Below are 123,440 nucleotides of genomic sequence, written 5' to 3'. Positions count from 1 at the left end.
AGAATGTTGAAGAATACTTCAACATTCAAAGAATACTGAAGAAGAGAACTGTAAAATAGCTTCAAATTGGTTTCAAGACACTTCCTCGTCTTTTACAGTTGTGTGCAATCCTTGTTGCAGGCAGGTGTGTTCTCTGCATCATAAAATGCATCAAAACTGGGATTGAATTCCCTGTTTATCTGTACTGCTGAGGACATGGAAGGACGGCCTTCACTCTGCTAGCACCCTGTGGGAGGAGACAGAGTCAAACAAATACACTAAAACTCATAAAACACAATACAGAGTTTCACTTTGTGATTTATTTGCAAGAAACAGAAATAAGTAAAAAGGAGTGTTGATTAGTGGTGACTTGTGTACCAGATCTGGTCTCCAGTGATTACTTTACCTGTTGTTATTAACCAGTGCTTCAGCTGTCATCTGACACTGGGACACAAGATGGCACCAGAGTTTCTTTTATTTATTGAGGGTGGGGAAAATCACTTCCAGCACCCTGGACCATAAGCACTGGCACCTCTCCCCCAGGCACGTCTGCTCTCTCCTCTGCGCTTCTTCAATCTACACCAACAGCTGCACCTCAGGAGACCCATCTTTTAAAATGGTGAAATTTGCATGCGACACAGCGGTCGTCAGCCTCGTCTGGGATGGTGACGAGTCCACATACAGACGGGAGGTCCAGCTGGATCCTCCGGTGTGGTCACAACAACCTGGAGCTGAACGCTCTTAAAACTGTGGTGATAACAGTGGACTTAAGCCCCTACACTGCCCCCCATCACTATACTTACAGTATAACACTGTCTATTGTAAAAGTTCCCAACATCTCCCAGGACCTCAGGATTTCCAACATAGACACTATCAGGAAAAAGGCCCTGCAGAGGATGAACTTCCTGTGCCAACTCAGGAAGTTCAACCTGCCTCAGGAACTGCTGATACAATTCAACCCTCTATTAATCCGGTCTGTTCTCTCCACATCCATCGCTGTGTTGTTTGGATCAACAACCAAACAAGACAGGAACAGACTAAAACGCACAGCTGAGGACTGCAGAGAAAACCCTCTGTTCAAGAGTTATACACCTCCAGAGTCAGGAAATGGGCAGGAAACATCACTGCAGACCCTTCACACCCTGGACACAACCTGTTACAGCTTCTCCTCTGTGGGTGGCACTGCAGATCACTGTACGCCAAAACAGCCAGACTCAAAAACAGTTTCTTCCTGCAGGCATTACCTCTGATGAACACTAGCATCAGTCATACACTCAATATCCCTCTAACACCAACATATTTTTTACAATTTTAATGCAGAATTAGTTTTTTTTTAATGTACATATCACCTGTCACTGTCAATATAAATCCTACACACGGTACATACAGTAAATAGACATCTGTATGTATGTATGTCCATGAATGACCTCCGCCTGGCAAATGAGCTGAACATGTTTTACTATCGCTTTGAAAGACAATGGGACAGTCTTGACCCCATCCACCAGCTCCAGTCCCAGGTCCCCCTCCCCCAGCTCAGCAGGGGCCCATGCCTCTCAGGACATGTCCACACTACTCTGTTTCCATTTGAAAACGCATGTTTTGCTACGTTTACACTGAGCGTCCACACTACGTCGGAGTTTTTGAGCACCGAAAACGGAAGTTTGAAAATGACCGCAGGGATATTCAGAAAGCCCTGGTGTATTTCACAGTGCCTTAAGAGATAATCTGAATAATTTACACCAAATGATTCTGCTTTGTTACAATATGTTGATGACATCATGATTTGCAGCCCCACAGAAGAAGCATGCAAATTAGAGTAATTTACAATTAGTTATCCTACTTACATTTTTGGCTGCAAATGGTCATAATGCTAGCCTGACCAAATTGCAATTTGCTCTCCTAAAGTTTCATATCTGGGACATGTGATCACAGCAGAGGGCAAAACCCTCTCTCCCAAGAGAATACAGGCAATTCAAAATGTGCCTAAACCACAAACTAAGAAACAATTGATGAGCTTTTTGGGAATGACGTCATATTGTGGATAGTGGATCTCAAACTACTCGGAAAGAGAGGCGCCCCTCTCTTCCATGATTTATGGTAAACATCTTTCTGCACATAACAAACTGACCTGGACTGACTCCTGCCTTTCATGACATAAAGAATGCAGTACTGTCACCTCCGACACTTTGACTACTTAAACTTGACACACCGTTCACACAATACGTTGACCAAAGGGACAGTTACATGACATCAGTTAGGACTCATGCAGGAAAACAAATCCCTGTTGCATATTTCTCTACTAAACTAGAACCTGCAGCAGCTTGCCTTCCTCTATGTCTGCGAGCTGTTGCACGTGATATTGTGGGTTATGGTGAGCTCACACTCATGGTTCCCTATGCTGTTTCACACATTAGATTAGATTAATACATTAGATTTGCCTAACATTACTGTGGAACGATATACTATCCTTAATCCTTATCCTTAATGGATGTGCATTATTTTCAGAATCAGAATATCAATCAGCTTTATTAGCCATGTATGCGTATACATACAAGGAATTTGACGTTGCTCTCAACGTACATACATAGAACATACAAACAAACAAGAAAAATATAAAAAATAACAACAATAACAATGGATTTGACGGAAAGAAGTGGTGGTTTTGGCGTACAGTGCTTTGTAGCGCCTACCAGAGGGGAGGAGTTGGAAAAGCTTGTGTTCAGGGTGTGATGGGTCTGCACTTATGTTTCCTGTCCATTTCCTGAATCTGGAGGTCTACAAGTCCAGGATGAAGGGCGGGCTGGCACCAAATATCTGCCGACCTCACAGTCCGTTGTAGTCTGTCCTAATATGTTTCGTCCTCTACATTGTGCTAATAATGATATATCATCATTTTAGAGGCTTACTAAGAAACCACATCCACATTTATCAGTTGAAAGCCAGTATTGCACATCCCGTTGAAATCTGGTCCAACTGTGAACGTTTAATCAACGTCTATAAATAGTCGGCGAAAAAACGTTCACTTTTGAACCACTTTAAACGTGTTTTCAACGTCACCGTATTTTAAACGTGTTTTCAACGTCGAAATGCTCTCAGATCAATATTTAGCAACTAAATACTTAGTCATAGTAACACATCATCAGTTTCCACTTACAGGACAAAAGGCCAAGTGACACAGGCAACAGTTAATTTGTATTTATTAAGCACAATATAAATATAAACAATGTTCTTTATATACAACCATAATCTCCTTTTCCTGATTTAAATGTAATTTTCAAAGCCACACAGGAGCCGGTTTCAGAAGATCTGCCATATTTTCAAGGTGGACATTTGTAAATAAAACAAGTATTAGAAAAACATATTGTCTTTTCACTGGAGACCACAGTCGTCTTTTAAACGTGTTTTCAACAGAACGATGCTGACCTGGATATTACACAGTACTTTATATTGTCTGTATATTGCTATAAGCCAAACAACAATGTTTTGACCGTGTTCTTATTAGACATTACTTTGTTTTACTCACGTCCTCCTCATTTAAACTATGTACAGGCCCACTCGCTGTCCGCCGTGTATATTACATGTAAAATGTCCTAAAACTCTTTTATATCGTTAGGCTATAGCGATAGTCCATAAAGAGTCTACAACATTTACTAACACATGTTGCTAATGCTACTAGCTGACATGCTAACGCTACTAGCTAGCAGCCTCGCCCGCATGGTGAGCATAACATGATATTAATGGTATGGTAATGATATTTCGGTTTGCAATATTGGTAGTTCAAGTACTTACAGAGTATGTCGTTAGCGTGAAGCCTCGTTTATTCCGTCAGCTCATTCACTTCGCTCTTCAAGTCCCGGCCAGGCCGTGTTTCTAGAGACTGTGCATTCAAAGCTGTAGGAGGATGTCTGAGCGGAACTCCCTGCGCATGCGTGTTCCATCAGTAAACACAGAGTCGTATTTTACATGAACATACTGACAGATTGTGCTCTGCTCTCATTGCGATGTCCTGGGAACTTCTTGTTGACATCACAGAGTCTATAGTTCCATATTTACAACGTTTTATATGAAACATTAAATGCGTTGAAATCGCGTCTTCATGTAGACCACATATCACCGGCCAGTGTAATATGATTTTGGAGAAATACGTTCAAAGTAACCAAAATCGCGTCTCTTTCAACCTACAACTGAACAAACCATCGATATTTTAAAAGAAATTGGTGTTTTGTGACACGTTGATATTGTAACCGTAGTTTAGCTGGTTGAAAAGACGGGCAAAATAGGTCTAAGACAGGGGTCGGCAACCTTTACTATCCAAAGAGCCATTTTGCCCTATTTTCCAACAAATAAAATTCATCTGGAGCCGCAAAAGCTATTTGATATCACAGCCTATAAAGTGTTATATATAGTTATATTATATATACAAAAACTATAGTTTGTTGTATTTATGAAAATATAGAACATTTTTTTGCAATTTTACCTGATATAACAATATCAAACTCTTATGAAGAGGAGAGTTTGCTGCAGCAGCTGAGAAATCGCTCTTTTTCGCTCATCTCCAGCATGACACTTCAGCAAATGCTGTGTGTATGTTCTGGAAGCATACAGGTAAGTCAGCATCGTTGGCAGTCAAAGCAAATTAAGACGTCCACGCAGAGTTAAACTCTCTATTTTCCTCCATGACTTTTCTTTTTTTGGATTTATCCATTGATAGTTTACAGAGGGCGGGGAAATCATGATCTGAAAATCATGATTCGCCACCTGCAGGGAAAAGCGCTTGACAGGAGTAGAGGATTTAACTGCCTGTGGGAATAATTAACATAAGATTCTGTTCATTCTTGCTTATAAATTATATTCTCTCTGAACAAGTTTCTCTTTTTGGAGAGAGTCATGTGAGATTACTTCTTCGTTCAGCGCAATTTCCCTGCTCTTCTTTCTATTTCCTCGTCTCAGCCCCGTGTGTCACGGTGTGTGTAAACCTCGCTCGAAACTTGTCAGAATACCCATATTTGATTGGCTGAGCTGCATCACGTGATGTGATTTGCAATGCATTGGTTGGTGTGTTTCCTGCACCGCCGAACAAGCGCCGTAACGGCTGAATAAGAGGCGCCGGTTAAAATTTAAACTCGGTGCCCAATATGTATAATTCCGAATTATCTATCGGTTTTTCGTTCCTGGGTCTGGATCCGGTGCGCCAGTTGGGGACCTCAGAGTGCCGCAACAGAGAGGCTAGAGAGCCGCATGCGGCTCGCGAGCCGCAGGTTGCCGACCCCTGGTCTAAGACGTTCAGACCCCATTTCAACGCGTTTTCAACCAGAAATCAATGTTGAAATTTGGGTTAGTGCTCACTGGGGTAGATCCACTCGGGTCTCAGCAAAAGTTTTCAAAAGCACTGTAGCTTGTAAGTGTCCTGCCGTTCTATGGTGTCGTTTTGCCGCCTTGCTTAGCCTCCTCAGGTTAGCGTAGCGTAGCTCCAAACACCAAGACGCTCAGTTGCAAATAAAACGCATTCCCAGCCATGCAATGCAGCTATGCAACGCTTCTCCGACGCTGTCAGCCAGGAATACCGTTGGTAAAAATCCTTTTCCTGGCTGGGTCAGGGCTGCTAGCTGTGGGGTTGGCCGACCCTTTGATACGATGTCCATTTTTTCCTGAAATGTCCTTTTTCAGAAAGGTGTTGCCAGTAACTCCGCCACCAAATCTGTTTCTCCTCCTCCTTCAGCCATTGAGTGATAAAAAACAAAGCTAGGTAAAAAAAAAAAATCTACACCAAGCAAAATGCTAAAAATGTCAGAACTTCTTACATATCTTTCAACTTGAACTCTTACTACTACTACTAACTTCTGCTAGCTAGCTTTCTGCTTCACAACAGTGACGCTAGCCCACTGACCAATCATGCCGCACATTAAAATGCTGAGCTGCACGTTAATGCTGACGTACTTGTAGCAGGCTACCTTGAATGCTCTGACATGTCAAAGAATACGCCCAACATGTCAAACTAAAAATCTGATTGGTTGAACACTATGACAATCAACAATATCGTCCCCATATACTTTAATCTGCAAAGTCTACCTCGAAGGCCTCGGGCCTCTCTTCTTACTTAGAGACATAGGGGTGAAATCCGATTGGAGAAAAGCTCTACTTAAAACAAGTTGCACTGGAAGTAGAGCAACTGAGGAAGACAGGAGCTGTGCAATGATGAAATAAGCTACTGGGGAAAAAAATTATAATACGTGTAGTGTATTTATGAAAACGTATTATTAAATTATAAAATAGCTATAACTTTGTGATTCTGTTTAGGCTGGCCCTTACGGCTGCTTACAATTTGTAAAAACAGCTAATGCCTGAACCTTATCGATTAATGATGTGCATATGTAAACCATTTTGGGTAATGTGTGTTAATGTTTTGATATGCCCCTGACTGACGACTGGCTAAAACGAAATCTGTGGTTTCAACACCTTAATTATTCTGTCCGCCATTCAGTAAAAGTTTCTGGTCTTGCCTGCCAAGGTTACTGCACCAAATTAACTAGTGACCTGTCCAGATGATGGTACGTGTCAATCCTCTTCAGTCTGCCTGTTAGACTGGCTTTTAGTGCGAGCCATCAACAAATCAGTGTCCCATCAACTCCTCCTGCATTCAACTGAGCACTCTGATCAAACGACTGTGCTATTAGAAACTTTTCCCATCTCCGATACAGACTCATAACAGACTTTAGCGACAATGACGAAGCGAGTGTGTAAACATTTCGTTTCCTCCACAGGCTTGCATTTACTACAGTGGTATTGGAGGGAGGAGGGATAGTTATCTCTGAACACTCCAACCTTTGATCTCTGTCAAAGTGACTTATGTAATGCAGAGTAAAATGTTGCTCCAGTGTGAGTTTCAGAGTCAGTATCAACAAACTGCAGCGAGTCATCCTTGTCCTCCACACAGAGGTACTGTTTCATTTTACTTCTTTACAGTTTCACTCAACTCAGTTTTAAAAAGTTTTGATCAGTTTTGATTCTTTAGTTTGTTTTAGTTTTTGTATTTTAGTTAATTTATATTAATTTAGGTTTTGGTCGGCTAACTTTATTTAAGATAGCACCTGATGTTTTTGAGTTTAATTCAAGTTTAGCTAATTTAATCCGTTTTTTTAAATTTACATGCACTAAAGTTTCAGAATCGCCTGCCAGAAAAGCTTGATTGTGTCCAGTCAGATGTCTGAGAGGACTACTCTAGATGTTTAAATGGTCTTTCATGCTTGAGGTTGCAAAAAGTCCTCTTTACAAATAGATACTAGTTTGTATAAAGGGTCTGCTATGAAGACGGAGAAGTTGGTGGTTTTAGGTGTACCGTCCTCATAATAAATTATAACACACATTGATGTTACACCTGATCAGAAATACTCCATAGGAGTGTGTTTGTGTATTTAACTGTGCGGTAACAAGGGTCACATGGACTCATTCACTCATTTCCTACACCCTCATTTAATTTGGCTGTTGGAACTTTGACACAGTGTGAATGGAGGTGAGAGGCACATAGGATTCCTGTAATTCATTAACACATTGTATTTTCAGATGTTACGTACGAGGCATGAATGAAATTGAAATTTCAAGTCATGCAAGTAAAAATGAGAATCTAAGAAATGAAATAGTGCAAAGTTTAAATATAAGGATAATGTATGAACACAATATGGGTGGTATACATATAAAATGTATACAAATGTATATTTACAAGTTTGAAATTCTGCATGCCTCTGCCTGAGCCTTATCGAAATCATTACAATCTTACTTTTTGTTTTTGATTGGATTTTATAACCTTTCATGCAATGCGGGTACATTTGTGATATTTGACCAAGTAAAGTATTTTGATCACAGTTGTAATGCCTTGTGACTTGTCATCACAGTTATAATTGTAATGGTAAAAATATGCATTTGAACTTTGTGTCCTCGATGTGAACTCGCAGTGAACTCGAAAACGTGCGTGTCATCTATTAAGGAAAATGGCTACTGGAAAAGTAAAAAAACTACTTGCAAAGTGGCAAGAACAACTTGTTCCTTACATGGAGTAAAGAAAGTGCAGACTAAGCAGTCATCAGAACTGGTGGTTGAAACACCTCATGTTACCTTGAATGTATCGAAGCTGTGAAAAGTCAGCTGGATGCAGCAGAGAAGCCCTCGTGGGTGCTGCACTTTTGAGAAATAACCTGTTGCTGTATAAATAAAGGGGCTTGTGTGTTACATATTTTGAAGCATTCACACAGTCTACTGAATACGTAGCTGTTGTGTTTTCTTCCCTCTTGCAAGAGAATAAACGGAAAAAGACAACTTTGAGTCTTCTGAAGACTTTATTATTGATTTGTGAACAAAAACTCTCTTGTCCCGAAGAAGTTTTGTTACTTTTCCAGTAGAAATCTTCCACAACATAATACATAAAGCATCCTGAATGACAGCATTTCTTATGACTGCTGATGATTGTGTTGAAATGAGCAATGAGTAAGCTTCAAACACACAATAGCCGTAATGTCGTTACACAGCAGAATAAGAAATGGTTACACCCTCCCTGTTGATGCTATTAAAAGTATTTGAAATCTCTTGTTGGCGAGTGAAATAGTAACGCTGCATGTTTGTTTCCCTCGGTACAGGACAAAATGAAGAAAGACTTTTCTCTGGAGAAGAACGACAGCCGAGGAGTCTCTTTTGTAAGTTTAGAACAAACAACAGCTTCCACCAGTACACTTCCGGCCTCTTCACATCCTGTGTTTTTGATGCAAACTTGTTTGATCCACTTTTTGAGACTCTCTTTAGTTAGAATATTGACAAAATATTCTCTCTCTCTCTCTCTCTATCTCTCTCTCTCTCTCTGTGTGTCTCTCTGTGTCTCTCTCTCTGTGTCTGTCTCTCTCTCTGTGTCTCTTTCTCTGTGTCTCTGTTTCTCTCTCTGTGTCTCTGTCTCTCCTTCTCCTCACCATCTCTGTCTCTTACTCTGTCCCACTCTGTCTTTCTGTCTGATTCTATCACTGTGTCTCTTTGTGTTTATGACTCTTCAGCAGGAAGATGTTTTCCGACGGAGAACTGGATCTGTGGCCTCCAGTTCAGAACATACTGATTTGGACAACAGAGAAAAATCCTACCCTACCCTGTTTGGAAGATACAGCCAGAGCCTTCAGACCCTCAAACCCTTCCGCTGGTCCTCATCTCAGTCAGTGTCATTGATGACATCATTTGTCTTGTTTTGATGCTGTTATATTTCATTTGATAAATAAATGTAAGGTGACATGTTAGCAGACAGATACTGTACTGGCCCCCATTGCATATTGGGTGATGTTTCCATGTCTAGGTCTCACCCTCTGGACAATGCAGGTTTCCTGTCCTTTGCAACCTTTGTATGGATGACCCCCATGATGTGGGCCTTGTTCAAGAATAAGCTGGACATGAGCTCTCTCAACCTGTCTCCTTTGGATGTAGCCGACACCAGCGGAGAAAGGTTTGACACTCTTGTTGATTCATGGGCTCCCCCACATTTCCCTACTGTCATTTGATGCAATGAAATACAGGACAGTATATTTATAGATTTATAGATATTTATAGACATTACAAGTCTAGCTGCTGAAATTCTAATCTGGAAAATGACTCATGAAAATGCTGGGAAATTATTAATTAAGTCGAGGTCATGTGTGTGTGTCAATGTTTTACTTGAGTAATAATTGAATAAGGCTAATATTGTGTTTTGTGCACAGACTCCACAGACTTTGGGAAGAAGAGGTGGCAAAGGTGGGCCTGGAGAAGGCCTCTCTGGTCCGTGTAATCCTTCGCTTTCAAAGAACCAGGCTGATTCTCTCCGTCGCTGTTGGTGTCCTTGCCATGGTGGCAGCGTTTGTGGGCCCGGTAATTACATTTGAAGCTGAATATCAGTACCAGTGCCTCCTCTATTGGATACCAGATCCAGGAGCCTTTTCTGATGTTTTTCCTAATATCACATTCACTGTAAATGTGCTTGAAGAAGAACTCAGATCTTTTTTTAAGTAAAAGTGCAAGTATACCACTGTAAAATACTCAACTACAAGTAAAAGAACTGCATTCAAAACTTTACTTAAAATACACAGATATACACAGATACACAGATATCTGTGTGTATATCTTGTTATATATACTTAAAGCCTGAAAAGTAAAAGTTCTCATCATGCAGCAAAATGGTCAAGAAATGAGGCTTTATGGGTGACATCACAAAGGTTTTATGACACAAATGTAAAGGTTGTTTAATATGTACTGCTCTTTTGTGTGTTACAAACTTCTCTGTCCTCTCAGGCTGTTCTGGTCTATGAGATCTTGAACTATAATGAGGACCCAGAGAAGTCCACAATATCCTACGGTGTTGGTCTGTCCTTCGCTTTGTTCGCCACTGAGTTCGCCAAAGCCTTCCTGATATCCTTGTTGTGGGCGTTGAACCTGCGCACTGCAGTCAGACTGAAGGGAGCCTTCTCTTCAGTGGCCTTTCAGAAAGTCATCTCTCTGCGGGTGCACAGCGGCATTTCAATGGGAGAGGTAGGGTTCCTGCATTTCTCTAGGAAAGCGATCTCATACACCAAAATCTCTTTGCCCATCATTTGAGAGATCTTCTTACTCTTGGTGAACTGTAGAAAGTAGTGGAAAGAAAATATATTTTCAATATACCTCATGTCTGTTTTAGATTTGTGGAGTTTAACATGTAAACTGGGGTCAGTCCAGGTCAAAGAAAGGTAGCAGTCTTCCTCAGCAGCTGAAGTGAAGGCAGGAATAAAATGTTGATGGTGTGGTTATTTTTAATGTGGACATACATCAAGTGCACATCTAGTTAGAGTTACAGGGGACAACTGCATAATGCCCTTCTTGAATATATATATATATATATATATATATATATATATATACATTTCTTTTTATCAAACATTTTAGTTGATATTGCATTTTTAGGGTTCTAGCTCCAAAGGGGTTCCCTGTGAGCTCGAAATAGCAAGAAATAGAAACTTGGCCCAATAACTGGATATGATGTGCATGTGCTTGCAAGAAATCTGACTTCAATCGGCCAAAGGATGGCGCAAGAATGTACTCACACACAAAATGATCAAAACCTTGTTGATATATTATAAAGTTTTCAAGATATTGACCAATGAACTTCCAGGGTTCCTGCCTCAGCACATTAATATACCTAACTCAACAATTGTTTGACCAATCGTCTTGCAGGGTATGTCTACAAGAGTAGCTGAAACATACCCTGAAAGTTTCAGTCGAATCGACCACTAGTTTCGCTTCCAATATAATAGATGAGTGGGGCACAATCCAAATTGGACTATAAATCAGAAACTGTTCATCCAATCAATACAAAACTCCTAGGATATGTTTCATGACAATGTTAAACCATGTGTGTGAAACTATTTCAATATAACTTAATAGGGGGCGAGACTAGTTCTTAACATGTGCATGGGGCAAATTTGGCCATAAATCAATGACAGCTTGTCCAAACATCACCAAACTTGCTGGATATTTTTGATTAAGCTGTTGAAATATCATCAAATGTAAAAAAAAAAATGACTGGTGGGACTTTGAGTGTGCATTTCTGAAAGGCTGCATACATGGTCATGATGAAACAAGTGTGTGATTGGTTTCACTTTGTCTTTAAACTTTGTTTTTGATCCTGTTTTACAAGGCCACACTTATTTGTCATAAACATCCTGTGGAATTCACTTGTTCTCACCATTAGTTCAAGCAACTTGCCTTGGCAAAGCAATCTTGGCAAATGTATTTTACAGTCTCTCTCCTCCTCTCCCATCCAGATGATTGGTGTTTTGACCAACGATGGCCACAAATTATTCGAAGCAGTATTGTTTGGGAGCTTTGTGCTGTCCACCCCAGTGCTCTTTATTGTGTGTATTGTCTATGCCTGCTACATTCTGGGCTACACCGCACTGACTGGAGTCTGCACCTACCTCATCTTCATCCCAGTACAGGTCTGTATGTTGGAAATCGCACAAACAGTTATTAGACATATTTTCATGAAGTGTAAAATAAATGGATTCAGATTTAATCGAGCCACATCACAATCAGAGCTAAAAAGAGGTACTGCAATAATCAAAGGTTATAAACAGAAATGCATTTTAATTATCTAGTAGTTGGCAAATAATTAGAGCTTTCCAATTAATTCATTCTAACTAATTCAGCCATCAACGTGGACCACACTAACATATCTTTATTTTCCTCTTTGCGGCTTGTTTTCAATTGACACTGTTGTGGGTTTTATTCCGTCGTCGATGATGATGCTCAGCTTCTTTGACTTATGTTAAAACTCAACACCTAACAGCTGACTCAGTAACTGTTATCTATCTGACTTGTGGTGAGACACTACAGGATCTCACTATTAGGAACTCAGCAACGAACACCCACAGAACACAAGAGAGATTGAATTTTCTTCAGTTCACGCAGATGTATTTGCATCACAAAGTATACAAGTAAATCGAGCTGTCCGGAGCCAACTAACTTCACAATAGCATTGTACATTAATTTATACCCTAAGTCTCTGTGAATATACATGTATACATTTTAAATTATGGATATCATTGATTTTACACAAATATATTTCAAGACAAATACATTTTTCTCCCACAACACAAAGATTAATATTGCTTTTTCTGCTTTCAGTTTGGCCTGGCCAAACTCATCAACAAATTCAAATGGAAAACAATATTGATAACAGACAGCCGTGTTCGCACAATGAATGAGATTCTCAACAGTATCAAGCTCATCAAGATGTACGCCTGGGAAGATTCCTTTGAAAAGACGATCACAGGTATTAAGTTAGACAGACTTTGTTGTCCAGTCAAACATGTTTTTAACCTTTCTTGTCAGGGTTTAAGGCAAAAATTGTAGCAGGGGATTGACCCAAACGCAGACAGACACGGGGGAACAAAGGGATGAATAACGGTGACTTTAATTGTTAAGAAAATGTTCAAAACTAAACTTGCAGACCTGGGGAGTTAAAAAATGTGTCACAAAAAGTCCAAGAAAACAAAAGTACTTAACAGGGAACACGGCAGGGAACACAGCAGAGAAGAGCAGGGATCATCCCAGGAATCATTGTAGATCAAAACAGGTAGCACAACAGACGAACTGACACTGAGACACTGTGGAGGTGCAGATGATTCGACACAGGAGGATTCAATCAGGGGCGGGGCAGACAATCACACAGGCGGGAACACATACAAATGCAGGTAATGAAGTGAACTCAAGACACAGGAGGCAGGGACATTCTAAATAAAACAGGAAACTAGCTAAACAGACATTTCTTGAAGAACAAATATCATGTTTATTATTTATACAGTCCCTTTGTATGAACACAAACCCAATCATGAAAGTCGCGTGTGCTACTTTCCATTGGGCAAAACTAAAATCTAGGGTTCCCATGTGCCCTTGCCTCCACCAGTCCATGCTCTTTCGGTGTCAGCTAATAGAAGTAGAAGTAGAATAAAAAATGAAATTGTTCCCCAAACATGTGATGCTGTCTCTCTTAGGATTCCGGAAAAATGAGAAGAAAGAACTGCAGAAGGTCAGTTACGTCCAGAACGCCAATACTAGCATCACCAGCATCATCCCCACCTTGGCCACCATTCTCACCTTCATTGTACACACTTCGTTGAGCTTGAAGCTCAACACAACTGATGTGAGTACTGCAGCAGTGCAGCACATGCAGTACAACAACCCTTGCCATCATGCCCACTGTGTGATTTACATGGTTATGGTGTACTGATAAAAAAGAGTCAGTGTTGTATAGTGTGAGCATCATTCTTTTTTATGAACAGGCCTTCACCACCATCGCCATCTTCAACTCCTTGAGGTTCTGCTTGGCTATTATGCCCCTGTCTGTGAAGGTCATGGCTGAGGCTGCTGTTTCACTAAAACGACTGAGGGTAAACTCCTCTCTTTTTGTCCTGCTCAGCTGGCAACGGTATTCATTATTACTCTGATCTTACGTAAAGTCATCTTGCTGTGATGTCATCCAGCCATACCAACTGCAGGGTTGTGCCTTCTAGTGATAATAAATAATGATGAGCTCATAATCTGCAGACTAACGATATGGTTCTTATTTTATCTTTATTAATTTCAAACATAAATAATAGCTTGTATGGAGTTTTAACATGCACACCAACCTGCAGTGCAAACTTCACACTTGCCTTTAATCTCTAAAATGTGAAAATTTGTATTATTACGTCATTGTTTTTCCATTTTCATTGTTATTGGAGCTATCTTCTTTGCTACAACTTCATTGCCAGCTTTCATTGTGTCTGTTGCTGTTGTGGAACAAGTTCACACTTAAAATCTAATTTTTACAGTTAAAACAAAAAAGCTTATGAATGCAATGTTTGGCTATTTCAGAAAATATTGCTGATCCAGAATCCAGAGCCCTACCTGATCCAGAGAAAAGACAGTGATTCAGCCATAGTGATGAAAAATGCGACACTTTCCTGGAACAAACCAGCCAACCAGCCAGACTCTCTACCCATCATCTCAGTTAATGCGGAGAAGGGACACAAAGTGGAGGAGACGTGCCAGAATGGGAAGTCTGAAACCTTGCCAACCCTGAGAAACATCTCTTTCACACTGCCTAAGGTGTGTTTTACAACTGGTGAGAATAAATAAGGTGATCTAGAGAGGGTTAAAGGTTAAACCCAAACTCTCTCTGTGTTATCTCCTGAAGGGCAACCTGCTTGGAATCTGTGGAAACGTGGGGAGTGGAAAGACATCACTGATTTCCAGCATTTTGGAACAGGTTGGCTCCTCCTTTTGTCTTTTTTGTTCTTTATTCTCTTTTACAATCCCTGCAAGTTCCTGACAGTTTGACATTTCTATCGGCTGTTGATTTTTACCATTTTATTACCACTCTGTTACACAGTTATGTAAAAATGATTCTCCTTATTTACATTTTGATAAACCAGATCTAACTGATGCCATGTAACGAACAGGTTTCCTCATGGTGGTCTGCTCACTTTTATATTTTAGATGCACCTTCAGCAGGGCTCCCTCACAGCTGATGGGACGTTTGCCTACGTTTCCCAGCAGGCCTGGATATTTCATGGGACTGTTCAAGAAAACATCCTGATGGGGGAACCTCTTGACCAGTCCAAGTATATAATCACTTAACCCACAAACATAAGTAACCACAGAGCTTTTGAATATGGAAACAAAAGGAGGTATCGTGAACTGGATACCGTTTATGATGTTAATATTTAACCAATGTTCCTCATCGTTGCAGTTACACAGACCATTACAACAAGGCATGAATAGGTATTTTCTTTTGAGGTTATCTCACGTAACAAATGTAATAAATGGAGAAAGTTCCTTTTATCACTGTCAGTTCGCATCTGGCAAGGTAGTCAAACAAGAGGTCATCTCTGTTATCTGACAGGATTGTTATTAGGAAACCACTCAATGCTGCCACAGATGTGTCAAGTAATTTGCTGTGTCACGTCATTCAGCTGGCATTTATGACGGTGGTTAGGCCCATAGTTGTGCTGTAATCATTATCTTGTATGAAGTACATACTGGAGCGAAAGTCAACATGCAGCAGACCTGACTGACGTAATAAAAACATGTTGTTCCAAAATATTCATATATATATTCAATATTCAAATCTTATCTTTAAAATGGCTCAGTTGAATACACTATACGTCGCTGTCTCTTGACATTAAGGTAACTGATTGTCTTCCTCCACAGATACAACAGAGTTGTGGATGTCTGCAGTCTCAGAGCTGACCTGGATATCCTCCCATATGGTGATCAAACTGAGGTGAGGGCCTTCTGCTGTACTCAAAACTCCCCGAGCTGAATGTTTGTTTTGCTTTTGAATGATTTCTTACAAGCTGAGTGGAACTTTTAAAGCTAACACCCTCTGAAGAGGGGTAGGAAACCCCTTGCAGACATTAGCATTAACAAAAGATGGAATAAGGTAAACATTAGTTGGTACAATCAATAATCCAGCTCGCTTTTCTTTCTTTGAACTGTTTTAAAGCCCATTTTAATCTTGTATTTTTGTTAGTAACAACATTATTTTATTTCGAATTGTTTTGTACACCATTTAAATAACAAAAAAATATACCTCAAACTCTGCCAATTATGTTATTTTTGACTGTCTCCCAAAGCAATTCATTCATGAAACTGACACTAAAACTAGATGTTCACCGAAAATTCATCTAGTGTGCAAAGTACAGTCATTTTACAAAAAAACAAAGTATTACATGATGTAAATGAATGGTATGTTCAAGTCTGAGTCAGAACTAATTTAGTTAATAAATAAATAAATAGGTCTAGTATTCAACTTGTAATTATTTAGTTCAACTAAATAATTACAAGTTGAATACTAAACCTATTTATTTAGGTTTGAGTTTGGCATATCCAAATTTGTGACACAATTTGGGATCAGTTCCAAGTCTGACGGATGTTTCTGACTTAATCTTAAACTGCGATTAGTTTTATTTCTTCTATATTGTTGTAAGTTCGTAAAAGGGAAAAGCAGATTTTGTGATGTACCATATCGTGACGTGTTGTCAGTGATCTTATCAGCTTTCTGCTGTTTTGTTGGCAGATCGGAGAGCGAGGGCTGAATCTGTCAGGGGGGCAGAAGCAGAGGATCAGTCTGGCCAGAGCTGTCTACTCCAATAAGGACATCTTCCTCTTTGACGATCCACTATCTGCTGTAGATGCCCATGTGGGGAAACACATCTTTGAGGAATGCATTAAGAAAGAGCTCCATGGAAAATCCATCATACTGATTACACACCAGCTCCAGGTAGACACAGCTTTATTCTTTAGCAGATAGTGAATCCTAAATAGCTTGATATTAAGAATTACATTTCTCAATTCAATTTACATACTTAAAACACGTAAAAAATGATTTGAAGATCCATCCTATTGTGTAAACCCCAACGTAACAAGTAACAATTTAAGTAAGTAAATCAAACACCAGTAGGTGGTTTCTTATTGCAGCAATTAGGTTTTTTTTATCGTGAATTGTGAGCGTCACTATAAACCACAAGATAAGAGCGTCTGCCAAGTGTCATATATGTAAACACGTGCTGTTTAGACTACGTTAGGTAGAACTCTGGCCACAGTGCTGGGATGGTTTGTTGACATGGTTGTCCTCACTTGTGTCTGTCAGTATCTAGAGTTCTGTGATGACATTATGCTTTTGGATGATGGTGAGGTGCAGGAGGCTGGAAACCACCAGGACCTAATGAAAGCCAATGCACGCTATGCTCAGCTCATCAGCAACTACCACATGGAACAGCCCGAGGTAAAAACGGAAATCTACAGTACAAAACTCTAATGTACTATAGCTTTCTTATGTGTCTTATCTCCATGTTTTACTAGCTGCAAAACCTTTCACCGGTTCTTTATTGGTTTTTAGCTTAAAAACAATAAACCGATGCACGTAAGCTGTAAACCAAATGTGTCAGAGGTTTATAGGAGGCAGAAACATGTCTTGTACTAGGTCACAAGTTAACGATTCATCATTTACTTTAGGGTGAAAGTGAGTTGTCGTCAACTTGTCCAGACTCAGCAGTATCACTGCGTTTTTGCTTTGTCATTCAGACTCCGAATGAGGAGGAGGAAATGTCTCCCCAAGACGCTGCCCAGCTGAGGGACATTGAGCTTAGAGAAAGCACCGACATTGGGTTAGTGAACCCAGGTATGGAATCAAGAAAACATAATTTTTTTTTTCCATCTAAAATAGTTGATATAGGATCATTTTAGATGCCGCAATACATCATTTAATAATTTATAATTAACGAAAACAAGGCTGGAGATTATTATAGAGTTTAGTACAAAGACACACTGGGAGTGTCGCACATTATTGCCTGAAAGCAATTTATAGAGCATCAGCAGTCGGGGATATTCTATACAATTCTGCTTTACTTTTGACCCAATTCTTTTTGGACCAAAGTGCCATTTGTGTCAATACAAAAACAGAAGAAGGTAAAAGGTAGTCAGCTGTCCATCGAGGTAACAAAGGGACCTTGGTCGACAAAATAAAGGACAATCTACTTTGTCAAAGCTTTGTAAAACAATAGAAGACAGGGCAACAAATCTACAATCCTGACTGTTAATATACTCCTATCATTGTTTTATTTGGGCATGTGTGTCCTTATTACGGTCTACAGCATAAAGATGACAGATATTTTATTTTATTGATATCTCCCTTCCACATCTGTGTTCTCTTTCAGCATTTGACATGTCGGATGAAATGGACGATGGAATGACGACTAACCAAAGATGTGAGTCTGGAAAACGTATTAAATAATAACTCTGATGTCAGTGAAGTTCAGATCTAACACATCCAGTCTCTGCAAGGATGTCGGACTCATTTGGTTCCATTTTAATGTGGGAACATTAAAGACACGTTAAAGACAAAGGGTCCGTGTGTCAAGTGGCCAGAAGTGCTGGCTGGATGGTTGAACAGCATCTCTCTCAAGATATCTTTCTTAGTTTTTCACTTTTTCTGTTCACAACAAATGAGCACAACATTATGAATGCCTTCCAGGAAATAATATGTGCACCGTTATTCCCGCATTTCAACAATTATTGCTCCCCTTTCTACAATGGTTTTCACTTTTCTCCCTCTTAAGCACCTGTCGATGATCAGCTGGTCAGTCAGGAGTCCACCACAGAAGGTGCCGTCTCCTGGAGAGTCTACCAGCAATACTGCAAGGCAGCTGGAGGTTTGAACACCGACAGCACACACACACAAATGCATTGTCGTGATATATGCAATAATACACAATTCACACATGGACAACCTGGTTGATGATTTTTGACGTGACTGTGCTGCAGGCTACACAGTAAGCTTCCTCACCATCCTGAACTTGGTCCTGATGATTGGATCCACAGCCGTCAGCAACTGGTGGCTCAGCTTCTGGCTGGGGCAGGGTGACGGGGTGAGAACCATATCGCTCTCTCTCTCATACATACATACATACATACATACATACACACACCCCTGGTTTCATTTGAATGTGTTTTCAGTAAGTTTGTGACTTCCCACAGCTGGAAAGACTTTTTCATGCTCCAATGGGCATGTTTCATAAAAAGTCTTGAGGGTTGTGAATAGCTCTCTTCAAAGAGTGTCTGTTTTACCCAACCTTTCAACAGCCACACACTTTTTTCACATAGTTGGTCAGATGTGCACAGATGTTGGTATTGCTGCATGTGCTCTGCAAATTATTTTACCTCACATAACTTCACTGTCTGTGTTTACGGCTGAACCAAACTGGTTTTGTCTATATTGACAGCGATAGAGGTGGTGTGCTTATATTGAACAGATAGAACTTAACTGTATAACTGTAGTAAACTGTGCTAAATATGTGATGGAATATTTTATTTCCACAAGTCTGCAACGAATTGTTGACGATTGTATTCACAATAGTACGAAACATATTCAAAAAAATATGTTGCGTTGATAAATTGTCTCTCTGGACCTGGTTTCCACTAACATCATATATTTTCTGTTTTTTTTAAGTCATCCAATCACACAACCTCAAACCAAGGAGACGTCTCACAAAACCCTCACCTGCGCTTCTACCAACTTATTTATGGCGTGATGGTGGTCGTCATGGTGACACTTGCCGTCATCAAATGCTTCTCCTACACTTGGGTGACCTTGAATGCAGCCACCAACCTCCACAACTCCATGTTCAAGAAGGTACTGTTGGATGGCTGACCCCCAGCCATACCATCAAACATAACCATGTTTACTGAATTTAATATACGATCGTTTAAAAAATCTGTTAAGAATTTTCCATATAGTTTGCTGTTACGACTGATGGAACCACAGGGTAAGGACTCAAATGCACGATCCAGAGAGCAGGATAAGATGCAGAAAGAAACATCTTTACTTCTCAGAAAAAGGTTCAGAACACAGGAGATCCGTCAGGTAATCAGGCAAAACACACAAGGGCAGGAAGTGAAGCATCTGAAACGAGAGGAGAGGTGAGTGACACAAAATAGAACAGGAAATAATGAAATGTCAAAATAAAGGAAAATATAACCTAAGGACAAGGTATTACAGACAGAAGGGAGGGACCAAGAGAAAAGTCACAATTATAAATGCGTCTACGTCTTCACGATGGATATATATTTCATAGCCATGGTCGGAGCCACGGATTCTTTCCCTGACTTGCACAAAACCTCAGTCACATCAATTAATGAGACAGACTAGACTAACATATTCAATTAAACAACCCCTCTGGCCCCGCCCTCACTCTGCTACTAGGGGATGGAGAGGAGGGATGGGAGCTGAACAAGGGTGATGCATTTTGGTCATTTTATGAACAAAGGCAATGCCACCCCCCCCCCCCCCCCCTCATCCCCCTCATATTAACTACTCCCTATAAATATACGTTTAGGATGAGTTTTTTTTTGTTTTCCTTTCTCAGATCTTCTCCAGTCCCATGAGTTTCTTTGACACGACGCCAACAGGACGCATTCTCAACCGCTTCTCCAAAGATCAAGAGGAGGTGGACACGGTCCTTCCCCTCCACATGGACCCTTTCTTGCAGTTTACTCTGCTGGTCACCTTCACCATCATCACCATCTCGGCAGTCTTCCCCCCGATGCTGGCAGCTGTGGTTTTCATTGGAGCTTTGTTCGGCCTCATTCTCTTGTGAGTTGATACCAGTTTAAACATGGAAAAAATTATTTGTATGGGTACTTTTGGAAAATAGGATCGTAGCAATTCACATTCATTTAAATTGTTGCACGTCTTAAAAGCAGGTTCAGTACAAGAGTTCTTTAAAGGCAAACTAAATATATCAGTTGTGATTCATCTCCAGTATCTTCCAGAGGAGTATCCGTCAGATGAAGAGGATGGAGAACGTCAGCCGTTCTCCCTGCATCTCTCTCACCACCTCTACCCTGCAGGGCCTCAGCACCATCCATGCCTACAACATAAGAGACAGACACATAAGACTGTAAGATAGCAAAGTTCCTCGACATGATTCTCAACTGTGTGGCTCCTCATATTGCTGTTTGCAGCGTTGTCTGGGTGACATTTGGACACAGTTTAAAATGGCAGAAAATTTATCTTGATGCACATTTAAATCAGTGTATTATAATTCCCATAGTTCGAATACATTAGAGAGTTAGAGTAACGCATTGCAATAACTAATATAATGCATTATAACCTGATTTTAAGTTACCCTAAGAGGTCATTGTTGTCACGGGGTGTGGTGGAGGACTCAAATGCAGACAAGACCAGAAGTAGAGTGAAGCAGGTATTTAATGAATAATGAAATCAGAACAGGAAACTTACAGGAACACAACAGGGAATCCATGGACGAGACAAGAGACGAGGGGGGAAATCCAGCAGGGCAGGCAGACGGGGAAACCGGGAAAAGGATGAGCCAAACGGGCGGGTAGACATGCCAATGATCTGGCAAGGAGTGACTGAGAGGCAGGGGAGGGTAGTTGTGCTGATGAGGAGGGAGTGCTTGATTAGTGAACAGAGGCAGGTGAAGGGAGTTAGGCTGATGATGAGGGAGGCTGATAGTAGAGTGAGGTGAGTGAGAAATAAAGAGACAGGAGAGAAGGGGCAGAGCTGTGACAATTGTTGGCTTTCAGTAAAGTGAAAAAAATAGCATTAAATCTATGACAGAACAACAAACAAAACGTTGCGAATTTTGTCACTTACAGCTCTAAAGTTTCGGGCCAAAACGCAAAGTTTGTTGTTGTAGTGCCACCAACTGATCAAATCGCACCACATTTGACACTGCATTCCCTTGGGTCCCCAGCAATACAACCGCCAAGTTTGAAGTAGATCAAATCAACAGTTCTCCAGATAAGCAAAGGACACTCACTCATAGAGTTTCCTTGCTTTATCGTTAGATGCAGTGCAAAAGTAGCAGGTGATGTTTCAGTCAGTGTCTGGTCTGCATCGTAAATGCTGTGTTACCGATCATTGGGGTGAGGCGGTACAGTATGTATGTTCACAAACCTGCATGTTCTTTATCACATTGCAGGTTCAAGTCACTGAATGACATCAACTCCAACCACTATTTATTGTTTCACTCTGGAACACGTTGGCTCTCCTTCTGCCTGGACTCCATGGCTTCAACCATGACCTTGTTGGTGTCTCTGTTCGTTGTGCTCAGCAGTAATGACTTCATCAGTCCGTCTTTGAAAGGCTTGGCCTTGTCCTACACCATACAGGTGAGTTTGGAACAGAAAATGAATGAACCTTTTATTTTTGTAAAGATAGATTGAGAGCAACTGCAACGTGTGTATTTAAAGATGTTGATGTGTTGTCCAGCTGACAGGCATGCTTCAGTATACAGTGAGGGAGGCGACGGAGGTGGAGGCTAGATTCAACTCAGTGGAGCGGCTGCAGGAATACATCACGGTCAGACTCTAAACATCTCTGCCTCTGAAAAATAATGATACACATGTACACAGGCTACGTGACAACTACCAACAATCCATCCATTTTTTACTGGTCTTTTACTGTCCATTAAACTACTAAAGGACAACAGTTTCTAAAGCTAATAGTTGAAGGGAATTTATTTACTATGAAGTAAATTTTTCTCTGACACACTTCCTTTCCCCTCCCTCAAAGTAGTTCTTTATTGTGTACAGGGTTGTAAGTCTGAGGCCCCCAGGCAAATAAAGGAGGCCCAAGTCCCAGAGGATTGGCCGAAGAGCGGAACCATCACCTTCCAGGACTATAAGATGAGGTACCGAGAAAATACACCCATTGTCCTGAACGGACTCGATTTCTTCATCCGAGCTGGAGAGAAGCTGGGCATTGTGGGAAGGACAGGCTCTGGTAAGACCTTGACTCCAGCAGTTTTTACTCATAACTTTGTTTTTCATGCAGGTTGAGTTTAGTGAAAATGGGCAAATCAGAAAATGTCAAGATGACTCAGACATATTCAAATTATTTGATTGATTGAAGGAAACTATCACTAATTATCAGAGTTGAATCTTGAACAGTCCTAAATACGCACACAATTTTACTTATTTCAATACGTCATATCGTATAATAAGCAACATATATGCATTACAATAAATCACAAAACCTATAGTCTATATTGATCATAATATATCTTCTGCAATGCAAATGTTGATCGCCCAGTTTAACAGGACCTTTTGATTTAGATGTGTAAATGAAAGAACTTACTTGGATTAGAGTGTTGACTTGTAGAGACATGGCTGTAGGGTGCTAAGGGGACCTGCCTCTGTAAACCATTAGGGTTACTGTTGTCCTTTATTTCTGTAGGGAAGTCCTCTCTAGGCGTGGCTTTGTTCAGGCTGGTGGAGCCAGCATCAGGGACCATCCTGATAGATGGCGTGGACATTACGGCCATTGGTCTGCAGGATCTGCGCAGCAAATTGTCTATCATTCCCCAGGATCCTGTGCTATTCATTGGAACAGTCAGGTAACCTAAGCTAACCCCTAACTCCATAGAGCTTTATGTTTACACACAGGTACACACTGCTCCCACTGTGGTGGGTTAGTCACTGGCTCGCCAACTCTGATGGTGCATGTCCTTTCCTCCAGGTACAACTTAGACCCCTTCAATAACTTCAATGATGAGGAGATCTGGGCGGCGCTGGAGAAGACCTACATGAAGGACTCGGTATGTTCGCTGGACAATATGAAGCACAGTACATTAACAGTTTCATTAGAGAGTGGAATCAGTTATCCAGACGAAATCTTTTTAGCTAGCGTGCAGCGATTTCTTTTCACATATCTTGAAGTGAAATGTTATCTGACCAGATAGTAGCTGTCTTAGTGGTGTATTGATGTTATTGAACCCTTATTTTCAAATATATTATGAACCGTAGCATTGGTGGAAGAAGTATTCAATTCTTTACTTAAGTAAAAGTAGCAATACCACACTGTTAAAATGCTCACAAGTAAAGTCACTGTATGTAAGATCTTACTTGAGTTTAAGTACTGAAGTGTCATGAGCTTTGTGTACTTAATGTATCGAAGTAAAAGTACACAGTAGGAAAATGCACCCTGTGAGTGTTACACAATGAAATCATTAGATTATTATTGCCGATGCAGTAATGTGTAAGTAGCAATTTTTAGTTGGTAGCTTTGACTATTTTACAAACTTGGGGTTTTTATATCATTATTTGATCATAGTCAGTATAGGTTACTCTTAGAGGTGGTAGTAGCAGACGTATAAGTGGTTCAATGAGTATTGTTTTGTTTCCTTAGATCTCCAGACTGGAGGGGAAACTACAGGCAACAGTGCTGGAGAATGGAGAGAACTTCTCTGTAGGAGAGAGACAACTCATATGTATGGCTAGAGCACTACTACGCAACTCCAAGGTTTGTACATGAATTTCTGTCTTCTGATTTCTTGCTATTTACACACTTCCCAACTTTTCATCCGCTGAACAGCCACTGGATTACTACTGCCACATATCTGTCATGGTTTCGTCCTGATTATCTGATCAGCGGTCAGTGGGCTTTAACAGCTGTAGAGACTTCTGATGGAGTTTGTGTCTGCAGACAGGATCACTGTACTAATACTAAGAAGACACACAGCTATCATCAATGCCAGAGCAGCAGTGTTTCCTCTCTGTAGCCTGTTGCCTGTTTAAATAACCGCATTCTGTATTTTTTATGTTTTCTGTGTCCTGCTGATAAACTCAAGATTGTTTTCTACAGGCAGAATGCATTTGTATATTTATTCATTATTTGCGTCTGTATTCATTGATATTCTGATCTTGAAGCGATTGAAAATATGATTATGGTGTCTCTTGAACACTGGAAAGAATTTATTAGGTTAAATGTTAACTTGTAATATGTAACTTATTAAACCTGACCTCAGTAATTATCATCCTTATGTGACTGAATGAAATGAAAACACTGTAAAAAAGACTGTAAAACTAACCAAACTAACTGCCTGTGATATTGATATTATTCACATTTGCATCAATTAATCCACCACAACCAGTATTTTTCTCTTCGTCTGGACTTACTGTCCCTCCTGTTGTCCAACAGATCATTCTTTTGGATGAGGCAACAGCATCCATCGATGCAGAGACAGACGCCTTGATCCAGACCACCATCAAAGAAGCCTTTCAGGACTGCACCATGCTCACCATCGCCCATCGTATCAACACTGTGATGCATGCAGATCGTATTCTGGTCATGGACAACGGAAAGGTTTGAGAGATTAAAAAAAAGGATGAAGATAAAGTTTATGTGCTTCTAATCCGAGACTAACAGTAAGGGATTTGTCCGACAGGTGGCTGAGTTTGACCATCCAGATGTGCTGAAGCAAAGACCAGACTCTCTGTTCTCCTCACTCCTCGCAGCTGCTAACACTGTGAACACCTGAACCACAGAGGCCCTGTGGCACCACTACACACTAAAAACTGTAACATAATAATATTCATTTCCCACTTTCATCAGTCCTGTCACATGTAATCTGGACCAGTCTGGTTTTATCCGGTTTGACTGAGTCCAACATTCATGGAGAAAGACACAATTTTTGTTTTTCACCTTACACACTGTGTAAATATGGATGTATTTATCTCCACTGTCTGTTGAAACAAATGCATGGACAATGTTTTTCATAGGATTTTTAGAGGAGCGGATTTGAATGTATATTTAGAAAATATTATTTATTCATTTCCTTTGACTTTGTTTGCTGCCACTTTGCAAAGCTTCTCTGTGTGAAGTTTCAATCTGCTGGGTGAATATGTATGGACTAAGCAATAGCACAGTGGCACTGAGGGACAAAACACAAAAAGAATTTCACAAAACAGCAAAAGAGAAAACACAACTACGTTTGGTCAGACTAAAACAGAAAAATGTAGGTTCGTTGTGGCCAATGATTCCTTGTCAGTGAATGTGACAAACACTACAACTTCTTTCCCAATTGTTTTGTGGAATGTCATCGTGTTTGTGAAATACTGTGTTTTAAAAAAAATGTTTTATTGTTTTGTGAAATGTTGATTTGACTTTAAGGGCCACCGTAAAATATATTGTGAAACATATATTTCACAATATATGTGGTTGTAGTCGACACTATCAACCACAACATCCTTCTCTCCCGCCTCGAATCCTCCCTCAATATCACCCAAACTGCTCTCTCCTGGCTTAAATCATATCTTACAAACAGTTCATCAGTATGAACAACTGCATCTCCTCCACTGCTCCTCTGTCTCAAGGCGTCCCCCAGGGTTCGGTCCTTGGTCCTCTTCTGTTCATCCTCTACTTGCTCCCTCTTGGTAATATCATAAGTCAACATGGTCTCCACTTCCACTGCTATGCCGATGATGTCCAGCTCTACATCTCCACAAAGGTCATTACCATTGCTACTCACTCCACTCTCACCAACTGCCTCACTGTTATTAAATCATGGATGCAAACCAACTTCCTCAAACTCAACTGTGATAAATCTGACATGATCATCATCGGTCCCAAATCCCTCACCAAAACCAGTCACAACTTCTGCCTCACCATCGACAACTCCACTCTGCCCCACGCATCCGCAACCTCGGAGTAATGTTTGACAGCAAACTCTCCTTTGAACACACGTCAACCAAATCACCAGAACTGCCTTTTTACACTTCAAAAACATAGCCCGTCTCCGCCCATCACTCTCCTTATCTACTGCTGAAACTTTGATCCACGCCTTCATCACCTCCAGAATCGACTACTGCAACAGTATTCTTCATGGAACATCATCCAAAATCCTAAATAAACTCCAGTACATCTCTGCTGCTCGCCTGTTCACCCACTCCCGCTCCCGTGATCACATCACCCCTGTTCTCCAGAATCTCCACTGGCTCCCCGTCCCACAACGGATCCAATACAAAGTCCTTCTCCTCACTCATAAAGCCCTCCACAATCAGGCCCCCTCCTACCTCACCGACCTGCTTCACCACCACACTCCATCCCGTCGGCTCCGCTCCTCTGATGCCAACCTCTTGTCCCTTCCACTCAGGACCAAGCACCGGACATGGGGTGACAGAGCCTTCTCCATATCTGCCCCCTCCCTCTGGAATGCTCTCCCCAAACATATCCGAGACTGCACCGATCTTTCCATGATCAAATCCCAAATCAAAACTCACCTTTTCAGAACTGCTTTTAAAGGTGTGACCAATATTGTGTGTTTTATGTTTTTAGTGTATAGCTTTTTTATATGATTTTAATGTAAAGCGCTCTATAAAAAAAAAATACTGTTATTATTATTAACATCCATCGCATTTCATAATATCAAAATAGAATATATAGTTTTTCAAGTAAAATATATAAACAATGTTGCTGCAGGCACAACGTGGTAATAGATCATCTTCAGTCACACTGTGTGCTGTTTGCTGCAACCAGTGACACATTTTTCATCTTCCTGTCCTTTGAAAAGTACTAATACTCATTACTTATGTCTACAGACTACAGGGCTGCTTTTTTTGCATCAACAGGTCTTTTTTGACTTACCCAAACTGACCCAACACCCACTATCCTCTTCAGTGAAGCCATAAAGAAATATGGATTGAATAGGTGATGGTGGCTCATGCTCTATAGTTTTGCAAAATCAATGATTTTTCTAAAGGATCAGTTCATAGAGAGAAAGTTTTGATACTACAGATCTTTAAAAAGAAAAGTTCATATGGGCGTCATAATCCAAGCAGTGTTTTATGAGGAAGAGGGTTTTCTGCTGTGAAATCCTATTACGGCATGACATTCCTTTCATCTGAGGTTATTATGTTTTTATGTTCAGGCCCGTCCTTTTTAATCCCTCTATCTCTCCGTCCTCACACCTTCCACTCACGGAGAAAACGATTGGGTTGCACAATATGCAAATAGAGATAAATAATCTTTACGCATGAAGATATAAAGGGCAGCTTTACTTCACAAAATAAACGCACAATAAGAATGTTGTGTTCAAGAATACTTGTGTAAACTAGCTTCAAGTTTGTTTCAAGTTCACTACCGCTTCTGTCTTTGAATCCGACCAATATAACCACCATTCATGTAAAATAAAATTGTATCTGTCCTGCTGGGAAGATTTTGAAAAGGGTGTTTCTGTGCCAGTCTGCCAGATTGATCTGCGTAACCAACAGCATCAACTGTAATAGAACCGAAGCCTCATTTTAATTCTAATATTATTGTCAATACCAATTTACAGTTAATGTTTGCAATCATTGATGCCAGACAGGTGTGTTCTCTGCATCGCAAAACACGTCATATCCAAGTAAAAAAAAAGTTTATGAATCAAATTCCCTGTTTATCTTTAACTCTAGTATTTCAGGATCAAAATACAGCGGGCACTGCACTGCTGAGGAAGAGCCACAGAAGGGCAGCCTTCACTCTGCTAGCAGCCTTTAGGGGGAGACAGAGTCAAACACACGCACTAAAACTCATAAAACACACAAACAAATTTCACGATGTGATTTTTTTTTTTAGCAAGAAAGGGTCTTTCTGGCATGCAAAAATAAAAAGTGATTATAAAGTGATTATAATCCACTTGTGTAACAGATCTAGTCTCCAGTGATTGCTTTTGCCTGCTGTTTTTAACCAGTGCTTCAGCTGTCATCTGACACAGGGACACATGATGGCACCAAAGTTTACTTTTTGCTGCTCCATCTGCAGCCTAATGACGGAATGACTTGTTTTGTGTGTTTAAAACACAATATCCATTTTGCAAAGAAGAATGGTTCCTGTGGAATCTGGCATAGGTTTATTAGGCCTCTTTTCTTTTCCTCTATTTTTTTATTGACATGCTTGCTTTATTTTACACATGGAATTCTTAAAGTAGCCTTGTGCTAGAGAAAATAAAAGAACTTCACAGTTGGAAGGGCAATCCATCTTTTCGCCATCAAAGTTTCATCCATTGAAGTTTCAGTGACAAAATTAACATTTCAACTAACAGCTTACATTTTTTGTAGTGGAAAAATGGCAGACGCTGTATGTCATTACTGAAAATCATTTGATACCTCTATACGGTAAACAAGAATCTATAAAACACTCAGGATAACACTTTTTAAATATAAAACCTGCCCAATAATTGTAGTACTAATAACAATGATAATACAATCAAACCAGGATGCTTGTGACTAACTCAAGGCTTCGTCAGCAGTGTTGAGGACAATGAGTGACACTGCTTTCACTGCTCTGGGGCAGATCTTCTCAGCTGCTTCACAAACTGGAATCTGTGGCCTTTCAGTCACAAGCTTTCATCTTCTTCCTTCAGGCCAGGGCTGAATGAAATATCAATGGATCAGTTATTACACTGGGCTTCTGTTTGGGTTGACACTGTTTGCCAGCAGATCAGTCTGGTAGGCCTTTTAATTGATCAATTCTAATTGAATGATGATCCCAGGTTTTATATGATCACATGAGAGGTTTATATTTTTATTACATTGAGCTTTGTGACTATACTTTTATCTGAATTGTATCTAAGCTTACCTACTCCCACAGACAAATTCGTAACGGTTGTAACACGTGCACACAATTTCACACTATAATATAAACAAAACACACACACACACACACACACACACACACACACACACACGCGCGCGCGCGCGCATGCATTCATATTATATAGCTTCAGACTCATACCTCAAAATACACGCACGGCTACACGTGTGTAGCTGCACACACACACAAACACACACTCTCTAGTGGGAGGAGCCAAACCTCGCGCTCGTGCTCTGAGTTTGTCAGTTTCCTAAATATATTGGACGCGGATTTGTCCCTGTGTGTTTTACCGGAACGCTTTGATACAATTTTACAGTATTTACAGAAGGGCGCGGAGGGGTAAGTCATCTGTCTTTATGCGTGAAAAAGTATGTTTTACTGTGCGTCTTCTCTGCTCTTGAGACTGAGGGAGGGAAGCCACTGCTCTTCATCTACTGTTAATGTTCCGATAGTCTTGTTGAGACGCTGTAACTTGGTCCATCACAGCAGTGTTTCCTAAACAGCCTAAAGCAAATGCACAACTAAATGTAGCGGTTACTGTTTATTTAGTAACCGCTTAATGGCTGTAGGCCTACTTTGTGTCTGTTGTGGTTCTGCGTGTCAGTGATTACAGCGACATTACGTCCACTGTACATGTGATAAACCAAAGTGCCATGATGGAGAGCTTAGTACAACTTAGATTCGCTCTGCAACGCGGAGCGAACCAGCAGGAATGTTTCATTACCAGTACAGTGACTCCATACACACACGAAGGTTGGGGTAGTGTTTGACCACCAATGTCTTGCTTTATGTCATACAACCGAATACGAGACTATATTATGTGAATTTAAATTTAAATAAGTACTGTCAGTATAGCACCTCAAACATACTAAGCATACTGTTTATCCCCTTGAGGACACAAAAGACTAGACATCCTGAAGGGTAAGTGAGGATTAGTTTTACAAACATCACTGAGGGAATCTGTGGGGGAGTTTTAGTAACTACATTTTACTTTTTGTCAATGCCAGTTGTTTGGTCAGAGCTGATGTGTTTTTGTTGTCAAATGACAGTGTAGAAATACTTACATGCCCATATGTATATTGAAAGGGTTATTGTGTGCTATAATGTTTTCTCTTGTCCATATTGCCCGCAAAGAGTTCCCTTCCTCAACATTTTTTTAGTGTAGGTGACACAATTCACAGCCTTTTGTTTTGTGTAAAAGTACAATCTTAAGTTCAGCTAAAGCTAATATGTTGCCTCAGCAGCTATAGCCTTTAAGAAGCGATCCTTTTGTGGCCAGTATTGACAGCAGACCAATTACAACTTCCATTAATGCTTCCAACGTGCATATGAGCGAGTGCGTATTGTTTTAAGACGGCATTGAAAACAACCGGCACAGCTTTTGGGTTCTAAACTTTAATGTGCACGGTTCAGTTTTACAAACGGGTAGCATTACTGCGTTTCAGTGCGGTTTCTAGGAGAAATAAGAAAATTCCAAACTTAACATCTAACCCAGAAGGGAAGTATTACTGCGTCAGTAAATTAAAAACAGTAGCTCTTAACTCTAGATATGCTGTGTAGGCAATACAGCAACAACACCAAACAAGTGTTCTGAAGATTGGAAGAAGTTTTGAAATAATTCAAGACCACTGCTGATGTTTATGTCTGTTATTCATTGTTAAAACATGAATTATTGAACGTTACATTTGTGATGTGGCGGTACCAAAACAGGGAACATTGTCAAAGCATGGTGAATCTTTCTCTGTTGAGCCTAATCGTCACTTTCTTTTCATGTTTGGAGGTTTTTGCTCGGTGCAGGGAAATTATATCCCCAAAAACAATGTCGGTAGAAAAAAGAGAGAATGTCAAAACTCAATGTTCACAAACACTGCTCTTTTTTTTTATTGTAGACTGCGTACACTTGACCAACTGGTGGGTGGGTGAGCGAGCAGAGGTTCCAGTTCACTTTGTGGATTTGGGCAAATATAACTATCATTTCAGAATGTTATTCTCCAGTATAATTCAACAAATGGATGGATCAACACAGGCTCCCACAGAGCATCTACCGCTGGACCTGTATTTGAAGGCAGCATGAAGTTGGTCTGGCTTACTCTCATAACCTGGCAGGGCCTGGGGGAATTCTTAAAACGTTGATAGTTGTTTTGGAATGAATGACTTTACTTATTCACCTTCACCATTTCCTGGCCTTTCTTCCCTGAATTACTCTCTCTCTCTCTCTGAGCCTCGAAGCTCGTTGTTCAGTCTCTCAATGTTAAATGGTTAAGAACATTATCATGTTTATAGATGTTTGTTTTGGGGTGTGGTTTCAGCCGGTACCAGTGACTGGATGACTTCACAGATGCAAGTTTAATATTTTTTTAATGGTCTATGCTTTTACTGGAACCAGGAGAGACAATCCGCAGTGCATCAGCATTTTATCACTAAACACATTTTGCAACACCCTTTTGTCTTTGATGAACATGAGTAATGGGAAAAACTTAAAGGGAATGTCTATGGAAAAGACTGGTCGCTACAAAAGCTATTGCGTAGGCTTGTAAGGGAGTCCAATCCACAGATCAACACTCCACATAGACCAATATTTTAAAATGTGCATGTAAAGTGAGAAGTGGCCGGTGAATAGACAGACCATGTTGTGCACTGGAGTTCAGGCCTCTTTTTGGTGCCCTGCTGCCTTGTCCCTGCTCTTTGTTTTCATATTTCATTAGCAGGTCTAGCAGCATGTAGCGTCACCTTCAATTATCCTCCAGCGGACTGACTGTGCCTGTCTGCTGGCTTTAGTGATTACAGGCTTCAGGGGACAGGTAATCAGGTCATGGTTACACTGTCACCCTGTTGCACTGCTGAGACCACAGGGAGCATATGGGATGAAGGAACGCTCCCATATCCACTCAGTTATAGCTCTGTCTAGTCTGGAGCGGATACACTTTCATTTTGTTGCAGTGCAATGAAATTAGTTGTTAGTTCAGATATCACGAGGACAGCATTAAGGATAATGGGTTTCTGTAATGAGCAAATAACACAGCCGGGGTTAGCGCGTATGTACCTTTGTTGTTTCCCATGTAGACACTCTATGTAACTGAAGCTTTGGTTCATATATACAGTATATAATCACTAGATGGTAAGGTATTTTAATTTGTCTTCCAGTCTGTGAATGTGAGCATGTTGGCATGTAGACATTAGCATTTAGCTTAAAGTACCAGTGTGCCTGGTGCAGACCAAAAATTCTAAGTTAAAAGGAGAATCACTTTATAGCTAGCTTCATAGCTATCCAGATCATTTAGTAACCCTGGGGTAAAACCCAGAACATCTTGTGTTCTGAAGTTTGAAAATGCATTTAACTGTGCATGTGGCCAAGTCACACACACTTGATCAAATTAGGACTTCTTTATCGGCGGTGCCGTAAATTCTTTAAGTTCGTAATCACAGTATGTGCTGAATGTTGCAATGCATTTCAGTGAGAACTATTTTTCATTGCACAATCTTGTGCATAATGGATACATGCCCATAATGTTCTGATCACTGTCAATCTGATTACGGTGTATGCTTCAAGTGTTTACTTTTTTTTTTTTTTTTACATCAGTTAACATACAGTCAGCAATATATACGGTGCTGCATGTAAAAGCCATCATCCAGACTGTGAGCACATGACAACACAGTAGGAACATTTTTTAAACATGCGTTAATAGACTTTTTTTTTTTTTCGTCTGACGAAATGAGAAAACTGGTTATCATTATGAACGTTTGATATTGTTTCACGAGAACGTCAATCAAAACTCTACTGGGTCCTAATGCGATTTGGACTGAAAACATCTCTGGGATCCCTGCCCATTTAAGCAAATGCACTCGGCCTTCATGCTAGAGCAATCTGATTGCATTCAACGCAAACCATTTTGAAGAGTGGGTTTATTTTTTGTGCCGTTGTAATTGCCGATTGGGCTGAGATTGTCTGAGATCACCCGAGCTTAGTATACAGTATTTCTTTAGTGATATAAGTGATTAATGTCAGTTAATGTCATGTTGTTTGGAGAGTTTTAGCTTCATTGGTGGTAGGTGAACTGAACTGAACAGAATGATGGAAATTGAGACATCGCAGAATAAAAGAAAAATCTATGAATTGACCTCTGAAACCAGAACTCAACAAGATACCTGGTTGCTTAACTCTTTAAGGAAAAGGGCGATGTTGGTGATGTTATCCACAGGATAAAGGACTGACCTCACTTAAGGTTCTTGAGTTTATTATAAGGTACATTTACCTGAATAGTTACCTGCACAGTTAAGATTTTAGTCTCTCAAATGATGCACCTCGCATTGTGTTTTCACACCATATACTTTGATTGTTTCCACCATGCATTTTAAAGTTTCTCTGCCCCTTTTGGGTTCTTTGGTTGTCTCAGATAGCCTTGATGCTTCGTATTCTTTACATCTGATGCTAAATATTGTGTTGATGCCTGTATTTGGCCATTGCAAAAGTGTAAAAATACCAATGGCAGCTTCCGAAGACATACATTATGCATCAAGTTGCACCGTCAGCAAGAAAAGCAGTAAAGAAGTCAGGTAAATGTGCAAGTCGTGATGTCTAACAACACTCTGTCATGCAAAAATAACATAATTACAAGGCATTAAAGATACTGTATTTTGAAGAGGTAAAATTAACTTGTAATATAGGTTATTGAATCAGTTAGTGACAGAGTATAAAAGGCTGATGATTCCATACTCAAAGTGAGAAAATATGACTTTTGTGTCAGCTTTACATGAATGGACATATGGATATTGTGTGGAAATAAAAGCCGTTACCAGTGACATGACCGCTTGCCCACCCTGGCAGTTAGGTTCCCTTGTGCGGCTGTATGGAGTCCATGTGTTCCCCGGTGGTATTTCCTTTCCCTCCTAGTTTCCCTAACGATAGAATATTTGGGGCCTTGTGGTAAACAGAAATAGCAACACTTCTGAAGGGAAGCCTTCTCTTTTTGCACCACACACTGAAGAAATGGAAGCGTGTGTGTGCGTGTGTGTGCGTGTGCGTGTGTGTGCGTGTGTGTGCGTGTGTGTGCGTGTGCGTGTGCGTGCGTGTGTGTGTGTGTGTGTGTGTGTGTGTGTGTGTGTGTGTGTGTGTGTGTGTGTGTGTGTGTGTGTGTGTGTGTGTGTGTGTGTGTGTGTGTGTGTGTGTGTGTGTGTGTGTGTGTGTGTGTGTGTGTGTGTGTGTGTGTTTATTTTACTGAGGGGCTATTTCGAGTCCTTCGTGACCGACTGACTGACTTTGTTTTTTCTAGTCAATTACATGGCCCGCTTTAGCGGGGCACGAGCTAATGCAGGCTGCTCCTGTGTGGACTAATGCATTTCTTATCCACTTTGATTAGCCGTGGCGATGCCTGGCTGAGCCAATGACATGCTGCATCACGCACGGCAGAGAGGATGAGAGGTTTAGATGACTTCTTGCTGTGGAGGCTTGTTGTTGTGTGCTTGTTACCTCTCTGTGCTGATGCTAACATCCAGACTGATGTGATTACGGAACAGCAGAGGCTCATTAGTTCTGTCTGCTGCTCTTCAATCTTCAAGTTTTTTTTTACGAGAACACACATGGAATAGCCTCCTTCTATTTGATGTGTTTATAGAGACATCATATCTGTTTTGGGAAAAATCATTATTGTTTTTTTCACTGAGGGTTTCATGACACCCAGAAATATGGCTTCCTTCATCACAGATGGTCTTCACACAAACGGCTGTGTGTCGATGTGTGATGATCATCACTTTCCTCTTTTTGTCAATTGAAAAACTAACGTCTTGCAGTTGCAAATACAAATTCATTTGTAGTTGTTTTTTTTCTTTCAGAATCTCAGAGCTGAAGGAAGAGTCGCCCTCTGTAATATTGTCTCCCCTATATCCGTCCACCGAGTTTGAGGTTGAAAAAGAGTTCCTCCTACTGCCAGGGCACATAACAAACACTTTCAGGTATTACATATTCATGAATTTCTTGCAGCCGCTCGTACAAAATCAAACCCAAATGTCTGTCACGCAATGCCAAAACAGTTTTATTGATTTCTGGCTATACGTAGGCCATATCTTTTCCCCTTGCATGTGGACAGCTATGACTAATAATCAGAACCATTTGAGTTTTAATGTTATAAAACCCCAATTTCAGTTAATTGAAATAAGCTACAGTGAGCCCAGCACAGACTATTCACTGAAATGTTCAGAACATTATGCAACTCTGGTTCTCCTGATTCAAATGAGTTGCAGACAGTGTTGAGGGGTCAGGGGAAATATACAAGTTATTCTATGTGTATCTTTGTAGGGAAGTAAAATTGCCATTATGTTTACTGTGTTAGAGCAATACCCTCTAGCGACGGCTTCGGTTGATGTTCTCTCCTCTGTTCTCCTCTCGCTGTGTTTTCTGGAAGAGCTCCTAATCTATGGGACTTGAGAACTCTGGGACGCCCCAGTAATCAGGCCTGAGCTGGTCCTTCCAAACCAGCCAAACCTTTGGCTGCCTGCCGCCTGACCGCCGGGCCACACACACCCGCACGTTTGATGCTAAAAATGCCGCAGAGGAGCTAAAAAATTACACTCAATAAATACAGAAATCAAATTAAACAATTTCCAAATATTAGCCTTGCAATCTACTTTCCTGCAGTCATATAAAAAGGCCTTTGATGCTCTCGGTAAATAGGTTTCCCCTCTGCCATGCCAAGTTAAACAGTAATGTTGGGTCAATGGAAGCGTGGCTTGGCCTAATTAAACTCAGTGTTGATTTGCAGATACAGGGTCCAGACCAGAGAGTGGTTTGGGTCTGCTCAGAGTCCAGACTCTGTTCTTTATGGTGCCAACACTTCATTAACGCTGGCTGTACATGGAGGCGCTCTCACTCCCTGCCGAGTTGAGGACGAGGTTATAACAGCAACTTCTACAGACTCTGTTAGCTTATGTTAACTCTGGTAAACTTTGAGCGCTTCTGACTCTAAGAACATGTAAAATATGAAATTATTATGAAAATAAATATGTCCTTTTAACCGATCTCACTTTTAAATAGGGCTGCAACACTTACAAATATATGGTGCAGGACCCCTCAAATACCCTCGCATACAATAGCTAGAAGGCAATTCTGATTAAATCCAGTCTCTGGCTTAGTTTTGACATCACAATGATTTTGTACAGCTTAACATATCTTTCATTCACTGATTGTGTTATTTTTAGACTTGTGCCATCTTTCAGAAGAAGTAGTTCTGAATGATATGCGGTGATATTGGTTGGCCGATTGACTTTAGCTCTTTTCTGTAGCTCGTTAATTGAATACGTGAGGTATTGGTATAGTAAACTAAGGTCAGTAAGAATTTATATCATGTCAATAACAATCTGTGATGTGGTGACTGCAAATTGAAGTCAGCTTGCCTTGCTGTGGCCTGGCAGTTCATGCGAATGTTACTTTCCCACAGAAGCACCCAGTGTGATCTCACACATGGCTTTCAGCAATTATACACCTTAATTAATCCCAGGTGACCCAGCTGATCCCAGATGTAATATCTCTTTTCATGCCAGCAATTCGGTGAAAGAGAAATAACTATGTGTAAATGCACACGGCTTCATAATTCCTCCTCAGTAAAGTCAGCTATGCCAGCTGCTAACAAATTCTAGCCAATTCTGAAATCACTTGCAAGGAGCATTTCTTGATACTCTGTATACACCACTGATGTGCAATTGATACAGGATGAATGTATGAGGAATGACTTGAATAATGGCTCCAACTGACCTCTACTTGTCCTGTACATATCCCATCTTGAAAAAGAGTCCTGCGTGTGCGTGTGTGTGTGCGTGTGTGTGGGGGATAGGAGATTGCTCGAAGGACCCTCAGGATAGAGGCCTCAGATCTACTTTCCATCGCTTCGCAACATTAAAAGGATGATATTACTTTGCTGAAAGCACAGAATTTCAATGAGAGCAGGAACAAACAGAAATGTTAAAGAATTCATTATAATATAATTTAGTAGATCAAAGGCTCGAGATACTTTTCAGTGATGAAGCTATGTGGCTCTGCTAACTCATCTGCAGTGAAGGTTTAAATTATGTAATGTATTTGTATGACTGTACTGTATGATTGGAGAGTGCTTTACTTTCTAAGTTGATATTAAAGTGTACACTGTACATCTATGTCTTTAGCATTGCGGTCAAGATACATTCTTTCTAAAGATAAATGTTACCAAACTTGGCTCCAGTAGAGCAGTGTTTCTCACACTTGTGGGGTGAGGACCCCCAGGGCGCATAGAGACATTGCAGGGGGCGACACATGACCGGGGCAGAAAGTGTGCAGTGGAGCTAAAGTTGAACCAATCTGATTCATGTTGAAACAAAAAAGCCAACGAGTGCTTTCACGCTAGCAATTAGTTGCAAAGTGGGAGGAACTGCTGCTTCAGGAAATGTTTTTTTCCCATTCTGTATTCCAATTTTAATTTTTAGTTTTACCGATTTCCTCAGTGTCACTCAGCTTAGAAACAGAGAAGCGAGCTTTGGAAACGAAGCCAGTCAGAGGCGCCAATCCGAGCCGCTGTGAATTCAAAACACTTTATCGGTGCAGTTGGGAATGAAACACGTAAACGTGCTGCTGAATTTAACCAAAGGTTGGCCCAGAATCCAAAAGTGAATGAACTGATGAAAAACCCATTAGCGCTTTAGCAGCTAAATGCTCCACTATGTTCAACAGCTGCTCTCTAACTGTGTCTGTCTGCCGTTTGGTGCTACACAGGGTTTGTCGCTGAAAACAGCTGCTTGCCCGGCTAAAAAAAATGACTGTGTGAGATTTATAGACACATCTGGCAAATTTGATGAATCTCGGTCCCAGGTTCACTGTGTTCAATGAGAGCCATGTGTCTTTTATATCTCAGAACTTCCAGCTCGGGTTTGCTTGCACCATAATGATGTTTTTTTTAAATTGAATCAAGTTTAATTTAGCTTGTTTTCTGCTAATTTCCCTGATAGTGTTGATGGGTGATGAAATTAAGTTGGTCAATAATGGGTTTTTAAGAGTAAAAGATCTGGTCAGAGATTTTACTCTCTGGAATATTATTCCCATCTATTTCTCTACTCATTTCTGCAAAGAAATATGCTGTTTATTCTCAGAATATGTGAGATTTGTGTTAGTGTCTTGGTCAGAAATACATTAAGGCAAAATGCTAAATGGGCTTGAAGTCAACCTCGTAAATGTGAGTGTGTTTGGGGGTCTTTGACACGGAATTGTTCGGAAGCCGTTGTGGTTGTATTCATTTTATCTTATTTTATTGGCCCAGCTGTTATAAATATTCTACTGTTACATGCTTCATGATTACAGTTTGGAAATTACACATTTTACCAGGACAGCGTAACACAACTTCATTCCGAGATCACTTCACCTCAGTATCACAGCTGATAGCTTTGCAGGGTAGCATGAGGACGGCAGGGGGGGCAAACATGGACATTTTGTGTCTGTATTGGAGGTTCAGCTCAAGACCAATTAGTGTTTTTACGAAAGGAACAGAGAGTATGGAAGCATAGCCATATTTTACAGGGCAGCTTGTGTTTCCATCTGTGTTGCAGGCATGACATCAGCGTCTCTTTGCTGAGACAGGAAAATCTTATCCCACTGCCACTGTCATAAAAGCAACACAATAATGAAATGACATCACAGCGGGCCAGTAATTAAATGAGTCGACTGCTGTCTTGGAGTTTTTACAAGGCTGGGAGATTGTGAGCGCAGCACGCTGGATAACTGCAGCCCTGAAGCTATGGGCTTGTTGAGTGTGAAATCTCATCATCATGCCTTGACATAAATGTATACACACACACACACACACACACACTCACACACACTCACAGAGCCTTTTCTATACTCACATCTCCTCATAGTGACTACTTGACACAGCATCTTAGTTTGCTAACTGACTGGGGGAGTCGGGTGGCATGGCAGATGACACTTTAAGTCACCTAATCTCCCTGGCCTTCAGCCTGGCATTAAATGTGCTCGGCTGCTGGTGGAGGGAGATGAGTTTAATTAATACATTTCAGGCAAAAACTCATTAGCTCGGTGACCTGCAAAGCAGCAGAGGCCAGCGTCGATACTCAGGCTGCATGATACCAGAGGCTAGCCTGTCTGACTGTGGGTGATGAATTAATCACAGTCCGTGCTCCTGCAGTGCCTGGCAGCAGACAACAGCAGCACTTGGATTCCTTGCTCCTGTCTCGCTATAAAAGACATAATAAGCCGTAGAAAAGGGTGAAGCGGAACGCTTTAAGATTTCACTTTACTGAACCTCAGGTTTTGTCATTGGGCAGAGTTACAAGGAGACTCATTTGCAGTTGTCGTTGCTGGTCGCCACGTGTGCATAAACTTCTGCTTTTCCAAAGATTGTGTATTGTGGCAGAGCATCATTTGCATAAGAAAAATGCTAATTTCATCGCTGCTTCTTTTGAGTAGCTGTAACTCCATTAAGTTTTTACATAAATTGTCATTCGCTTTCCTTACATCAAAGAAAACTCATATTCACAACTGGGCATGTGGGGAGGGTCGGCACACTGCGTGCTACCCTAAACAGGGAAGTATTAAACACTTCAGACAGTAAACAAGCCTGATCTCACTCCACCTCCCTCGGGGTGCAGGTCCACAACATAGCCTGCCTGTTTACCATGGGTAAGTTCCCCGAAGAACCTTTTATAAAACTCCACTTATGAGAACTTCAAAGAATGTCCGGGCCTAGCGGGGGAGAAGAATCTTCTATCAGTCCGCCTAGTTATGCCTGGAGGAAAAGAGCCGCTCTCTCTCTCTCTCTCTCTCTTTCTCTTTCTCTTTCTCTTTCTCTTTCTCTTTCTCTTTCTGTCCCTGCTGATGGAAACGATGCAAATACGATGCTTGAGGAAGAAGGGCAAGATTGAGCAAAAAGGGAGAGCAAGGAGATGAGCAAAGCTGCAGGGAAGGTAAAGACGTGAATAAGGAATGTAATCTGTGTCATCAGTCCGTAACACTTCTGTGAACAGTGATGAAACAAACTCTCTCGTCTTCCGGCAAACGGCCATGAATCTCACCATGGCTGTTTCCGCGGTGACAACCAGGCCCAGTTCGACAATCGACCGAGCCAAAATGATGTTCAGGCTTGCACATAGAGACAGTGGTTCCTTTATTGTGCTGGTTGCAGAAGACTGGGGGTTTACCTAGTGGTGCGTGCTGGGTAGCAGCAGCTTGACGCCTCATTGATTCACTGTTGGAGGGACTGGAGCAGAGGTCATGGTGGGGTCAACGCAATTAGAGATGAACTCATGGTCTTTAATGAGGAGGCGGGATGAAAGGGTTGCCAATTACTCTGTGCTGCTTTATACTGAAAACAACCTGGCGCTGTTAAGGCTCAGCATGATTTAACCTTCAGCAGTTCTGACTGTTTATTCTTTACATGAGGCGAAGTTAAAGGAGGAGGGGGGGGGGTTTGATGTTAGAAGTGTTGTTTTTCTACAATATCTACAATTAGATATTTCTACACTTATTGTTGACCCCGTTTATTGGGGTTTATTGGTGTCACCTGGGCAGCGTTAGAGGGGCCCTGCCTGGTTCTCTTGCACACTGGATGCTGGATGAAATACTTGGTACTGTGTGTGTGTGGCATACAAACACACATAAGGGATTGATGTAAGAGTTTCTAAACTATGAGCGGAATAACAATTGCCTGAGTTTTAAAGGTAACACTTTAATACTTAGTGACGGATGATAAACTAAGTCTGAGTTGCAGAAGTGTTGGTGTTCTTGGCTGGTATTCTTAATTCTGAAGAACTGCCATTATTCAAGAATTCATATGCTTATTATGGAAATTTCACACAAATGAATATGATAAGAATGATGACATGGATGCAACCTGCACCAAGACTGGATGGCGGTGACACACAACCGCGAGGCAGTCGTTCTAGTTATCGATACATCAATTAATATGGAGCTTTTTTCCTACCTTTATTCAAGAGCGTAGTCTTTAATTTAAGAAATCCAAGTGCAAGCAGAGGCTATTTGAGTGCGAGGACAGGGCTTTGAGGGAAAGCATAACAAACGAATGTGAAACCAATGAGTCATGCCGTCAAATTGAAAGACTACGATATTGAATAGAGATAGGGAAAAACACGCCATAAATTAGTCACTAATCATGAGTTTAAAATCTAGGAATTATTTGAAAGTATTTGTTGGACATCTTGGGAAATACACTACATTCGCTTTCTTGGTGAGAGATTGATGAGAAGATCGATTACCACTCAAGCCGAGCAAATTTCAAATTGTAAATATCTTAGAGTGGAGGTGAAGCATTAGTAAATCAAATGACTACTATATTTGCCACTAGGAATACTGTTTTTAGCAAACTGAGAAGAAATAATGTTAATTTTCTGCTCATTATGCAGTCATGTACAATAAAAAAAAATGCTAGATGGAAACCTGGCTCCATTTACCAAAACAACAGTAAGTCACATTCTGCTATTGTATGGGCATAACGGATATGAAATCCTGTGCAATCCAACCTTGGAAAAGTGTGTTTCACACCCTCACAAAGCATGGTCACGCTTCCAAAGATCCGCAGGAATTGGATTTCATGGGTGAGATGAAGAGAAGAGCGTTTGGCTGTGAGGTTCGCTTGGGGGGGGGGGGGGGGGGGCTTAGCACATCTTGTTAGGAATACATCCAGAGAGGCGGGGGGGATATTTTGAAGTTAAAGAGAGGCGCTGAAAAGGTCAGAGGCAAATATAGATGAGAAAGAGCTTCTTCACTGATGTTTGATCATACTTCAGGCCTTTCAGGAAATTCATAAAATAAATGTAGAAGTTATTTTCCTGTACTAAATATCCAGAATATTAATGTGTGAATACCATCATTTAAATTGTTTTTATTTTACAAGCTGGGGACCAACAATAATATATAATACAATAGAGTTTAATCAAAGGAAGATCATACAGATTCATGCAGTCATGTGATGCATATGTAGGTTGTGTTTCAGGCTTTTGAGTTCAGTGTTGAATTGTGAAAACCGATGGTTTTATTCCAAAGTGCTACATATCCATTTAGATACATCATCGGAAGATGAAAATTTCTAACTGTTAACATTTTTTTCGAAAATATAAAGAGACCTGAATTACCATCAACATCTTTTTAAATTGTGCTGCTCAGAGTATTGGATTAGGTGTGACTTTTCTTTTGGATGTAATGAAATTACAATATATTGCTCAGCCTTGAACATGTATGTGTGAGTGCTGGTTGCTGCAGCCCGTTGGATCATCCCGTGGGTTGTATTGATTTTTACGTCGGCAGGATAGAGTTTCTGCCATAGTAACATATTACATCTGCATTGATCAGGACAACTTGTCCGGGATGTGAGCTGTAAATGTAGAACCGGCTCCATCGCTCCACAACACTCTGAAACCTGAGACAGAGATGCATCGTCAAAGAGAGAACATTGCCTATTAACAGTTGGTTAATATGTATTTTATTTGTATTGTATGATTTTTGTATTCAAGGCTACATTTCTCACCAACATTACAAATAATATAGTGGTCATAGGACAGCACGAGGACACTAGATATCTTCGCTGTTGTCAAACTGGTAGATTTTCACATCTAAAAGCTTAATGTCATCTGTACTGGAAAAAAAAGCTAAAGTCATTAAGTAGTGGCATAAGCAGTAGTAGCCTTAATATTTAATACTGGCATTAGCAGCAGTAACAGCCGAGTGTCAGTCAAAGATTCAGCTTTTCAATCCGGGCAGGCGAGAAAGTTTTGATTCAGTTTGATTCAAAATGTTTCAAATCGATTATTGCTTAAACCAGCAGATCAACGCATCATCACGAATCAAAACCCACCTTTACAGAACTGCTATTAATGCGTGACGAATGTGTGTTCTATGTTTTTAGGGTTTAGCTTTTTTTATGATGATTTTAATGTTTGTAAAGTGTCTTTGAGAATTTTGAAAAGCGCTATATAAATAAAATGTATTATTATCAATACTCAGTTATGACACCCCTATCAGTAAGTCACAAACGTGCTAGAAAACACTTTCTGCTTTTCAAGGATGTTCCTAGAAAGCACTATAGAGTGACTTTAGACTGCTGCAAGGATTTAGCTGATTCAAACTTAGCAATATATAACGTAGCAATTAAACTGAACCATCACTCAAGAACACACGCCGCAAGAAATGTCTCGTCTCTTTTCTCATGGAAATAGCAGCACATGAGAGTGGTGCAAAGGATTTTTTTTTTTTTTTTGCAAAATACTTGTGTCTTGCCATCAAATCATCCAGATTGTAAAACGGATAAATCCGCATGACCTTTAAATCCCAAGCATGTAAGGAGTCTTTGTCTGTACAGTGTGTGCCCTGAACTGACCTGGCAGGGTCAGCTGGGATCTGGGCTGATGGAGAACTGAAGAGGATAGCGTGCAGCATCTTGAAACCAATTGCCATTATGTTTGAGGACAATAAATGAAATGCATGGGTGGCTGTATTTTTTATATAAATCTTTTAAACAATAACTCAAAGGGAGACCACAGTAATAACACAACTAGGTTTTAAATGCATTTAAAATCAACATGGGATTTACTATTTCATTTGATTTGTTCCTCATTCATCTGCTGTATGGGGCATTTGAGTGACTGGCACTCAATACCATTATTTAAAAAAAATCTTATATAGAGGTCGTTTCAATCGGCAAATAATCACCAATAAATTTCCCAGTTCCCAACCCTGTGAACTGGATCTGCAGTGGGGGTTTTGGTGGCTCATGCTCCAGGATCCACATGCTGCAGTAATCCAGAGAGGGTTAGGATAAAGCCTGGCTTCGTCCTCACTCTCTGCCTCCTCCCAGATCAGATGCGATTAGGAAAGAGCTAAGGAGCTCTGGGGTAGGGCTCAGAAACGCTGAGCAGAGGAGGGACACCGCAGCAAGGCAGGTGGGCACTCCTTCAGGAGGAGAGAGCAGGAGAACAGAGACGAGTTCACTCAAGACTGCAGGGCTGAATATTCATGTTGGTGCACGAGAAGGAGTGTCGCTGTGGAGGAGAGTTTGGAGCCAGCTAGACAAGGTGTGTGATGAAGTAGCTGCACTAGATTTAACTCTTGTGGTTTTCCTCTGTTAGCGTGCTTTTTAGTCCTCCCTTGATGTGTTTAATATAAATCCAATGGTCAGAGATTAAATTCCAAAGTAAAAGACTTCTGAGGCCAAAAGGACTCTGGAAACGACTGTGAAGAATGAAAGGGAAATAGCACTCCTGCACTCTGCTGTGCAGAAATGCTGCGTTCAAACGCTGGCAGCAGAGCTTTTGGCTTAGTCGTGTGTTCGTGGGTGGGAAACCTGGAAGAGATCAAGTCTTTGTTGCTGGACTTCTAAGTCCTGCTGGTTGGTCAGTGAACCTTGGTGCACTCTATGCCCTCCTGGTGAAGCTCCTTGCTGTCAAGTGAAATGAAGCAGCTGACGTCTTCATCCTTCCCGGCACAAACACGAAGAAAGCCTGAAGACTCATTGGAAGAATGATCCATCAGGTCGAACCAAGCTGACGCACATAACAGTGTTCAAGTCAGATGCACATTTGTACACAATAAAAAAATAAAATAAAATCCTCCAGCAAGCAGCCCTTAGTAAACTGTATAGATGCACTGTATTCATCTGTCTTTCTTGACCTATAAGGAGAGTATCTGTAGTTACGTCCAGCCCACAGTGCAAAGATGTTCTGCCCAATTTCTTTTGGAGAAAGGGATCTCTGACCTTTTTGTTAAGTGATGCTCTTGTGAACATGCACTATATGACTTCGACTATAATTTGAATATATTTGCTGACTATAAATGTTTGTGCCACTGTTTGTTGAGCCTGTCTCCATCTCGCTTCTTTTTCAGCAAGCCATGTCAAGCTGATACCGGAGTAACAGAGTTGACAGTGGAACTATGTGTTAAGGATTGCCCGTTACCTGGAGCCCACTGATATTCTTCTTCGGCTGTTAGAGGAAGTTGTTTTGGCAATGGGGAGGAGGAAGATCCAGATCACCCGGATCGTCGATGAGAGGAACCGACAGGTCAGTGTTTTCTTCTTGCTGTCCAATCGTCTCATTTTACATCTTAGTTGTATACTTATTCAAAGCCCAACATAACGGGTGCAGTATTGTTGCCTTGCCAAGCCCTTTTGATTGTTAAAGGTGCTCAGGGGTCAGCTCTCACTCTATAACCCATTTAAGGAGTACATCCCCCGATGGAAGAATTATGCCTTGTTTGTTTTCGGCACAAAAGGCCTTCGGGTGAAAGACGTCCTGTGCATATTTACTTCTGACAATGAGGGATATCACTATGTTTGAAGGTGCTCATTACGGAATTCAGAGCGAATCCATTGCCTCTGAACAACTCTCAACATGGAGACGGCTGAGCTGGCGGCTAACAGTGCTAACAGCATTAACAGTGCCAATAACCGTATCAGTGCTGAAGGAGCTAACAGTGTTAACCTGGAGGGGAACAGAAGGGTGGGTGCTATGCTTCCGGATGATATCAGCGGCAACTCCCGTATGAGCGCAGTGCAGAGCGGCAGCCGTGAGCTAGCCAGTGGGACACAACAGAGACTCGCATGCACTTGAATGCTTTGTTAACAAAGTAGCTCGGATTACAACAGGGACTTCATTCTCTTCTCCGTTATATCTTTACATTGCAAATAGTTGTTTGCTCCTATATTAATGCTCTGAATCTTTAGTTAAGCACCTTTTTAAAGATTTTGTTTTGAAGGCGACTGTTGGTGTTTTTTCTTCTCAATTTTAGATATGTTAGTGAATGTGTGCGAGCACCAGCTTCACTGCAATGTGTTGGCGAACTGAGTTTAGGGGAGATGTGAGTTAGCTGGTAACCCCTTAAAAAATGTCAGTCAATGTTAAAAAAAAGAGAGACTGATACAGAGTGTAGAGTTTTTAGCAAATAATAAGTATTTATTTACTGAAGTCAAAGGTAAAGCCGTGTGCTTAGTTTGTGGAGAACAGATCGCAGTGTTTAAGGATTACAATTTGAATCGCCATTATGAGACGAGACACAGAGAAATACAAAAACTTGACTGATGCAGAGCGGGCACGGACCTCTGAGGCTTTGCTAAGCTAAGCTACAAAAGCAACATGCTCAGAAGATGTTGGTTCTCTTTGGATCGACCTACATCTGTGAACAAACATTCTCCGTGATGAAGTTTAACAAATACAGATACAGATCTTCTCTCACTGACGATCACATGTCAAGCCCAACACAGACTTGATCTCTCGCACTGAACTGAAAAACAGAAAATGAGGTCATTGGACTACAAACAATAGTAAAAAAGTACTAATTTTGCAGAAACACGATCCCTGTTTTACTATTATATATTATATAATTATTCTTGCTATATAATTCACTGCTTTTTATAAAGAGGTGGAATAATATTGAGCAGGATTGAGTTCAGTCTATTGGTCCGGCCCTCAACAACAGTCCCTGTTTCTCATGTGGCTCCTTGGGAAAAGTAATTGTCCACCCCTGCTCTGAGCCGTTTAACTTTTGAGAGTGCAGCGGTCACAGCTGGTGGCAAGGACAGTCATTTGGGGTTAGCTGGGTCCGGACGGCACCCTGTCATTAGCAGGGTGGGTCAGCGTTTGGGACACACAGTGGCCTTCTCTCCTCACCGTCTCCTTGCTCAGCCACACTGCTGCCCACTGGAATCCCTCTCTGTCTGTCTCCTCTATATATATCAATCCCCAACAGCACAACAAATACCAGCCTGTCTGGAAGTAAGGCTCACACTCTGGAAATAGAGATGTGGCTGCAAAATAAATATCTGGGATGATGTTTATATTTGATGTTTGGTTGTCTTGGCACGAGCTTTTTTAGATAGACACTGCTTTAGCTGTCGGGTGTGCATCGCTGGAGCCTGCTGTATATTTAGCTCCTTGCTCTCTATTTTGGGAAGTTGGCTTGTGTGTTCTTGTTTTATCTTTCAAGCGCATCAAGTGTGTTCAGTTGGTTTTCCTCTTTTTCTACTATCACACAATTACACACCATGCAGAATATAGTATGACAGTAGAAAGATGCACCAGCGATATACCAGCAGTCATACATTCAGTATATTCTAAAAGAGGAACAAGGTGGTTCTTTGTTATCTCTTTTCATAGAAATCTCTTTGCAAGTCATGCTCAAGAAATAATGAACATCATTTAAAACGTTATTTAAGAGGTAACTGTAAAAAACAAATGAAACGCAACTCTTTACGGTAACTTCCCTTTAAATTATAGTGAGAACGGTGGCGTCCATTTTACCGCTATCATCTAATCTAGTTACTGTAATGAGATGCAGCATTTATTCAATGACCACTACTGTTCCAAGTGCTTCTGGCATTAGAGCAAATGTTCTGCTTGGTTCAACATGAACTTTGTTGGCAATCGGATGCGGGTCTTTGCTCCATAACTAGAACATGTGATGTTGCACGAGCTCCAAAGGACACTTTTTTGAAAACAATTTAAACTGCACTGGAGACAAAATGTGACATTATGTCACCACCACCATTGGGAAAATGTTCAAATGTTTTTCAGAAAATATACTTTTATGACCAGTATAGAAGACCAAATCACATGTCTTTCTCTATGTGGCTTCCTGTGCTATAAAATATGAAAAGCCACAGAGCGATCATGCGTATAATGGTACTCTCCACTGCTCCCAAGGTAAAAGCCTCCAAGTTGGGCTGGAAGTGGAGAGCGCTGTAATGAATGAATTAAACCTTTATTGTACGTCTGGGAATTTGCGTTGCAAAAAGAGCATTAAAGAATATCAAAAGGTCATCAACAATCATACATGACGGCTCACATTATAGCAGTAGGTTCCACACATTTTACCCAACATTTTCCTTTTTGTGTATGTCAGTTTTTTGACTTCCAGTGAGGCCCACTTAGGACAAAGCATCATTTCTTATAAGCAGGTCAATGCTCAACAGATTTAGGGCATTTTTCTGTAACCAGAGGATGAGCATCTGATACAATATAGGAGTAGTGTGGATGTTTTTCCGACAAACAGAATAAATATCTGTGTGAAATGCACATACGCCTGCTTGAGACAAAACTGTAGAAAACTGACAGTCTGATTAGGAGATTTCTCTTCTTCTCAACCCTTAAGTCATTATTGTAGGATAATTTACCCATAACTCAAACTTTTGGAAATACTGAAATCAAATGCTGCAAACGTGCATATTACTGTGCTCCGCCTTCATGTGTCACTACAGTTTTCAGGGGGCAAATGTAGTCCCTATTAGTATTTACATTTCATGTTGGCAATATTGAAGAAGCAAGACTCTCCACTTCATCAGCAACTTCTGATACAGTGCCTTTGAGCAAATACCTGAATGACTAACCGCTCTGCAGCCAACCATGGAAGATCAATAACTCCTGATCACTTACTGCATTACTGGAAGTCTTGGAGGTGTGAAGGCAGCTTCTAGATACGTGAGTCAGCATTCCAGAGGCCATGATGGAAGAAACGCATACAAAGATAAATACAGAGGACTTAGCTGCACACAGAAAAAAGAGATCTGTGCACCTGTGCGCTGCAAACATTAAGTGTTGATCTTTTGGTGGAGGTGCGTTTTATAGTTTCGGGGAACATGGAGGTTTCAAGAGTGCTTGTTATCGTTTTACATGTCACAATACAATATAACACTGTATGCTTGTAATGTTTTTTGGTTTCCTATCTCCAAGGAATGTTTACCGACAATATGTGGACTTTCAACAAATATGATTATGATCAATGCTGATAGCAATCACTAAGGGAGGGAAAAACATTACTCAGCTGCTTTCCCCACCCAGTGGCCCCACCAACTAAATTAGTGGCATTCGAGTTGAAGCCTATTTCCAGGTTGTTGCCACCCTTTTTTGGGAACCCCCCCCTCCTTCCACATCCTCCCTCCTCTTTATCCCGCTCCTGTGTGACGCAGACACATTTTGAATCACTTTTCTAATCTCTCTACACGACACGGTTGTATCAGCAACTGACTGTGTATCACGGTGTCATTTGATTGTGTGTCAGTAACTCGTGCTTACTCTGTGTTCATTGGCTCATTATCAATCGTTAAGAGCAGCAGCAGCCGAATGCCTGAAATAGGGCTGGGTGTTAAAACAAATGTTATATTCAATTACAACATTGGCCTGCAACGATTGTGAAAACGAGACAATCGTGACTAAACGATTATTGGGCCACATTCTGTTTCGCAAGGATGCTCTTGATTTGTCTTGTGTTATGAATCCAGCTCACTCCACCTTATTTCCACTGAGTTACTGGCTGGCATAAGTTGGAATGTTGAATATTTGTTTCGGAGTTTTCAGAAGGTTGTGGAAGTGCATTAACGTTATTATTATCTTATTTGTTTTGATACATTTTTTGGTATTTTTATATACAGTATATATATGAATATTAAAAATGAATACATGCATGATGTTTCAAAAGTCAATGAGTAATCGTGTTAAATAATTGTGGTATTGACTAAGATAATCGTGATTATCCCTACATTTGTCCATTTAGCATTATTATTGTATATCATTAAACTTTTGGTCTTAATTGTACAAATAATGGTGTCGTCTTGTGTCAAGGACGGCTCAGAATTTGCATTAGATCAAAGAAAAAGGAGAGAAACAATGGGAAGAATATGTAGATGAGCAACGGATTCTGGCTTCAAAAGGCTTTTAAAAAGCAATCGGTTATTAAACTCTTGCTCATCCATTTTGTTCTCTCTGCATGTGAACTGCTTGTCTTTGTCCAAAATTTGCCACTGAACAAGGACTGAGTTGTATGACACTGCAAAGATCCCAACTTATTTAACCGAAACTCCTCCTAATTTGTCCCTCGTCCTTTTATGTCAAGGGAAAGGAGCAGGTGATCGAAGAAAACAACATTGATCCTTGGTTTCTGTCTTGCTAGGTGACTTTCACGAAGAGGAAGTTTGGTCTGATGAAGAAGGCCTATGAGTTGAGCGTTCTGTGTGACTGTGAAATCGCCCTCATCATCTTCAACAGCTCCAACAAGCTGTTCCAGTATGCCAGCACCGACATGGACAAAGTCCTGCTGAAATACACCGAGTACAACGAACCCCACGAGAGCAGAACCAACTCTGACATTGTAGAGGTGAGTGGTAGTGTAATTTAATAAAGTGGTCTTCTCCATCACTAGTTATAATGTTAGTTCTAGTGTTGTCATGGGAAAGCTTTGACCTCACAAAGTGTACCCAGTCTGTGTTCGGAGACAAAATGTGAACTTTCTTTTTCCTCTATACTTTTGGTGGGCGGTCTATTGAAACTTACTATGCTGTTGCACTTAGTGTTGCGAGTGCCAGCTAAATGCAAATATGCATCGCAGTCAACAGTTTTTCTTTCTTTAACTCTTGCAAAATGTTAGAAAATATATTATATCTAATAGTTCTTCTCATGTGATAGTTCAGAAGAGCGCATTCATGCCTTGGGAATTGATAGGAGACCCTTAACATTACATTTTATCCATTGACAGTTGGTAGAAAGATGTATTTCTAGAAAGTGTAACGGCAGAGGACTCTGCAGTTGTCGTTAAGCTGCTGCTGCCTTCAGTGCTGTCTTACTTCTTTTCAAATTTAGGGAAGTAGAATATACATTTCGAAAGACATATAATGTATTTTATTTTCATTCGAGGAAACGCCTAAATGCTGAACTCTATATCCAAGTCAAAGTGCATGCCAAGACTACAAGTATCTACATACCAGTATGTGTAATCCTACAATGGATTACACATACTGCAAATATGGGTTTCTTAGTTTATTGAACGACTAAATTTGGCAAGCTGGTCAACTTCACTAAAATGTTACAAAAGATTTGGTACAAAAAATTGTAGGTATGCGAGAGAGAAAAAGGTGAATGTGTAGCAGCTACTTGATGGTGCGTCCATTTAAATGACTAAATAGTCGTGAGATTTTCACATCATGAATTTGCAAGACATGCGTAGATAAAACGCATTGGGTTGGTCCTCTAACTTTGGATTATGCAAATCCTCTGTGGGACTGTTTATTGTAGCATTAACACACGCCAGTCGTAGCTGGCCTACTGGCGACATTGATGCTTTCAGTGATAAGATCCAGCCGTTCCTTTGGCTGCATCGTGGTCCCTGAGCGGCGCTGCACTGCCTCTCACAGCACGTACTCATTGCAGCTGCCATTAATAATGACCGGCCATCGTGACTCACGTTCTTGCTGTTTACGTAAGCTTGTAATGCGTGTTTGCATTGCTGAGAGCCTGAACTTACTGCTCTCACACACACACACACAAACAACCAGAAACTGTCAAATTTAAAGGACGCTAAGCTTCCCAAAGTGTTTATTTTCAAAATGCCTCTTCCCTCCTTCCTGAAAAAGAGAGGAGCTTCAGTGTTCAAGTTTATTTCGGGAGAGCATGTTTTACAGCTTCTCTCTGCATTCCCTCAGTGTCCTCTGGCTTACCAAAATCACAGAGTCAAACTTCCCAAGTAAATCTAACATTGTGTCTCATGGGAATAAGACGATTGTAGTACTGCAAAAAAGCCAGAACAGATTCAGGGATGAACCGGAACATGCATGTGAAACAGTAAAGCCTCTCCAAAGACCACAACTCTTAAATGGTGAATTCATCCTCTTGGATGTAGTGATGGTAGTGGTAGAGGTTGGTAACATGCATCATTAATATCACCCATAATGATTCTAAATGGCATAATCACGTCTGTCCTCCTGCTGTAATAGACCACACGCAGACACCTGTGTCGGCTCTGTAAGCCATTAACCGGGCTGGATTTGCCTGCTTTGAACGCCTTATTTGTGTTTTTTTGTTTTCCCCACACATATAACACACAGACACACAAGCTGGTTAAAACAAAGCCTGGAAAGTGAGCGCTTGATCTTTTACATATCGGTCGGTCCATTTGCAACATTCAAGTCTAAAATTTGACTATGTGTAAAGTAATACCCCACTGGCTGCAACAGACTTCCCATGTCCTGGTGGACCGGTAGAAAGCTTCTTTGGATTCATTGTCGTTGTTTGATGGAACATGATGTTTGCTGATGATTATTTCTGTGGCATGAACACACAAACAGCCCCGCAAGTACTCTCGACGCACACAGGCAGTTTACACATCTTGCATACGCTGTAACTCTTAACTTTGTTTGGCAGTTTCTTTTAAAAGTCAAATTGAAATTTGAATTTTCCTCAATCATATGGCAACAATGGATGGACCTTTCCCATGACACTGGCTGACTGACATCTGAGAGTCAATGATGCTTGCAGACGACGAGCTGCCTTGGCTGTTAACACAGCTGTCATAGTTTGTTACTGCCCAGAGAAAACGCCATACTGTGTAGCTTGAAAATGTTAATACAAGTCTTTTTCTCTCTCTCACAAGCCTATAAAACACCTTTGATAATACATTGTTTTAGCTTTAGATGCACATTGATGAGATTATAGCAGAAATGTATCACAATTGATATTTAATGATTTATTAGCAAAACATATTTCTAATTTCAGTTTGACTTTCAGCAATTAAACCTTTTTGAAATACCCACTACAGATCTACCTCCATACTGAGGAGATAATAGTGGAACGTCAACCAGGAAAACTTCTTCTTTTTTTTTAACGTTGATGGTCTGCCAGCTAAAAACACTACAAAGTCAGTCAACTGGTCAGCCAACCTCACTGACAGATTACTTTTGTCATAATAATGAGACAGGTTTGTGTTGCAGCAGAGTTGAGTTTCAGCAACAACAGAGCAGCCGTCCAAGGTATGCAGTGCAGTCATTTCAGCCTGCAGAGCCCAGAGATAAATGAGAACCATAACAGAAAGTGAAAACTATGAACCCTGAAACCTGACTCTGCGGCACACAGCAGAGCGGTCGATTTGGCTTTAGTACAGGTCAAATGTGATAGGATCCTTCATTTAAAAAAAAAAAATCAATCTGCAAAAACTGCTTGGACATGGAGTTTGAAAGTGTGTGAGCTTATCTGCCACAGGTGTGTCGAATGGCATCTCAAACACAACTGTGCCTTCCCTATTCTTAGCGCACAGGGCAATCTCCCAACTGGAAAAGACTCTCCCCAGGGAAAAGGGGAGGGGGGCTTATTTTATCTTTGATGCAGCCCCAACAGCAACAGGACATCCCCCCTCACATGTTAAGATGCTCAACGTCTCAGCTCGTGTCTCGTGGTGGCAATGAGCCACATGCCTGTGGAGATCCACCAAAGCCCACTTTGACATTTGAGATGATAAGGAGACACGCACTCTCAGATCCTCGAACCGACACTTTGAGATAGTCGGCAGTGCCCAGACATGACGCAATGGTTCAAACCAGCATCTGTGGAGCCACATATAGCCCGGTGGCTCTTGGTCCGAATAGACCCTTCTCTCCTGGGACTACTTTGTGGCCCTCCGTGCTCTCTTACTGTCCCGCTGTCCGTTCTCTAAAGAGGACAACTGCTTTAATAGGAGCCATTTGTCCCCCCCCATATTCAAAGACAAACTTTTAAGCTGCCTGAGAATGGTGTGAAACATTTAAAGACACTGGAGTGATCACATGACTGGTAACAGCTGTCTTCTTCCCTCCCTTTTGGTTGAAAGGTCAAGCAGAGGATGAATCAGAGGATGATCGTAGAGTAATAATCTCCTGATGCTAAGCAAACAAGAACTTTCCGTCTGTCATAAATTGGCTAATTTCTTCTCATTGATAAGGATTGACGAGTCATTATGTGTTGGATATCAAAGCTGGAATGCTGTATTTTGCTCTGGAGCTGTGTCAACTTGTTTATGGTATTCTTGAAGGGTTTTTACAAGTTATGATTGCAATCAGCCGATCCCGCATCTTTTCCTGTTGTAAAAGTGACCGTTGGAGCATAATCCTGAGTTTATTTTCACATGACAGACATACATTTTAGCCCTTGTAAGAATGGATGTATATTTGATCGCACTGCAGTGCTTCTTGTTTACACCGACACATTCCAGTCTCTGCAGACTTTTGTGTGATATCTCAATACAGGTAATCCTATCCCTATTTCCTATTCGCTATTCTAATCATGGCCATGTTTATCATTTGTAATTTACAGAATTTTGAAATCACTGATGTATAATTCCTTTGCTACCTGTCATTTTGAGTAATAACAAATAATACTGACACCACTGTAACTCACAAAATGTACCATCCAATAATTAGATAAAAACTGCAGCTTTAGGGATAGCTTGTCCTGAGTTGAACAAGCCAAACAAACACCGTGTGTGTCCTAATTTAAAACTGGCCAGTTTAATGTTTATGGGGGGTGTGGAAATATCCAGCCGTTAAATTGAGCGTGTGACTTCTCCAAGTGATCGCCAGTTGTTTAAATGTAGTTTCAGGCCTGCGGTGGAAATAGACTCGCAAGTGTGTGTTTTAAAGCTCCTAATAACTACCAGTGTCTGGGAATGCAGAGGACATGTGGTGGACAGGCAGTCAGCTGGTGTGTCGGTCCGTCCTTTTCACGCTAGGACGTGTAATGTAATGAGGAGCAGAGACGAGATGGTGGATACCAGAGAAGTGATGTCATCTCAGGCTCGCATGATGCCGGTATGATTTAATTTTATTTTTTTTTTTTACAATGACTCCTGTACTGAAGTCCAGGTGCTTTAAATTAACATCCATCAATTCATCCGTCCATGTTCTAAACCAATTATCTAAACCTGATCTTTCTAAACCACCTGAACATTGCCAAGTCCTTGATTGGCTTCATTTTCATTTACGATGGGAATAACATATATTTCTTGTAATGTGATACATTACACTTTTTTTTTTATAGCTTTTTGAATGTGCATTCCTTTCTTTGGACTTAACTGCTGTAATATTTTTATATCAACAATGGGTCACATGACAACGTTGTGTGTAACGTGAAAGATGTTGCTTGTTAAAGAACCCACATAGAGTTATCAGCCAACTTTGCAGTTCCCATCAGGTCTCTACCCAGCCCTTAACCTTGCCATCACACCTTCATGTCCAACCCCTACCAGTGCCTTTACCGTGGCAATGTACAAATTATGTGAATAAAGAGCCAAATAATGAAACCAACGTAACGCTAGCCTGTGATCAAAATAGAAATGTATTATCTGCTGCCTTGCCATAGCAACCGCCTCGGTTCGCCCAAAGAACTATTTTAAATGGGAATGTTTCTATACCTTTCATATTGCCATACTTGATGAGCGTTTTTGGGCTTAACTTAAAAATGTATATGCTAATTATGACAATTTCACACACATGTTTAATAGGATAAAATGAAGTGATGTAAACTGCAACTGGACTGGATGGTGGAGGCATACAACGAGGCGTGGCGGTAATTCTAGTCTTTACCAGGACTGCAGCAGTGTGGATATCTTGTCCCAGCTATCCTGCTGACAGTAATTCGATCCTCTACAGATTTGTTTGTGCTAATGAATCTCATTTGACTTGCTGTATCTCTGTGGTGCTCAGGGATACATTAACACCCGACGCTTTGCCTTTTATTTCCCTGTCTATCCACCCTACGCAACTATAAACACCTAAACAAACCCAAAGTTGTTTCAGGTTCACTATAAAACTAATATCTGCTTACTCCAGTCCATTGTATTTTATAGGCCGCTGTGAATATAGATGAGTAAGTCTGTGATGTGGAGCAGCATCTCTCTGGAGGACAACTACTGTTATTGTGTGCAACACTGGAGAGAAGAAGAATATATGCTCCGTATGGGCGGATGATATTTGGCTAAAGCACGGATGCAGCTGCTCAGCTACTGTACACGTAAAACATGAATGCTTTTTTCAAAGTAGACACCAATTGTTCATTGAATTTGTGAGTGTAGGCCACTTTTTATATTGATTCTCAAAATATAGAATAAGATTGGAAACATTTTTCTAAAAAGATATATGAATAATGTGTAATGAACCAAACCCCATGCATTATTTTAGAATGTTGTTACAAAGTGATAACGCATTAGAGACATCGTACCACAGGGTGAAAATGTGTTTTCCTCGTCCTTTACTGTATTTAGAATCACAGTAACGAAGTCTGCAGGATTTCATCAACAGACTTGCAGAAATGTAAATGCAGTATGTGCCCTCAGTGTTTGGGAAGTATCTTTATACTGTGGTTATTATTATTATTATTATTATCATTCTAATTTAGTCTTGATGGCGGTTGGTTTTCCTTCCTGCTCTTTCACCGCATATTAGATAGGGAGCAACAAGTCTGAAGGAAGGTATGTAGGTTGGTAGATAAGAGAGATATACTTGTATACTTGAATGCTTGAACACTTGATTATTATTAGTTTATCCTATAAAATCCTGTATTCAATTGTAGATGGATTTACTACGTTGATTTTGATATAAATAGTAGCAGAGAGCTATGACAAGACAACTGAAAGAAAACGTTACGTTTGCAGAAATGCCCCCACTTGCATAGACCACATAACTAACTACAGAAACTACATTTCAATTTCCAATGCAATGAGGGAAAGTAATAGGAAAATATGATGGGGCTTTGTGAGGAAAAACACTGAACCCTTGTGTTTCAAAGCTGTAGGTTTTCTGCACATGCTAATTCTTAATGAAGGACTTTTCCATCATGAGGAATTAATAAAGATTTGAAATAGATGTGGAAATCATTTTTAACTAACTGGTTTATGGTGATGTATGAAGTGCTCTCTGCTCTCAGTAGTGAGCTCACCACTCTCTCTGGGGAAAATGTGCATTTATAATGAATGTCAACTACAGGCCACTGTAAGCTGTGCCGAAGAGCTATTGATGTTGGTGAAATCTCTACTTGTTTACCAATGCTTTTAATTACTACGTCTCTCCCCTGTGTTTATTTCAACCGCAGGCCCTGAACAAGAAGGAGCACAGAGGCTGTGACAGCCCTGATGCTGACGCCTCCTACGTCCTCACCCCGCACACCGAGGAGAAATACAAGAAGATCAATGAAGAGTTTGACAACATGATGAAGAGTCATAAAATTGTGAGTTGCACTGTAGTTTATTGTGTACACACAGTATGCCACTAAGCACCTCTGCTGACGCACATCAGAGCCTTGCTTATTAATACCGGACGTCTGTTCAGAGACTAACACATTGGCTTCTTCCCCACTGGATCTAAAAGCCTATTGGTTTCGACTGGGATTCTTCCTCCCTTTCTTTTAGTCTCTATAGCACAAAATGTTACATTTATGTTTAGTAGTTGATTGCATGCTTGACCTTTTGGTGAGGTACCTGGTCAAACAAACGCATACATAGAACACAAGAAGACAAATTAAAAGACAAAAAAAATTCATCAAGTGACATGGCTCTATCTGTCACTCCCATTCCAGTCCACAGGCCCTCCACAGCAGAACTTCATGCACGGCAGCATGTCGTACAGCCCCGGTGCAGGAGGAGGAGGAGGAGGAAGAGGAGGAGGAGGAGGAGCGACCTCCCAAGCTCTAGCTGCAGCCACAGCAGCTCTGGCCGACAGTGGGATCCTCTCCTCACCTCACACACACCTCCACAGAAACATGAACCCTCCACAAAGACCGCTCAGCACCGGGAACACAGGTGTGTGTGTGTGTGTGTGTGTGTGTGTGTGTGTGTGTGTGTGTGTGTGTGTGTGTGTGTGTGTGTGTGTGTGTGTGTGTGTGTGTGTGTGTGTGTGTGTGTGTGTGTGTGTGTGTGTGTGTGTGTGTGTGTGTGTGTGTGTGTGTGTGTGTGTGTGTGTGTGTGTGTGTGTGTGTAATGTTCCGGGGGAAGGCAGGTAACTGATCACACTGAATCATTGGAAACACAACACTTTGTGTATGTAAATATGGAGGTTCGCTTTTTGTCTGGAGGGGATTTAAGATGATGGGAGGACTGACCAAAAATGACAGCAGGCAATTGGGACTGTAGTAGTTCCCGCAGGAATAATGACGAGCAAATGCAATTTTTTACGTCAACCTCCTAATCAAACATTGTCCTAAAGGGGCTTATATGTGAATATCTTTCCCTCTAGTGAGTGACTGCATAGTTGGTAAAATTTTAATTTTTGTGCAAAGATATAAGAGACTGATGTGATTATTGGGAAAAACCAAAGACCAGCAAACAAACTCTGACGACCAGCAGAAGAAAAAAGAAGACAAATAACTGTGTCTGTGTCTGTTTCTGCGTGTGTGTGTGTGTTTATCCTCAGGTGGCCTGCAGAGCAGTTCTGATATGAGTCTGCAAAACGGGTCAGGACTAGTTGGTATGTATTTCTCAGGAGTCATACAAACCCACTCTGACACAACTTTACCCTTGAGCCGCACCATCACTATAAGTACTTAGATATGTAATTAAATTTATTGTGAACCAAGAAGGTATAACATTACAGTTATTCAGAGAAAAACATGTTAATATTGTATGCATGAATGTGTTACATTTTCATGCATGGCTTTGTAATTTATTTCTGGGAAATCCTTAATTACTAGTGCAGGTTAGATGCAGATCTGAACGATGAGAGATCTTCTATAGTGGCAAAAACCACCTGTCATGATGATTCTAGGGGCACAGCAACTGACATGGTCAATCTGACCTTTAACCTTCTCACTATTGTTTGCCTCAGAACGCTGTCATCTAGGATCTCTTCTTCTCTCCTCACCCGCTCTGCACTCAGCATCTTCCCTGATGGGGGTTTACCTGCTATGACCTCTCTCTCTCTCTTTCCCTCCCTCTCTCAGTCTCTATCTCTTTGTGGCTAGTTGTGTTCAGTGTGCAATAGATCATGCCAGTTACTGTTGGGAAAAACACGTTTTTTTAATAACCATGAACAATCTAGTAGCATGCCTGACACTTGTGTAAATGTTTCATATTCATATTATTATATTTTATTCTATAGTGTACTCTTTTATTGTATTAGTGCTGTAAACTTTAAAGACGCTCGGTTCATCTGCGATCATCGAGCTGAAGAAAATCATGACAGAACATTTATAAGCCTGTAAGTCAAACCAAAACAAAATATTTTTAGTTTTATTTATAGAAAAACTAGAATGCAGTTGGAGTGGTTAAACTGACCTTTGAGGAAACATAATTATAAGTGGAATGACATTAAACGATCACTGCAGTTTTCTTGTCTTCTCCAAAAAGTGCAACCCACTTGTACAGTCGTCCATAAGCTACTCGGGGTATTCTCCGAGTCTGGAGGCTCCTCGGTGTCATTTGTTACTGGTTTATCTCAGCTGTATTCGTCTTTTCTGTTGGAGATTCAACAAACTGTCCTCCTTGCAAACTACCCTGCCTGTCATCTTCGTGCTCTCCCTCCCAGTACAGCATGTCTCATAAAAACATTGCCATTATGTAATGTCAAGAGCCAGAGAAACAATCAATTATTCATTATTATCTCCTGTATAATATATAGCTGTACTTTCTTCATCCTCCACTCAGAGCCTGGTAGTGGACAGGTTGATATAATGGATCCAACACACGGGACTGTAACCTCCCTCTTGTTTTTAACGCACATTCCAAATTTTCAAATATTTCTAAATGTAGGTGCATTGGGCTATTACACTTATACAAATGGACAATATAGAAAAGCTCATATCTTCCATCAATCAGTCAGTCAAACTGTCATTGAATTATTATGGGAAGGGAGGGATTTCCTTACCATCACTTCTCAAATGTCCTTGTAATTCTATGTTTCTTTGTTCAGTGAACGGTTTTGTGTGCTCGCCTGGTGGAGGCAGCTTGGGGAAGATCATACCACCCAAATCTCCTTCTCCGCTTCCACCTCTTGGGAACAACCTGGTCCCTACCAGCCACAAGACGGACCTCCGAGTGGCCATCCCGCAGTCCAAAGGACTGATGCAAATACTGGTGTGTGTGTGTGTGTGTGTGTGTGTGTGTGTGTGTGTGTGTGTGTGTGTGTGTGTGTGTGTGTGTGTGTGTGTGTGTGTGTGTGTGTGTGTGTGTGTGTGTGTGTGTGTGTGTGTGTGTGTGTGTGTGTGTGTGTGTGTGTGTGTGTGTGTGTGTGTGTATGTGTGTGTGTGTGTGTAGGACCTCAACACAAGTCTTAATGGCAGGCAGTGATAGTTAATACATTTTTTGGCACTCTTTGACGAAACGCTCTTTTTGAGGCTTGTTGTTAATACAACAATACTTAAAGCTGCATCATTTGATGTGTGGCCACTAGGGGGCAGCAAATCACAGAAACAAGTTGACGCATACTAAGCTACCACCTTATAAAAATGTTGCACTTCTCAGCTGCAGATGCACAACTCTGTTGGCTGCATTGTTTACATCAGCTTACAGTCTTCCGCTCCTCTTTTATTGGTGTGTTACTACCCTTTACAGCACTTTACCACCACTAACTGAGAAAATCTGGTGCGTCTTGTGTAATATCTTTTATATTATGGAGGTACCATGATCTCTGTAGCCTGTGCTAGCATTTGCAGAAAGACCAGAAGAATCAGTTTGTTCATTGTGTGTTTTTTTTCCCTTTACACACAATGCGTCGCCACTGATTGTTCACAGAGACGGACCACTCCCCATGATCTTTATGCCAGATTGAATTTATCTCTATCCTAAAGAACCGTTTAAAGTAAAATGATGCATTTTGGCGAAAGGTACAAACATCCTGTCATTTACGGTAAAATTTGTTTTGGAAGGCAACAGGGTGGACACACAAAATGACTGATGATATTTCAAGTAGGCTGCCAACTCATCCATTCACAGGGAGTGCAGACTCTCTGTAGAGGCTCAAGTCAGGTGAAGAAACAGAACCACAAGAACTCAAATGCAAAAAATAACATGCTGGTACATTCTATTCTTCTTTCAAATTGTGGCACTAATAAACACCTAAAAAAGTGGTACAGTGCAAGAGGTTTCTCTGATTAGATGCATGAAATCTAACCGAGTTCATGGTTTGGTGACTCCCTGCTCTGGAGAATGTAGAAGGAGTCTTCAGAGAGTCTTGAGTCTTTCTTCCTTCCTTCAGATTGTGCATTCAGCAGCTGAGCTGGGCTATTGAAGTTATTGATTTGCCCTTAACTCCCTTACTGTTGCCCTTCCCTCCCACACTATGCTCAAACATGATGTAACGATTAGCAAACAGTGGAAAAAAAAGAATTGACTTTTTTTTAATTCTCTTTACTATGGTGACCAAACGGCTCCATTACTCTGCTGTTTAGATTTTGCAGTGATCCATCAGTAAAAGGACAGCATTTCTTATTTCTTCTGTTGATATAAAAAAGATGTTAAAATAATATCAAAGTTTTTTGTGTGTATGAGGAGAGGATTTTTTTCACTTTTTGAGAATTTACAGACTTAAACATTTACAAATTGAAAGCATATGTAACCTTAACAGCCTTTTCATTAGATTCATTTCGGGATAGTTATTAGTATTAATAAAATATGCTCTGACTTAATTTCAGGTGAAGAAGTTATAAATGAATACACATCCTTTCATGCCATCTGTTAACACTGTCTCTACAGAAATAAGTCAATGTTATTACATATTTATTAATCGTCATAATTCCTCATCCTCTCTCTTTCTGAGGCGATTACTGTTGATCACTGGATGACAAATAATTAATAGCTATTCTGTTTGCAGGAGCACTTAGCAGCTAGCATGGTATTTTTCACTTGTGTAAGAGTGTGAAATACCAACTTTTAAGGGTTGACACGTGGCATGCAGTTGAAACATGCAACAAAACCATAAACGACAGCGTGCTAATATTTTCTCAAGGTTCAAACCAACAGAAGAGGGCGGTAGCTGCTCAGATGATGTCGTGTGTTTGTTTCTGCTTTCCATTCGCTGCTGTGAAAGATGTCGAGTTGTGGTCAGATAGCAACTCGACTGTTTGAACATTTTGAAACTGCCTTTCACTTCCTCCACTATGATGTGTGTGCATGCAAGTGTGAACAGAATGCTCTGTGTGCTGTTTGTGTTTTGCACAAACAGGCAAGAAACAACTCTATTATATTGCAGTTTATTTTTAATTTGTTCATTGTGTTTCTTTAAAGCAGTAAATAACTGAGCGGGTCTGATTTCTTCTTAGGCCTCGTGTGTTAACCATCATCATTACAGTGTTAGCTCGAACTTGGATTCCATGCTACGGCATTTGTCACTCATAGTGACAGGGATACCACCGATAACACATGGAAAAGGGAAGGAAACATAATGTAATGTTCCAGACAGTCAGATGGGGTTCGCACTTTTTTTAAGCTTGTTAGTTTTAGGCATGTATCAGTTGGTTAACCCACCGTTTGTGCATGTGTACAGCAGTGAATGACCTCATTCAGGGTGACGTCATTGCTGACATTATCAGGCTGGAACGGCAACAGCCCAGAGAGTAACAGCACGAAACTTCTAATGGCTGTTAGAATGTGTCAAGTTAAAGAGCAGCTTTACCAGCATGAAGTATGCCAAACCAAATTGGGCTCTAGCTTAATTTGAGACTGTGACGGATTTAGAATGAATTGCCTGCTGGAATTTTGTGTGTGTGTGTTTGGGGGGGGGGGGGGGTAGTATTAATTGTTAAAACACTCAATCAAGTAAATTAGCACTGAGGTTGCAGCAGTAGGCCTGATCACAAGTCCCTAATAAGACTGCGACCAGTTGAAGTGCAAAACTGCTCAACATTGAAATACGTAATTTAGAGGATAAGATTGTATTTAAAGAACGTGGCAGGTTAGTGAATGTCTGATTGACTTTTAGTAATGCCAAAACATTCAGCATCCATCAAGTGTCCTGTGTAGCGTTTTCATGAGCAAGACACTGAACACAAGTTGGGGGCATTCTGGGAAATGAATTAAATAAATAAGTACAGAATAAGTTGATGTTGCCAGTTTTTTTCTTTTTTTTTGAAGGTGAAGTAGTTCCTCCCTTGCTTTCGAAAGACTCCCTTGGAAAATCAATGTATACTGCCATCATGTGGTTGAAATAGGGCGTCACAGACCATGTTCAGCTGCATGCCATCCACTGTACAAAAAAAGCATCAATCTAAGCACAGAAAAGCAACAGACGGAGAGAAGACAGATGTTTAGACTTGAATGAATATACTTACTGTATGTGTTTTTATGTATTTCCAGAGTAACCAGAGGCAGAGTCAGTCCAGTCAGTCTCTGTCCACCCCGGTGGTCTCCATCAACACCCCCAGTCTGCCTCACCAGAGTCTGGTCTACTGCGGCATCAGCTCTGCCTACAACAACGGTACCTGATGATTATTAGAATTTGTGCTGTGTTGCTGTCATTAGTGTAGCCCCCGAGGTCCCCAAGACATTGCAATGTTGCTGTTTTCCTTTATTTATTATTTAATGGAAGGTTTGATCAGCTATTCTTAACCACTCTGTGTGCTATCATGCTCTCATGTCTCCTCTTAGATTACTCCCTGAACAGTGCAGAGCTGTCGTGCTTCAGCTGCCCTGCAGGCCCCTCTTTGGGCTCCATGACGGCCTGGCAGCAACAACAGCTGGGCTCACTAGGGTAAGTACCTGACACAGTTAGCCTTTATCTCTTAATGACGGATAACATGTTTACAGATTCACAGTTTAACACAGTCTATTTACACTACGTTAAAATCGGCTGACATATATGAACAAAACAGATAAACATGAGAGGACAAAGATTTAATGTGACGAAGTGAAAGGCTACTGAATTAAGTAATAAGTCTGACATTTTGTTAATGCAGGACAAGTGATTGGCTACTGATGGCAACTTCACACTGACAAGTTCAGTGGAGGAGGATGTATTTAGATCCTTGACTTAAATTTAAGTAGCTATATGACACCTGTACACTGTAAAAAATCAATTACAAATTATAGAAAACTGAAAGGAGAGTTTTAGTTAAGTTGCATTATTAGATTTTTGCTAATGCATTAATTAAGTATTTGGGCAAGGTGGAGCACATTTTAACCTATTGATGCACTGCAAGATGGGTTGTTTACTCTATTAAAATGGATAATATTTTATTAGCTCATAACTCAAAACTCAAAACTTTACTCTAATAAACAAAGTGGAGTAAAAGTTAAATATTTGCCTTTTGGTTGTTGTGAAACTGAAACATAAAGTAACGTACTGGTAAGCACAGTACCTGAGTAAATATTCCACTACTGGACAAGTGTCAACATTAGCCAACCAGATAAGAAAAGCTCTCTTTTTCTGTCGACGGACCTGTTACTTTGACCAGTAGATGTCGCCATTACTCCACGGTCACAGCCTTAAAGCATCCTCTCCCTCTGTCCCTCCTTCTGTAAAGGTCTGGAGGCCCCAATCTCTCCATCAGCACCAACCACAACGTCAACATCAAAGCCGAGCCGATCTCCCCATCCCGCGACCACCTCAGCCAATCAGGGTACATGACCCAGGCTCATGCCCCTCCTCATCCCCACTCATCCACCAGAGCAGAGATGGGGAGGTCTCCTGCAGACAGCATCAGCTCCTCCTGCAGCTCCCACGAGGGTGGCAGCGACCGGGAGGAGCAGCATCGGTTGGACTTCCACGGGCTCCCTGTGAGTCGGTCAGAGGGCAGGGAGGGTCCGACGGTCAAACGAATGCGGATGGACAGCTGGGTGACATAGACCCTGCAGTCACATGGCGACACAACGCCGGGCCAAACACAGGAGGGACACTGTTATGCAAAATGATATGTGGATTGATGTGTTCTGTTATTTCTATTAAGTTATCTTTTTTATTTGGTGTTGAGATTTTTCAGAAGGGTTGAGTGAAATTAGCGTGAAAATTCTGGATCTGTCGGAATCATCTCATCATCTTTCACAAAATCGTACTTAAAACATGACATGCCGTCCTTTTCGAATATTCATCATTCAAGCATCACAGACTTTTATTGTGGGTCCAATTGCAGTACAATCTGTCATTGTATTATTATCATCCAGTGGGATACAGTACTGCACACAGAAGAATGGTGAGATTAGTGTTGTCTGTCAGTCTCATGGCTTCAGGATTATGATGGTAAAGCAGTGAAGTGCTTCTGGATGTCACCCAATTCATTTCTGATCTTCTCAGGGTTTGAAACATTGAACGAGTCTAACGTGAAAGCAATACTCCCTCCCCATCATCCCTGCGTCTCCTCTTTATAAAAACACTTATTTATATCAGCCAAAGCAGTATGCTGTTTTTATGTTTGTTTTTATATTGTGCACAGAATAAGACAATATTTCATTCAGATTTCAAACTGAAAGCCATGGACACTTGTTTGGTATGTGCTACCCAAATATGTCGTTATTGTTTTGTATATACTATCTTTAATATATATCACTTTTGGTGTAACTATACTGTATATTGTTGGTCTGCCTATTGTATCTGCCTGGGTGAAATATGACACCTCCAACAGATTTTACAAAAGTCTATTTTTGTGGATGATTCAAACAATTACAAAGTATTGATTGTCCTTTCTTTCCTCATCAAGTGTCTCTCGACGTTTCACATGTTTTGTGAAACCAACAAAAGTAGATTGCACTCTAGAAAATACTTTTTATTAATGGGCAAAACAAATCTAGCTCTTCAGAAGTTGTTTTACAGAAGGGACGTATATTATCAAAGAGAAAGATGCAAATGGGAACTGATAAAACTTTCCGATTTTGTCCGACAGCCTCAGCAGGGCCGAATCTGGCCCAACTGATAAAGTCAGGTGAGGACACATGAGCTCATACGGGACTTGATGAAATCTCAATTGCAGAAGGAATCTCATGTCACATTAACAAAAGCGAAACACGCAAGTAGAAAAGTTGCACTTATGTCATGCACGTTTGTGCATGGGCTTACTTCCTCTAGTGTATTTAAAGGTACGATGAAGGATTTAAATTTAAAGATGCAAACAAAAGGACATTTGAACAGAAGTCCATATCTGATGAGTATTTACAGGGTTGGGTTGTGTTTCTTCTTTTTTGTCTTCAATGCATTGTTTTTATAATAAAGACAATTACAATGTATGAGTGCTAAGGGATAGGTTGGAGAAATAAAATGTCCTGAGGTTCTTGGAGATGGGAATATACTGAACGGTTGTGTGACTGAACAGTTCCTGATTGACTCTGATAAAATGAAATGTGTGGGAAAGTACGAGGCAGCACATGCGGTGAGGAGTGCAAAAGCTGCAAGCAACCACAGCGGCTCCAATGAATGATAGCGTGGACAGAAAGGTAGAGACAAAAAGAGCAGAGGGAAAGTTTTGTAGCACATTCACTTGAGTTCATAAACAATTACAGTAAGAAAGGCAATGTCATTTCATAAGCAATGGAGTATTTTAATGATACCAGCCTTTAAACAAAGGCGTCTGGTATCTGGATGTGCCAGAAGCAGCGGTGACCCTAAATAGAAAATGTTGTGACAAATGCAGTTGTGCAAATTCCGACTTGGAGGAAGTCATGGTGGTTCATGGGAATGCAAGAATGAGACGAGAAAACAGAAAAGAAGTTCTCTGTTGTGTGTCAATTTGGCCGTTTAAACACAGGAAGGAGACATTAATAGCATCAGTATGTACAGGATTTGATTGTTAAGACTACAATAGCCTGCTGCCAACAGACAGGAACTATGTAGTTCACTGAGGATGTATCGGCTGCTCTGATATCTGTGTAAATCACATCCGCTTTAAGCCACGTGTATCAGGGGTGACTGTGGCTCAGTGGAAGAGCAGGGTACTCCTTCAATCAGAGGGTTGGCAGTTCGACCCCTGGCTCCGCTAGTCCAATGCCGATGTGGCCTTGGGCAAGACACTAAACCTTAAATTGCTCCCGTATGGGTATGAATGTTACAGTCCTGAGGGGCAGGTGGCACATTGCATGGTAGGGTGAATGATGACAAGTAGTGTTAAAGCGTGGTCGGAAGATTAGAAAAGTACAAACCATTTACCCATCAAGAGTTAAGATATAAAAGGAGTGAGAGGTTGAGGATTCAGAACACGCGGCGGCAGTTTGATGTGTGAGGTGTAATGTGTAACACCTCTGTCTGGTGGCATTATGGCTCATTCACTGCCACGAATAAATGATGATCCAGGATAATGGGTATAGAGATTGGTTGTGAGACTCGGAGAAAAGAAAAGTAATTCATTTTTTTCCTCAAGCAGCACCGATGAAATAAATAGTTTGACAGAAAATTATTTTTTGATACGATCGCATGTCTGTTATACATTTAGCACAGTGGTCAGTGATTAAAGCACACACTTTAATGCTAACAGCAACGGGATTATACTATTTCAGATAAAGAGAAAACCATGCAGGCCAAGGCCTCATTCACTCAGTACACTGAGGTGGAGGGATTAAATGTGCCAAGGTTAATGGGAATGATGGGAGCAAAACAGCTGTTTGAGAAAAGGATTAGGTTTGTGTGAGCCACAAAAGAGTGCTCTAGAAATAAGTTTAGTAAATAAAATGAAGGATTTTTTTTGAGGGGGGTATTCATGGTGGACATATCAATAGGACTAATGGTTTTACTTTTAAAGTAAACTATGGTAAAGTTAAATAGCACAAACTTGTACAAAACATGCAGTGCATTAGGCCAATTGTATGATAATATACAATAATTTCCTCTGAAAAGCTAAGCTTCAGCCTACTCGAATTATCTCCATTTTCACATCTTTCTTGGGTTTTATTTATATTATTTATATGTGGTGCACGTGCTTGTGGGCAGGGCTTTTATTTTGAAGGTCTTAATCTAACAGAGGGTGAGTCTGCCTTGCTGTGTTGACGCTCCCACGGAGAGGAGGAAGTCTAGCAAAGCCACACATCACGATCGATGGTCGGAGCGGCATCGTTTTTCTAACCCCAATGTTTAGCAGGCATGAGGTGAAAGAGAAAACAGTCGTCAGAGGCTCTTAACAGCGGGGAAAAAAGGTAAAAGTTCAACCAGTACTTTATTTTTCTAGGGGGAAGCAGGAAGGTAAGGAGTTTAGTTACCTGTGGTGGTCTTTGCCGTGGGGCTCGCCAGGTGAGCCTCCTTCCTGTCTGGAAACATTTCCGGCGGACAGGTGAGAAGCCTCGGAGACCCCATTTGAACTCCTTGTAACATTGAAGTACCTGTAACCTCGTGGGAGCTCCTGCTTACATGTGTATGGAAAGAGGCATGATGTTTAAACGATGTTCTGTTTGCTTTTGGTAATCCATGGACCGAATTACAAAACTTGCGCAACAGGATATATTTTTTTAAAGTTTCCATGTCGACAAGAATAAACAAACACAACTTGTTTGAATAGAAGATCGGCTGGTCTGGACCACCAGGTCTCCAGTAAGACACGATGGACGCAGCGAGAAGTTGCACCAGTGACGTTTGATGTCAATGTTTTTACCCCCCCCCATCGACCCACTTAAGATTTTGAGATGCATTAATATCAATAATATTTTCGGATGAGCAGGATAATATCAAATTCAAGATTTGTTTTACATGGAGACTGGTCTGGTCTTTTCTTAGAGAGCAGCGGGTCACTTTTGCAGGCAGTGCGTGGATACTGTGGCGTTTCAAGGTGCCGTCTACAGGATTCATTTTTGAAGAATTTCTAGGTTAAATAACCAACTTTCACTAACCTCTTTGTCAACTTAAAGAGGGTATTTCCCCACAGAAATTCCATGATATTATAAACCCACGTGTCTTGTTTATGCAGCGTACAAACACTTGAAACCACCAGACTGACAAACACAAGTTTGAAATCCAGTGGAACTCTTGATTTTTCATTGAAGCGAGAGGTTTTTTTTCTCCTTTTTTTTTTTTGGGTTGTGTATGTTCTGCAGTAAGCTTCAGCCGTCCACTTATCAAAGTGTGGAAACTACCCGCTGTGAAAGAGTTTCAGGAAATAGCTTCTTGTCTTGTTCTGACAGGGCTGTGATGCGGTTGCTCAACTTGTCCCAACAAACTGAGAAAATAACACCACAGAAGCAACGAGGTCTTTATAACTGCTACCTTATCAGTGTATAGAATTATCTATTATTTGCTATCACAATGACAATTCGCACAGAGGTCATTTCAAATCCATCCATTTTAGGCAGACAAAGTCCTTGCTTGTTCATCTTTAGGTCTCTAAAAAAAAAAAAGTTGTGTTTATCAACGGATTAAGCCAGTATCACTTTACAACGCTACCATCCGATTTTCTATCAGTAAAAATCTGTGTCTTTCTATATTGGAATGGTGGTGACCCTATATATGAATGGGAGTAGAAATGCAGTAGACAGGCATGGTGTTCTTACATGTGTCAGCCTGCTCCTGCACGTGTAATAACAGTGGCTGAGGAGCTGACCGCATGCAGAAGCTCATCATTTTCCCACAAAGATTGGTGGCAATACAAACCCAAATGTATGTATTTTCAGTTTGTACCTGGTGTGTGTTTGTTCTCTTCTGTCCTGCTCCCATGTAATATATTACCGTCACTTTATACGATCAACAGACGCTATTAGCATGCTTACTTTCTTTTTCTTTTTTTAGCTTACTTACTTCAGAGCACTATAGTCGTGGTCATTTTGTGTTTTCCTTCATAAGTTGTCTCATCCATTATCGTGTCCGGTTTAAGGCCGTGTTTGTTTAACGCCGAGACCTTTTGGAGCTCTGCGCCCCTGGCTGCTCGTACGTCCCGATCTACGAGACCAAATCTAGTTTCTCTTTACGTAAGAGAGTCAGATAAACGACTGAAATGTGATGCGAGGGAGGTCAGTGAGACGGGCTCTCTGGACAAGGTTGTCTGCAGAAAGGATGGATGCCTCGACAGCGTCACCTCGACCTTGGCCGGCCTTTTTTTGCGTCACAGCCTTCACATGTCCACGGATTGGGCTGGCTGGTCTGCTCTGGAAGAGGACCTAATTTGCCAATTAAACTTGAAAAAGATCACACATTTTAAATCAGGATCTGCTGAAAGTATAGTTCTCCCCATTAACAAATTGGAATGGAGGCTTTTCTGAGCTGTGGAGTCTGTGCATTCACATAGTATCTGCTTAGTCCAGGTTAAGTCTGGCTGACCCCCCCCCGCTCCCATGATGCTCTCTGTTAATCCTTCTAGCTGGTGTGAAAGTCCATAACCGGGCTGTGAAGGATGTTGGGACTTATGATTTATTGATTGTTTGACTCTGCAGTGTACAGAGCACTAAGCACTACAGTCTAGGTCGGTAACCAAACCAGCTAAAACATCTGCTAAACGTTTCTCCACTTTGCTTAGTTTGACTTTGACCTCTTTTCTGTTGATCCTATCAACTTATATTAAACTATAGTTTAATATAAGTTGATTGTAAGATGCTCTGAGTGTGAGTAGCGAAACACCCTGCAAACAAAAATGCAACGACGCGGAGATATGCAGGCCATTCACCCTGTTGGCATGTTTTTTTAACTGGTTTGACTGGGACCGGGTAAAAGACATTCCAATGTCTTGTTTTCAAACTGGAACTACAGACTGGCGCTCCCTTCGGGGCTCCTTTTCTGAATTACCAGGTCACCGTGGCATTGACCCGAACTAATCACACAGTTATTCAAAATAGCAGTAGAAGAATCATGGCTATATTTAATAGTTTTCATATGGAAAGTGAAGGTTAAAACCTTAAACCTGCATTCATTGATTGTTTTAGCCACTTGGGGTGTAGCGTAAACAAGCTACAACATTGGCATATTGAAACCTTTATAATGTTGATATGGTGCACTTCTTCCCACACTCAGCTGACCCAGAGCAACATTATCATGTATTTGTCCTATTATTTCTCACCTGTCAAATATACACTCTCCTTTTTGTTAATGCCTGTCTGTTGTTGGGCTCTGGGCAGGTAACGGGTAAAGTGGGTCGTTAGAGTTTCCTTCCTGAAAACAGCTTCCTGCTGCGGCCGATGCTTTCACACAACGTAGTTCTGCGTTGGGTAAAAATGTCTTTATTTGTCACCATGAGCAGCCACTTTCACTTAACGCATCCTCATTTGCTCCATTGTCAATAGAAAAGTTATTGACTAGAGATCCGTCAGTTGTGATTGGATCACAAAAGTAGTGAATATGGAGCTCTAGAGAGATACAGATCTCTTGATACGCACCTCCTTCACCTGTGTTGTTAGATCAGGCTGAGCAGGATGTGTGTGAAATTCATATATCAGACCTAAGCCACATTGTTTGGAAATGTAAACAAAGTTTTTGCCAACTGAAATCCAAATACACACCTCCTCCTCATAGATCGCTCCGCTACCTACGAGCTCCAGTGAGTCTTTATGTGATGGATGGGGAATAGCTTGTCACCCCAAATTACATTTAATTGGGTACATTCATGTAACCGCCCCTGAGTTCAAGATGAGTCGTCAAAAACAGTTTCATATTTTGCACTTTAAAAAAAGAGGGATTTTGATATAAGAATACTCCCCCAAAAAAAAATATATTCAATTTCACTGTGGCTTTAAAGTTTGAGTTGACTCAAACCTCAGAATGGCGTAAACCTTTCAAGACTATGTGTCTGTTGAAACACGAGTGGACAGGTAGATCACGACAAACGTGTGACACATTTTTCCTCTCAGTCGACCGTCACTTGAATAACTGCAGTCCGCGCTGCTGTCAGTGGCCATCATCCTTTTTCCTCTCTCACGCTGTCAGCGATCCATCTGATCCTTGTATTTGGGTCACGCTGGAAGATTCCGAATTTGGTATATCTGAGTCCTTATATTTCTAATTTTCTCCAAACTAGATATAGAGATAAGTGGTTGTAGACTAAATCCTGGGGGAAATACTTCAGCCCACTAACTGTGCATACTAAAATCTAAAACATATTTCAGTGAAACTCTGTTTATGCTGTACTTTGCTATCAGTGTCTGAGATTTCACTTCTTGGCATCATCTCTGCGTGTTTTGTAAACACTGATTCTTGTCTGGTTCTTTAATCTGCCACCTCGCCGCCTTCCCTTCCTCCACTTCAGCGTACCAGCTGATAACATGGCCGCAGTTAATGGCGATGCATACATAGCATGAGGCCAGTAAGAGGCTTATGGGGGCCGTTGCTTTACAAGATCAGGTTTCGTCAGCAGCAGCTCTTGGGCAGGTACTGCTGCTGTTTGTATGGCAGGGATCAGCTGCAGAGATGACAGCTTTAAAGCATTAATGACGCATCACAATATGCACCGGCTGCTTTGTATACCTGTTTGTTTGGTCATCTCATTTTAAAATGGATTGTTTTAGATAATTGGAGTGACGCTGCAGTGGGTGAACTGTGAATGCATGACTGATGAGTCAGCTGAATACACACGCACCGTTTCAGGAACAACGAGCCATAAAAGACATTGTAGTGGCTCAGTCACGCCATGTTTCTACCGATAACCCCATTTGGAAAACCTCAGAGTGGACAGAATACCTGCACAGTATAATCAATGCAAAGCAGTTCATGAAATACTTCCTCCGTCACCCCGAGTCACACGTAATATAGTCAAATATATGTTTATATTTTTTTTACTATCGTTGTATTTATTTTTAACCTGCACTGTCACAGAAAAAACAACACCTACGAGAGCACATGTAGGTGTTGATTTAACCGAAAGCTCTAACCTGTGAGTCTCATGTGTGGTGTTAACATGTGGCCAAATGAAGTAACAACTGAATCTTAAATAACACTTCACACACACTTTGTATTTACTGCATAAACAAAGCAGCATAATGTACATCAGTAGTGTAAAAAAACGGTAAGAACGAGATGATCTCATGTCAACCTCAGTTTTTCGACCACATCTCATGGTCTGGAAAGATTGTAGGAGCATTTCAGTGGAGCCTACATTATTTACCCAAAGGTCACAAATTGTCTTTGATATGGAAAAAGTAATTTCTAATTAGAGGGGGGAAAAAACAATTAGCAGTGTTATTAAATATTACACACATTCTCCCAATCGTGTTTGCCTTGCAGTTTTTCTTTATAACACTACACGCTATAAATGTAACGTATGACAACGTATAGTACAGCACATGCTGTGGGTGTAGTTTAGGGCGTTACGACCGTGTTGGTTGACGGGTTGCTTCGGTTTGATTGACAGTGGGCGGAGCCGTTTCTATCTGGTGCGTATGTTTCGTGGCCGCTCTCATTTAGTCAAAATGTCTGCTGTGAAAAAGAGTCTCTATGTGAAAAATATTATTATCTGACGTTTTACTGATTACGTCCTTGCAGTAATTGGAATTTGTTTCAGCGCTACGTGTTGTAATCTGGTTGCTGCGGTGTGTTGCATGTTCTGTATTTCTGATAAGAGTTTTTTTCTTTTTCTTTTATGGGTGCATGAAATGGAGTTCAAAGAGGTAAAATGTCCTCCTGAAATCTGCTGTCATTGGACCCAGAACAATGATTTATTATTTTCTCACTGTCTTTGGGCAACACGAGTTGATCATCAACCTTTCAGCAGACTCTTTACATTGATGTTTGCTGCAGAATTGTCCTTACCTCCCAGTTCCCTTCCTGCTTTTTTACTCTTTAGTTTCTATTCCGAGAGCTGATAATGTGATTTCTTCTGTTAATATGCAGCATGCTCTGATTCTGACATTAGCATCACAGCAGACTCTTGTTATCTAAGCATCTGTTCCTGAATTGAGAGCAGGTGTTGATTGCTTAGAGCTTTGATGTAAAGGTAACCACTGAGTATTAGTGAAGGTGATTATGGATGCATATGGGGTGATGACCACACGTTTTAGGAATGACTCACAAACAATTCAAGTACTTAAAGGAATAGTTACATATTATTGAAAATGCGCATATTTCATTTCTTGACTAGAGTTGGATGAAAAGATGATCCGGTCTCATGCAGATAGCAAGCTTAGCTTAGTTTAGCTTATCTTAGCTTAGCATAAAGACTGGAAATGGGGGGAAATGGCTAACGGTAACCTCATATACACGTTATATCTCATTTGTTTAAAAGTGGAAAAGTGACACCTTGTGGTTTCATGCTGGGTTATGTGTGGGACTATTTCTTGGCCGAGTGCATTGACAGGCGACCAGCGGAGACTGCAGGAAGTCTCTACGCCTGCGTAAGAAATAGTCCCACCTTCAACTACTACTTGACTTTGGTTTATGTACGTATTTAATAAACAAGATACAACTTGTTTATTCATGAACTTTAGAGGCAGATTTCAGTTACCTTTTTGGACAGAGAAGGGCTAGCTGTTTCCAGTCTTTATGCTAACCTAAGCTAACCGGTCGCTGGCTGTTAGCTTCACATTTAATATGCAAGAAAGCAAATATTATTAGTAAGCATATTTCCCAGAATCTCAGAGAGTCTCACTATTGATTTAAGTCACCTTCAAATCAAATCAATTTTTTTTCATTTCCACATACACACAGTCATCCTTTGAATGGTTGTAATTATTTGATGGCAGATCAAGACCTACTAGAGCTTTATTGCATGTTCCTAACAATTCATGTGAGTTACTTGTGGAAAAAACAGAAGAATATTTTAGTCTGACTGAGAATTTCTTAGCCAATTTGTAATGTGTGGAATTGTAAGAACATGAAACAGACACTGATAAATTGCAGCTCTTGTCAGTTGCAGCTGTGGATATGAAAGTGACTTTGGCTACTGTCCTCCCTCTTTGTCTTTTGTACTCTAGCTGCCGGTGATGTCCAGATCTTAGACGCCGACTGAAACTCCCTCCCATCATGGACTCCAAGAAGCCGGGCATGCTTCGGCATCTCCGCCAGAAGATGCTGCCACACATCCGGCGAGGCAAGACGAGCCCGACCAAGCATCTCGTTCAACTCGAACACACCATGGACCATCGGATGAGCTCCTCCGTTCCCGACATGCGCGACATGAGGCGGCAGTACGATCCCGTCTCCTCCAGCTTGCAGGTCCAACAGTACACTTCTCCCAGCTACAGCAACCCCTCCACGCCACTTGTCGAGCCTGCTAGAGGCCTGGGAGGAGGGGGGAGTGGCCTGATGATGAGAGCAGCTGGTGGAGGAGCCGGGAGGAGTGTGCCTGCAAACTGCACGGAGTGGGCTTCCTCCCAGGAGTCATTCAGCAGTCTCTGCGTGGAAGAGAAGAGCTCTCCAGAGACAAACTACAGACCTGCCGGGGTCATGGAGCCCGAGGAGCTGGCCCTGCCGGAGATGATGACCGTGTACAGCCCAGACCCCCCCTCTGTGGAAGTGTCCCAGGACAGCGCACAGGTACAGACTCTGCATTTGAAATGTTGAATCGGTATTAAAAAAACAACTGATCAGTCCCACAAACAAGTTTATATAATGTATTTAAGGTTTAAACTTCATGGGTGGTGGCGTTCAGAAAAATATTTTTGTTTCCAAACTTTGGCTTTGGTTTCATTTTATATTTAAGGTGTTTGTAGAATCATTAACAGTGAACATGAAGGTAGAATAAGCTGGTATAGTATTTGTGTGCTGTGTCATACAGGTAGAGAGATAAAGTACATGGCTGAGTGAACTGGCTGGTTTGTGTACATTGGTGGGTGTTAGGTGTATTTACATTGGACACTTGCAAAGTTTAACTTGGAGGAGTAGATTAAACCATGAGATTATCAAATTAGAGGTCATTGCAAAATCAATAGTCTCCAGCAGCACTGGGCAAAATCCCAGTATGTGTTTTCATGGTCTCACAGCATGGTTGCCAAACTGGCATGCTCACACTTAGCACTTACTTAGAGGATTGATATTTTTTTGTTTTAGGTTACTATTATTAAGGGCAGAGAAAAGATCAATTAGATATAATCAGAGATTTTAAGAGGGCATATCTTAAATATCCCTTCTGACAACATTCAATGCCACCGTTTCACGTTGTGGTGATCCACAGCTGTTAATTCATCACAGACCACATAATATTATCTAGTCATTCATGAGGTATGAAATCAGTAATCAACAGGTAATATCAGCGACCTTTCCATAGAGCCTTGTGATATGACCAATGCTCTCACATGGCCTGGAAAAGTACATTTTCAGGTTCTGCTCATTTCTTTAGATATAAATATTAACAGCTGTTAATGTGACACATGTTAATATTTCCTTTATTTCAGACAAGACATGAAAAAAAAAGTTAAAGACATTTCCTGTAGCATTATATCTACGTCTCAGATCGGCATTTGAGAAGTTTTGGCATTAAGTGTCCTCTTTCTCTATCTGGATGGGTTATAGTGATCTCGGCAGATGTCACTGAGCCTGCTCATGGACAACAGGTGGCAGATAGGCTAATGGTGAGCGAGTAGTAACTGAATTCATGAATGGATGAGTTACTGTTTGGCCCAAGTGGTGCTAACAGCCGAAACTTCACGTCTATCGCTAGCTCTAACATGACATCTGAGTCAGATCAACAAACTACATTCATTAATTGTTTTCAATAAATGAATGTAAGAAAGAATGTTTTTTTCGCTTTGCAGTCTTGTGTTGCTTGACAGTGACAGCAAATAGTGAATGTTGTCTTTTGACTTGACTTGTGATGACATGTAGAGTAAGCTCTTGAGTTAGGTACACATGACATGTTGCCATGGAATTTATACAGACGTTCATGTTCCCCTTTTGAATTGTAATCCCTTTGTTTTATCTTTATTGAAAAGCATTCAAATGTAGAAATATTGCAGATATATACACAATATAATTGTACAGAGAAACAAGAATATCCATTTATATAGATAAATGCATTGTTTTTATTACTTATTAAATTAATAAAATTGCGATAAACTATATTACTAAATTATAATAAGTAAAAAACATACGTTATTCTTCTTTTAATAAATCCTTTTACATTTTGAAAGTTAAAGAGATTGTAATATACTCTATACTAGTATACTATTATGTAATTTATAGTCCCGTTGATTATCCCTTAGCTTTTCTTCGTGCTGATCAAAATATGTTTTTTTTTTTTAATACTTTGCTTTGTGACCAAAATACCTTTTTACAACTGATATTCTCATTAACGTCAGCTGTACTTTGTGTTTGGTGCTGATAGCAAATCGTATCATGCTGAAACAACAAACTAACATCATACCTGCTAAACATCAGCATGTTAGCATGCTGATGTTTAGCATGTTTAGCACAATATCTGAATTACATTGTATTTTAACAATTCATTTCAAGCAGTGATGTTGCAACATAAGCACTTTCTCCTGTTTATGCGACAAGGGAATAATTCTATACCTTTTTTTTTTACTATTTCATCAAAAACAAGTTGAGTATTGTTCCTCATGGTTTAGAGTCTACAGGGAGTCAAAGGCTCAGAGTTGTAGTGGCTTTGAACTGAACAACAGGGCAGATTATTAGTGTGTTCAGTCCCCAGGATTCAGGAATTTTTAATAAGCGTTCAGACGATTTGTGCTGGTGGTAGAGTTAAGTTCCTGAAGCTTTCACCGATCAGCAGACTGAAACTTTTCTCTTTCATCAACTGGGAGTTTTAGTTTTTTTCAGAGTTCTTGTCATACATCACATGATAGAGTTATGAAATGTGTTTATCTTTGCAATATGATAATCATGATTTCAACGGTCACGGGTTAAAAGACTGGGACAACCAAAATGTAATTGCTGCTCTTTAATTTGAATAGACTCTGTGTTGTTGAACTGATGTCATTTTGATTTTATTTACTATGTTGTCTACTACAGATGTGTCTCTGTGGCTAACCGTTTCTGTCAAGTCACTGTAATCGTGTTTTTTCTTTTGTTGTTGTTACGTATTGCGCTGGCTGACACACACACGTGTCAAAGTTTAATTCCGGATTATTGTGTCGTGTTCAGGACATGATGGGACAGTAGGCGGTGTGCAGATCAGCGCTCTGTGTTTGTGCCGTCCTGGCTTTTGTGGCGGGGCGGGGACGCTGAGCCGGGTGATTCCAGGCAACCGGAGGTTTATTCTCTGAAAGATACATGGTTTGCTGGAGAGGCTTAATAGTGATTAAATAATCCATTGCATGGACATGAAACACAGACGGCATGCAACGGCATGCAGCCTTCCATAGAGTGTACCTTTTCTATTGTATCGAAAGCAACAGTAGAACTAATTCAATGGGTAAATTCCAGTATGTGAAGTACTTTTGACTTTGAAATGAATTAATCAAAGTAGAACAAAGCGACAGTCGTATGTTACAATGTTGTGAAAAAAGCCCAGAACAGCTTTCGTTTTACAGGATCGGCTTGTGTAACGAGAGCCAATGTGGACGCTACACATCATCTTACATTATCGTTATAATAAACAAGTACCAAATGAACACTCTACTTATGTGCTTAAACCTCTAATGACAGCTTATTGTGAGTTTACAGATTAGTTGCAGAAGAACATGAGACTTAAATATAGCAAAATATGATAACACTACTTAAAGAGAATGTGGAAATTAAATATGAAAACATGGAGAGAAAAGATTGTGACTTCCCCCCCCCCATTGGGCTAAGATCCAACTCTATACTTTTAAAATACTGACCGAAATGTGTCTGTAGCAACCATCAAAAGCTGTCGAGCACTGAAAGCTAGCGATGTCTGGCCAGATTTGTAATCTTCTGCATATTTTGTGGTGGAGTACTTCCATAGTTTTGTAGAAAACCATGTTTCTATTGAGGCATAGAGGGGCGTCTAAAAAGAGTATGGTTTTAGAATCCGCCCTGAAACTTGTTCGGAAAGTCAGATTGTAATCAGATGTACTGCTCGCTGTAATAAAACTAATAATGGGAATGTATCGTCTTGTGTCTAGTCTGAGATGGGCAACGAGTCCCCGAATGTGTCGGAGAACGTCAGGGATCTTCTCGGGTCCTTCCTGCTCACCATCAACCTGAAGGAAGGACGAAACCTGGTCGTCAGGGACCGCTGTGGTAAGAGCCTCATCTCACCACCGCTTCTTATACTACAACTACCGTACCGACATCAACACTATCACTCTCAGTAATGCTATCACTATCAACAACTCCCACTGTATTGGCTTATTCATCTGTCTGTGTGATGATGATGATGATGATGATGATGATGTTGATGTTACACAACACGTAATTGCAAGAAAAGGACACGAATCATTTTACAAAGGAATAATTGAATGCACACAGTCGATCTTTCTTTGTGTATTCATGTCCGCATGTAGTCTGTATTCAAACAACACTAAATCAACATTACTGAATAGGGAAGCTGGCTGTGTCGATGCAGGATGGAAATGATACAGAAGGAAACACAATATGAGAAGTGTACGAGTGGAATTACAATCGCTTTAAAATAGGTGTTTGGTGTGAACTTCATCATTTTAACTTCCCTGCTAGTCGATCAATTTTTTCACATTGGTCTTATTCTTATATTCCTGTCCCTTTTGACACATTTTTTTTTTTTTTTACAGTTTGTCACCTATGTCATCATGTATCATGTTCATTTCTGCCCCAGTGAGTAAAGTGCCGCCACTCATATTCATTTTGTCTACCCTTTTGCGTTCTCGCGCTCGTGTTGCAACTGGTGCTTGAATGTGTTGCACTCATCGTCATTTCAAAATTGCCGTGTGCTGTATCACGTCTGACGCAACACAGACGCCATCGAAGAAGTAGTTTAGAATCTCTTCTTTCCTTATTGCAGTTTGGTTTCCTAAACCTACCCGACTTTTAACACCATTGGTGCCCAGCAGAGTGTTCTGACGTGTGAACCTGACACTGTTTTCGCTTGCATTGACCTCAGTTTGTGTGTTTAGCCTTGGCTGGTTAATGATGGCCAGGAGTGTCTGTTTGATCATACGCAACGTCATTGACTCCAGGGACACCCAAGACGGCCGAGTGTCGGGTTGACTGTGGAGCTCCAGTAACAGCCGGGGCAGGATTCCACACTGCATATTAGAACCTGTCTGAGCCGCGCCCTGCATTCATTACAGCAGGTCTTTCGCTCGAGGCATGTATTTGGATTACATTTCCTCTCTCTCTCTCTCGTGTGGCTTTGTGTTCACACAACCAGGCTCTGTGTGAAAAGATAATGCAGAAAATGATAGTGGGAGGATCAAGGCGCAGGAGGATTTGGTTTCCCCTGCATTATCGTTAAGACCGTAGTCCTTTAAAAGCAGTGCATTACCAACGCTTTCATTTGTGCTCTTTGATCAGATTATATAAACAGCATGCGTAGCATGCTCTGCATGCTGTTTGCTGATGGGCATGTTTTACCCGTTGTCCAGCTTTGTTCTCCTCGTTTACGGTTTATGTCTATTTCTGTTGACATTTAGAGAATCAAAAAATATCTTCTGATTCTGATGGTTCATAAACTGTTCATGATGGATTGCTGCCCTCAGCTGGTCGATCGACAGAATAGCTAGAAGTCACAGATTTTACTAGCTTTCCCTCGAAGTGAAGATTATTAAATGTAAAAAGTGTAAAAACACTTTCTTGAAAAAATATGCATCATTCAGAGTCCCAGTACACTCACCATCACACATTGCCCTCCCCACATGTGATACAGTAGTCATGAGACGCCAATACTCTCTCAAATAGCGTTTTCAGCTGCAGTCACTTTTTCACAGTTGAAGCCGAAATCTGATTGGCTATTGATTCAGGAAGCTGTGGTCCCATCGGTTGCGGAGGAAAGAAACCACATCCTCCATACAGACACATAGAGATGACACTATGAGCAGGCTGGTCCTCCCTCTTACTAGAAACCTGTACATTTACTCAGAAGTGAAGCAACGAGGGAAACTGGCTATTTAGAAACCTAGGTTGGAAATTAGAAGCCGGCTCATTTCATCTGTATGTTTTACTGTCGGTCACGATGACACGTCAACCGTGCTTTTGGAAGACAGAGCGAAAAAGCTGTCACTATCGCTTCTTTTAGGTCTGATTAATTAAGCAGTATTATTATTATTATTATTATTATTATTATTATTCAGGCTGAATTACCAGCTGCAGTGTGGTCTGTTAGTCAATGTGTTAACCCCCAGTAGCAGAAACTATCTCCATCACCAACAGCAGCAAGAGGGTTCAGTAAATAATCCCAGCTGCATTGTTTTGTACTTTATAAATCCTTGTCAGGTACCAGCGACCCCTATGTGAAATTCAAACTGGACGGGAAAACGTTCTACAAAAGCAAAGTGGTTTACAAAGACCTCAACCCATCATGGAACGAGACCTTCTCCCTACCTGTGAAGGATCTGACCCACAAACTGTACATCAAGGTAACTAACAGTTCATCACTTTACCACAGGAGAGTGTTACGGTTGTATTCGTCTGACATAGAGAGTCCTGCAGTAGAGGTGATGCATATGTTGGTGCGGCTCCCGGGCCATGCATCAGGGAAGACCAATTTGCAACCATGTGCCACGACTGTATTACTAATAGTCTCCATGATGCTCTCGGTATTAACACTCTCTTGGTGTTTGGCGTGACACAGGTATACGACCGTGATCTGACCACTGATGACTTCATGGGCTCCGCCAGTGTCACCCTGGGGGATCTGGAGATGGACAAGTGAGTGTGTCAGTGAGAGCGTAATGGTCAACTACGTGTTGGAAGCAGTCGGACGGTGCATTGTGTAGCTTATAAACTGATACTGGGTTCTTGAGAGTTTAAAAATACTCTGCTGATAATGTATCAGTATTTAGTTTTTCATAAGAACTGTAACCATGATATCTACTTAGTAGGACAGATTGCAGTTGAAAAGTAAACTTGGCAGTGCTCTCTAGTGGACAAACTCTGTAGTGTACATGTCTTTGGCATTTCTATACTGTTATTTCTTGGCTGAAATATACGCTAATAATTATATTTCTGCAATAAGCTACCGACCAATATGTTGTTTGACTGTATCATTTCATCTCAGTTTGTAATAAGCCAGTGGTTCTCAACCCGTTTGGTTTGTTTAATTTAAGATTAACTGTTCTCTTCTCTTTTTCTTTTTTTTTAGGCTCAACGAGATGTCTTTGCCCTTGGACGACCCGAACAGCCTGGAGGTGGACATGGGGGTCGTGCTGGTGGACATGAGTCTGTCACTCAGAGATGGAGACAGCAAAAGAGGCAGTGTAATATACAACACAGAGGACACTTGTTGCGCATTGTATTTATTGCACATGTATGGTTTCACCCAACCAGCCCTGTCTACGTCCTACTAACCACTGTGTCGTTTTGTTTTGTTGCTAACATGCGTGCTCCTGTCGGCAGCGGTGGCCCCAAAAAAGAAAACGGAGTGTTACGGTATGATGGAGGGAACACGCAAGACAAACATAAAGTTAAATCCAATTTGTTTGGTCGGCATTCTACAGATATCTGCCGAATTTAAAAGAGAGAGACCAACATGTTGTTAAGAGTTAAAGCTATAGTTGATAATTTTGTCTATTTTTCACAAGAGGGCAGCAAATGACCATGTTGTGATTAAAGAAAGTATATGTCTATTGCACCAAATGCAATCTGACAAACGTCTTTAGTAATTCTAAGATTAAATATTGAGTCATTAACAATCAGTGGTCACTTAGATACTGTATGCATAAAGCATATCACATTTTGAGTAGAATCACATCTTGACTCATTTAACAAAGTACTTTTTTTTTCTCCCCATGTCGACTCAATACACAACTCAATTTGTTGTGCATTTAAAGTAACCCTTCTGCACAACAACTGCTGCCCCAAATACTTTTGTAGGAAATTAATTTGCCTTTTAAAGGAAGACCAAGTATGTGTTGAGTCATTTATGGTAGAACGGTCAAATCTAAAACGTATTAACATACTAACACGGTGTATACTGAAGTAAACTGGAGCAATACGTATTCTGTGCATCACATGACCGTATCGATGGCAACGTGACCGGTCCGAGCTCCCGTTAAATGGAAGTTGTTTATCATGAATGTCAATCAGCATTACCTCTTCCACTCAATTTAATATTTTCCGGTATTATCTCAAGGTAAGTAATACGTATGAATGATTTTAGTGTTAAATATTTAGTTCTACGGTACATTATATATTTTTTCGACAGTACATTATATATGTGAGCTCCCCGCGTTGTTCCTCTTACCTGTACCTTTAATATAACTCTCTACCATTTGTAATTATTTTAGTTTATTTTTTTAACCAGCTGTCTCGTGATCCGGCATCAGACAGTCGTTCAATGCATTTCTGGGGTCTCACGGCTCTTATTTAGAAATTCTCGCTAACCTAGTCAACATCGGGGGACTTCTCATGCACACAAAATCCACATACTAAGCAGTGTAAACGCACTACAGACTGAATTTTGCGTCATAATTAATATGAATAGAATGCAATTTTTGACAGACCCATAGATAAGAGGAGGGCACGCACAGAAGAGTCACAATGTCAGCAAACTTATACTCAGTGTTGTCAGCTACAGCAACATCTATCTAAGATTTGCTAACGTTAGCCGCCACAATCTGCTGATCATACCAGACCAGAAGTGAGGCGCTAGCAGCAAAAGCAGTGTTTTGAATTTAGCACAGATATGTATTGTTCCTTATGAATTTGACTTTTCAAGTATTTGTTATTTCTTTTTTTTTTTTTTTTTTTTTTTCAAACATCAAAAAGTGTCGCTTTAAGGAAATTCAATTCTATATTTGCGACCCTTGGTCCAGTAGGAACCAATGGTATTGGGGCAGAGAGAGGCTATAGGGAAGAAGGGAAGTATTGAGACTTTAGCATTGTTGACAAAACAAAAGATTGCCAGCAATATCCATAAAATGAGTGTGGTGGTTGTGTTCTGACTTCTCACGGGAGAGGTGTTTGCTGAATACATTTCTGTAGTTTATTTTGTAGGGCAGCTCTTTCTGTGGTACTGGAATCGGCACATCTGACATCTTTGCTTATTCCAGACTATCTCTGCAACGTTATTGATTGAGTTGCAGCTCCATGATTGCGCGTTTGGAAGTAGTAGTTGTCATTACTTAACAGTTGTACCTAATAAATTGGCCACTGTGTGCACGTCCCAGATGCTAATTGTACTCTGCCAAGTGCATTCAGTGCGGTCTCTTAATTGAAACATTTTCCTCCTGTGCATGTGGCAGAACCGATTCAGACAGGACATCACTGTCAGCTTGATCTGCATTAATTGAATCTGGGTTAAATATATCTCCCTACAGTGTGGTGTCTTCATGTAAGCTTTCAGCTAATTATCTCAGAATATGGCTCCCTATTATATATGGAAGAAAGACGCTGCTCTGCATTGTGGCTGCTGCAGGCTTTACCTAATCTCTCAGTGAACTGAAGGGACGATTCAATTCTCTTTTCACTGGAGGAGAACGATAATGCTTTTTTCATTCAGCTGTCTCTCCGATGGGTGCTTCGGATTCGGATCATGTTGCTGTCTGATATAAGCTTTGTGTTTTATTGGTGAACATTTCTAAGTAGAATCCCCATTTTATTTACTGCACCGGTTTGTGTTTTGTGTCCTGTCGTTCCTGTCTCTGCATGATGCATGCATGTGTTGTTATAAAAGACAAGATGAAGATAACGGATTGGTAAATAGATATGCTGGTGTTGCATATGAATTAGCTATTTGCATTCTGAATCTCTTTACCCCCCTTTCCTTTGTTTCAAATCCCAGTCGGGAGGCTCTTCTCAGAGCTTTCGTCAGTCGGAGACAGTGAGGAACAGTCAGCTGTGGACTTCTGTTGTGTCAGTGACTCTGGTCGAGGGTCAGGAACTGCCGCTGGACACTCAGGGAGGTCAGCTCTTTGTTCGCTTCAGACTGGGAGAGCAGAGACACAAAAGCAAGGTACTGGATGTAGGACTAATGCTTTTCATCTCCTCCGCTCCCCTCCTCCTCTTGAATTGTACTTGTTCTTAAACCCTCTCCACTCCCCCCCCCCCCCCCCCCCCCCACACTCTCTTTTCTTCTCCTCAGACTCTCCCTCCTCTGCTCCTTTTCTCCTCCTCTAATCCTAGGCACTTTTCTTTATTACTTAACCTCTAAACTCGTATTTTTCTTCCCTAATCCTTCCCATGTCATTTCCCCCTCTCCTTTTGCAAGTGTGTAATCATGCTTATCTGGTAATGTATTTGGTCACGACATGCAAAGTGATAAGACATTTTTTATGAACGTCTTTATTAATAATATTGTATATTTACCTTGATATTGGCATTCTATATTATAATGTATTTTATGCAGTAGATACTATGCATTTAGTTTTGCATTCACATTTGCCATACCATACTGTCCAAAGTAATAATTAATACAGCTGTAGCATAAACTGTTTAAAAGAGCAAATGTTAGGGTTTAATGCCCTTATGATCTTTTGACGTGGTCACAGATCATGTATAAGAGAGGGCAATGTAAAAAGATAAAAATGGATTTTGGTGTGTGATCACTGCTCATCCTGCCAGCTGGAGGATGTCTAGCAGTGGTGCTCCCTTTCTTGCGCTGCCGGAGCTGCGGCTACTGTCACTGATGATCGCCTTGCTATTCTGCAACATCATCCATTACACATCAAAGCTACATGCTAATGAGCAGCATCGCTCCTTTCTTTTCTTATATGCAGGTTCAAGATGACAGTAATTACTTTTTATGCCTTCATGTGCGATGCAAATTTCTGATGATGATTCCTGACTCAAATCATTCACACACACCAATCTGTTGGAAAATCAAACTCCTATAAGTCAGTTAGAAAATCTGGACATACTGCAACTGGTTAATTGGTTTATTTCTAAATAATATATTCTAAATGTATGACAGTACTATGATTTATAGCATAACATGGAAAATAGGGTATCAGCATTTTGTGACTGTGTTATCTGTATTTGAATGGCTACTCTCAGCAATGCACATGCATGTGAATGAGAAAACATATCTTTCTTTTATGTTTCATGTTCTGACCTCATTTTTTTTTTATTCAGAATCACTGCAAAGTGTCCAAACCTCAGTGGAGAGAGAGGTTCACCTTTAACCAGTTCGGTGACAGGCCAGAAAACCTGGAGGTGGAGCTCTGGCACATGGAAGGACGAAGGAACGAGGAGTGTTTGGGAACGTGAGTCTGCACTCTGAACTTGTGTGTCTGTATGAGTGTGTGTTGCCCTTCAAAGCCAGTGTGGGAACAGTCTCAAAACTAGTGATGTGATTCACCTTGCCAAAAAACACCTCACATTGGGAACAAAAAAAGATTTGGCATTTCCAGAGCCGCACCCTTGATTTTCCACTTGATAATTTGGAAGCAAAGACCAGTGTCAGCCCAGTGCGTGGTGTGTTTGTCCTGTCAGGTGCAGAAACGGTACATGTTTGTGTCTAAGTGAACTGTCAGTTGTTAAGTGTCCAGCCCGCATAATGTTGCAAATGTCTACTGAGCCTCTCCGTACAGCAGTGAACAATGTGAAGAAATATCGTCTGGTGCTGTGAGGATGTAAGTGTTCGTCTTGTGTATGTGGGTGTCTGCACATGTCTATTCTTGCTTTTATGCCTGTACGTGTGCGTTGTGCATGTGCGTCATCATGCATGTCTGTGCATGTACATTTTTAAATTTGCATGACTGCAACTATATCTGCATGCGTGTGCTGCAGTATGTGAAGGCCTGTGTGTGTGTGTGTGTGTGTGTGTTTGTGTGCACAGGTGTGACGTTGACCTGTCCAGGATACCGTTCAATCAGAGGCAGCTGTTCACACAGACCCTGGACCAGGGGAGAGGGCGCTTGGTCTTCCTGATCACACTGAACGCGTGCAGCGGTGTCTCCATCTCTGACCTCTGTGCCGCACCGCTTGATGAACCTCATGAACAACAGAATCAGCTGGAGAACTATGTCAGTACCTGCACTGCTCTATACATTCTATATCTGTACGGTGTGGTTGCATCACTTCACCACCTACATGTCAGTATACCTGACACTTTCATTTGGGTCGTTACAAACCGCGACAGCCTCGCTGGAATTGTTTTCACCTTGTGAGTCACGCAACTTAATAGGTGTGTAGTTGAGATCAAGGTGAAGGCAGAGATTGAAGATGGGTTTGGTCTGAGCAAGAGTGCCGGGAGTAGGAAGTGGGGTAGGGCCCCTTCTCACTTAACGCCCCCCGACTCGATTTGACGTCGCGGCTTACGTGATCCCATCACAAGATGGTCTCCAGTTATCAGTCAAATCTTTTTACTCTATTTAGAATCTGTGTCGGTCTAAAGATTGTTAATTAAGGCAGGTGAAAGCCCACTGCCATTGGAGATAAGAGTGAAGAGAAAGGCATGTATGGTAATCTGTGATAATTAAGTGAGCATTTAGTACAAACCTATATGTAGTTTTAGTCTGAAGATGATACAACGTGCTTAGATTTAACAATTGGGGGGGGTTTGAAAAATTGAGTGAGCTTTAGGACATTTAAGTCTAAACTGCTTCCAGGATTATTGCAGTACTTCCTGTGTTGAAAGGCCAAGAGATGGCAGTATCTGCCAGGTAATGTGCTAAGAGTCAGTGTTGAGCTGAAGGTTTTGACATCAGCTAGGTGGTCATGCACTGAGAAGGTCTGCTGTGTTGTCTTGAGTAAGTATACACATTGAAAAGAAAACGGGTCCAATGTGAACCCCGCTGGTAAACCGTACTTGATGATGTACAGATGGGAGGGGGGAATAAATATTTAGGACACCAGTGAAGATACCAGCGCATTACAATCTATCCTTAATAGATACTGTTATCAAAAGCTGCACTTAAAGTCCAATGCCTGTTTATTATTTTTTAGTCTATAAACTAAAAATCATGCATTTTACCATCAATCATTTTATATCCTGTTATATCATGACTGTCTCGCAGCTGCTGGTTTGAGTTCATGCTAAAAAAGTATGAAAATAAACTTGCAGTGATTTAAAACATGCTTGAGATGAATAATCAATCATAGCAATGCAATCAGAAGCAAGTGCTGTGTTGAGGGTATGTCTTGTTTGTGTATTGAAGTTAAATACAAAAATTTCAAGTCAGCCTCTGAAGAGAAACCTTTCCAAGGCGGAATGAAAAAAAATCCCCGAACCACTCCATGCCTTCATCAAGCATCTGGTCTATTGATGAAAATGCTGTTTTAAAAAAAAAGATCTTTGACCAGTTCAAGTTTTTTCAATTTTTTCAAAAAGCATGCAAAAGCACTGCTTTTTTCTCTCAAATGGCACAGCTTCCCAAAAACATATTTCAGTGCCTCTACAACATTTACCATAACGTCTTTAAACTCATTTATTTTGTCTGTTTGGCACTGAGGTGGGAACAGACTGCATATAAAGAGTAGCACAGGTCTGCTGTTAATGCTGTGGATGTATCTTCTGATGCACAAATGATATAGATTACGTGGCTAATTGATGACTGTTAATATATTTTTTGTGTTCCCGGTTTTTTTTTTTACGGATTCCCAAACATTGTGGGATAGGAAATGTTTGAACATTTTTTTTCGCACTACTGCACTTGAATGAAAAGAACGTCTGGCTCATGTATCCTGTGATTTAAAAAAAACAAAGAAAACAGAGGATTGTGAAGGCTTTTAGTAGTTGCTCTCTGATGTTTTCTATTTTATGGTAATGCTTCTGAACCCCGATGCTTCCCGTCTGTCCCCCACAGAGTTTGAAAAGTTCCCTGAAAAATCTCCGTGATGTTGGTTTCCTTCAAATCAAAGTTATCAAGGCTGCAGATTTGCTGGCTGCTGATTTAAACGGTACGTCACACATTTGGAGTCATTTCCTTTTGTTGCATTAAACGGGACAGAGGGAGCCTAGTGTGAAAGTATTTTTTGTTGTTGTGTTCTGCAGGCAAGAGTGATCCCTTCTGTGTGTTGGAGCTGGGGAACGACAGACTGCAGACCCACACGGTGTACAAGAGCCTCAACCCAGAGTGGAATAAAGTCTATACATTGTCAGTTTGAGTCTCTCGTTTAATTCCCTCCCACCACATTTTCTCAATAATACAGCGTGATGTATGTACGTCGTATTCTGTTTGACCACAAATTAAGAAAACTTGGAACATTGTGGCCGTTGTGTGTGCTGGTTGGTGTGGAGTACCTGACCTGCTTGTTTGTCTCCGCAGCCCTGTCAAAGACATTCATGATGTTCTGGTGGTGACCACCTTTGACGAGGATGGAGACAAGGCGCCAGACTTCTTGGGAAAAGTTGCCATTCCCCTGCTCTCGGTATACTCACTACCTCACTAAGAGTCCGTCATGCGGACAATAGACTAATCTATTTACACTCTGTGTCTAAATTAAAGTGAAGAGGGCGATAACACTCCAGCGCGTTAAAGACTCGCTAAGATGTAATGCAGCATGACTGATAGTCAGGTTCATGGATGAGTTCAGCACCTGACGCCCTTTCTGTCCCGCAGATCCGCAGGGGACAGCAGATCGCCTTCCCGCTGAAGAAAGAGGACTTAGGTGGGCTGTCGAAGGGGAGCATCACTCTGGAGCTGGAGGTTATTTTTAACCCTGTAAGTAAAAGTTCAGCCTGCAATGAGGACATGAGTGCAATGAAAGATAGGCCCCCATTCTGTCTGCTTCTTATTGCTTCATGACTATTTTTATTTATTTTTTTATTAGGTCAGAGCAGGTATAAGAACCTTCCAACCAATGGAGAGAAGATTCAAGGAGGATAATCCCAAGTTTTCCAAAAAGGTTTGATGCAGCTCTGATACATTTTATGTATAAAACAGGATTGGGGAATCATCATTTTGCATTGAGTAAAAAAAAAAAATACATTTGATAACACACGGTACATATAGATTTTAACAGATTTTTATTCATCTGGAGCATACAAAGGGTAGAATACCCATCAAATCCATTCTTCGACAAGTCGATTAGTTGATCGACTGAAAATTTTTACTTTCTCTCATGATAGTAAATTGAATACCTTTGGATTTCAGACAGTTGGTAGAGAAAAAAACAAGGGGTCCGAGGATGTGAGAACTTTTTGACATTAATCGACCAAACAATGAATTATTTACTTAAGAAATGTACGAGTAGATTCATTGCTTATGAAAATGATTGTTTAGAGCTTTAAACTCCATAGTGTTAAACGTTACAAGCAACCAACAGTAAAGAGAGCGAAGGTCAGAGGTCACTGCACTTGTGACAATAATCATGTGATGCTGGGATAATTGAAAAAGGAGCTAAGAGAGAAAGAGGTAGAAAACAAGTTGTTGTCGATGTTTATTATCCATTGGCTCTTCATGAACTAAACATTAAAAAAAAAAACATGGTTAATGAACAAGTTGGAACGTTTTACTTTTCTTTTCTCTGAAAACCCAACGCCTTCACTTTGCCTGAATTAGTTGAATTGAGCTTTAATTGACCCCAACTGTGACTTAGTTTGTGTCCACTGTTCTGCTACATTAGTTTGATATACAGTGTGCAAGACAGGGTGCGAGACAGGGTGCCTGACTGTCTGTACTTCCCACAAAGACTCATTGTTGTCAGACAATACATTGCTCGCTAACGCCAAAATTGGCTTACACACTGAGCACTCGCATCGCAATGTGCGGGGTTTCCTTCTGTTTTCATGTTGAAAGTCTTGGTTGACAAAATCAGGTCAGATTACTGACATCTTTTGCTTCCTGACCACAATGGCTCATGCATGCCAAAACCTACCAGCTTCTCGACTATTACACTAGCTGACTGGACGTTTCCTGTTTGGCATGAATTAACAAAAAAGGAAAAATAGATAAATAGATACTTTATTCATCCCCAGGGGGAAATTACAGCAGCAAAGAGTAACAGAGTAAAAATATTAAGTATGAAAAATGCACAATATATACAATAAAATAGAATAGTATTAAATGAACTAACTAGGTAAAAACAGTAGTGCAAAGATCAACCAACAGCAAACAACAGTGCAGCAATGTGTAGTCCTGTGAAGGATGATCTGGCCAGAGGTGATTTATTGTACAGTCTAATAGCAGTTGGCAGGAATGTTTTCCTGTATCAACCTATACACAATAAAACATCATTTTGAGCACTTTTATACACATTTTAAACATAACTACTGTAATATTTATGTGTGTTGCGTGTTCATCTGTATCTTTCAGCTGCTGGCCAGGAACGTGCTGCGCGTTCAGACACTGTTCAGGGCTATCAAGTCGACTTTGCAGTACATCAAAAGCTGCTTCCAGTGGGAGAGCGTTCAGAGGAGCCTGCTAGCCTTCCTGGTAAAGTGCTTTAACTGATTATCAACATGCTATCTGCGTTACCCTCTGTCCCCCCCCCCCCCCCCCCCAAGCTGCGGAAGACGACCGCAGTCTGGCTATCCCCTACTTGAACTCTCCCAGCGAGATTGTTAATCAATGCGGTGTTGGGCTCAGCAGAAACGCAGGCTCGGCCCCATCTCTAGCGCTGGAGTGGATGCTTTCGGTGTTTGTGTGTCTCGTGGATCCAGAGCTAAGCCTCAGCTGGAGAGAGTAGAGTCCCAGTGGAGTCGAGATAGAGTCTATTTTTGTTCTACTTCCCTGACAACTCATTAACCCTCAGTCCAATCTGCGCACGGTTTGATTTAGACACCATTATGCAGACAGAAGTCCAATTAAAAGGCTCATCAGAGATAAGGCTTATTCTCCATCCTCCCATTGTTGAATACAAGTGTTCAGCAAATGCGGAGACAGACGCACGGGAGAAGCCTCTCAGGCCTTGTCTTTAAACTGTAGAGTGGGTGCTGATCTTTTTGACATCATTCTCTCCCAGATCATAGCTCGATTGAAATGGCACACAGCAAGTTGTGCATTAACTATGCAGGCAATCAAGGTCATGGAAAGTTCTTTTTGTTTTTGCGACTACCGTCCTGTAGATGGCACTAAAGTTTTGCAAAGACTTATCAAGGGATACTGTACGCGAGCCAATAGTACAGTTTGCTCAATTTGCTGTGAAAACTGTGAGCTGCAGCACAGAGCTGCTATCTAAACAAAAGCCACGCTTTAGCTTTGAGTCGCGCATTTAGATTTGTAATTTCGGATCACTTGGACCTCTAGAAACTGTGTCGTCCAGGACCGAGTCAGCAGGCAGTGAACTGTAATCAGAAAGTGCCTACAAGGAAAACATTTACACTCTAGTTAATGCACAGGTGCTCACAATAGAACAGAACTCATTAGGAATACCCAATCCCCCCCTCTTATATATACAGTTAACTATTAGGGATAATATTGTTGTTTTGCCTGACAGATCAGACACACACACACACATACTCAATCACAAATCATGCAAGCATGAACAAGCGCACAATGTGCACACACGTCCTCCCACTGCATCTCAGTGTTTGAGAGACGGTACCATCTGTACTCGTGTTTTCACACTAACGCACCCTGCCATTTCAAGCCTCAGTGAGAAGAAATAAATGCCTGCTTAATATCTCCACATGAGCGAAGCTTCGCTCTACATGACAGGATACCTGCAACATCTGCCGATTGTCAGACGCGTTGGTGCAGAGCGGTATGCTTTAGATGTACGGGGTTATCCCAGTGAGAAGCCACAGTCCTGGCAGTGTTGGTGCCTCTACCCATTGAACTATAATAGACCACATATGTAAAAGGTGGTGGGACTTGCTGTTTTAACTTTTCCTTTTTTTTTTTCAATGACTTGCAACATTTATTTTGAAATATAACATCAATAATATATAAGCATTTGATATCATTACAAATATTAGGGACAAATTCATATATTGGGGAAAGTAACCCCAATAAAAGCACTATTGCTCAATGCAATTCACTCAGCGGGGTTGTGCTGCTACAGCCTTACTTGGTCTGGTATGACCAGTAGCTTATGGTGGCAAATGTTTGGGTAGATATTATGGTTCACTGGCTTTATGACTCTTCTCCACTTTTAGCATTATCCCATAATTATCCATAATAATCAGAAGCTGCCGTTCAGCAAACGTTCCGTGGCCCCGCTTTAAAACAATGAATGTTGCGAATGATGTCTGTGATTTCCGTGCTCTTGGATTACCGGCGTGCCATGCGAACCCTTCCCCGAGTTACCCTTCAGTTCAGTAGCTCTAGGTCCCCCCCCCCCCCCCACCCGTCTCTTTGATCTGGATTGTATTTCCAGAGCTCTTTTTGCTGTCGAAGACTGCGTAATGCCTCTCAAGCCGAAATGGGCTGCAGTTATCGCAATCTTTATGAGCTGGGTATACATTTCCACCAAAGCGTGACTTGGCTTTCCCTCTGTCCCGGCTCCCCCAGTCATTACAAAGTCCTCTCTAATAAAACATAACCCTTTCAGCGAGGAATTGGTTTCATCTCCTCTCCCAGGCCCTGTTTTGGCACGTGATAACACAGACAAGAGCATGCTTGGCTTTTTGCACATTAAAGCTGATGTTGGTAGTGGCGGTGGTGGTGGGGAGGTTAGGATCTGCCATCTTTTATGTCAGTTGGTGCCTCAGAGGAGAGCGATGTCTTTACCAGATGTCCACTTCTATTTATATTAGCATATAAAAGCCTGTAAGCCCTTCCCCACGCCTTGTGGCGCTCTGCCATTTTGGCCGGCGTTGCCTCTCCGACGGGATTATTTTATCGGCCCATTTAGCCGTGCCATTGAGCCATCGCATGCCATTTTTCCTTTATCCCTCCTATCCATTTTACCTGAGCCACGCACAGGTGGGATGTCCATCACAAGTGCCATTACGGATGTTAATGACATATTCGCACACCGACCCCCCCCCCCCCCCGTGGCTGCAGTCAATCGCGTGGTCGTCTTTAATGTGCACAAGATGAGAGAGGCAGATCAATTAGACGTATGTGGTTAATGTCAGTGCATATACAGGGGGTGGAGGGAGACCCAGTCCAGCTGAGCAGGGTGGTGGCCCTGCACAGCGTATGCAAAATAACAGAAAATGTACGTAGGAAGCAAAGCTTTGATAGTGGCAGGGTAGCCTTCATCAGCTTGACCACTGCTAATTAAATCAATAGTAGATTGGATCAACCTTTAGCTAGCGGGGATTCTGGAACTATTGAAAATGTCTTTGGATGTGACTTAATGAAGAGCAGCCCGTTTCATACTCCCACCCCCCACTTGTGTCCGACCTCACTGATATCTGACCTCTGTGCCCTTACTGCCTGCAGGTGTTCTTGGTGACGGTGTGGCACTGGGAGTTTTACATGCTGCCCCTCTTCCTGATGCTGCTCATCTCCTGGAACTACTTACAGATCCGGTCCGGTCGGGTCAGTCAGGACTTGGTGAGTCCAGAGCCGCTTCGTCCGCCTCGTCCATCTTCTCCTCCTTCGGCCAAGTGACCTGCTGATTCCTCTTCAGACTCCTTTTGTTATTTTTTATTTAGTAGAAGAACAGCTACTTGTTCTCCTAATTAAACTGGTTTGTTTCCATAGCAACTAGCTGCACCTAGCTACATAATAATAAAATAACACATAATACATAAGCATAGAAAACTCACTGAATAGATGCAACATATCATTATTGACTCAGCTAATTTGCTTTGCTCGTCCCTCACTAACACTGCTACTTCCTTTCTTTATTTTAAAGTCTGCTTCTGGTTATTGTCCAGAGTCCTTCCTCTTATTCACTGTAATTGGTCTGTAGCCCTCTTCTTGTTGTGACTGGTCAAATTAGACAAAGCTTTTAGCACTCAGCTTTGAAAAGGTCAAAATTCACAGTGCTATTTTTCCCCACTGAGCCCGGTCTCCGTTTCACAGAAAATAAGGATGTTGCATCTCGTCTGTTGCTCTGTGTGGAGTAGCAGCTGTATTTACTGTACACGGTTAAACACAGACTATAGGTTATAGCAAATTACATACACAGTGCACCGTTCAGACAACAATGTGCTTTATTGTGATGTGAAATATGTGCTGATTTACAACCATGTAGGGCTGTAACGATAACGGTTATTATCTCCATTCATTATTAATTAATGAATTGTTCAGAATATTAAAAGCCAAAAAATTGTGAAAAAAAGTTTTTTGAGCCCAATGAGGTGTTCTGAATTTTTGTTAATCAATTATCAAAATTGTTGGTGGTTAATTATGTCAATCAACTAATTGATTCAGCCTTAATGAATATGCTGTATAGCCAATACTACAGAATATTAAACTGTTTACAACAACAAACAGATCCACCATGAGACATTGAAATCATTGTACATGCATGTCCGGTAATGGGAGCATTAAGCATGCTAAGGTTCGTATAAGTGCAGCCAAAAACAATGCTGTGAGAGAGAACTAGAGCTTAACGATGCTAAAACTCTCAGTCGAGCCGACGGGAACTGCAGAGTCTGGTGATAATTCTCTGTGGGTTTGTCACTTTGAGCAACACCTTTCATATACACGTAACCATGTGATCCACTGTTAATATGAAATCATTTATGACTGCCACCATCGCGTACTCTGGGTATAGCAGTGCGAGTTGTCCTTCCGTTGCCTTGGTTTGTTGTGAACAAAGCCAACATGGCCCGTCAGTCCGCTGTCCTGCAGAGTGTTTTTGGAGGCTGACCTCAGGGTCACCGCTGATCCCTGCACTTTGTCAGATGACGACCCCCTGAGCACACTGGAGTTAATACAGAGTCAAAATGAGACAAGGTTTATAGTGTAGGAAATCTCGACTCTATAAATACCGGTCTTTTTTTTTTTCAGGACAACATGGATTCGGGGGATGAAGATGAGGATGATGAGAAGGTATGTGTAAATGTTTTTTGGTTGTTGTTTTTTTACAGTTATTTGTTGACTAAGCATTTGTATTTCTATATGTGAATAGAAAAGAAGTTCGCTTTATTTGGACATGTTGACAAAGGTGTCTGCCTATGATCTATGATTTTCTCTTACTAAGCTTTTTATTCAGCACTAAATCCTCAGACGCATTGTGGTTCCTGCCAGCCACGAGTTGTATTTTTTATTTTTTTTTTTTGTAAACTTACCGAAAGACATTTGGGCTTAATGAAGACCTCAACAGCCCGTTTCCACATGTCACAACACATTCATATGCTAATAGAGGGGTGGGGGGGAAAGGTTCTGCTGCATTTGGGAAAGTCCCTGAGCCTAACGCACCATATAATACCATCAATATGGAACTAGTGACAGCACTTAGACATGCTTTTTCAAAGCTCGTTTTGAAAGTTGGTGTTGAAAGTGTGACAATGCTTTTAGGCAGTGAAATATTCCTTCCGAATGACAGCAGTTTATTGTAGACGTTTTGAATGGCCTGCGTCGTCCTGATGTAAAGTGGTTCTCATACTGGTTTCAGTGGGAACATGACCCTGAAATGGCTGAAGTGGTTTAGGGCAGTGAGGAGGTTTGATGGATATTTGACTGAGGTGAAACTAAATTGTCTTGCATGTGGTTTTCGAGACTGATGGTCACTGAGCATGTGGAACATCCCAGGTTTGATCCCCTCTACAGCTCTTTTCCCAGGCTCGTCTCCTACGTCTGGGTGGCAGTGAGCCAGCAATCCCTCACAGCGTTTCTGAGCAGAAGCAAACCTATATCGCAGAGATCACATGGTGACAAAGACCATGGCTTTGGCCAGTAAACAGTCCCCTGATAACCACCACCCCCACTCCTTTCTTTAGTCCTTCTAACCCTTCCTCGGTCTCCCCGTGTTTGATGTAGACATGTGGCCGCGTCTCCGTCTCATCTTCTGTCTCTCTCTCCAGAGATCTTCAGAGAGTCTGGTCTCCTCGGTTTACTTTAAAGCCATTCTTCCCTCCTGGGATCTGGACTAGCCTGAGAACAGTACCTCGTCTCTTTCATAATGTTAAGTCCAGTCCCTTTCTGAAGAGCATTCACTTGAAAAAGCCTTTTTTTAAATTTGCTGTTGAAGTATCTGCCTTTACATTGACATTTTGCAGACGCTCTTATCCTTCGCGGCATTTAGGAGTCTTTCAGTGTTTTGGTGTCTTTCTCTGAGACACTTGGATCGGCATTATTATTATTATTAAGTCTGGTAGGGAGGAAATCTGTGGCCTTGAGAATGTCTCCGATATCTCTGACCAGATAAAGCTGTAAAAGCTTTATATGAAAAAGCAAATTACTACAAAGCAATTAAAATCAAGATATTTATGAGAATCATATTTGATCTACTTCAGAATAGTTTTATTTATTCAGTGTGATAAATAATACTTTAACCTTTTATTTCACAAGGGTTTATTTTTGTTTATGAAATTAGCTGTGACCAAATCATCTTTGTAATACAATTACATTGATGTCAACTGACAAAAGTCCTTTTTTTTTTTAATTGTTTGTACGTGTATTAACGGTTTACCTCCTTTTTAATCTGTGTTATTTGGTACGGATGATACTTTCAAGAGTAATTTAATGAGCTGCGTGTCTGACAGTCTGTCACCAGATGTTATAGCAACTATCTATCCAGCACAAACCTTTTATTAGATTCATGAAGGCCCAACCTTTTATTTTTTAGACGTGTACTTTTGTTTATCGAATACAATTAGCTGCTGAAAATGATCTACTCTCCCCTCAATGAAATTCCCCACTAATACATACTGAAATAGTAAATAGGAGAAGTTAACACACCTTTCCAAACTTTCTGTTGTGGACTGTCTGAAGTATTTTGTTTTGTTTTGTGCTGTAGGAGTCTGAGAGAAGAGGGCTGATGGAGAAAATCCACATGGTCCAAGACACAATCATCACCCTTCAGACCCTGCTGGACGAGATTGCCTGTTTTGGGGAGAGGGTTAAAAAGTATGAATTAAAGATCCGTTGTGAATTACAGCTCACCACATTTATTTGTATTTCAGCTCGAGGCATCTCAAGTGTTTAATGGATCGTAATAATGAAATGTACTATTTCCTAAATATTTAAATTTTCCTCTCACGTGATTATTAAAGAAAAGAAAAGTCGGCATTAGAGGGGCCTCGATTACAGTTTGTTATTACGTACTGTATTTTATGTACAATCAGTACATTAAGTTGGGACAAACGTTCTCCCTCAACACTTACTGATGTTTATGATCTTTATTTATCAGCACTTTCAACTGGTCGGTGCCGTTCCTGTCCAGCCTGGCTTTCCTGATCTTTGTCATTGCAACACTCCTTACATACTACGTCCCTGTTCGCTATGTAATTTTAATATGGGGTGAGTCTCACTTTCTATAATGTTGACTGTATTTTGTATGTTTTTTGTGTGTGTTTGTCTTTATTTTACCTGAGTGCATCATCCCATCCGTCCACTATAATTTGCTGTCATAGTTCTCCCCCATTATCTCCTTTACATTAGCTGCTTATAATGTTAGTAGTGTATGTATTGAAGCGTATCCTATTGTTAAAAGTCTCAACTGGATAGGATTATTGTCTAAACGACTTGAGTGTAAAAAGTCTTTGAGCCTAAAAAGTGAAAGTAAAAGAAGAAAAAAGGCTCAAGCCGTAGTACTCGTACGCGTGAGTCTCCGCCGCAGGTATTTCTTTGTGTGGAAACGAGGAGCGCAGCCACAAGAGACTAGTGCTAATGATACGTTGGTGTGAATTTCTGTTTTAGGTATCAATAAATTCACCAAGAAATTACGGAACCCGTACAGCATTGACAACAATGAGGTGCTTGATTTCCTGACGAGGGTGCCTTCAGATGTGCAAAAGGTAAGCCCCACTGGATCAGCCGGCCAGGAAGCCCCAAATCCCAGAGCCCACTAGCTTTGCATTTTGCTAAAACAACTCCCAGGCATTCATCACTCGTGTCTGTATAATTAGCTTCATCTGTATAATTATGTAGCCCTGTATAATTTCTGTTGTGTTTCGGTCGTGATACATCCCTGGTGGAGGTCTGCTGCTTGGTTGCCTTGCAGGGCAGGCTGTTCCCAGGCCAGGACAGGAGACGCTGCCGCTGGTGTCTCCTGTATGAACCCCCCCCCCCCATCAGTCTGCACACTGTAGCTCCTCCAACTCGCATCCACCAAAAAGAAACAAAATAAGTTTGAGCTGATTTTCTAGAATAATTTACATCACTGTAATAGTAAAATGACAACACTTTGTTATGAAGGTTGCAGGATTTTGCATTGCTGGCTTTTTTTGGCCCTTTTTAAAAAAAGTATGAACATTCTCTTCTCTTCCATGTGTGGCCTCTCTTCTTCCTTTTATTTCCTCTCTGTCTTCTCTCTTTTTACCCGCCGTAGTCTCTCCTCTTCACCCTCCTCTCTCTCTCTCGCTCCCTCTAAGCTGTTTGACCCCATTTGCCTCCTCCCTCTCTTCCCTCTCCTCCTCGGATGCCCTTGGGCCTCTGGGTTTAGTGACTGTGACTCTCTGTAGTTTCTCAGCTGACCACTGTTATCCTGTCTGTGCAATGACTATGGTCATCCTGCTCAGTAGCGGCAGTACAATCATCACACACTTCTTCAGTGAAAATGTTATTTGTCTTGCAATAGTTATTAAATAAAAGCACTACAAGTTGAACAAAAAGTAATGCCTGATTGGTTAAAAACTTCCCACTATTATTCTCTTTGAGTGACTCTGTTTCCTATTTCCTAAAAGGTTCACTACAGTGAGATGAAAGGCAGCAGGAAGAAATAACTCTTGTAGACCTTCTACTCAAAAACAGTTTCCAGAGGATCTGCCTGTCTTAGGGTGCGGTAGGTTTGAATCTTAATTCGCTGTGGTGATACACAGCTCGGCATCGCTCGTATCAACCAGCACCCAAAGACTTTTCAGCCAAAGAAGTCCAGATTGAGGACCGCGCAGAGATTACAGAAGAGCAATATGTAATATTATTTTGAAAGATGGAAGGTGTTGTGTTGTTTGTACAGTTTACTCTTTAATTGCTCCTGTAGCTGCGCCTACGGTGTAGAATTGTGATCGAATCTGAATTGTAAGTCGCTTTGGATAAAAGCGTCTAAATGACTGTAATGTAATGTAATGTAATGTAAGCCAATCAATCAGAAGCTGCTTTATTTCATATTTCTTGGCCCCAGGTTGTGTCCTCCTGAAACCAGCTGAAACATCAGTTTGTATTATACTGAATCTATGTGTTTGGTATGTAACATTTGTGTGTATATTTTTCCCTAATTTATAATGATAGATGTCTATACTTGCATTCCAAAAATTTGGAAAAAAATAACATTGTTGCTGGGATGAAAGTTAATTTCATTATGGGTTACTTTAAAAAGTGCAAGTCATCACAAGGCTTTTTCATACAAAATAGTTGCATTTTAAAGTACAAGGTTTTAAACACGATGAATTGAGGTAACTGATTGTGCCTTTGTCCATACAGCAAACATAAGTTGGTAGCAAATATTATGCATCGTCTTCTCTTATTTCTTACATTAACCTTTTAAAGAGCTATGCGCATACAATATTGACTGACTGATTTTACTTCAGCGTGACAGTATGAACTTATTTTTACATGAAAGATGAGTGCCTACATTTAGGTTTACATTTTCATTTATCCTGTGTGTGTGGGGGGGGGGGGGGGGTTCTGTGGTGTTTTATTCTTTGCTTGCAAATGGGATGGGACCAGATCTGTACACTCTTAACTTTATTTATTAATGACAATCACTGATGAAGACTGTATCTCTCATTTCTAACAGCAATAAATGCACACAATTACAATTTACTATATTTCTGCCTCTGTGTCTCAGCTCTGCACTGCGTCTCTTTGAATTCCCCTGCACACCGTATTCCTCCTCCCCGTGCTGCAGGATTGTGGGCGTCTAGCAGCACATCTTCCAAGCCCCCTCTCTTCATTAGAGTTTCATGAAGCGAGGCTGTGTGAGACCTCACCGGCACCCGGGCTCCCCACTGTGTTGATGGCCCGCGGGCGTCGCCGCGAGCAGGGGGACCTCGGCGACCTCCTCTCAGCTGCTGTGACGAGATGCCTGCAGCCAGCATCCTATCAAGCACGGCAGCCAGACAAACCTCTGGTACCGGGCTGCACACACCGCTCAGGAGCAGGAGGAAAGATTTTAAAACCAGCCACGAGCAACAACAGCCGCAACAATTTAGGGATTGGAGAATTGGACTAGTTAAGATGTTGCCGTTCAGAGTAATACCCTGGGATTTATGGCTTTTAAGTCGGAGCGCGTGGGCTCTCAGCCTCTTAAATGAGTGAAATTAGAGGAAAACTGCTCTCATGCAATACATTACAAAATCCCATAATATTTATATTAACATTTGATGATTGACCGGATTAGAAACCTAAGATGTCAGCATTTAGAGTTGCTGTCTATTAACACTGGATTGTTTGAGAAATACTTAAAATAACACTATCTCCAGAGAAACAAACTAAACATCCCGTAGCTGCCCAATGCAAGACACAAATAATATCCTACACAATGTGTAAAGCATATCAAATAATTTGATGATTTGTCCAATTGTCTTGAGGACAGAGGGTATAGAGAATGTGGCAGACGATGACCTGCATATCCCTTCATCTAGTTATAATGTTGACTTAGGTATTCAATATTAATAACCCGCTGTCAAGGACACAGGAAGGACATCTCAATCTGACACCTATAGGCTCAGCATGAATATGTATAGGCAGCCAGACGCCTCAGAATTACCAAGTAAAATCGCGGTTCACACGTGGGGACTAACGTGATGTGGCACATGCATTCTGATGAGCCACAAATACAGCAGCTGATCGGTCTCAAAAGACTTGTTATAACTCAATATCCGACCTGAGAATGCTCAGCTGTGTCTGAGTGAGTGTGTGTGTGTGTGTGGGGGGGGGGGGGGGGGGAGATGGCACGAAGGGGTCTAATGGGCGACATAGTGTTTAACTGGTTACCAGCATAAAACATTGCTAGTGAGCAAACTGCAGAGCAGCAGGAAGCAGTTTCCACACTGACAGCAAGCCTGGTTGGTTGGTTTGTTGCTTACTTTGGCTCGATTTCTATGACACTTCACCCTCTGTATCGGAATTAAATTAAATGAAAGTATGATAACATACAAATGTTCATGAAAAAGGGTATTATAGGGCATGGCATTAAATCAAAAAATATGGTTAACCAGCACACTGAAATCCTAGAGAATGTTTGGATCATATCTTTTCATTCTTTCTGTGATATTTTTCCGTTTCAAAGCATCATCGCTCATCATGAAATTGTTCTGAGAATTATTATCATTACCATTATTGCTGTTGATATCTCGTTAGCAACTGTTAATCTGCTAATGCGTTTTAATAAAGTAGGGTTTTTCAGTCTGCTTCGTTGGAACCGAAAAGAAAGCAAATAAGGATGTTTCCCAAATGTTTTAGTATTCCGTTGTAGTATCAGTAAACACACACTAAATGTGTTGGCTACAGTCCCACAGAACCAAGAGTTGTTCCAACTTATCTGTGATCAACCATTTCGTCGTGAGTTTTTAATTTTTGAAAATGTTTGACTTGTCATTACTCTCAGTAATGATCTGGATTTGACCGTGTGAGCAGCTCCCCATAGACAATCCTTCAGGGAGCCGGAGTCCAGGTCAATCACAGGCACCGTGTGTACTAGCTGGGCTGCTGCCCAGAGGCTGTGGGGCGACTGTGTTTTCCCGGAGCAGGCCAATATCAAAGCCCTCGATCCAAAAGAGCCTGAAGCTACGAACAGCCGACAGCTCTGATTGACAGAGCAGATGCAAAATGATTTTGTGAGAGAGACCAATACACTAATATTAAGTTGGCCTTTTTGTCGGTGTTTTGTTTGGCTTTGCGTCAGATACCTCTTAATTAATTAATATTTTTTATCAACAATCTTTCCACTGGAATTGTGAATCACACAGTGGCAGGAGTAAATGTTATAAAGAGTTCCCGGAAAGAGAGAGTGCATATCGACTTATATAGTAAAGGCCTACAGGGCAACGCACCTCAAACTGCAACAATTACAGTGATATTTTATCTTTGCTGCCATATTTAAACCTTTTGAAGTGTTTATTCAGTTGTAGGATTTAGGGGGTGGGGGGGTTATTGGCCGAAATTGAATATAATATTCATAACTATCTTTTCACTAATGAACAATCGCTTAATGAGTCATTTATATCTACATAAGGACTGAGTCCTCTTCACTAAGTCCGCCATGTTGCACCGCCATGTTTCTACAGTAGCCCAGAATGGACAAAACAAACACTAGCTCTAGATAGGGCCTTTCGCATGTTTACGTTACCTGAAGGCCCCTGTTGTCCTCTGACTTGGAAAGGGAGGGGTTAGTGGAGGGGTATTCAGGTCGTTGCAATCTGCAACTTCACACTACACACTGCTAGTTTGTGGCAAACATTACTCAAACAGCGGTGATAGTTCATTATCTATCTGTTTTGTCAGATGTGGCGTAGCCCCACCACAGCCCTATAGATGAACTCAAGTGGGCCTCCCTCTTCATGGACACCTCCCGTCATGTTCCAAATGTATTCATTTTGATTTTACAACTGGATTTTATTTAACTATTGATGATATAAAAGCGGATATTGTCGAAATATTTCTTTCATTCAACTGAACTGTCAATGTTTTGTTTTGGCTAAGCTTGCATTTTGTTGGCTGCAGCAACTAATGAGTGTGGCTGAAGCTCAATTCAACAATTTACCCATAGCTATCTATTCCAACCATTTATTTTAGCTAACCTTTTCAACCATATATCATCACTATTAACTATTTATTTAACGTTTCGCCTATCCATTACTTTTAGATAGCTCGTCTGCATGCTTGCTTATCATTTTTACACCTTTCTTCATTGCAAGATATGCTCAGGTGTTTTAACGGACACTACATACATTTTTTGTTATTGAATCGTTAGGGCACAGATAGCCTACCTCTGTTTGGGAATCACTGATCAAGAATTCACGTCAGGGCGTTGAAGCCCAAAGTGGAATTGACTGAAAGTAAACAGTGTCCGTGTTCATGGCAATGAAGGAACCCAGTGTGGCTCGCTGATGTAATTTGAACAGTTCTTGTGAAACAGATGTCAGAGAAAATGTAGTCGTAGTTGTTCTGACGGCAGACGAAGCGGAGGCAGGTCCTGCTGCGGAAGGCCTTCATGGCGGAGTCCACCTTCTGCCTCTCCCAGCTGGTGAACTCACTGCTCACGGTGAAGGGGATCATCACCAAGCCGTTGGGAGGCTTTCCTCCACATGCAGTTCTGGGACCAGCACATCATGGTGTTTCTGGTTCTGGGAGACAGCAGGTCTCCTTCCAGCAGAATCTGTGCCGTTGTTCGAGGTCAGAATCCTGATGGTGAGGTTGACGGTGTCTGGGCATTCTTCTCCTCCTTCCTCCAGGAGAGGAAGTGCCTGAGAGAGGCCGAGCAGCAGCAGCAGCAGCAGGCTGGCAGAGGGAGTCGTCTTCAGGGTCGATCTGGAGGCTTTGGAGCTGCTGTGGAGAGATTTCTTGAAGCTTGATGTTTGACTCAGTTCAGTTCAGGGTCTTTATAGTCTCCTCTACAGGTGTGTCTGCAGGAGGATTATGGGTTGGGGCCTACACTGCTAGGCCTGCACAAACCTCTGAAGGGAGGACTCCACAGACCTATTTTTTAAACAGCATCTAATCCCCTAAAAGGTTGTTTTTTGTGCCCATTTGTTCTCTTTGTGGGCCACATTGCTCCTCGTTAGCTACACTAAGCGCAGCTGGTTCTATTTCGCTTTCGTTTCCAAATGGCTTTTTAGCAACCTTTACCAAGGTAAATATGTTCAAATTAAATGTGTGTGACCCAAATACAGTTCCCTCACTTTCCGATGACCTGCGTAATTAAAATCCCCTGTGCACATTTTATGACAAGCTGTTGAAGTTGTAGCAAAAGCTGCGTGTCCCTCTGTGAGGATGATAGACGGCTTATTGAAACTCTTGCATATGTAGAAGATGGTAATAGGTTCCTGTGGGACAAGTTGCTGTGGCCGTGTCTGAGACTGCTCTCTAGTCAAAAAAAGAATACTAAATTGTATGAAACAGTCCAACCTATTGTACAAAAAACATCATGGCAATGCTAGTAACATCTGTTTACTGATGCATGCATGCAAATTTATTTTGCATTTTATTGAATCAACTTTATATCAGTTTGATGCAACTGTAGCATCTATAATCTTTTCTAGTTTATTTTTCTTTTCCTCATATTTTCTTCATTTAAAAAATAAATGAGGAAGGCCAGATGAATGGTATTCATTTCAGTTCAGCCCTTGAAAACAGCTTGATTCTGTAATACATTTTAAAACCCAGTGATATATTTGTTAATTGGTGTTCAACTAGGTACCTAGTATGTGCTATGTCCTCTAGTCTCATGAAAATATGGACTCTAATTTGCTCAATTTGATTATCGTATACAAACCGACTGCAGCTCCCTTGAATCCTGGCTTCATATAAAGTGTAAAGATGAATCGTGAAAAGAATGTGTGTTTTCTCTCAAACCCCCCCCCCCCCCCCCCCCCCCCCCCCTCCCCCTCAATCTCATCAGCCACCGTGATTAAGGTTTGGCATTGGGGATTGTGCTGTCTTTTTGGAAAGATATTTCAGCTGCATTTCTGACACTCTGAAAGGAGAGGAAGATAAAGGAGGCGTCGGGGAAAAAACTCCTTCCCGTTGTGTGAGTCCTAGAGAGGGCCTTGAACCCTGCCATTCACGCCTTTCTCTCCATCAGCTGAGTCTAATTGCCAGAGAGGACAGGAGACCCCAGGCCCGATCGTTCCTTATCCTCTTTAGCGCTTTCAGGCGAGTGAAAGGCGAGCTTCTGCTTTTGATCTTTTCTCTGATTTGCTTTTTCTTCTCTGTCATCCCTACCATCCTCTCCTCAGGAGTGACACCAGCTCCTTTCACTGCCTGCCCCCGTCTCCATCTGCCCAAAATAATGACCAAGGCCCAGGCATTATTAAACAGAGGTGGAGAACGGAGGTCAGCGCTGGGAGTGGGAGAGGGAGAGGGAGGTCTGGCTGGGGACTCCAAACTTGTCTAAGGAGGGGTGCCCCTATTCCAAATCTACTCGGTAGCCTCTCTGTGTTCCCCTAGATTCATCCCTTACAGTTTTCATGGCCTTAGCCTGGAGAAAGCCCATTCTTTAAGAGACTACGGACGTGAAGGCTCGTCCTTTCCCAGAGGCGCTGCTACAATGAGACCCCAGGCTGCTTGAAACAATGGGGCCTGTGTGATCTCTCAGCCAGACTCAGGATGAGACGATGCCTTGCCTGCCAGTCCCATGGGAGGGTAGACCCAGTGGTCATTGTTGACAGCTAATGGACAGCATATTTCCACTGGCAGGCCCCCCTGCAGACTGTGTCATTTTAGGTTGCTTAATAACAACACTCAGGCTGGACCGACTGAGGAATTCTATCAAGACCAGCAGTTTGTTTGCAGATGAAAATCATTCCCCTCACAAATCTGAAAAGCTAACACTGGGGGGTGATTGGATGAATGCAGATAGCAAGAGAAGACAGCATTCAGCGGGGGAAATTCAATACAACTTATGAAAAGAGAAACTGGTCATACGTCTGAAAAGACCAGAATTAGAATCACTTCTTTTAGCAGGAACAATACAATTACAGGCATTTGTTTTTCTTCCTGATCACTATAGCCGTGATCTTTCTGATCGCCGCTCTGGGTTCCCATATATACTGTATAATTAGGCTAAACTTGTGTACGTTTCATATTGTAATAATTGATATTCATGAGCTCTTTCACTGCACTAGTGCACTTACTTTTAATGCTGTTGAAGCCCCTATTATGGACCCAAACAGTGAAGTGGACTGTGTTGTTGTCCTCGGTGCGCTTTTCAGACTTTTCGTCATAAACACTGAGGGGCCGTGTGCTGAAGAGGACATATAACAGGTCTTAAGGGCCAATATGTGGCCTCATTTCTATTATGCGTCGCCAAAATCCCAATAAAGCAGAATACTGCCAGTCAAGGTTTTGCAATCAACATCAGCATATATATAATATCATTTGTTAGACTTATTATATTAAGCATTCGTTGTAACTTTATAAGAAAATAACCAATAATTTTTGCAGGGATCAGGCTAAATGACTAAATCTTTTCATCCATCCTCTGCATGAAATTACAAGGCATGCTCTTGGATTTTCATTCCACGTCTCTATTTGGAGCAGAAAAACTGGTCTGTAAACATTTTTACATTCGTCCCTATATTGTTTAACTTTGTCACACTGGTGTTGTTTTTTTCAAAATGCTTTTAAAACTCCATGAAGTCATTTAATGCTTGCAGACCCTAACAGTTTCTCATTTATGATACATTTTAATGTACCTGTTTTTGAAACTGGATTGAAAACTCTCGATAGGAGTCTTAAATTGAAACTATAATAATTTGCTGGGATTGTTGTGATCGATAAATTTAATCATATTTCAAAGTTATTATAATTCATTCATTTCAGAAACTCCGCTCTTATGTTCATGTTCTGAGCTAAATGCAGCATTCTAACATGCACGCAATGTTTAGCAAGCCTAATGCTTACCATGTTCACAATCTGACTTTGGCGTGGTAGCATGCTAACAATTGCTAGTTATTACCAAAGCTTATAATGGCACAATATGAAGAGTCAGAGGATCAACAAATTCATTACAATTTATCTAAAGACAGTGGAGATGGTTGTGGATTTCCGCAGGAACACAGCCCCACATGCCCCTATCACCCTGCGTGACTCCCCCGTCGACGATGTGGAGTCCTTCCGCTTCCTGGGCTCCACCATAACCGACGACCTCAAGTGCTTAACATCAGCTCCATCACCAAGAAAGCTCAGCAGAGGATGTACTTCCTGAGGCAGCTGAAGAAGTTCAACCTGCCAAAGACAATGATGGTGCACTTCTTCACTGCCATCATTGAGTCCATCCTCTGCCTCTGCTCCTCCATCAGCGTCTGGTACGCTGCAGCCACTGCCAAGGACAAGGGCAGACTGCAGCGCATCATTCGCTCTGCTGAGAGGGTGATTGGCTGCAATCTGCCGTCCCTCCATGACTTGTTCGCCTCCAGGACTCTGAGGCGAGCAAGAAAGATTATAGCCGACCCCTCTCACCCTGGACACAAACCGTTTGAGTCCCTTCCCTCTGGCATTAGTCAGCGGTCCATCAGGACCAAGGCCTCACGCCACAAATACAGTTTCTTCCCATCTGCAGTTAGGTTCATCAATAAAGCCCGGGACTTCCACTGACTCAGACACTACACCCCCAGGAAAATGTCTTACTTTTGCACATCTTTTCTCTTTTAATAAACACGTGACACATCTGTTTGCTTGTTTCTTTACCATGTTTTATTGTAAGTTTTCATATTTTCTATTTTCTGTTTTGCTGTTGCACCAATCACCAACCCAAATGCCTTGTATGTGTAGTGTATTTGGCAATAAACAGTTTCTGATTCTGATTCAAACGTGCCCTGTCAGCAACACAACCTCTTGAATTGTCGACAAAACTAACATAATGCATCATTGGATATTTTCGTCTCAGTAGGCTTCAGTTAATGGCTATCAACAGCAACAACCCCTGTGGACACAGATAAACGGATATATAACTACAGAATACATTAACATATCAACATATTATACTATAACATTTTGATAACTTTTTTGATATGTTTTACTGTGACTTTTTCAAGAGTCATTTTTTTGACATTATACAATGACATAAGAGTTTTATACCTTTTTATGACTTTTTTTGTCATGCTATGACATTTTATGATGAAGTTGACTGTAATGTCTTTTTCATAAATTTTTTTGAGATCCTATACTGTCTATTTTCTTACTTTTTCCGACATACTAAACTATGACTTTTTATGACTTTTTTCCACATGCTAGGCTTTTGATGGCATAATATACTTTGACTTTTTTTGACATCCTATACAATGACTTTTTACAACATACTATGCTATTATTTTTTTTGACATACAATACAATGATTTTTTATGACGTTTTTGGAAATATGACTTTTTTCGACATACAACAATTTTTAATGCCCTTTTTTGTACATCTTTCTGACATTTTCCGACGTATTATACTTTGACATTTGAATGTCTTTTTTAACATAATATACCAAGACTTCTTATGACATGCTATACTATTACTTTTTTATTACTTTTTTCGACATCCTATAATATGTGTTTATGACTTTTCTTTTTTACAGACTATATGATGTATTTTTATAACATTTTTATAATTGTATAAGAATGTACTTTTCGACATGCTAAACTATGACTTTTTTGTGACTTTTTCTCTACTATACTATGACTTTTAAATGTATTTTTTCGAGATACTAAACATAGTATTCCCTTTTACTAATAATACTATGTATTTTTATGCCTTTTTTATACATCCTATACATCACATTTTGTACTGTTTTCTACATACTGTACTATGACTTTTTTTTTTTACCTTTTTCGACATACTATATTGTGATTTTTTTTGACATTCTAAACTATGACTGTTTTGGTTTTTTTCAACATTTTTCGACAAACAATACTATGACTGTATTTTACTTTTTTCGACATACTATAATATGACTTATTTTTGACATTTTACTTTTTCATGAGTTTTTCAAAATACTTTATTATGACCTATTTTACTTTTTTTGTCATACTATACAATGACCTGTTTTTGTACATACTATTCTATGACTTTTTTTTTTTACTTTTGCGACATACAATATACCAAGACATACAATATACCAATACAATATACTAAGACTTTTTTTTACTTTTTTCGATATACATACTATACTATCATTTTTTTCGACTTTTTTCGATACAGACTATACTATGACTTTTTTTCGACAAACAATGACTTTTTTCTATTTATTCAATATTCAGAACTGAAACTTTTTAGATTTTTTTTTACATACTATACTGTGACTTTTTCTATATACTATATTTTGACTTTTTTGACATACTATACCATGACTTTTTTCAACAAAGTATACTATGACTTTTTTTCCGCTCAGCGGTCCAGGAAGCACACCGACCAATTACATGTATTGTAAACCATCTCACGTGATGCTATTAGCCAATCAAATATGATTTAGGCCAGATGATATGACATATGAGGTCACTGGCCTTAGCTTCGAAGGCTATAGGCAGCGACATCTAGCGTTACACGAACGGAGGAGAAGTTTGTTTGAGGTATTCAAGTCAATTTAAAGGACATTTTAAATCTGTTCAAAACAATTATTTTTTTGTAAATCTATCGATAGTAGTCGCGGACATATCGATACACTATTGATTAAAAAAATATCGCATTAGTAAGCCTATCAATATCCGCCACATACTGTATCACATACAGTACACAGTATCTAGTATGTGTAGTTTGAGCTCATTGTCCCTTCATTAGGTATGCCTAAATAAAGTAATAGTTATTGTATGATAGTATTAATAGTTAAGAAAAACCAACCAACCAACCAACCAAACTAAAGAAAAGTAAGTATATATAAATTATACTTTCCTGTCCTACCATTTCTTCATTATTTCTTTCTGGAGCACTGCCTTGGCTTTTGGCGTTTGCCAAAGTTTATATCTATGATATCTTTCATCACAGTTGTTGTTTTGGCTATTGGATTTCATAGTTTGTGTCTTGCATACGTCATTATGAAGCAGGTTCATAATGGACAGTTATTCTACCAAAAAGTGATTGTCCTCCAAAAACTGATTGCAGTTCGCAAGAATGCTCGCAGTCTGTTAAGCTGTATCGCCCAGTTTATAGTTCATGGCAATCCATCCAATATTTAAGATATTTCAGTTTGTGCAACTTACCAACATCCAAAGAGCAATACTTCTAGCGTTGCAAAAAAACACATAAAAAAAATTCTGTGGAGTTGTTCTTAAGATTATCAAAAGGATATTTTAATTTCTATTGTACTGAATCTGACAGTCAAAAAAATATATATGAATTGGACGAGCATGACACAGCATATCTACATAGTAGATAACACGTTAGGCAACTGAACCCACTGGGATGCCCTGGAAATATCTCTCTGAGTTTAGAAAGAGAGACTTTCTAGTCTTGTCTAAATTACTGTCAAGTGCTGGAGGCATTCAAGTGTTTATTTCATGTGCTGGCTGCTGAAGAGGAGAAAACAAAGTTGTGTTTTTTTCTTTCTGTATTTTTCCGTTTTCCCCTTTTATTGATTTTTTCTTGATGTGTAGGAGTGAGAGGCTCAGGCTAGAGTGTGATGGATTCTGGAGTGCAAGAGGAGAAGTGGAGAGGGAGGGAGGGAGGGAGGGAGAGAGGAAAAGGGCAGAGTGTTAGGTCAGGCTGATAGAGATGTCAGCACTGCTTCAGTAATCTTGTGACGCCCAAGAGAGCGGCAGAATAAAAAAAAATAGGGAGGGGATCGGAACGGCTGAAAGACCTGCAGCTTGGTGACAGCAGAAGCAGAGACCACCCCAACAACAGCATCAGGGGATGCTGGGAGGGGAGGGAGGGAGGGCTAGGATGGGGGTGGAGTGTGCGGCTGGAGGGGTGAGGGGGTTGGGGGGGGGGGGGTGTGAGGAGTGAAGCCGGAGGGGGGAGCTGATCTTCAGTTACACATTATGGCTGATAGTTAACCCTCCTCCCCACAACAATGTGTTAGAAGAGAGAGAGAGAGAGAGAGAGAGAGAGAGAGAGAGAGAGAGAGAGAGAGAGAGAGAGAGAGAGAGAGAGAGAGAGAGAGAGAGTGGTGAGCCAGTTACCAACGCAGTGGAGGATTTAAGCCTTGTCTACCTCATTTAACATCTCCATCATGCCGGAGTTATTTGTTGTGGTGCCGACTGTAATGTGCCTAATGAAAAACACCAGTACACACAGCGGTAGGGATTCCACAAGAGATCCCTCAAAATCAATGAAAATATTTCTTATACACAGCCTCTTTCACTTTTCACTAATCACTATGTGCTCTCATAAAGATTCAATCTACCAACAGAAACAATGCCATGTTGTGTATTAGGCTGTAAAAGTGGAGCTTTTGGCGTTCTGTTTAATGGGTGACCCCATTAATGAAATGTGATTCAGACGATAGATGGATATCTGCAGTGAAATATCTCTCACTGCTCACTGGCTGCAGCCCAGACGTCGCCTTCTGCTCGCTCCTGCTGTAAAGCGTGATTTGCGGTGTTTGGCCTTTTGTCTGGGACAATTATGTTCACCATTAACGAGCTTTCTTCAGTTATTGTTCTCAGTAATCTAAGCTGAAGGTGGAGATGGTGCTAAGAGATTTTGGGATGATATTGTGAGGCATATGGGGGGCAATTAATGCCACAAAGAAGAAGTTGGACACTGTTGACTCTTGTCTATCACAGTTTGTTTGTTTTTTATTTTCCTATTGTTTGGAGTGCAGGTGAAAAGGAAGATAGTCGCACACTTGATCCAAAAAAATGTTTATTATTCAGGGACAAAACAGCTCCTCAAATATTAAATTGTGGATAGTACACAGGTGTGCTCTATCACTGGAAAGCATAAGGTAGTATTTTAAAGCAAGCCTTATTCCTGTAGATAACTTTGTAACTTGAACAGGGTCATTTTACTTTTTACACAGTGGTCGTAGAGATGGAGTATCGAACGACTGCAGTTGAGGTAACCTCCCAGAGTTGTGAAATCTTGCCTCATCGTGATATGAATACTGTGAAGTGTTTTGGTGCCAGATAACCCTTAAAGGTCATGGATATATTGCACGAATTGGACTTCCTGGATGGAGGTTATAGATTTGGTTTCAGAGGTGGAAAGAGAACCAATGAACTCAGATGCTTTTTGAACAAAATAGATAACTAGATTATTAAAGTCAAAAGCTATTTTCGGGCATTTATATACTTTTATATCAATTTAGTAAGTTACTATGCTTTCCATGAAAATGGTAGTATTTAAAAAAAAAAAAAAATTGAAAGAAAGAAATGTTTAGTCTGAACATCCGTTTTTCTCTGTGGCATGACTAACACCTCATACCTGGATAGCATTCCAGCATTCTCTCCATCCTCTTTGTCTGAGCTGCAGAGAGGCCTGCAGGATGCCCATCAGTGGCAGGGCTCAGATAATGACTTATTGATAGGAAGGGATGCCGGGTGCGCCGTGCATATTAGCAGGACGCCAGCTGGCTGCAGCACCACTGCTTCACCACCTGGAGCATTGCTGAGGCAGTTACCTGTACAGGGCCTGGACACGGAGGTCGCACTGCTGTCAGTTTATATCTTTATTCATCCATCTTACTCTTGGTCAGTTTGGTCAAGCACAATTCCAGTCTGTGTTTCTTGAAGACCTAAATTAACAAAACTTCAAGGCAATGGGCAACTTATATGCCACCAAAAGGAAAAATAAGCATAAAGAAAGAAAGGTGGGTTTCACATTCAAAAAGTAATGCAGATTTACTTACAGCTCTATTTATATTGTTGTTGTTTATATTTTTGTGTGACTTATTTGGCCATGGTTTCCTCAGTGTGCAGCCAACCAACATTTTTAAATCTCAATTTACATGTCAAGATGTCATCATATATGTCACCATGTATTTATATATTTATATAAAAATGTTTTTAGGCTTGGCTCACACATACAGTTCTGCTTCATTTTCCCTCCTTCATAATGACAAAAACTCAGCACATCTAAGCAATGGAGAATTCCCACACCTTGCCCAGTTGACATCCATGTATTCTGAGATGAAAAACATTTCTTACAGGGCCAAAGAAATAAGTCTGGAGCATCAAGGGAGCTTGGGAGAGGGGAGGGAGGGGACACGGTTTGCGAGATTCCCAGCATGTCCACAGATGACAGTCCTTCGCCCAGGGCTGGCCGACGCAGCGACATTGTGCGCCTGTCATAGCTGCCCTTCAACAGCAGATGAAGCTGTCAGCAGGACGATGACTTTATTCTGACAGCCGCTCCACCCTCTCTCTTCAGAGCGTTGCAAATAAATATGTTGGGTTTCAGAGCTGCCAAGGCAGACGCTGGATAGTGGGTCAGGGGGCCAAACACGGAGCAAAAGCATTCCCTTCCCCTCGTAACCTGTTCTCAATGAGCCTGGTCACCTCGCCAGAGCACCCATTCAGCGTGAGCCATCCAAAGGGCCCCAGGGCCCCAGATCTCACATACTGCCTGCCGGGGGAGTTGTGTGAGGCTCTCTCTCCCTCTGACAGCCATCACTCTCTCTCTCTCTCTCTCTCTCTCTCTCTCTTTCTCTGTGGATCTCTGTTTTTGCCACGTTGGAGAGCCAAAAATATCCTCAGCAGAGAGAAACAGCGAGCACACCAGCAGTTCAAACGATTTATGACAGAATGTGACTCAGTCTGATGAGGATGAAATTACTTCTCCCTGAAAAGTCTGAAAAGAAATATTTATTCGTAAACTTTCTCTTGATGATGAAGCGAACATGTCATCATCAGAGCAACATGCAGGTTAAAAGAGAAGCGCTGGTTTGTATCTGGTTGTTTGAATGGAGTTGACAGACCGTCTGCAGGATTGGAGGCCTCTCTTCCTTCTCCTCTCACTTCCTTTTTCTTCCTCTTGTGTAATCCACAAAACCTCAACTGTTTTCAACTCACTTCATCTTCATTTTGCAAACTAACTAAATGTAATTCAAAAAAGTATCTGTTTCACATATAAAGGGGGTTCACATATATTTACAGTAATTCATACAAAGTGACTTTTTTTCATATGTTGAACTTAATGTTTGCTCACCTTCAATGCTTTTTACCAGTATGTAACGTAATAGAGATTCAGCTTATATCAGCTCATGAAGGTTTTGCTGCTCTAAATAGCTTGTGTGTGTGGTATCAGAATACAGCTGATTGGTCAACCAATCGATCAGCAAAAATTTGATAATCCATTAATTTAGTCATCCATGATAGTTAACTGAATATATTTGGGTTTTGGATTTTTGGTCAGACAAACCGATCAATAGGAAAACTTCACCTTGGATTTGAAAGGGATGAGCATTTTCCACGAGTTTCACGTTTTATAGGTTAATGAAAAAGATATGGCACCATAAAAATAACCTTTAGTTGGAGCTCTTTATCTGAGTTAATTAATGTTTATCCCTAAAATCCATCAGTTATAAAAAAAAATTTTTAAATCGACTTTGTTTTTCCCAGGGAAACAGCCTGGAAGTGCAGCACCATTTCCCACATTTGATACATTCAATAGCTGCAAGTACACGTTGTGCTTTTTTCTTTAATCTCAGCCCTATAAGCTCCCTAACTATATTGGGTCAACTATGTCATATTCTGTTTTCTAAGCCGGTTGTGTTCTCTGAAATACATTCCTTCACATATGGCCACCAAGGTAAGCCTTTGTGAAAACAACAAGGAATGTGAAGGTCTAATGCACAGAAGAATATCAGAAAAAAAATATTTCTGCAAAAGGCATTAGTCTTTCTTTCCTAAAGATTGCTTTTTTTATGGCATTTTTGCTTTTATTTGATAGCAACAACATTATGAGAATTGACAGAACCACCGTAAACAATATCTCACACCATGGCTGTAGCCATGCAAGCCAAAGCCAGAATTAAGCGAAAGAAGGGTTAATTTAACATTATAGGCAATATTTTTATATATATTTTTTTTTCTAACTTACAGATAGGCTGTGAGAGAAAAACAAATCCTGGAACCCACCAAGCACAGCACATTTCACTATACTCTGTTATTATATAACAGATTACAGCCCCCATTACATAACACATCTAAATGGAGAGACTCTCTTTGCACGCAACCAAAATGCAAAACTGATGCTAGCTTTTGGATTGAGATTCATTTCGTCCATTTGTTTCACATCATGGACTTAAATGTGGGACTTTTCGACAATATCATGAATATATTGTGTTCAAATGAAACATTGTAAGTATCCTGTTACTGAGAGAAAGAGAGTGGAAAGCCACACAGAAACTCAAAATCCATGTACTTTGAACACAAAGACAGACGATAAGCCTGAGCTCTGCTGACTTTCCACTTTTTAAAATGAAAAAGTGAAGCTGTTCATGTAATTTGCGTCCTCTGAAATACACGCAGATAATGCTGTTATTGAAGCTACCCCGACATCACTCTTAATAGGGCCTACAAAGCCAATGTTGTGTATGTAAACTCATGAAATGCAACTACAATTCAGCTCAATGCCTCAGTTTTGCACATTTAGAGATGGAGCGTTTGAGCTTTGAACTGATTTACCTCGCTCACTCAAGTGGCCATTACGTTTCCCCTCAAGGCTGCACTGAATAAGGATTTAGGAATCCAAATGTGTCCTTGGATACACTTAGATAAGCTGTGCAGAGAGGAGAGTCCCATCTTCATTAAACACTGTAGTCTCTCTTCCCCATTCAACCAAATAACAGCCTACTATCAACGTAGTCTCTGCATGACAGGTGACATGGCTTGAGATTTAAAGTAAGAAACAGTATCATTTAAACAATTCTGGCCCATTTGCTTTTCATTACATTTAGCGAACAAGTTCCAATCCAACAATGCATTTTATTTTACACAGCTTTTCAAATAAAAAGAAAATATGGTGAGAATCTTAGTTTGACATTTAATTGTTGTCCATGCTTTTTCATACACAATGAAATAACGATAAAAACGGGGACTTTTGACCAAACAAAATGAGGGCTCCATACATACTATGATGGAGTACAACCTTTGTGCGAGATGCACGCTCCATGAGAATGAATTGCTGCAAATGGCTTCCTGTGAATGGAGGAGTGAGTCATGATATCTGTGACCATGAGGGCTGCTTGTCAGGAGAAAAAAAAGAAAAGTAAAGCCGAAGGAAAATCTAAATCATTGACTCCAATTCAGAACAGAACAGTTGGAATCCTTTATGATCAAAATTCAGAAGAGTCTCCAAGCGAGTTTGACTCATTAGTGTTATGTCTTTTGTTTTTCATAAAGAGAGGCTGAGCCAGCTGAGGCTCTCACAAACTTGTTGGAGTTTTACAAAACGAAGTTGTCTCTGTCCTCTGCCGTTAAAGGCTGGCAACATGCAAAGCTGCACAACATTACCTATTGCTTTCAGATCAACACACTTCCAGCTTGCGCCCCATGGACCCAGAGCCCCAACCCCCACACCACATGTCTCAGCTCCATTGCCATGGGGTCCTTCAAAAGGAGAGATAAACAAAAGTGACAACTTTTGAATTAAAACAAGCTAAACTCGAGGAATTTCAATGATTCTCTGTCATCCAGTTGGCCAGACCAGCAAGAATGCAAACAACCAGTCAGGAGACCAAGAGGTCACATGTCACAGCACACAGACAATATTCCTGTGACCCATGAATGATCATTGATGATTAAGAGGTGCTGAGAAGGAAGTCAACGTCTTTCTGTCTTTGTTCGGAACAATGCAACGGGATAGTCAACAGCAAACACAGGAGACGAGTGCACTGGAAATCCTCTGTGATATTACACGTCGCTTTGTGCCGGGTCACCTTATTTTATCATTGCATCACTGCCCCCTGTCAATGAGATATTTATTTGATATTTATATGTCTGAAATCTATTTGTTTTCTTCTTATAACAGCAATTGACTTCTGTCTCTCTTCATAGAAAAGCAGAGCACGAACCTAAAGTGCATAAAAGAAGAAAAAGAGGAAGAAGTCATGAAGACTATAATTCCTTCAACAAAGTATGGGTGGATAAAGTGGGAGACAAGAGCCTTTCTGTATGTTAAGATTAGATTTAGATGAATCATTTCAGCATTTAAGAACACCATGCAGAAGAGCCAGCAACCTGCAGTGTTGCTAGTTTTTTAGGTACCCGCAGGTAGAAGTAATGCGGTCCATTACAGCAGTCCTGCTATGAATCCCACCTTCGTGAAGCTTACTGCATATGGTCAGTTTTTGTTGAAACTGATGATGTTGTGGTCATTTTGGTGGATGCAGTTCGTGGTACTGCTGACTTCTAATTTTATACTGCTATGTTCCTAAAATGTAGTTCTCCCTCATATAAATGTGGTGGACAATGAACACTCCAGTCTGTAAAGAGGCCCCTCCAAACGGTCACAAGATCAATCTGAGGTGTCATCAGATGATTTTTGGGTAGGAAAAAAAAGAAAAAGTTCTGGTACCTTATCTGTATTGTTTTTATATTATTGGGGACTTTTCTCAATTTGTTTTGTAAAATACTGGATGATTGTATTTATTTGGCCATCAAACTGTTACTTGAATGAGAAGTTTCAAGGAGAGATGTCTCTTTGCTGCTAACAACTCACAGACATCTGAAACATGACGAGAGCCTTTTGTAAAGAGTCACAAGCCAAAAAGGTTGGGAGTTGTTAATCTTTTTCACACTTATTGTATTTTTACTATTTTATTGGTTTGATCATATGTTTGTCATGTAAAATCTTCATTTGAAAAGCAACCGGTAACTAAAGCTGTCAGTAAAATGTAGCATTGTTAAAAGTATAGTTTCCTCTGAATAACTTATTTATATACGATAGAAATAGCCTTGTTACTTCCATGAAAGATCACGGATTGCTTTCAATGTTATAACTTTGACAATCTCCCTGTATCTTGGACATTTTGAACGACTGACATTTCATTTGATACTTTGATATTTACCACATCTGATGAGCATTTACTGTGGCCTACTTTTCTCTCTGGTCTCATCTGACTTTGCCATAACTTCTGATTTACGGCTTGGCGTTACTTTTCTTCATCTTAGTGTGATTTTTGCTTTGCCCCAGTTGCCTTTTGAATCATAACAATATAAAAAAAAAAATTGTCAAAAAGGCAGATTTGCATCTTAATGGCTCTTAGCAACAGCAGAGGCCCTCTCAGCACTGTGCTTTTCAGAGTCACATGAAATGCTACAACAGTAAGTATTACCAATATATACATATACTATTTCACAAGGACCCCAACATCTATTGTCTATCTAATCTATCTGTGTAATAACAGATCACTGATAGCAATGTATTAGTGGGGGATTAGCATGACTTTAGCCTGCTTTCTGTGCACAATAAAAAGCTTTAATCTCGGCTCTGACTGGGAGGCGGGCCTTCCGGGCCGGGCCAATGAGGTGCCCCGGTGTCTGCAGCGTGTCCCCGCCCATGGTGGTGTCTCCCGTGGTGGCGGTGTTGCGGGCCGGCCGTGCAGCAGACGCGGTGACAGACGTGCCCCTGGGATTCCACCTGTCAGCTGCAAACGCACTAATCGACAGGCCTCGCATAAACTGAACTCTCTGCCACCCCTCTGTCAAATCTTCATCTTCTCATTCGTCTGACAGACTCCCTCTGCACCCCCCCTCACACCCACTCACACACACACGTACACAACCACCCTCTTCATATATCCAGCCCAGACTCCGCCCATCCACCAGTCTGCATAAAGCACGCCAACATCGAGCCTGCTGCACCCAGATTCATTTTCGCGTGCAAAAATGACGAAAATTGGTTTATTTTTGCTGTCAGGAATAATGCAAAATCTTCTGTGCAGCTTCTTAACACTCTTAACCCCCCCTCAACATACACACACACACTCTCACTAACACACACACCCGGCACCTCCCTGCCTTTCAGCTTTAATGTGACAGAGGTGGGCTTTAATGTTGGGTAGTAATTGGGTAGGAGAGGGAGAGACTGTTTGGGAGGAGGAGGAGGAGGAGGAGGAGGAAGGGTCATGGACAGGTTTCTCATGGAGGTTATTCTGCATCTGTCTCTTAGCAACGACAGACCGTTCTTTGTACAGTCCTTGAGTTGATTGGTGCTGTGTGTGTGTGTGTTTTTTCTCTTCCTCCTTGGTCGCTGAAACGCGTTTGCGAGGGGGCTCCTCGGCAGACAGCCTTCCTCCCACATTCGCTGCTTTTAAGAATTTGTTTTTTCGCGAGCATCAGATGGGCTCGCTGAGGCGTGGCACTCGCCGTGGCTGAGTGTAGCCTAAATGTGCATTATTCACGTGAGGAGAAAAAAAAATGACAAATTTCAAACAAACAAAAATAAATCGAGTCTTGCCAGAGAGCATCTGAGATTCATGTTTACTTAAAAGATGATTAATAATCACCTTTTTAAGTCAAGTTTAGTTTTTTTTTAAAGACAAGACAAGACTAAATTGAGTGTCTCGCTGCTGGAGCGCATCACATCCCTGAGCATCTCTGCACTATCATATCCCCCTTTCTCTCGAGCCTCATGTCAGGAAAAGGGCAGCCCAGCGGTCAAAGGTCAGTGGAAGGAGCTGGGGGAACCTCTTGATTCACAGCGTCAGCTTGAAGACATCAGAGCAGGGAGCCAGAGTGGCGTGATGTCAGTCCTACACATGGAACAGGATTAAAGGGGCAATTTGGGGACAAGGAGGAGAAATAAAGGAAGAAGAAAAGAGCTTGGGCTCCTTTCCCAGCAGCTTGGATTCACCCACAGTGAAGACAGACAGACAGACAGACAGACAGACAGATAGATAGACAGACAGATAGACAGACAGACAGACAGACAGACAGACAGACAGATAGATAGATAGACAGACAGACAGACAGACAGACAGATAGATAGACAGACAGACAGACAGACAGACAGATAGATAGACAGACAGACAGACAGACAGACAGACAGACAGACAGATAGATAGAGTGAAAAACAGAAGTCTAGACAAACAGTGTAATATATTTCCAACATGTAATTGAATGACAAAAATGAATGTATTTAGTAATTGTCAAACGGAGCTATTGATCACCCCTAAAAGATTACAGAAGATGTGTCTTTGATCTGATGAGGTTTCAACGTGTCCCACTGACTTTGCTTTTGAACAGGCCTTTCTGCACAAAAAGTGAAATTGCTTCTCAGATGTTTTCGCCTGCAGGTCCGTTTAATGCCAGCTTTAGACAGATGGAGCTTCATTTCAGCCATGAAAGTGCTTTTTTTTTCTTTGCTTTTTTTTTCTACTGGATCTCACAATAACGCCGAGTTCAAGGAAGGGGCATCAGAGCAACTGCATAAGCTGATAGAACTTGTATCGACTTATACAATATTGAAGGCGGTTCTTTTGTGTCCAGTCTTGCCATGACGTTTGGTGGTTAGAAAAACCCAATCAAAAACGTCAGGGTAGAAAATGACTTGATGTGTCTCTGAGAAAAGAGGATTCAGGGTGTTTAGCTTCAGTCTGAAATAGCTATGATTAAAGGCGTTGGGTCAAGCCACCGCACGGTAGCCGCAGTCATTGCATGCAACTGTTTCCTGAACAGGACAAAGTTCAGAACTGCGGCGCTTTCAAATCTTTACATTCATCGCAATAAAAGCGCAAAATGAAAAAAAATCAATAAGTATTGTGAGGGAGTCATTAAATACACCAGTCAGTAAATCAATCAATAAATAATAAATAAATGGGAAAAGATCCAGGTTTGTATACAATACAATGAAAGACTATAAGACACATTAAAAACGTGTGCAATCAAATTTATTTGATCACAAGGTAGAAAAAAAGATGAACGATGAATGGAGAAAAAATACCATAAAGTAGGAACAGGCTTTTTCTTTCTTTCGGCCTAAGCGCTCACACACACGCACCCTTTGTGAATGTATTATTTATTATCATTTTTACTGGCTTGTTGTTTTACACTCTGAAACTAAAGCTGCTATTTTATAATCATTAACTCTCAACAAAGAACTTATGTAACTGAATTATGTTTTTAAATGCAACATGAATGTGTGTCATTATGGAAATAAGATGATTCTTTTTTTCATTCAGACTTGCTTTTCACAACAGAAACTTGAGACCAAAAAAAACAAATCGTTGAAAAAAAATGAAAGAAAAATAATCATGAAATGAAAAGGGAAAGGAAAAGTTTCCTTTTTGAACAGTAAACAACTGCAGCAGCTGGCGAAGCGCTGCTGAAGGACGAATTTAGTATTTTGGAAGTACGCTGCAGTGAAATCTTGAGTAAAATAAATGGTGGCCTATATATTGAGTCAATAGTGTAAAATTCGTATCAATACATTTAGTTTTACAATTAACATTTAAAATCATATTTAGCTTATATATTATCGATAGTATTTATTTATTTATTACAGCCTATCTAAAGAATGACACACTGCAGCCACAACTCTTGGCCTAACAATGATTCAACACTTTATTTAGGAGCGGAGCGTCTCTAAAATGATCGCCGGTGCTTATTTATTTTATATGTTTCCCATTAGACGTATTAACACGCAGCCACAAAGACACGTCCACCAGTTAAAAGTTTCAGGAACACACGAGAAAATGAATACAAATAAAAAACTGACGATGTGGATTTTCATTATCTGTCGACTGCTAAAAGTTAGACTGCAACAACAAACGATATTCAGGATTTGTTTTGTAAAACTGCATCGTCGCTCCACAAAAGGCAAAGAAGAACGTGACAGAAGTGGCGTGTTTTTTGGCCTGATGATATTCGAGGAAGCTGTCTCCATTTCACGTCGATCCAAATTGATCTCAAACCTCTTTTTCTTTGTAAACTCCTCCTGGAATTATATAACCGCCATTGTAGTTCAATAAAGTAAAGTTGTTTCTAAACATTTAAAAATAGATTGAAGAGTGACAACTGTTGGTTTAAAGCATGTCATTGAAACGGCTCCAAAAGTCAGCAGTTATTCACATAACAAATAAACTACAGGAGTGCAGCCTCGTCCCAGCAATTAAACATCACTGATTTATTAGCATGCAGTTGTAATTGCCATAATTATATTTAATTTCTAATTCCCACAACTTTGCTGTAAAAGCTAAAACTTCAGGAGTGGCTTCACTTTTGGTCCCTGCAAAACTGTAACTATATACATTAGGCTTTGTCTAATGTATTGCTCAGTACCAAAACACTGAAAACTAAAAATATATATTTTTTCACCATTTTTATATATATTACTTGTTTATTTTAAGGGGGAATGAAATAATTAATCGGATAAATACTATTGCTATTAAGTGTATTTTATTACTTGACTACTCTGACGTGTGAGTTTTTGCCTCTAGATTAAATAGTAAATTCTCACTTGACACAATGAAGAATGATGAGGCGGAAAAAAATCTTTAAAGCGATCTGATTGGCTACACATTTTCAATCCTGAAAGCTGGTTGGCTGAGTCCAAGCCATGCTGCGAATAGCAGCAGAGAACGGCGCTCATTTATTTATGACCAATACTGGCAAATACGGAAGAAAGTGAAAACCCATTTGAGTAACAGTGCTGCTCCTTCTGCTGCTCGGAGATCGCACTCGGAGCTGAGCTGGCTTTCCTCCTCCATTGCATACATACTCCTTGGTATTTTCTTCTTCTCGGACCTGTACGTGTGTGGGAAAATGCGCCATTGTTTTACGTTGGCCCCTTGGCCCAGAACACCCAGGGGCCGTCGAGCGCCCAGCTTCATCCTCCTCAGGGTAAACTGTTGTGACAGAGCACTCAGGGGCCCCTCATTAGCTCTCTGTCCACTAAGAAGCAAAGAAACTGCTTTAATCCCCTCTGTCCTCCTCAATCTGGCAACACAGAAATGATTATAATTCCGTTTTTTTTTTTCCTTCTGCTCTCTTGTCTTATGCAGAGTTTAACCACCTTTAAGAATGAACA

The 123,440-nt window shown here is 40.9% G+C and overlaps 3 protein-coding genes and 1 pseudogene across 4 annotated transcripts; 3 read left to right on the top strand and 1 right to left on the bottom strand.

Moving 5' to 3' along the window:
* The first annotated feature begins 8,612 nt into the window (after window positions 1-8,612).
* LOC142933627 (ATP-binding cassette sub-family C member 12-like) lies at window positions 8,613-25,340 on the top strand. Its single transcript, XM_076077784.1, has 30 exons — window positions 8,613-8,663; window positions 9,015-9,163; window positions 9,302-9,448; window positions 9,702-9,849; window positions 10,270-10,506; window positions 11,775-11,948; window positions 12,637-12,784; window positions 13,506-13,654; window positions 13,794-13,901; window positions 14,368-14,601; window positions 14,690-14,761; window positions 14,992-15,116; window positions 15,706-15,778; window positions 16,574-16,777; window positions 17,147-17,281; window positions 17,581-17,677; window positions 18,213-18,263; window positions 18,615-18,707; window positions 18,820-18,978; window positions 19,476-19,687; window positions 20,421-20,647; window positions 20,817-20,954; window positions 22,002-22,191; window positions 22,292-22,381; window positions 22,615-22,804; window positions 23,258-23,417; window positions 23,540-23,618; window positions 24,209-24,322; window positions 25,001-25,165; window positions 25,248-25,340. The coding sequence occupies exons 1-30, from the start codon at window positions 8,613-8,615 to the stop codon at window positions 25,338-25,340; spliced, it is 4,212 nt and encodes a 1,403-aa protein (XP_075933899.1).
* A 4,351-nt stretch (window positions 25,341-29,691) lies between these two features.
* LOC142933757 (myocyte-specific enhancer factor 2A-like) lies at window positions 29,692-66,399 on the top strand. 2 transcript variants are annotated; one of them, XM_076077973.1, is made up of 10 exons: window positions 29,692-29,770; window positions 45,294-45,469; window positions 50,349-50,552; window positions 57,284-57,418; window positions 57,767-57,989; window positions 58,600-58,653; window positions 60,094-60,257; window positions 63,474-63,594; window positions 63,765-63,867; window positions 64,640-66,399. In XM_076077973.1, the coding sequence occupies exons 2-10, from the start codon at window positions 45,416-45,418 to the stop codon at window positions 64,959-64,961; spliced, it is 1,380 nt and encodes a 459-aa protein (XP_075934088.1). In that variant the 5' UTR covers window positions 29,692-29,770; window positions 45,294-45,415; the 3' UTR covers window positions 64,962-66,399. The 2 variants fall into 2 exon arrangements, with proteins under 2 accessions (XP_075934088.1, XP_075934087.1); XM_076077972.1 differs by lacking the exon at window positions 29,692-29,770 and adding an exon at window positions 40,274-40,366.
* Window positions 66,400-74,943: 8,544 nt separating this feature from the next.
* On the top strand, window positions 74,944-100,649 carry LOC142933752 (multiple C2 and transmembrane domain-containing protein 2-like). The gene is made up of 22 exons (XM_076077966.1): window positions 74,944-75,471; window positions 77,739-77,819; window positions 78,984-79,101; window positions 81,271-81,413; window positions 81,629-81,705; window positions 82,139-82,253; window positions 82,393-82,425; window positions 84,779-84,949; window positions 86,068-86,198; window positions 86,774-86,960; window positions 88,743-88,836; window positions 88,931-89,033; window positions 89,205-89,307; window positions 89,499-89,600; window positions 89,710-89,784; window positions 91,194-91,313; window positions 94,212-94,325; window positions 95,733-95,774; window positions 97,684-97,793; window positions 98,077-98,186; window positions 98,586-98,683; window positions 99,572-100,649. The coding sequence occupies exons 1-22, from the start codon at window positions 74,959-74,961 to the stop codon at window positions 99,608-99,610; spliced, it is 2,679 nt and encodes an 892-aa protein (XP_075934081.1). The 5' UTR covers window positions 74,944-74,958; the 3' UTR covers window positions 99,611-100,649.
* Window positions 100,650-103,844: 3,195 nt separating this feature from the next.
* Window positions 103,845-119,089, bottom strand: LOC142933491 (high choriolytic enzyme 1-like; annotated as a pseudogene).
* Between the last annotated feature and the right edge of the window lie 4,351 nt (window positions 119,090-123,440).

Source organism: Anarhichas minor, unplaced genomic scaffold, assembly GCF_050575085.1.
Source record: "Anarhichas minor isolate MPS153535 unplaced genomic scaffold, ASM5057508v1 ptg000062l, whole genome shotgun sequence".
Classification (NCBI taxonomy): Eukaryota; Metazoa; Chordata; class Actinopteri; order Perciformes; family Anarhichadidae; genus Anarhichas; species Anarhichas minor.
Note: the sequence above shows the minus strand (reverse complement) of the source record. Positions and strands in the feature narration are given on the sequence as shown.

Bases quoted from the DNA above. Each gene is read 5' to 3' on its own strand.
- LOC142933757 (XM_076077973.1), top strand. From the start codon at position 45,416: ATGGGGAGGAGGAAGATCCAGATCACCCGGATCGTCGATGAGAGGAAC. The intron at 57,419-57,766 runs GTGAGTTGCACT...CTCCCATTCCAG, and splicing joins TGATGAAGAGTCATAAAATT to TCCACAGGCCCTCCACAGCA. The intron at 60,258-63,473 runs GTGTGTGTGTGT...ATGTATTTCCAG, and splicing joins AAGGACTGATGCAAATACTG to AGTAACCAGAGGCAGAGTCA.
- LOC142933627 (XM_076077784.1), top strand. From the start codon at position 8,613: ATGAAGAAAGACTTTTCTCTGGAGAAGAACGACAGCCGAGGAGTCTCT. The intron at 17,678-18,212 runs GTATGGAATCAA...GTTCTCTTTCAG, and splicing joins CATTGGGTTAGTGAACCCAG to CATTTGACATGTCGGATGAA. The intron at 20,955-22,001 runs GTAAGATAGCAA...ATCACATTGCAG, and splicing joins AGAGACAGACACATAAGACT to GTTCAAGTCACTGAATGACA.
- LOC142933752 (XM_076077966.1), top strand. From the start codon at position 74,959: ATGGACTCCAAGAAGCCGGGCATGCTTCGGCATCTCCGCCAGAAGATG. The intron at 77,820-78,983 runs GTAATTGCTGCT...TCTTGTGTCTAG, and splicing joins AAGACTGGGACAACCAAAAT to TCTGAGATGGGCAACGAGTC. The intron at 89,308-89,498 runs GTATACTCACTA...TCTGTCCCGCAG, and splicing joins TTGCCATTCCCCTGCTCTCG to ATCCGCAGGGGACAGCAGAT.